The sequence below is a fragment of the Pseudophryne corroboree genome, chromosome 7 (assembly GCF_028390025.1).
Source record: "Pseudophryne corroboree isolate aPseCor3 chromosome 7, aPseCor3.hap2, whole genome shotgun sequence".
In the NCBI taxonomy this organism is placed as follows: domain Eukaryota; kingdom Metazoa; phylum Chordata; class Amphibia; order Anura; family Myobatrachidae; genus Pseudophryne; species Pseudophryne corroboree.
The window spans coordinates 192,760,623-192,904,801 of record NC_086450.1 but is presented as its reverse complement, the minus strand read 5'-3'; the positions used below and the strand labels follow the sequence as shown (position 1 = coordinate 192,904,801).

Sequence of the window (144,179 nt, the reverse complement as noted above, 5' to 3'; positions counted from 1 at the left end):
ATATTGCCTATACAGGAGCGAATAGCTCCATCAGTAAGGTGCCTACTTCCAGTGTAATAGGTTGTAGGTTCTAATCCTGGGCATGACACTTGTTAAAATGTGTATCTACAGTATAATAAAGAGGGTGTGACATGTAAGGTGCAGGGACCATTGAGGAAGTCGGCCACTGAAAAGACAGCGACAGCTATCAATTAACTTAATTCAATGGTATCACAGAATGGGAGGAGAGGTGCCCTCCTTCAGAGCAGTAGCCCGGCGGCAGATGTCTCCGTTGCCTCCCAGAGTTCTGCCTCTGCCTCTTGGGAGTGGGATTATTTTACCCAAATCTTGACAATGTTTATGAAGGCATCTGCTCCATTTGTGAGGGCAAAGTTAGAAGAGGTAGGAGTGTTAACCATCTAGGCACCAGCTCCATGTTTGCTAACCAGGACCCATGAGGCTGGTCTCTTGAAGAGGATAATAGAGTCTTCAAACCTTCAAGCGTTCCCTGAAAACTCAGCTATTCAGACAAGCACATCAAATTGCAGAACGGTTCACGTTACCTTCATAGCTTTCCTATCCAATTATATCCCCACAGTACAGTCCACGCATATCCCCCACATATTTTATTTCTTCACTCTACCTTCCTCCTGACCCTGGTTCATCACTGCTGTGATGTGATTTCATGCAGCCCACCAAGAACTAGTGATGTGTACCGGAAATTTTTCGGGTTTTGTGTTTTGGTTTTGGATTCGGTTCCGCGGACGTGTTTTGGATTCGGACGCGTTTTGTCAAAACCTCCCTGAAAATTTTTTGTCGGATTCGGGTGTGTTTTGGATTCGGGTGTTTTTTTTACAAAAACCCCTCAAAAACAGCTTAAATCATAGAATTTGGGGGTCATTTTTATCCCATAGTATTATTAACCTCAATAACCATAATTTCCACTCATTTTCAGTCTATTCTGAACACCTCACACCTCACAATATTATTTGTAGTCCTAAAATTTGCACCGAGGTCGCTGGATGACTAAGCTAAGCGACCCAAGTGGCCGACACAAACACCTGGCCCATCTAGGAGTGGCACTGTAGTGTCAGACAGGATGGCACTTCAAAAAAATAGTCCCCAAACAGCACATGATGCAAAGAAAAAAAGAGGCGCAATGAGGTAGCTGTGTGACTAAGCTAAGCGACCCAAGTGGCCGACACAAACACCTGGCCCATCTAGGAGTGGCACTGCAGTGTCAGACAGGATGGCACTTCAAAAAAATAGTCCCCAAACAGCACATGATGCAAAGAAAAAAAGAGGTGCAATGAGGTAGCTGTGTGACTAAGCTAAGCGACCCAAGTGGCCGACACAAACACCTGGCCCATCTAGGAGTGGCACTGCAGTGTCAGACAGGATGGCACTTCAAAAAAATAGTCCCCAAACAGCACATGATGCAAAGAAAAAAAGAGGTGCACCAAGGTCGCTGGATGGCTAAGCTAAGCGATACAAGTGGCCGACACAAACACCTGGCCCATCTAGGAGTGGCACTGCAGTGTCAGGCAGGATGGCACTTCAAAAAAATAGTCCCCAAACAGCACACGATGCAAAGAAAAATGAAAGAAAAAAGAGGTGCAAGATGGAATTGTCCTTGGGCCCTCCCACCCACCCTTATGTTGTATAAACAGGACATGCACACTTTAACAAACCCATCATTTCAGCGACAGGGTCTGCCACACAACTGTGACTGAAATGACTGGTTGGTTTGGGCCCCCACCAAAAAAGAAGCAATCAATCTCTCCTTGCACAAACTGGCTCTACAGAGGCAAGATGTCCACCTCCTCCTCATCGTCCGATTCCTCACCCCTTTCACTATGTACATCCCCCTCCTCACAGATTATTAATTCGTCCCCACTGGAATCCACCATCTCAGGTCCCTGTGTACTTTCTGGAAGCAATTGCTGGTGAATGTCTCCACGGAGGAATTGATTATAATTCATTTTGATGAACATCATCTTCTCCACATTTTCTGGAAGTAACCTCGTACGCCGATTGCTGACAAGGTGAGCGGCTGCACTAAACACAGGGCCGGAGCTTCCACTAGGCAGCTTTAGGCAGCTGCCTAGGGGCGCCGGATCCTGAGGGGGCGGCCTGCTACAGCTGCCTGAAAAAGGTAGCATGGTCCTACCTCACAGTCGCCGCAATCCCCCCGGCACTCGTATCTTACAGTAGTCGCAACTGGCAAGCTCCCGTATTGCAGCCTCCAGCTCCGCCTCCACCTGGCACAAGAAGTTTCTTTGACAGCTCCTGGAGTCCTGGCTGGGGGTGACATGTGGCGCTGCTCTTCATTGCAGGCTCTTTCGCAGACTACTCAGTCCCAACTCTGCATCGCATCCCGCAGGTAAGGTGGCTGCACAGTGCACTCTCTGCACTTGATAAGGAAAGAGGGGGAGAGCAGCAGAGCAGCAGTCTGTGGAGGGGGGGACAGCAGGCAAGCACACAGCCTGGGGGGGGGGGGGGATGAGCAGCAGCACGCACACAGATGTGGAGGGGATAGAACAGCAGACATTTAACAGAGTGGGGGGGTGAGAGCTGCAGGCACCCACACAGACTGGGGAGATGGGGAGAAGACAGCAGCCATGCAACAGACTGGGGGTGGGGGAGAGCAGCAGCATGTCTTTCACCTGAAGGGCGGGTAGGGGGAAGGGGCAGTAGGCAGAAGTTTTGCCTAGGGTGCCGAGAAACCTTGCACCGGCCCTGACTAAACACTCTTTCGGAGTACACACTGGAGGGTGGGCAACTTAGATAAAATAAAGCCAGTTTCTGCAAGGGCCTCCAAATTGCCTCTTTTTCCTGCCAGTATACGTACGGACTGTCTGACGTGCCTACTTGGATGCGGTCACTCATATAATCCTCCACCATTCTTTCAATGGTGAGAGAATCATATGCAGTGACAGTAGACGACATGTCAGTAATCGTTGGCAGGTCCTTCAGTCCGGACCAGATGTCAGCACTCGCTCCAGACTGCCCTGCATCACCGCCAGCGGGTGGGCTCGGAATTATTAGCCTTTTCCTCGCACCCCCAGTTGCGGGAGAATGTGAAGGAGGAGCTGTTGACGGGTCACGTTCCGCTTGACTTGACAATTTTCTCACCAGCAGGTCTTTGAACCTCTGCAGACTTGTGTCTGCCGGAAAGAGATACAACGTAGGTTTTAAATCTAGGATCGAGCACGGTGGCCAAAATGTAGTGTTCTGATTTCAACAGATTGACCACCCGTGAATCCTGGTTAAGCATATTAAGGGTTCCATCCACAAGTCCCACATGCCTAGCCGAATCGCTCTGTTTTAGCTCCTCCTTCAATGTCTCCAGCTTCTTCTGCAAAAGCCTGATGAGGGGAATGACCTGACTCAGGCTGGCAGTGTCTGAACTGACTTCACGTGTGGCAAGTTCAAAGGGTTGCAGAACCTTGCACAACGTTGAAATCATTCTCCACTGCGCTTGAGTCAGGTGCATTCCCCCTCCTTTGCCTATATCGTAGGCAGATGTATAGGCTTGAATGGCCTTTTGCTGCTCCTCCCTCCTCTGAAGCATATAGAGGGTTGAATTCCACCTCGTTTCAACCTCTTGCTTCAGATGATGGCAGGGCAGGTTCAGGAGTGTTTGCTGGTGCTCCAGTCTTCGGCACGCGGTGGCTGAATGCCGAAAGTGGCCCGCAATTCTTTGGGCCACCGACAGCATCTCTTGCACGCCCCTGTCGTTTTTTAAATAATTCTGCACCACCAAATTCAATGTATGTGCAAAACATGGGACGTGCTGGAATTTGCCCAGATGTGATGCACGCACAATATTGCTGGCGTTGTCCGATGTCACAAATCCCCAGGAGAGTCCATTTGGGGTAAGCCATTCTGCGATGATGTTCCTCAGTTTCCGTAAGAGGTTGTCAGCTGTGTGCCTCTTCTGGAAAGCGGTGATACAAAGCGTAGTCTGCCTAGGAACGAGTTGGCGTTTGCGAGATGCTGCTACTGGTGCCGCCGCTGCTGTTCTTGCTGAGGGAGGCAATACATCTACCCAGTGGGCTGTCACAGTCATATAGTCCTGAGTCTGCCCTGCTCCACTTGTCCACATGTCTGTGGTTAAGTGGACATTGGGTACAACTGCATTTTTTAGGACACTGGTGACTCTTTTTCTGAGGTCTGTGTACATTTTCGGTATCGCCTGCCTAGAGAAATGGAACCTAGATGGTATTTGGTACCGGGGACACAGTATCTCAATCAAGTCTGTAGCTGCCTGTGAATTAACGGTGGATAACGGAAACACGGTTCTCACCGCCCAGGCTGCCAAGGCCTGAGTTATCCGCTTTGCAGCAGGATGACTGCTGTGATATTTCATCTTCCTCGCAAAGGACTGTTGGACAGTCAATTGCTTACTGGAAGTAGTACAAGTGGTCTTCCGACTTCCCCTCTGGGATGACGATCGACTCCCAGCAGCAAAAACAGCAGCGCCAGCAGCAGGAGGTGTTACACTCAAGGATGCATCGGAGGAATCCCAGGCAGGAGAGGACTCGTCAGACTTGACAGTGACATGGCCTGCAGGACTATTGGCTTTCCTGTGTAAGGAGGAAATTGACACTGAGGGAGTTGGTGGTGTGGTTTGCAGGAGCTTGGTTACAAGAGGAAGGGATTTAGTGGTCAGTGGACTGCTTCCGCTGTCATCCAAAGTTTTTAAACTTGTCACTGACTTATGATGAATGCGCTGCAGGTGACGTATAAGGGAGGATGTTCCGAGGTGGTTAACGTCCTTACCCCTACTTATTACAGCTTGACAAAGGCAACACACGGCTTGACACCTGTTGTCCGCATTTGTGTTAAAATAATTCCACACCGAAGAGGTGATTTTTTTTGTAATTTGACCAGGCATGTCAATGGCCATATTCGTCCCACGGACAACAGGTGTCTCCCCGGGTGCCTGACTTAAACAAACCACCTCACCATCAGAATCCTCCTTGTCAATTTCCTCCTCAGCGCCAGCAACACCCATATCCTCATCCTGGTGTACTTCAAGTGACATCTTCAATTTGACTATCAGGAACTGGACTGCGGGTGCTCCTTCCAGCACTTGCAGGGGGCGTGCAAATGGTGGAAGGTGCCACCTCTTCCCGTCCAGTGTTGGGAAGGTCAGGCATCGCAGCCGACACAATTGGACTCTCCTTGGGGATTTGTGATTTAGAAGAACGCACAGTTCTTTGCTGTGCTTTTGCCATCTTAAGTCTTTTCATTTTTATAGCGAGAGGATGAGTGCTTCCATCCTAATGTGAAGCTGAACCACTAGCCATGAACATAGGCCAGGGCCTCAGCCGTTCCTTGCCGCTCCGTGTCGTAAATGGCATATTGGCAAGTTTACGCTTCTCCTCAGACGCTTTTAATTTTGATTTTTGGGTCATTTTACTGAACTTTTGTGTTTTGGATTTTACATGCTCTCTACTATGACATTGGGCATCGGCCTTGGCAGACGACGTTGATGGCATTTCATCTTCTCGGCCATGACTAGTGGCAGCAGCTTCAGCACGAGGTGGAAGTGGATCTTGATCTTTCCCTATTTTACCCTCCACATTTTTGTTCTCCATTTTTTAATGTTTGGAATTATATGCCAGTATCAATAGCAATGGCCTACTACTATATATACTGCGCACAACTGAAATGCACCACAGGTATGGATGGATAGTATACTTGACGACACAGAGGTAGGTAGAGCAGTGGCCTACTGTACCGTACTGCTATATATTATATACTGGTGGTCAGCAAACTGTGCAAAACTGAAATGCACCACAGGTATGGATGGATAGTATACTTGACGACACAGAGGTAGGTAGAGCAGTGGCCTTCTGTACCGTACTCCTATATATTATATACTGGTGGTCAGCAAAATTATGCACTATACTCCTACTATATACTACAATGCAGCACAGATATGGAGCGTTTTTCAGGAAGAGAACGTATAATACTGGTAGTCACTGGTCAGCAAAACTCTGCACTGTACTCCTCCTATATAATATACTGGTGGTCCCCAGTACCCACAATAAAGCAGTGTGAGCACAGATATATGCAGCACACTGAGCACAGATATGGAGCGTTTTTCAGGCAGACAACGTATAATACTGGTGGTCACTGGTCAGCAAAACTCTGCACTGTACTCCTCCTATATAATATACTGGTGGTCCCCAGTACCCACAATAAAGCAGTGTGAGCACAGATATATGCAGCACACTGAGCACAGATATGGAGCGTTTTTCAGGCAGACAACATATGATACTGGTGGTCACTGGTCAGCAAAACTCTGCACTGTACTCCTCCTATATAATATACTGGTGGTCCCCAGTCCCCACATTAAAGCAGTGTGAGCACAGATATATGCAGCACACTGAGCACAGATATGGAGCGTTTTTTAGGCAGACAACGTATACTGGTGGTCACTGGTCAGCAAAACTGTGCACTGTACTCCTCCTATATAATATACTGGTGGTCCCCAGTACCCACAATAAAGCAGTGTGAGCACAGATATATGCAGCACACTGAGCACAGATATGGAGCATTTTTCAGGCAGACAACGTATACTGGTGGTCACTGGTCAGTAAAACTCTGCACTGTACTCCTCCTATATAATACTGCTGGTCCCCAGTTCCCACAATAAAGCAGTGTGAGCACAGATATATGCAGCACACTGAGCACAGATATGGAGCGTTTTTCAGGCAGACAACGTATACTGGTGGTCACTGGTCAGCAAAACTGTGCACTGTACTCCTCCTATATAATATACTGGTGGTCCCCGGTACCCACAATAAAGCAGTGTGAGCACAGATATGTTCAGCACACTGAGCACAGATATGGAGCGTTTTTCAGGCAGACAACGTATACTGGTGGTCACTGGTCAGCAAAACTCTGCACTGTACTCCTCCTATATAATACTGCTGGTCCCCAGTCCCCACAATAAAGCAGTGTGAGCACAGATATATGCAGCACACTGAGCACAGATATGGAGCGTTTTTCAGGCAGACAACGTATACTGGTGGTCACTGGTCAGCAAAACTGTGCACTGTACTCCTCCTATATAATATACTGGTGGTCCCCGGTACCCACTATAAAGCAGTGTGAGCACAGATATGTTCAGCACACTGAGCACAGATATGGAGCGTTTTTCAGGCAGACAACGTATACTGGTGGTCACTGGTCAGCAAAACTCTGCACTGTACTCCTCCTATATAATACTGCTGGTCCCCAGTTCCCACAATAAAGCAGTGTGAGCACAGATATATGCAGCACACTGAGCACAGATATGGAGCGTTTTTCAGGCAGACAACGTATACTGGTGGTCACTGGTCAGCAAAACTGTGCACTGTACTCCTCCTATATAATATACTGGTGGTCCCCGGTACCCACAATAAAGCAGTGTGAGCACAGATATGTTCAGCACACTGAGCACAGATATGGAGCGTTTTTCAGGCAGACAACGTATACTGGTAGTCACTGGTCAGCAAAACTCTGCACTGTACTCCTCCTATATAATACTGCTGGTCCCCAGTCCCCACAATAAAGCAGTGTGAGCACAGATATATGCAGCACACTGAGCACAGATATGGAGCGTTTTTCAGGCAGACAACGTATAATACTGGTGGTCACTGGTCAGCAAAACTCTGCACTGTACTCCTCCTATAATACTGCTGGTCCCCAGAATAAAGATATGCAGCCCCCTGAAACAAAGTGAGAGGACGCCAGCCACGTCCTCTCACTGTCATTTACAATGCACGAGTGAAAAATGGCGGCGACGCGCGGCTCCTTATATAGAATCCGAATCTCGCGAGAATCCGACAGCGGGATGATGACGTTCGGGCGCGCTCGGGTTAACCGAGCCATACAGGAGAATCCGAGTATGCCTCGGACCCGTGTAAAATGGGTGAAGTTCGGGGGGGTTCGGTTTCCGAGGAACCGAACCCGCTCATCTCTACCAAGAACCTTTGCAATCTGGTGGACAACTATGCAATAGATAGCACCTATCCTTGTGTATCAATGCCTATTTCTCCATAGATTGTAAGCTTGCAAACAGGGCCTTCCTACCTCTATGACTGTTTGTTTTTACCCAGTTTTGTCTTCTAACTGTGTCCTGTTGTAAAGCGCAACGGAATTTGCTGTGCTATATAAGAAACTGTTAATAAATAAATAAATAAATAAAAATAAGATGGTGACAGCTGTAACGAGCAGCATCACACTGAAGAAACTGAACAGGACTTTTGTTTTGTAATGTTTATCACCCTGTAACCTAAAGCTCTAGGCAGCCCTGCCTGAAACATTCCATACAAGTGGAGGAGTTTTAACCCTGCAACCACCTCATACAGGGCAGCATTATTTCTATAATAACTGAAGGCAATCACCCAGATCTGGGGACACTCAGACTCAGCAATGAGTCGGGAGACTCACAAGCAGGTCTTTTTCGCCATATAATACCGGTTGCTTATATGTATAACAGGGTGTAGTACGGGTGACCGGCGGTCTCCTGACCGCCGGTCACCTTACCGACGCCGGGATCCCGGCAGCATACCGACGCCGGGATCCCGGCGGGGAGGGGCGAGTGCAGCAAGCCCCTTGCAGCCCGCTCGCCACGCTGCGGGCTCGGTGGCGACCTGCGGTCGCCACGGGTTCTATTCCCACTCTATGGGTGTCGTGGACACCCACGAGTGGAAATAGTCCCTGTTGGTCGGCATGCCGACCATCGGGATAGTGAGCCGTCGGGCTCACAGATGAGGTCATGTGACTGTCGGTCAGCCGACCGGCGGTCACATGACTACCACCCGTATAACAAACTGCTATCCCCAGTCACCCAGTATCTTCGTGTCACCCCTGTCTCCGCAGTCACCCACTATCTCCCTGTCACCCCTGCCTCCCCAGTCACCCACTATATCCTTGACTCGCCAGTCAGCCACTATCTCCCTGTCACCTCTGCCCCCGCAGTCTCCCAGTATCCATATCAGCCTATCACCCCTGCTACCGCAGTCACAGTCTATCTGCCTGTCATCTTGCCGCCGCAGTCACCCACTCTCTGCCTGTCATCCCTGCCTCCCCTGTCACCCACTATCACCATGTCACCCCTGCCTTCCAAGTAACCCACTATCTTCCTGTTATCCCTGATTCCCCAATCACCCACTATCTCCCTGCCTCCCCAAAACTGACTATCTCCCTGTCACCCCTGCCTCTCCAGTCACTTTTTATCTCCCTGTCATCCACTGTCTCCCTGTACCCTTGGGGTTTATTATTGTGTGCGCTTTTCTTTTCTGATACTGCTATGTTCCAATGTTTTATAGAAGTGCTATACATTGCCGTGTGCTTGTGCCACTGCTCAGTAACTAGCCAGCTCGCTGCAGCCTTTGGCCAGTATTAATGAAACAATATTACATGAGCTGTGAGGTGGTCAAAATTTACTGGAAATTACTAGAAATTAATGTTATTGAGGTTAATAATATCATAGGAACAATAAAAGGCCCTAATTATGTAATTTTAGCTGTTTTTACTTCTTCTTTATTTAAATACAGATTCCAAACCAAAAACATGCAAGGGCCGTTTTGTCAAAATCAAAACCCAACTACGAATTAGAACTAAAACCAAATCCAAAACACGGGGGTCGGCGCACATTTCTAATATACATGGGAAGGTCTGGAAATATCAAGAGGCGCATTATTTAGATAGGCCAAAAGCATGAGCCCTCTGTGCCATTATTTTGAAGTAGGTATGGAAATGTCAATGATCTGGGCCTAATGCCCAGGGTCACTTACCAGGAGCACGGGCTCTCTGCCCGCCTCACTGTACCCACAGGCCTAGTGCCCGACAACCCTGGTGGTCTAAAGTTCCATTTAACTCACAGCACAGCTCCCTTCACCTCACAGCACAGTTCCTGCATCTCACAGCACAATTCTAATCATCTCACAGCAGTTCCATTCACCTCACTATACAGCTCCATTCACCTCACAGTACAGCTCACTTTACCAGTCATATCACAGGACGGGTGGCTCTTGATATACCGGCCGTCGGGATTTCGGCGCTCAGCATACCAGCGTCGGAATCCCGACCGTTGGTATGGCAACAACTAATCTCCCTCTTGGGGTGTCCACGACACCCCTGGAGGGAGAATAGACAGCGGTAGCGCGCCGTATTGCCCGCAGTATGGTGAGCACAGCAACCCTGCAAGGGGCTATTTTGCGCTTGCACCGCTGCCGGCTGCTGGGCACCGGGATCCTGAGCGTCGGCAATTAATACTGCACCTCACAGGACAGCACCCTTCACCTCACAACATAGCACCCTGTATAGCACAGCTCCCAGCACAGCTCAGCTTCCTGCACAGCACACATCACCAATCACAGTGCACTGCTCCCTTTAGCTAACTTGGCCTCCCCTGATTGGCTGCTGTTCTGTGAGCCGTGATTGCCTCATGGCCATTGCCAAATTCAAAATGCCCCCGGCAGCCCCTAATTAGCTTTGTCTTTATAATATTATTTGTTTGGTGACTTACAGTATTTAACCCAATTTGAGCTACTGGAAAGACTAGCAGCAACACATAAGGCTAACTTACCAGCAGACTAGATATAAAGTGAAAAGAGCTAAACGTCACCTAAGTATCCACTTGTCCTTCCTAGCTGATTACAAGTAGGGTTATTATAGTTATACACATATCTCTAAGCAGGTAGCAATTATGAACAATATTATTTTGATGTATTTTTATTATGAGAATATGTGTAGGCTGAAGATTTCCCAACATGATCACCAATGCTCATAGACTGTCGACAGAAAAAACCAACACCTTCCAATATAAAATCCAGCTCAGATGAATCAGACGGAGGAAAAGGGATAAATGAGGTACTGAGGGGTAACCTTATGTGTCTGAGTGGTATTCAGAGGCGGATTGTCCATAGGGTCTACAGGAAGATTCCCGGTGGGCCGACGCACCAGTGGGGCCTGTTTTGTTTGAGGACATGTGGTCCTATTTATAGACATAATGAATAAGATGCCAAACAATTTGCATATATGAAAATGACTTTGCCACTTAGCCTGTGATTGCAGATGATCTAGTGTATGCTCTGTCTGCCTGCTTGGCTGACATATAAGATTGAGTGAACAGTGATTGGGATATTGTTGGTGTAATAAGTAAGAAAATATATCTTTCTAAAGAATTATATAGTTTCCTAAATTCTGAAGGTGTATCATATAATGTGTTCATAACATTTAATTTTATTTCCTTTTAACTTCCCCTTGATGCTGGACATCCCCACTATCTGGAAAGTCTTGGGGGGGAGGGTGCTGCTGCCATGGCCCATGGTTAGACCGTACACCTCTGGTGCTGCCCATGTGGGGCCACTAGTACAAATTTTTTCCAGGGCCGCTTTTGTTCCCAATCCGCCCCTGGTGGTATTGTTGTATTGTAAGGATTAAGTAAGTACTTACTTTGTGCACTTTGGGAAGGAAGACATTTTTTAGGGGTTCCTCTTGTTCGGTATCTGTTCTTTGTTATTGTGAGTTTCTCTTGGAGTATTATTGAGCTGTGAAGAAAGCAGATGGGAGGCGAGTCACAAAATTTGGTTGGTGTTTTGAAACCCACTAATAGTTAGGATGGTGATGTTTATGTACATACTTTTACAGTGTTCTTGCCTTAGTCTTTATTAACTCTTTTGTTTATTAAAAGGATGGGACCAGCACCGCTCCGAACTTTCAGAAGTTATGTAAAAACTGCTCTCAGTGGAGACAAGTAAGGGGTTCCTGTCGCCTTCAAGAAAGTGTCTGTGAGACTCTCTCTCTGGTGCATGTGGAACAGGAAAGAAAATGTATATAGTTTATACTGTATATAATAATCAAAGAATTAATGGTTGAACATTTAAGGGTTCACTCACCTATTCCTGGTGAGATAAGAATTATTTCTGTACCGTATCTTGGAATCCTTGAAGAAATAAACCCTTTCAGCTGTTGTAAACAAAAATTAGTTGATGATACTGCAAACGGGATGCCACCAGAATGCTGGCAGTCAGGATCCTAGCAGCCGAAATACCGACGCCAGAATCCTGACACCATTGAGAATCCCGGCACTGAAACTCCGAAAGGACCAGGAGACTGATGCCGGAATCCCAACAGCTGACATCCCGACCGTAAGAATAGCAGGTGGGTCAGATTTAGGACCGAGGGAGAGGTTTTTAGGTTTAGGCGCTAGACGGGGAGGTTAGGGTTAGTCTGCAGGGGAGGGGGTGCTAGGGTTAGGCTTCAGGGAAGGGCCCCAGGGTTACGGTGGGTTAGGGTCAGGAGCTGGGGAAGGTAGGGTTAGGTTTGGGCAGCTGGGATGAGGATTTACGATTAGGCTCCTCTTGGGGGAGGTTAGAGTCAGGCACTAAGGGGGGAGGTTGAGGTTAGGCTGCGGGAACACAGGGTTAGGGGAGAGGGGAGAACACCCCACACTCACCCCTGTAAGTCTTTCCATTATTGGGATCCCGACGTCGGTATTATGACAGCCGGAACCCAGTGCAATGGCAATTCATATTAAAACCCTGCAAACACCATATTTCAACAGATGGCTAACATAAATCCAAAATAAATAGTTTCAGAAATGCTCCCATATGGGAATTAATCCTTAAACTAAATTAATTAATTTTAAAATGGGAGAAAATGCATCTCTCACATTTACAGCTTTGTTTGCATGTAAAGCTCTTTTAGATTTATAGCTTAATTGCCAATTTATGCTCTGTTCCATGTTTCCCTATATCTTATTACTAATTCTTTTAGTTAATTTAGTGAATTGCAGTCTGCTCCACCCAATTGGAGCTAGTGGTCTTCCAAGAGTAATTGGGGTAAGTGGGATATGTAGCAGTGATGTGCGGTCAGGTGACACAGAGCCTCTTTTGTCATACTCATAGGCGTTTATATAATGGGTGCAGTGTGTGCGGTACACACGGGCCCCTGGGTACAGGAGGGCACACACCGTACACACTGCACCCATATATTATACTTACCCCACCAGAGTCCTGCAATGGCAGCCTTGCTGTGTGGGCATAAATCACTCGGCAAAAATGGCCACCGCAGCCATTTCTGAGTAATTTGCGCATGCGCACTGGAGGTGTCCCTAGAAACAAGGCGCAAGCGCCATGTTCCCAGAGACCTGAACATGTGCAGTAGACTCTGGCATTATACTAGAGTCTTCTGCTGCCGGAGAGGAGGGTGCCTGCGATGGAAGCTGCACCCGGGTCCCCTCCTCTCTTAAAACGCCCCTGGTCATACTCCAGTATACTCCAGAGTTTTGACTGTAACAATGATAAGAACAATACAAAGAAGATTTTATAAATATCTTCTTTTTTGTTATTGTAATCATTTTTATAGTGAAAAATCTGCAGTATACTGGAGTATGACAGGAGAGGCTCTGTGTCACCTGCCTACCTTGTCCGCACAACTCTGATCAAAACTCCCTATATTTCCAGCAGTATATAATGCTGCACCTTTTGTATAATGCCCACATGAACCCTCTGGCTCATATATTGTGTGTAAATCAGATACTAATCAGTGCCTTCCTCACAGTATGTCCCTGATATGTAGAGTAGATGTGATGGTGTGTACGTGCTGCTATCCTAATGGGAGCAACAATATGTACTGTAGCTTCTAATGTACTGTATATCGGCATAGATATGCTGGAAAGTGAAGGTAGATAGGAGAGTGTTGGGCTAGATTAGTTCAAATGTGATTCAGCATAGCTAGATTATTGAGTGTTAGTAGGTGTCTTAAAACAAGTAAGTGATCTCAGCTTTAATCTTGGTGCTGCTTTTTTATAATCTTAAAGTGTTCTGTATGTTCTGTAGAAATTGGTGGCTTTCGCCAGGTGAGGACATTGTCAAGGATGGAGTGATTTGCTTCATCCCTGATAAAGTCTACACTGGACAAATCTTATAAAGGCTAACTGGCAAGATAGGTTAAAACATGGTAATATTTCTCTCTGACATTGCTACCAGTCATCTTCTTCTCAAACATCGTGGCATTTTGCTCTTTTGCACATGTTGCATTGTATGTGCAGGGTTTATATTATTCACATTTATCACTGAGTCTCTGTTAGGGGGCTAGCCGAGGAAGCACTTCACTTCAACCTTTAGGCTCATTCAAGTGAGAACCAAAGAGCAAGGCCGTAACTACGTGTGTGCCAAGTGGGCCTGGCACACAGCGCAGTTGCCCTGAGGGCGCACAGCCAGCGGCATGTAATGAGTCAAATTGACTCATTACATGCCGCCTCTGCTGTGTGCGCCGTGCGCCACCGCGCTGTGGAGGGAGGAGAGAGCAGCGCCGGGCAGCGGAGAAGGAGGAGGAGGGAGGGGGACTGGAGCCGCGGCAGCGCTATTTCATTGGTAGTAAGCGCCGCTGTAGCTGTCCCCTCTCCTTCCGTATTGGCTGCCCGGCGCTGCTGTGGATGCTGGGATGTGGTTCCTCCATCCCAGCATCCACAGCAGCGCCGGGCAGCCAATACGGAAAGAGAGGGGACAGCTGCAGCGGCGCTTACTACCAATGAAATAGCGCTGCTGCGGCTCCAGTTCCCCTCCCTCCTCCTCCTTGTCCGATGCCTGCACCGAGAGAGCTGCCAGCACGAGGAGCCTGCCACTAACACGTGTTCTATTAATTACAATAATGGACATATGGACATAAGTACTATATAATATTTCTACAAAGGTACACGGTCCACTGTGAATATGGGAAAAATAGTTACAATGCATTTGAATATGAGAGATATTTAGTTTGTTACATGGTTTGCATATAAATATCTGTTTCACTAGAGAGATATTATAAGCCAGAGTTGCTGTGGTTATAATCCAAATGTGTATATGAAATGAATCATTTAGAGCATAAGCATTGATTTTATTGTGATATTTTAGTAATTTTGTGCATTGCCGGCCGGCACTATAACAATATATAATGTGCTTTTAGGAGATATTGATAAATAAGGAAAAATAAAATCCACATTAGATGTGAATAGCGCTCCCTCGTTTGTTTTTTTCTCTGTCAGCGGGGAGATGGTAAGTCTCTCTCTCTCGCTCTCTCTCAGGGGGACACCGTCTGCCATAATGTGTAAAAAGGGGGAATGGCTGCCGCAATGTGTAAAAAGGGGTACACCGTCTGCCGTAATATGTAAAAAGGGGGCCTGGCTGCCGCAATGTGTAAAAAGGGGGACTGGCTGACGTAATGTGTAAAAAAGGGGACTGGCTGCCGTAATGTGTAAAAACGGGGACTGGCTGTCGCAATGTGTATAAAGGGGTACACCGTCTGCCGTAATATGTAAAAAGGGGGCCTGGCTGCCGCAATGTGTAAAAAGGGGGACTGGCTGCCGTAATGTGTAAAAAGGGGGCCTGGCTGCCGCAATGTGTAAAAAGGGGGACTGGCTGCTGTAATGTGTAAAAAGGGGGACTAGCTGCTGCAATGTGTAAAAAGGGGGACGCTGGCTGCGGCAATGTGTATAAAGGGGGACACCGTCTGCCGTAATGTGTAAAAACGGGGACGCTGTCTGCCGTAATGTGTAAAAAGGGGACGCTGTCTGCCGTAATGTTAAAAAAGGGACGGTGTCTGCTGTAATGTGTAAAAAAGGGGGACGCTGTCTGCCGTAATGTGTAAAAAAGGGGACGCTGTCTGCCGTAATGTGTAAAAAAGGGGACGCTGTCTGCCGTAATGTGTAAAAGGGGACGCTGTCTGCCGTAATGTGTAAAAGGGGACGCTGTCTGCCGTAATGTGTAAAAAGGGGGACTGTCTGCTGTAATGTGTAAAAAGGGGGACGCTGTCTGCTGTAATGTATAAAAGGGTCTCTACCTGTTGTAGTGGCGCTACTGTGCAGCGTAATTTGAATAATGAAGACTACTGTGCACCGTAGTATGAATTGCTATTATTTTGTGGCCACGCCCCTTCCCCATGAAGGCACGCTGCTGTGGATGCTGGGATGGAGGAACCACATCCCAGCATCCACAGCAGCGCCGGGCAGCCAATACGGAAGGAGAGGGGACAGCTGCAGCGGCGCTTACTACCAATGAAATAGCGCTCCTTGTCCGATGCCTGCACCGAGGGAGCTGCCAGCATGAGGAGTCTGTCAGCAGGGAGATGGTAAGTATCTCTCTCTCTCTCTCTCTCAGGGGGACACCGTCTGCCATAATGTGTAAAAAGGGGGACTGGCTGCCGTAATGTGTAAAATGGGGGACTGGCTGCCGTAATGTGTAAAAAGGGGGACTGGCTGCTGCAATGTGTAAAAAGGGGGACGCTGGCTGCTGCAATGTGTATAAAGTGGGACACCATCTGCCGTAATGTGTAAAAATGGGGACGCTGTCTGCTGTAATGTGTAAAAAGGGGACGCTGTCTGCCGTAATGTTAAAAAAGGGGACGCTGTCTGCTGTAATGTGTAAAAAAGGGGGACGCTGTCTGTCGTAATGTGTAAAAAAGGGGACGCTGTCTGCCGTAATGTGTAAAAAAGGGGACGCTGTCTGCCGTAATGTGTAAAAAGGGTACGCTGTCTGCCGTAATGTGTAAAAAGGGGGACTGTCTCCTGTAATGTGTAAAAAGGGGGACGCTGTCTGCTGTAATGTATAAAAGGGGCTCTACCTGGTGTAGTGGCGCTACTGTGCAGCGTAATTTGAATAATGGAGACTACTGTGCACCGTAGTATGAATTGCTATTATTTTGTGGCCACGCCCCTTCCCCATGAAGCCACGCCCCTATCTTACATGGGGGCGCCAATGTCGTTTCTTGCACACAGCGCTAAAATGCCTAGTTACGGCACTGCCAAAGAGTCCTGATACACTCTCCATCTCTTCCTGATTAGGACCCTGGCACTGAGAGGCACTGGCCCTACCACACATGTCTGAGTTTGTAGAGTCAATGCTGGGGTTACCATCCTGTGATTCTCTTACCACCTGACTCTGCTGTTTAGGGGGTGCGGCCAAAATCCTGGCAGTCAGGATCCTGACAATCAGAAGACCGAGAGTGTTTAGGGCTAGCTGACAGAACCTTCTCCCTCTTAGGCTCATATGTGCGACCTCACTTTGGGGTCTATTCATGTATGAAATTAAAAATGAATTGATACTTATCACTATACCCTGTATATAGCATCGGTCGGATGCGATATATAGCTGTAATAAGTAGCAATTCATATATACTCACTCATCTGGCAAAGCGATCCGGTATCCTGGGCTCAAGCGACACTGTCTCCTCCAGTGGTGCTCCTCTGCGGTCTTGAAGTCAGCCGGCAGGTCCTTGTGTGCATGCACAGCTAGCTGACCTCCCGGAAGGCCGCAGTGGCCGGAGCCAGCATGGGTGGTGGACAGAGAGCAGGGAAGCATTGAGCTTCCCTGCAGTAACTGCACCACAGTTCAGGTTGCGCCATCCTTAGATGGCGAACCTGAACTCCATGGAGAAGTGCTTCTGCATGAAGCGCACTCACCATACTAAAGTATGGTGATGCGATTCAGCTGCGGAGCAGGGATGCCGCCAAGGACAAGGACTTCTCCATGGTAACCTGCTCCACGGATAGCACGAAGCAGAGAAAAGCCCTTTTTTTCCACAAAACAGGGCATTTTCCTGCTTTATGAATAGACCCCTTTACCTGCTACAAACCTTGCAACGTGTGCTATCTTCACATGCCTTGTGCTAAATGAACAAGGCAGAGAAAAAAGAACAAGTAAAGGGGATGGGATGGAGGAGGCCTGTTCTATTACTGTATATCTTTAAAATAGATAACATTAAATGGAGTTGATATGTCAAACTATTTGCAATGCTTATTGCTTAAGATATAACAAATATAGCAAAGTGGCATACTGTAATACAAATCAGTTTATTTGAAATTTTAAAAAAATGGTAATAGAATATGAACTCACAATTACATGTAATTCTCTTTGTCTGGGGCAGGTGGAAGTGATGGACAATTCTTCAACTTGAATTTCAAGTTGGCTACATCCTAATAGGAATTATGGGGGTAATTCCAAGTTGATCGCAGCAGGAAATTTTTTAGCAGTTGGGCAAAACCATGTGCACTGCAGGTGGGGCAGATATAACATGTGCAGAGAGAGTTAGATTTGGGTGTGGTGAGTTCAATCTGCAATCTAAATTGCAGTGTAAAAAATAAAGCTGCCAGTATTTACCCTGCACAGAAACAAAATAACCCACCCACATCTAATTCTCTCTGCAAATGTTATATCTGCCCCCCCCCCCCCCCTGCACTGCACATGGGCCCTCATTCCGAGTTGTTCGCTCGTTATTTTTCATCGCATCGCAGCTATTTTCCGCAAACTGCGCATGCGCAATGTTCGCACTGTGGCTGCGCCAAGTAAATTTGCTAAGAAGTTTGGTATTTTACTCACGGCATTACGAGGTTTTTTCTTCGTTCTGGTGATCGTTGTGTGATTGACAGGAAGTGGGTGTTTCTGGGCGGAAACTGGCCGTTTTATGGGAGTGTGTGAAAAAACGCTGCCGTTTCTGGGAAAACGCGGGAGTGGCTGGAGAAACGGGGGAGTGTCTGGGTGAACGCTGGGTGTGTTTGTGACGTCAAACCAGGAACGACAAGCACTGAACTGATCGCACTGGAAGAGTAAGTCTCGAGCTACTCAGAAACTGCAAAGTAAAATCATTTCGCAATATTGCGAATACATCGTTCGCAATTCAGCTAAGCTAAGATTCACTCCCAGAGGGCGGCGGCTTAGCGTGTGCATTGCTGCGAAAAGCGGCTAGCGAGCGAACAACTCGGAATGAGGGCCATGGTTTTGCCCAACTGCTAAAAAATTTCCTGCTGCGATTAACTTGGAATTACCCCCTGTTTTTATTACAGGATCTTTTAAACTCTCCTTTATTAAACAGGTCACAAGTATATGTCTATAGATACATACAGATTGTGACTAAAATAGATGTAATAATCTGGATGATATTTCATTCCTATTCTCCTTTAGGCTGGAGTTTACATGATGCGAATGCCTAGCTTCATGGTTTAGAATTGTACAGATCTCTGTGCATGTAGCAAATCTGAACAATATTCATTTGATGTGTTTTTTAAAATATGAAAAACAGATCTAAGCTCTGAGCCAAAGAATTTAATTAACTATACACACAGCCTGCAGACACTTCCATGACAAGTGACAAGACTAACACCTCCAAATATAACGTCCAGGTCAAATGAAACAGAGCACACAGAGTCGGCCCTAGGCATAGGCAAACTAGGCAAATGCCTAGGGCATTTGGTATGCATAGGGGCACCAGCAGCTTCTGCTGATTAAAATGATATGCAGCATGCCTATATTCTGTGTGTAACTGATGCTGTATCTGCATACGAAATGCTACGTTGCAGTGTATTCCTGGAAATCACTGTAATGTAGCATTTCTTATGCAGATACAGCCACAGTCTCACACAGTATATTGGCATGCTGCATATCATTTTAATCAGCAGAAGCTGCATGTGCATCCTAGCCACATAGTAATGCAAATAAGATGCATTTTCATAAACAAAAGGTGCCCCAACGTTAGCAGAGCTGCCAGGTGACTCATGCCAGGCATGTCCTGCAGAACTAGCGGCGGTGCTAGGGGGCACCAGCCAAAATATTGCCTAGGGCATCATATTGGTTAGGGCCGGCTCTGAGAGCACATCATTTTTGGAAGAAAAAGGTAAATTATATAACTGTATTAACTCATGATCAGGACCTAGCCTTAACAGTATCTTCAAGCCAGACATTATTTACATTTGTTACTTGGAATAAGACAATATTTTCTTACATCTTACCTATTAGAAAGTATTGTATTTCTAACTAAAAATGGATTTCTTATTTAAGGATTTGAGGCAATACGTATCAAAGTGGTAGCAAAGTGATTTTGTGCTATATACACATCATTTTAGGATCTCCCATATGTACAGTATGATCAGGTTCCACAGCAGGTTTTCCTCCATATGTGGCTGCCAACTGACAAAATGGATCAAAGTCCCAACAGCCAAAGTGCATGATTCATTCCAGTGGATAATAATGACAGTAAAGTTGCAATGATCGGGGGATGTGATCGCAATTTTATTGCGATCATTGATATGTTATACCCCTTACTATCCATTGGCAAAAATTCATTTTGGTGGCTAATAAGACAAATATGGCAGAAGGATCTTTTGTGTGCTGTAGAGGTCTGTGCTCAGGTTCTGCAAGTCAATTTTAAATTCCTTAAGACATCATTCATGCCACAAAAATATAAAAGGGATTCTGCGCTATATTCAGTGAAGCAGCTCATATACAAATTAAATTATTCATGTTATGCAAATAGAGCACTGTGTAAATGTTAATCCACTGCGTAATATACTATATACTGTATACTGCAATAGATAGCACCTGTATTAATGCATATTTCACTACAGATTGTAAGCTTGCAAGCAGGGCCTGTTATTACCCAATTTTGTTTTATCAACACAACGCAATTTGCTGCGCTATATAAGAAACTGTTAATTAATAAATAAATAATATATACATTTTATTATGTGTTAATACACTGCACAAGCACTAGTAGTAAAAAAAAATACAATTTAAAATTTGCAACAATTAAAAATAACATCCTATAAATTACGTTACTTTAATTGTTGCAAATTTTAAATTGTATTTTTTTTTTACTACCAGTGCTTGTGCAGCATATAAACACATAATATATAGTATAATATTCAGTGACAACATTAACACAGTGCTCTTTTGGCATAACACAAACATACATGCCACAGTCACAGAAGAAATACAGTTACAGATCCATCGGGTTTATGAGTGAAGTTGAAATTAACTTTAAACTAATTTTATTGCTTATGATGTCTAGAGCTGTAGAAAAGCGACTTAATTTTGGGATCAAAATGAAACATTTGAAACACATTTAAGTGTAGGTCCTTTGTGTTATGTAATGTTGATAACTGCCACTGGAGTTTTGTTTTTCCATAAGATGTTAAACCAACATTAACTGCCATTAATACTTTAGCAAAACATTTGATAAATTGATATATGTACAACCTTCTTTCTCTTGCAGCAAGGCTGGGAAACGCTGGACCGTGGGATTGCAGGTTGGGCTGGAGCTTGGCACTTAAACTACTATAATTTTAAAATCTAAGCTCTAGTCCTCTTCCCTGCAACCCCAGCATGCCAGTGTTCTTTAGGTGCCTCAAGAAGTAGGGCACATTTTGGGAGGCTACTATGCAGCCTCTTGTATAGATTGTTTATTTTCATTTTATTTTGATAACTTTTGTTTAATTTCTAGAAAGGTGCTGTCCACTGCTTGTAGCAGCAGATATCAGGGGTCACAGCGGCTGTCAGCTTCCATGGCAGCCGGCTGTTGGGGCAATCTACATGCTTTACCCTGAGAGGAGCAGTGGCACAGAAAAGGGGTGGGGGAGTGGGGTGGGGGGTGGCAGTACTCTTTACCGGGCCTATTGGAGGGTCCCGCTGTCCTCCCTCCCCGTTGCAGATAGCCAGAAGTGAGAGAGAGAACTGACTGGCGATACAGCATCCTCTCTCCCCAGCCCAGCAAGCGTTGCTCATTGCTGTCTGCCTAGCTTGGAGGAGAGCCAGTGGCAGCCTGTCCTCTCTCTCCCTGTGTGGCAGTGACGTGCAGTGAGGTCTTTGGCTGGGGAGGCACACACACACACACACACACACACACACACACACACATATATACAGTATACACACACACACACACACACACACACACACACACACACACACACACACACACACACGCGCAGTGGTCAATGTGGAAATTGGGGTTATGGAAAAGTGAAGGTTGCAAGTAAGCGCACACCAAAGGCTCGTGCGCTCCGGGAACGGGGGCGTGGCCACTCAAAAGGGTGCATGTCCTTCAGTGTACTTTACCCACACAATATACCCCATATACACATTATGCACCACAATAGTAGGACCCCTTATAACCGTGATGGCAAACCTTGACACTCCAGCTGTTGTCGAACTACACATCCCAGCATGCCCTGCTACAGTTTTGCTATTTGGCCTTGCTAAAACTGATGCAGGGCATGCTGGGATGTGTAGTTCAACAACAGCTGGAGTGTCAAGGTTAGCCATCACTGCCTTATACTATCTAGTACTGGTGCCCCTTTCACATTATAGCACACGGTATGAGCCAAAATTCACATTATAGCACACAGTATGAGCCAAAATTCACATTATAGCACACGGTATGAGCCGAAATTCACATTATAGCACATGGTATGAGCAGAAATTCACATTATAGCACACGGTATGAGCAGAAATTCACATTATACCACACGATATGAGCAGAATTTCACATTATAGCACACAATATGAGCAGAAATTCACATTATAGCACACAGAATGAACTGAAATTCACATTATAGCACATGGTATAAGCCGAAATTCACATTATAGCACACAGAATGAGCTGAAATTCATATTATAGCACACGGTATAAGCCGAAATTCACATTATAGCACACGGTATGATCTGAAATTCATATTTTCTTTTACGTCCTAGAGGATGCTGGGGTTCCATTTAGTACCATGGGGTATAGACGGGTCCCTTGGGAGCCATGGGCACTTTTAGAGTTTAATTATTGTGGGCTGGCTCCTCCCTCTATGCCCCTCCTACCAGGCTCCATTTAGAAAATGTGCCCGGAGGAGCCGGTCACAGCTAGGGGAGCGCCTAGGAGTTTGTCTAGTTTTATTGTTTTTCTAAGAGTGTTAGGTACAAGGCTGCTGGCAACAGCCTCCCTGCTTCGTGGGACTTAGGGGGGAGTAGGAAACACCTCTAGAAGTTAATAGTTCTCTATCTCCGCTGACAGGACACTGAGCTCCTGAGGGTGCTGATCGCAAGCCCACGAGGCGACCGCTCACTCCCGCAGCACGGCCGCCACCCCCTAACAGAGCCAGAAGAAAGAAGAGTGGTGAATACAACGCCAGCAGCCCGGAAAGCGGGTCGCCGGCGGGAATGGTGGCACAAGGGTGCGAGCATAGCTCTGACAGGCTGCGCTCCAGAGGGCTCAGAGGCACACTGTGCACGGCGCTGTGTGGGGAGTCCTGGGCCAGCGCAATCACCCTACACTGGTCACAGAAGGCTACCAGGGACTTATCCAACTGTTAGCTGCAAATGACCTCAGGCCAGTATAATACAGTTTGTTTGGGAAGACGCGCCATTACAGGAGCCAGGGCTTCTCCTCAGAGCGGATCCAGCACTAACCAGCGCCATTTTCTCTCTGCAGATCACAGCATCAGAATGCTGACAGGGAGCGTTGCCCTCCACATAACTCCAGCTATCCTCTGCGGTACCAGTGTGTTATAGACAGGGGGGGGGGGGTGTATTATTGAAACTGTTTATCCTATTAAGGTTACTCAGTCAGCGCTGGCAGTTTAGTATATTAACTGCTTGCTGGGGCGCTGTGTGGCTGGCTCCTTAAACTCCGTGACTCTCTGAACGTAATCTGGGGAAAACGGTGTCTGACATTTTCCTGTGTGTGTGTATGTGTGTGTGTGTGTGTGTGTGTGTGTGTGTGTGTGTGTGTGTGTGTGTCTGTATATCTCACATTAGCATGTCTAGGGACTCTGTATCTTGTGCTGCAGAGTGTGTATCTTCTCCTGATGAGTTTATTCCATGTACTCAGGACTGCCGTGTACCTTTTCAGCCTTCTGAGTCCGAACCCCCATAGGTGGATTCTATAAGTGGAATGATATCCCAGATTTCATCTAGGATATCACATAATGAGAATGTACCGCAGGTTTTACAACAATCTGTAACGGTTTTGCAGTACTCAGCTCCCACTACGTCATCTAAGGCCCCTATTACATACCCTAAAAAGCGTGCTCTTGACCATATAATGCAAGCTGACACAGATACCGACTCTGATACAGGGGACAGGGATGAGGATATGCAGGGGGGAGATTAATCCCTTGCTAAGGGGGTGCAACTCATGATTGAGGCCATTAGGGACATTTTGCACATTACTGAAAAAGTACCTGAGCAAGTAGAAGGGGCTTACTTTACAGACAATAAGAAATCCTCCCTTACAGTACTTTCCCCGCTTCTAAGGAGTTGAACTCCTTGTTTGAAAAAATCCTGGGAAAACCCAGAAAAAAAATTCCAGATCCCAAAAAGGGTACTCATTGCTTTCCCCTTCCCTGATGACGACAGGAAAAAGTGGGAAAACCCACCTATAGTTGACGCTTCTGTATCTAGATTGTCTAAAAAGGTAGTTTTACTTGTCCCTGGTTCAACCGCTTTGAAAGAGCCGGCTGACTGCAAGATTGAGACTGCGCTCAAATCAATATACACTGCTACAAGAGTGGCTTTAAGGCCCACTATTGCTTGTGCGTGGATTTCAAAGGCCATAGTAAAGTGGTCAGGCACATTACTAGAGGAATTAGATACGCTGGATAGGAGTGCCATTGAATTATTTTTGCGTCACATACAGGATTCTACAGGTTTCATGTTGGAGGCCATGAAGGACCTTGGCCATCTTAATGCAAGGGCTTCTTCCATTGCTGTCTCAACATGCAGAAGACTTTGGCTGTGCCAATGGTCTGCGGATGCGGAATCCAAGAAAAGTGTGGAGAACCTACCCTTCACAGGTCAGGCTCTATTTGGGGACGCATTAGATGCGTGGATGACCACGGCAACTGCGGGTAAGTTAACCTTCCTTCCCTCAGCAACGCCACCGGCTAGGAAATCTTATCCTATGTCTACAATGCAGTCCTTTCGGACCGCAAAAGTTAAAAAGTTCAAACCCCCTTCCACTTTCTTTAACGGTGGACCTCCCAGCCTAGGGATCGGGCAGGTGGGGGCAAGACTAAGGGATTTCAGTCACGTCTGGGCATCATCATGCCTAGACCCCTGGGTACAAGACATCGTTACCCAGGGGTACAGACTGGAGTTTCAAGAACTCCCACCTCACAGATTCTTCAAATCAGGCTTACCAGCTACGCTGACAGAAAGTGCTATCCTACAGGAAGCTATTCGAAAATTGGTACAAACAAATGTCATTGTTCCTGTTCCACCTCACCTACAACACAAGTGTTATTACTCAAACCTGTTTGTGGTACCAAAACCGGACGGTTCGGTAAGGCCGATATTAAACCTAAAGTCACTGAACCCCTACTTGAGGGAATTCAAATTCAAGATGGAGTCTCTGAGAGAGGTGATCTCAGGTCTGGAGGAGGGGGAATTCCTGGTATCCCTGGATATCAAGGATGCGTACCTTCACGTTCCGATCTGACTGCCTCACCAGGCTTATCTTAGATTTGCGCTGCTAGACTGTCACTATCAGTTCCAAGTGCTGCCATTTGGCCTCTCCACAGCACCGAGGGTGTTCACCAAGGTCATGGCAGACATGATGCTACTCCTCCGCAAGCAGGGAATGAACATTATTCCATATCTGGATGATCTGCTGATAAAGGCATCTTCCAGGGAGAAGCTGTTACAGAGCATTGCTATCTTAACTCGACTACTCCAGGATCACGGGTGTATCCTGAACCTTCCAGATTCACATTTGGAACCAACAAGGAGACTGTCCTTCCTGGGGATAATCCTCGACATGGAAGTACAGAGAGTGTTTCTACCAGTGGAGAAAGCGTTGGTGATCCAGTCAATGGTCCGGGATGTACTGAAGCCTACCCGGGTATCGATTCATCAGTGCATTCGCCTTCTAGGTAAGATGGTTGCCTCCTACGAGGCTCTACAGTATGGAAGGTTTCATGCACGGTCCTTCCAACTGGATCTCCTGGACAAATGGTCGGGATCTCATCTTCACATGCACCAGCGGATACGCCTGTCGCCGAAAGCCAGAATTTCACTCCTCTGGTGGCTGCAAACTTCTCACCTTCTTGAGGGCCAAGGTTCGGGATTCAGAATTGGATTCTTCTAACCACGGATGCAAGTCTCAGAGGTTGGGGAGCAGTCACACAAGGGGAAAACTTCCAAGGAAAGTGGTCAAGTCTGGAATCCATCCTTCAGATAAACATTCTGGAACTAAGGGCCGTGTACAATGGCCTTCTACAAGCGGCACATCTTCTACAAGATCAGGCCATTCAGGTTCAGTCGGACAATGTAACGATGGTGTCCTACATAAATCGACAGGGTGGAACGAAGAGCAAAGCCACAATGTCAGAGATAACAAGAATCCTCCTCTGGGCAGAAAAGCACGCGGTGGCGCTGTCAGCGATCTTTATTCCGGGAGTTGACAACTGAGAAGCAGACTTTCTCAGCAGACACAATCTCCATCCAGGAGAATGGGGTCTCCACCCGGAGGTGTTCGAGTAGGTAACAAGTCGTTGGGTATACCTCAAATAGACATGATTGTCTCCTGCCTCAACAAGAATCTTCAGAGGTACTGTTCCAGGTCGAGAGACCCACAGGCAGTGGCGGTGGACGCCCTGGTAACTCTGTGGGTGTTCCAGTCAGTGTGTGTGTTCCCTCCACTTCCACTCATCCCAGGGATTCTCAAACTAATAAAAAGAACAAGAGTTCAGGCAATCCTCATTGCTCTGGACTGGCCAAGAAGGGCTTGGTACGCGGATCTTCTGGAATTACTGCTGGAGGATCCGAGGCCTCTTCCTCTTAGCGAGGACCTTCTGCAACAGGGGTCATTCGCTTATCAAGACTTACCGCGGCTATGTTTGACAGCATGGAGGTTGAAAGCCTGATTTTAGCTCGGAAGCGCATTCCGAAAAAGGTCATTCCTACCCTGATACAGGCTAGGAAGGGAGTAACGTCTAAACATTACCATCAAATTAGAAAAACTATGTGTTTTGGTGTGAATCCAAGAAGTTTCCTTCGGTGGAGTTTCAACTGGGACGGTTTCTCCTCTTTCTGCAAGCAGGTGTGGATGTGGGCCTACGTTTGGGCTCCATAAAAGTCCAGATTTTGGCCTTGTCCATTTTCTTCCAGAAACAATTGGCTGCTCTCCCTGAGGTTCAGACTTTCTTGAAAGGGGTTCTGCACATCCATCCACCTTTTGTGCCTCCTACGGCACAGTGGGATCTTAACGTGGTGCTGCAGTTCCTGCAATCAGATTGGTTTGAACCTCTACAGGAGGTTGAGGTCAAGTTTCTCACGTGGAAGGCTGTCACACTGTTGGCATTGGCATCTGCTAGGAGTGTGTCAGAATTGGTTGCATTGTCCTACAAGAGCCCCTACTTGATTTTCCATGACGTTAGGGCTGAGCTTAGAACGCGTCAGCAATTTCTTCCAAAGGTTGTGTCAGCTTTTCATATCAATCTACCGATTGTGGTGCCAGTGGGCTTTGAAGATTTATGCGAAGAGAACTTCTTGTCACAAGAAGTCGGAAACTCTGTTTGTCCTTTATGCTCCCAACAAGGTTGGGTGTATGTGCGTCTAAGCAGACGATTTCTCACTGGATTGGGTTTACTATCCAGTATGCTTATTGTATGGCAGGCCTGCCGTGTCAAAATTCTGTTAAGGCCCACTCTACACGTAAAGTGGGTTCTTCCTGGGCGGCTGCCTGGGGTGTCTCGGCTTTACAGCTTTGCCGGGCTGCTACTTGGTCAGGGTCGAACACGTTTGCTAAGTTCTACAAGTTCGATACTTTGGCCTTTGAGGACCTAAAGTTTGGTCAATCTGTTCTGCAGGAGCCTCCGCGCTCTCCCTCCCATACTGGGAGCTTTGGTACATCCCCATGGTACTAAATGGAACCCCAGCATCCTCTAGGATGTAAGAGAAAATAGGATTTTAATTACCTACCGGTAAATCCTTTTCTCGTAGTCCGTAGAGGATGCTGGGCGCCCGCCCAGTGCTTCACTTTCCTGCATTGTTACTTGGTTAAGTACTGCATTGTTACTTGTTAAGTACTGCATTGTTACTTGGTTAAGTACTGCATTGTTACTTGGTTAAGTACTGTTGTTCAGCTTTTGCTGAACCGTTTCAAGTTGGTTAGCTTGGCTTTCCTTTTGCTATGTGTGAGCTGGTGTGAATCTCACCAATATCTGTGTGTTTCCTTCTCTCTGGCACAGTTTCTAGACTGAGTCTGGTAGGAGCGGCATAGAGGGAGGAGCCAGCCCACACTATTAAACTCTTAAATTGCCCATGGCTCCTAAGGTACCCATCTATACCCCATGGTACTAAATGGAACCCCAGCATCCTCTACGGAAAAGGATTTACCGGTAGGTAATTAAAATCCTATTATAGCATACGGTATGAGCTGAAATTCACATTATAGCACACGATATGAGCCGAAATTCACATTATAGCACACAGTATGAGCCAAAATTCACATTATAGCACATAGAATGAGCCGAAATTCAGACTATAGCACACAGTATAAGCTGAAATTCATATTATAGCATACTGTATGAACCGAAATTCACATTATAGCACACGGTATGAGCCGATATTCATATTATAGCACACGGTATGAACCAAAATTCACATTATAGCACACAGAATGAGACAAAATTCACATTATGCCACATGGAATGAGACTAAATTCAGGGAGAGTGACAGCAGGGACATAGGGACAGGGAGAGTGACAGAGGGACAGGGAAAGTGACAGCAGGGACATAGGGACAGGGAGAGTAACAGAGGGAGATGGAAAGTGACAGCAGGGACAAAGGGACAGGGAAAGTGACAGAGGGACAGTTAAAGTGACAGCAGGGACATACGGACAGGGAGAGTGACAGAAAGACAGGGAAAGTGACAGCAGGGACATAGGGACAGGGAGAGTGACAGAGAGACAGGGAAAGTGACAGCAGGGACAAAGGGACAGGGAGAGTAACAGCAAGGGCATACAGTAGGGATTAGGGAGAGAGAAAGACAGCAGGGTAAAATTACCTATTTAGCAGCGGCGGTGCTGAGGATGCTGTGGTCTGCAGTGGATGAGGAGGCTGTGGTCGGCATGGTGCAGAGGAGGTGGAGGTGCAGAGAAGGATTGATGGCGGCGTGCCTGAGGTGTAGCAGATGAGGAGGCTGTGGTCGGCATGGTGCAGAGGACGCGGAGGTGCAGAGAAGGATTGAGGGCGGCGTGGCTGAGGTGTAGCAGATGAGGAGGCTGTGGTCGGCGGCACTGCAGGCGGCTCCTATGACCGCGGCGCTACTATTTCAAATTTGCCGTGGATCGTGTTGAATTCTTTTGGGTTAACTAAATTAACCATCTTGTTGCTGTTTGGGTTGTTAGGTAAAAGAATGAATTGAAAATGGATTTATAAAAATCAATTATTATTTATTCAAAGGGCCACGCCCGTATACAGGGGAGAGGTAGCATTCTCTCCGCCTGGGTTAAATCCTTTTAACAACGACATACACGTAACAACAATGAGTTTTATATAATACACAGTTACGCCCCTTTTGTATATCCCTCCCATATGATTTCATACCTCAGGAATACAATGTTAGGCAATAGAGTTATGTAATATTATTATGCAATATTAGGACCATTGTCAAGAATACTCAAAGATACTCGTGATATTCAACTGTGTCCATATTAGGAATTACATCTGTACTCTATGAGCTTTTAGAAAGTGCGTATGTGGAAACAATACTTAGCCAACAAAGTTGTTTTTCTCGTCTCTCAGTGTGTAAAAAGTTCAAGATGAATTTGCTATATCATCTAGCTAGAATCAAGATGGATTCTGTTATGCTTTCATATTATACTAGTGAATATGAGAACCCTTTGCTTATTGGATGTATACATAATATACGTACTATCCCGTAGTGCACACACATAACTGTTAGGCCTTCAGCAGATTGCCTCAGTCACAGTATTCGACAGCTCCACCCTTTGATCAGGGACATTATCCATGTGCCCTGTCATCTCAGGAGAATTTCTGGGAACGTATAGTTCACTAATAATCTTTTCATGTAATATTGCTATTCTGCGTTTGACAGTAGCCTTCTAAATACAACATAGGCCGCACCTGTAGACAGTGAACATCAAATGAATGTCTATAATCATATCGGGGTCACCAAAGAATAAACCTCATCACAGAATACATCATCACATACAATCACATACAATATACTTAAAAAACATTTTCCTAATCCTGAAAATTGAATACTAGGATTTAAACATTTATCTTTTCCAGTCCATATCATAATGCCTTGGTTAAAGTTCTTTTATATCATGGACCTCCTTTATATACTTGGCATTACACGTATCAGGATCCGTAATGTCTTTGGTCAAATAAGCACAGCAGTGAGCTCAAAGTGCTGTTTCCGGAAATCAACAATATCCTCCAATTTGTGGTATTAAAAAAATGTAGAACAATATGGTATCGTAATAGTTCATGTCCAATGTCCTGGAATCATCATAAATGTCCACAGTTCTGGAATATCCTATCATAAAGACCAATCATGTTATCAATAATTTAATTGAAATAAAACGTCAACTTCCAGTTGATTAATCATACGACTTCATTAGCCATAGGAGAACTTATTAGCCACCTTTACCACTTCGAGGTTTTATTGATACTCTGGTGGCAGGAACATGTTTCCTGATTACTGAGTCAATTACTCTTTTTAGGAATAGTTCATCCTGCAAGAAAACTTTTCTCAAGTTATTATGTGTTTTTGTATAAAATTGCTAAATCAATCTTCTTAAATAACAAACATTTTTAGAATTAATAGGTAAACAATTATATATCATATCCTAAGGACATGGTGACAACTACCATTCCCCGTTATGTATGATATCTTCTTTTAACCTTTGAATCTACTCCTTGTAAAATACATATTACATCATAAACTTTAATGAACATCCTATGTAACCATTACTATTTATATACCTAACTCATTATATCTAGCACATCTAGAAACCTTAGGTTAGTATATTGTAACAATCCTTTCACATTCCCTTAAATCAACCTTTTCTATCTACATAAGATCATTTTTTTTTCTGTATTATTGACCTATTTTATTTCCACTAACTGAAATACACCCGATATGTGTAGCTAATATTATCACCAGTGGTTCTTTCTTGAGATACTGTTGTATCTATACACATGTACCGTGTTTCACTATTATCACGAGTCACGACTCTGTAAAGTTTTGGTAATCACATCAAATGTAAATTGCATAGAGAACTTTGGCCTGCTAGTGTCTATGTATACATATCTAACAATTATAATAGTCTTAAATAATGATTAGCAATACAATTTATATAGCTGCAGTACTTAAAATCTTTCCAACAATTAATGGTATTGCTGGACTGGATACTCCTCAGAATAATATCCTAAATTATTTAAATTATCCATGCATTAATCTATACATCTGTCTTCAAGTGGAGTATAATACTCACAACCACGTTTTTCAAAGTGTGTGTTCGTTACACCAGTCATAAATCCCTCTGGATTTCCTGCTTAGAAAAGAAAAGAGGAAGGAAGGGTCTTATTGAAATAATTCCCATCCACAATAATGGATGAGTACTCATACCTACACCACACGTTTGCTCGCTCTCTCTTCAAAGAAAAATAAATAAATTAAGTCCTAATGCTGTTATAAATAACGTCGCTCCCGTATACTTTCAGAAATGTTAAAAGTTCTGTAGGATATTAGCTTATAAGCACATAGTCTATTATCAATGATCATAATCATCTCTATCTTGATTGAAGGGTTCATTCCAATATAACTCTGTGGTAGTAACAGTAGTAACAGTCTCTGTATTGTATCTCCATACAATAGTTTTTTTTAGCTTTAGGTTCCTTTAAGCTCTGGTCTCTGACCTTTTCATTTCATTGCAAGCTCATGGATCTAGGTGTCCTTCTTCTGCAGCCTTTGCAACGGCTGTATCAGTAGTCAGCGGTACTTGCCAAGGACCATCCTATGCGATCTGTAATGGAACCAAAACATAAGCAACTTCTCACCATAACACCGTCTTCACTCTCTTTAGTGATTGTCCTGTGCCGGACTGTGCGTTTTCGTGTTGGTTAAATATCTTTCCAAGGTTCTTGCAGCTTTTGATATTCTTGTAACTGTTTAAATAATTTGTGTGACACATTTTAACCGTCAAATCATGTTGTAGTTTTGAATCAGTCTCTGGATAATATATCTTTGCTGGATAACATATCTTTGCTGGATTCCAAAAAGAATAACAAAAAATGATATAGAAGAGAGACTAAGCAGAGGCTTAGGTGTAATTCTACCACTATTGAACCAACGATTGGACCATGCCATGATTCAAATTCTGCCTTTCCTGTCTCTTTTGTAGATTAATAATGCTTAATTCTTTAACAACATTACACATATTAAACACAAAATATTCTTCAAACTCCTATAAACTCTATCAGTAAAGAAACTTTACTGTCTTTGAAACAATAGCTCACACCTCTGGCCTTATTATTCATTTCTCAAATAACCCCTTAACACCTGTTACACATACTATAGTTCCTTTTTTTTCATTAAACTATGTTGTATTAAAACAATGTTGTTTTTAATCAACCCAACCATCTGCAGTAAACATGCTATAGCTTTCTTTATCACCATCACGATCCCTCTTATTATCACATAATTTGTTATTTTGGTCCCATGCCAAAACACAATGTACACTTCTCCATTAAACTTCATCCCACTATAGAAAGCTTGTGAATCTATTTCATGTTAGTTACCCTTAGATTTGCATAACTCATGACATTTCCCCTTAATGAAAATTGGCAACAACACTTTATTATTAATAATACTAATTCACTAATTCACCATCCCATTATCCCCTATTGATGCTCGAGATTTTTTTTTTTTCCTGTTAATCAGTTTTTTTCAATTCCTTTAAATGCAATGTAAAATGCGATGTAATCATTATAATTGTCTTACTCATCCACATTATATTCCTTATACTCCCCACTTTTGGGGGTGAGGAAGACAAGTATGCAGCTGTATCTAAGTTGTGGTGGATCCTGTGAATCATTAGCAGGAAACACTCTGAGCTGGGCATCACTGTGCCACCAGAGGAAACCCTACCAGGATAGGTTCTTGGACAGGGGAATCGGGTGACGAGGGTCAGTGAAGCAAGTAAAAGGACTGATACGCTGAATAAACCATCTGCGGTGGTGCCTAGGCTATTTTCAGCCTTGGACCCATGTTGCTTCTTTAAGCTAGCCCAACGCAATCCCATTATATGGTGAGAGATTTACATCTATTGCACGGTCACTTTAACTGGTCCAGATTCACCCATGCACTTTATGTATGTAGTATGTCAGTGAGTTTATGTGTCCTAATAAACACATTTTTCATGGAACAAATCATTTGTTACAATTTCCCTGTTGGTTCATATATCCCCTATTGAATGAAGGGATATATCTTTAAATCTGAAATCTCTCCGTAAGCTACACTATTGCTATATTATATCTAAGTTGTATACTGTCAGAGGTAAAATGTACACATCATATAAAATCTACTGCTTAACCTCAGTATTAAACCTATATACTCAGTATTAAACATATATGTTCTTGCTTATGCATAAGTGGATGGTTTGGCTCTGACTGTGCATCTATAATGTTTTATTCATGATAAAGTGTAATATTGTATTACCTTCTATAATTTCTTTGGTTATGAACTTGAATGCATGCATATAGCATTTCCCAAAAAAAATTACTGTATCTAGAGATTTATCATCTGGTCATACATATCTATCAATCAATAAATGTATACCAAGGCTCCACCCTCTAAGGGTTTTAACTATCTTTGGCCTAGCGCCAAATAATGATCTAGGTAGTTAACTATGTCAGCACACCGTTGACTTTTGTCTTGCGACACCTTGTGTCCTTTTTCTGCAAGAAAACACAACTGTTTAGTATCTGACACCAATACTTCAAATAATTTATAGCACAAAGGTATATCATCCACATACTGGTTACATTTCTTTACTTATTTCAACATATCATTCAGACTGGCCAGTCCACACAAACTCCACGCTTCCCCATGCACACCCACCATATGCCTCCAAGCAAACTTTTCTTGGACTGTGTCCATCCTATGGAATGCCTTGGCACATATACATATTCACAGAAAACTTACAAACTTAACAACGCTCCTGCTCACATTTCTATCTGTATAACTATTCTATACAATCATATCCCCACACTTCCTGGCTACGGAACCTGGTTCATCACTGCATATTGTGCAGTCCACTAAGAACTTTTGCAACGTATTATATCGATGCCTATACAATGAGATGGATTTTAGCAAGCACATTTTTTTTACCTCACGAACCCAGGGTAAGTGATATATAAATATGCTATGCATCCAACTTAATCTGTACCTACTTTAAACTTCATGGAATCTTTAGAAATACCTAATCCGTGATGTAGTATGATTTTACACTGTAACTTTTACATTAGGTTTCTTCCAAATAACTTTGAAGAATTGTCTAAAAGTATGTTAATACTGGAATCGTAGTGATTAATTGCTTGTCGCAATGTTTGATTTACAGCATATACATTAAAGAATGCGTATTCCTTTATCTTTCCCTATGATTTTAGCTGCTGCTTTTACTGCTTTGAAAACTCTTTTCCCCGTCTAGTTCACCAGAGTTAGGGCGTTGTCTTCTTGACTGTCTGCCAGATGCAGATCTGTTAGCTTTAACGCTGTTAGCGTATCTCTAGCCCCTATCTGTTGCTGGGATTTTTATTTTTATTTTTTTCTGATTACAGTTATGCTGTAGAAAGAAATTGGCAGCATTTTCTACAGGTTATCTGGTAAAGATATTAATTTTTATATTAAAACTGGAGTAGATAGTTTGTATAACAAACATTTCTAGAGTATTGCTTATGCAGAGGTTCCCAAACTGTGTGCCGTAGCTACCTGGGGTGCCTAGGACACTTGTAGGGGTGCCCTGGGTTGATGGTCTAGTACCAATTCAAATTATCCAGTGCTGGTGGCTGCCAGTCATAAAATATGTGGCCAAACAGAAGCAAATATCCCTCACCACACAACTGACTCTAAGGATGACATATAAACGCCATCTACTTAATGTAATATCTATTTTTACATTTCTCAATAATACATTTTTTTCCTAGGGGTGCCGTGAAAAAAAATTCTGATATTCTAGGGCCACATGATTAAAAAAATTTGGAAACCACTGACTTATGCTTATTATGATCCATCTTATTAGATGAAAAAAATCAAAACTCACTGAACACTTTTTTTTTCTTTACTGCTTCATGGCTTACACTGCTGCTGGAAAGGAGGGAGCACGTTTCTGCGCTTTTGCAGCCCCCTAGCTCTCTGTGCTTTTACACAGCATTGGAAACTGAAGGGGTTTTCTTTTCTTTTTTTTCTTTTCTGCTGGCAGACCTTCTCACAATATATTGCATTAAAGAATATTTGCGTATTAAACAATACCATATGGAAACTTCACTTCATAGTTAAATAGTAACATTAGATAAACACATATTTTTAACTACAGATCTGCCAAAAGCCATTTGAACACGGACATCAACTTTTGTTTCCTCCGTTCACAAATATATATATAAATATATATATATAAACCTTATTATTTCAAAACTTGTAACAATGCCAATCACAGACAGAAGGTTTCCATTAGACACAGATCTGAGAATATACTTAACTGAACATTATGTTCCACACACAAAACACCATAACACAAAAATTTAAATACAGTTTGCAAACTTCAATTTCTTGCAGATTTCAACAGTTTTGCCGATTTCAAAATACGCTTAGTATTGGTTGATCAGGCCAATATTATACAGCATGATTGAAATGCAAAACATATACTGTACCCTTTGTCACAGTACTATACAAAATTTGTGCTTCTATGGAATATTTCTTCCATACATGATATGCACACTTAGGGTTAATCCTCCCTGCCCTTCCCATACGCTGGAAAAATTTGCAATCCCTGCAATTTTTCACACACGCGACACGTCTGTCAACTGGGAAGCTGCAGTAGATCCTCTTATCACAGACTACTATCACAAAGCAACATGCCATGTTATGGTTGCTTAAAACAACCAGCAGCTCTTAGCAGCTCAGTATTGCAATATATAGTTACACTCAAATACATATAATCCCTATAACCTCGGGTTGTTCACTCTATTTATTTAAAGTACTCTTCTTACACACGTGTAGCTGACTAACAAGGGGAGGTGGTCTATGTGCTTTTTACTTTATTTGGCTCTTGGTCCAAAGCACTTATTCACGCAATCATTCATAGAGTGAAAAACACAGGTCACTGTTTCTTTGCTCAAATCTTTGAATTAATTTTGGTATTCTTATTTACATGCAACAGCATCTGTCAATCATCATTTCCGAATTACTTGGTCCTTCAACCGATTTGGACATCATTTTGGTATTAATTTTACAAACAAGCAACAACAAACAGGTCCCTGAGTTATTTTACTAGTTTTGTCAATCTCTCCACTTTTAATTCTCATATTATAAAAAATACAATCACACAGACAGCTGGCAGGTATAGAAACAGCATGTACTGGAATACAGCACATACCATGGTATTCTATACTTACCAGTGCTGTTATGACTTGGGATGTTCCTTCCATCATCAGCTGCTGGCTGGCTGGCACACCCCTTTGAGAATTTAATGAAGAGATCGAGATCTATAGTTCCAACGATTACGAGCCCCCATCTGTTGAATTCTTTTGGGTTAACTAAATTAACCATCTTGTTGCTGTTTGGGTTGTTAGGTAAAAGAATGAATTGAAAATGGATTTATAAAAATCAATTATTATTTATTCAAAGGGCCACGCCCGTATACAGGGGAGAGGTAGCATTCTCTCCGCCTGGGTTAAATCCTTTTAACAACGACATACACGTAACAACAATGAGTTTTATATAATACACAGTTACGCCCCTTTTGTATATCCCTCCCATATGATTTCATACCTCAGGAATACAATGTTAGGCAATAGAGTTATGTAATATTATTATGCAATATTAGGACCATTGTCAAGAATACTCAAAGATACTCGTGATATTCAACTGTGTCCATATTAGGAATTACATCTGTACTCTATGAGCTTTTAGAAAGTGCGTATGTGGAAACAATACTTAGCCAACAAAGTTGTTTTTCTCGTCTCTCAGTGTGTAAAAAGTTCAAGATGAATTTGCTATATCATCTAGCTAGAATCAAGATGGATTCTGTTATGCTTTCATATTATACTAGTGAATATGAGAACCCTTTGCTTATTGGATGTATACATAATATACGTACTATCCCGTAGTGCACACACATAACTGTTAGGCCTTCAGCAGATTGCCTCAGTCACAGTATTCGACAGCTCCACCCTTTGATCAGGGACATTATCCATGTGCCCTGTCATCTCAGGAGAATTTCTGGGAACGTATAGTTCACTAATAATCTTTTCATGTAATATTGCTATTCTGCGTTTGACAGTAGCCTTCTAAATACAACATAGGCCGCACCTGTAGACAGTGAACATCAAATGAATGTCTATAATCACATCGGGGTCACCAAAGAATAAACCTCATCACAGAATACATCATCACATACAATCACATACAATATACTTAAAAAACATTTTCCTAATCCTGAAAATTGAATACTAGGATTTAAACATTTATCTTTTCCAGTCCATATCATAATGCTTTGGTTAAAGTTCTTTTATATCATGGACCTCCTTTATATACTTGGCATTACACGTATCAGGATCCGTAATGTCTTTGGTCAAATAAGCACAGCAGTGAGCTCAAAGTGCTGTTTCCGGAAATCAACAATATCCTCCAATTTGTGGTATTAAAAAAATGTAGAACAATATGGTATCGTAATAGTTCATGTCCAATGTCCTGGAATCATCATAAATGTCCACAGTTCTGGAATATCCTATCATAAAGACCAATCATGTTATCAATAATTTAATTGAAATAAAACGTCAACTTCCAGTTGATTAATCATACGACTTCATTAGCCATAGGAGAACTTATTAGCCACCTTTACCACTTCGAGGTTTTATTGATACTCTGGTGGCAGGAACATGTTTCCTGATTACTGAGTCAATTACTCTTTTTAGGAATAGTTCATCCTGCAAGAAAACTTTTCTCAAGTTATTATGTGTTTTTGTATAAAATTGCTAAATCAATCTTCTTAAATAACAAACATTTTTAGAATTAATAGGTAAACAATTATATATCATATCCTAAGGACATGGTGACAACTACCATTCCCCGTTATGTATGATATCTTCTTTTAACCTTTGAATCTACTCCTTGTAAAATACATATTACATCATAAACTTTAATGAACATCCTATGTAACCATTACTATTTATATACCTAACTCATTATATCTAGCACATCTAGAAACCTTAGGTTAGTATATTGTAACAATCCTTTCACATTCCCTTAAATCAACCTTTTCTATCTACATAAGATCATTTTTTTTTTCTGTATTATTGACCTATTTTATTTCCACTAACTGAAATACACCCGATATGTGTAGCTAATATTATCACCAGTGGTTCTTTCTTGAGATACTGTTGTATCTATACACATGTACCGTGTTTCACTATTATCACGAGTCACGACTCTATAAAGTTTTGGTAATCACATCAAATGTAAATTGCATAGAGAACTTTGGCCTGCTAGTGTCTATGTATACATATCTAACAATTATAATAGTCTTAAATAATGATTAGCAATACAATTTATATAGCTGCAGTACTTAAAATCTTTCCAACAATTAATGGTATTGCTGGGCTGGATACTCCTCAGAATAATATCCTAAATTATTTAAATTATCCATGCATTAATCTATACATCTGTCTTCAAGTGGAGTATAATACTCACAACCACGTTTTTCAAAGTGTGTGTTCGTTACACCAGTCATAAATCCCTCTGGATTTCCTGCTTAGAAAAGAAAAGAGGAAGGAAGGGTCTTATTGAAATAATTCCCATCCACAATAATGGATGAGTACTCATACCTACACCACACGTTTGCTCGCTCTCTCTTCAAAGAAAAATAAATAAATTAAGTCCTAATGCTGTTATAAATAACGTCGCTCCCGTATACTTTCAGAAATGTTAAAAGTTCTGTAGGATATTAGCTTATAAGCACATAGTCTATTATCAATGATCATAATCATCTCTATCTTGATTGAAGGGTTCATTCCAATATAACTCTGTGGTAGTAACAGTAGTAACAGTCTCTGTATTGTATCTCCATACAATAGTTTTTTTTAGCTTTAGGTTCCTTTAAGCTCTGGTCTCTGACCTTTTCATTTCATTGCAAGCTCATGGATCTAGGTGTCCTTCTTCTGCAGCCTTTGCAACGGCTGTATCAGTAGTCAGCGGTACTTGCCAAGGACCATCCTATGCGATCTGTAATGGAACCAAAACATAAGCAACTTCTCACCATAACACCGTCTTCACTCTCTTTAGTGATTGTCCTGTGCCGGACTGTGCGTTTTCGTGTTGGTTAAATATCTTTCCAAGGTTCTTGCAGCTTTTGATATTCTTGTAACTGTTTAAATAATTTGTGTGACACATTTGAACCGTCAAATCATGTTGTAGTTTTGAATCAGTCTCTGGATAATATATCTTTGCTGGATAACATATCTTTGCTGGATTCCAAAAAGAATAACAAAAAATGATATAGAAGAGAGACTAAGCAGAGGCTTAAGTGTAATTCTACCACTATTGAACCAACGATTGGACCATGCCATGATTCAAATTCTGCCTTTCCTGTCTCTTTTGTAGATTAATAATGCTTAATTCTTTAACAACATTACACATATTAAACACAAAATATTCTTCAAACTCCTATAAACTCTATCAGTAAAGAAACTTTACTGTCTTTGAAACAATAGCTCACACCTCTGGCCTTATTATTCATTTCTCAAATAACCCCTTAACACCTGTTACACATACTATAGTTCCTTTTTTTTCATTAAACTATGTTGTATTAAAACAATGTTGTTTTTAATCAACCCAACCATCTGCAGTAAACATGCTATAGCTTTCTTTATCACCATCACGATCCCTCTTATTATCACATAATTTGTTATTTTGGTCCCATGCCAAAACACAATGTACACTTCTCCATTAAACTTCATCCCACTATAGAAAGCTTGTGAATCTATTTCATGTTAGTTACCCTTAGATTTGCATAACTCATGACATTTCCCCTTAATGAAAATTGGCAACAACACTTTATTATTAATAATACTAATTCACTAATTCACCATCCCATTATCCCCTATTGATGCTCGAGAATTTATTTTTTTTCCTGTTAATCAGTTTTTTTCAATTCCTTTAAATGCAATGTAAAATACGATGTAATCATTATAATTGTCTTACTCATCCACATTATATTCCTTATACTCCCCACTTTTGGGGGTGAGGAAGACAAGTATGCAGCTGTATCTAAGTTGTGGTGGATCCTGTGAATCATTAGCAGGAAACACTCTGAGCTGGGCATCACTGTGCCACCAGAGGAAACCCTACCAGGATAGGTTCTTGGACAGGGGAATCGGGTGACGAGGGTCAGTGAAGCAAGTAAAAGGACTGATACGCTGAATAAACCATCTGCGGTGGTGCCTAGGCTATTTTCAGCCTTGGACCCATGTTGCTTCTTTAAGCTAGCCCAACGCAATCCCATTATATGGTGAGAGATTTACATCTATTGCACGGTCACTTTAACTGGTCCAGATTCACCCATGCACTTTATGTATGTAGTATGTCAGTGAGTTTATGTGTCCTAATAAACACATTTTTCATGGAACAAATCATTTGTTACAATTTCCCTGTTGGTTCATATATCCCCTATTGAATGAAGGGATATATCTTTAAATCTGAAATCTCTCCGTAAGCTACACTATTGCTATATTATATCTAAGTTGTATACTGTCAGAGGTAAAATGTACACATCATATAAAATCTACTGCTTAACCTCAGTATTAAACCTATATACTCAGTATTAAACATATATGTTCTTGCTTATGCATAAGTGGATGGTTTGGCTCTGACTGTGTATCTATAATGTTTTATTCATGATAAAGTGTAATATTGTATTACCTTCTATAATTTCTTTGGTTATGAACTTGAATGCATGCATATAGCATTTCCCAAAAAAAATTACTGTATCTAGAGATTTATCATCTGGTCATACATATCTATCTATCAATAAATGTATACCAAGGTTCCACCCTCTAAGGCCTAGCGCCAAATAATGATCTAGGTAGTTAACTATGTCAGCACACCGTTGACTTTTGTCTTGCGACACCTTGTGTCCTTTTTCTGCAAGAAAACACAACTGTTTAGTATCTGACACCAATACTTCAAATAATTTATAGCACAAAGGTATATCATCCACATACTGGTTACATTTCTTTACTTATTTCAACATATCATTCAGACTGGCCAGTCCACACAAACTCCACGCTTCCCCATGCACACCCACCATATGCCTCCAAGCAAACTTTTCTTGGACTGTGTCCATCCTATGGAATGCCTTGGCACATATACATATTCACAGAAAACTTACAAACTTAACAACGCTCCTGCTCACATTTCTATCTGTATAACTATTCTATACAATCATATCCCCACACTTCCTGGCTACGGAACCTGGTTCATCACTGCATATTGTGCAGTCCACTAAGAACTTTTGCAATGTATTATATCGATGCCTATACAATGAGATGGATTTTAGCAAGCAAATTTTTTTTACCTCACGAACCCAGGGTAAGTGATATATAAATATGCTATGCATCCAACTTAATCTGTACCTACTTTAAACTTCATGGAATCTTTAGAAATACCTAATCCGTGATGTAGTATGATTTTACACTGTAACTTTTACATTAGGTTTCTTCCAAATAACTTTGAAGAATTGTCTAAAAGTATGTTAATACTGGAATCGTAGTGATTAATTGCTTGTCGCAATGTTTGATTTACAGCATATACATTAAAGAATGCGTATTCCTTTATCTTTCCCTATGATTTTAGCTGCTGCTTTTACTGCTTTGAAAACTCTTTTCCCCGTCTAGTTCACCAGAGTTAGGGCGTTGTCTTCTTGACTGTCTGCCAGATGCAGATCTGTTAGCGTTAACGCTGTTAGCGTATCTCTAGCCCCTATCTGTTGCTGGGATTTTTATTTTTATTTTTTTCTGATTACAGTTATGCTGTAGAAAGAAATTGGCAGCATTTTCTACAGGTTATCTGGTAAAGATATTAATTTTTATATTAAAACTGGAGTAGATAGTTTGTATAACAAACATTTCTAGAGTATTGCTTATGCAGAGGTTCCCAAACTGTGTGCCGTAGCTACCTGGGGTGCCTAGGACACTTGTAGGGGTGCCCTGGGTTGATGGTCTAGTACCAATTCAAATTATCCAGTGCTGGTGGCTGCCAGTCATAAAATATGTGGCCAAACAGAAGCAAATATCCCTCACCACACAACTGACTCTAAGGATGACATATAAACGCCATCTACTTAATGTAATATCTATTTTTACATTTCTCAATAATACATTTTTTTCCTAGGGGTGCCGTGAAAAAAAATTCTGATATTCTAGGGCCACATGATTAAAAAAATTTGGAAACCACTGACTTATGCTTATTATGATCCATCTTATTAGATGAAAAAAATCAAAACTCACTGAACACTTTTTTTTTTCTTTACTGCGTCATGGCTTACACTGCTGCTGGAAAGGAGGGGGCACGTTTCTGCGCTTTTGCAGCCCCCTAGCTCTCTGTGCTTTTACACAGCATTGGAAACTGAAGGGGTTTTCTTTTCTTTTTTTTTCTTTTCTGCTGGCAGACCTTCTCACAATATATTGCATTAAAGAATATTTGCGTATTAAACAATACCATATGGAAACTTCACTTCATAGTTAGATAGTAACATTAGATAAACACATATTTTTAACTACAGATCTGCCAAAAGCCATTTGAACACGGACATCAACTTTTGTTTCCTCCGTTCACAAATATATATATAAATATATGTATATATATAAACCTTATTATTTCAAAACTTGTAACAATGCCAATCACAGACAGAAGGTTTCCATTAGACACAGATCTGAGAATATACTTAACTGAACATTATGTTCCACACACAAAACACCATAACACAAAAATTTAAATACAGTTTGCAAACTTCAATTTCTTGCAGATTTCAACAGTTTTGCCGATTTCAAAATACGCTTAGTATTGGTTGATCAGGCCAATATTATACAGCATGATTGAAATGCAAAACATATACTGTACCCTTTGTCACAGTACTATACAAAATTTGTGCTTCTATGGAATATTTCTTCCATACATGATATGCACACTTAGGGTTAATCCTCCCTGCCCTTCCCATACGCTGGAAAAATTTGCAATCCCTGCAATTTTTCACACACGCGACACGTCTGTCAACTGGGAAGCTGCAGTAGATCCTCTTATCACAGACTACTATCACAAAGCAACATGCCATGTTATGGTTGCTTAAAACAACCAGCAGCTCTTAGCAGCTCAGTATTGCAATATATAGTTACACTCAAATACATATAATCCCTATAACCTCGGGTTGTTCACTCTATTTATTTAAAGTACTCTTCTTACACACGTGTAGCTGACTAACAAGGGGAGGTGGTCTATGTGCTTTTTACTTTATTTGGCTCTTGGTCCAAAGCACTTATTCACGCAATCATTCATAGAGTGAAAAACACAGGTCACTGTTTCTTTGCTCAAATCTTTGAATTAATTTTGGTATTCTTATTTACATGCAACAGCATCTGTCAATCATCATTTCCGAATTACTTGGTCCTTCAACCGATTTGGACATCATTTTGGTATTAATTTTACAAACAAGCAACAACAAACAGGTCCCTGAGTTATTTTACTAGTTTTGTCAATCTCTCCACTTTTAATTCTCATATTATAAAAAATACAATCACACAGACAGCTGGCAGGTATAGAAACAGCATGTACTGGAATACAGCACATACCATGGTATTCTATACTTACCAGTGCTGTTATGACTTGGGATGTTCCTTCCATCATCAGCTGCTGGCTGGCTGGCACACCCCTTTGAGAATTTAATGAAGAGATCGAGATCTATAGTTCCAACGATTACGAGCCCCCATCTGTTGAATTCTTTTGGGTTAACTAAATTAACCATCTTGTTGCTGTTTGGGTTGTTAGGTAAAAGAATGAATTGAAAATGGATTTATAAAAATCAATTATTATTTATTCAAAGGGCCACGCCCGTATACAGGGGAGAGGTAGCATTCTCTCCGCCTGGGTTAAATCCTTTTAACAACGACATACACGTAACAACAATGAGTTTTATATAATACACAGTTACGCCCCTTTTGTATATCCCTCCCATATGATTTCATACCTCAGGAATACAATGTTAGGCAATAGAGTTATGTAATATTATTATGCAATATTAGGACCATTGTCAAGAATACTCAAAGATACTCGTGATATTCAACTGTGTCCATATTAGGAATTACATCTGTACTCTATGAGCTTTTAGAAAGTGCGTATGTGGAAACAATACTTAGCCAACAAAGTTGTTTTTCTCGTCTCTCAGTGTGTAAAAAGTTCAAGATGAATTTGCTATATCATCTAGCTAGAATCAAGATGGATTCTGTTATGCTTTCATATTATACTAGTGAATATGAGAACCCTTTGCTTATTGGATGTATACATAATATACGTACTATCCCGTAGTGCACACACATAACTGTTAGGCCTTCAGCAGATTGCCTCAGTCACAGTATTCGACAATCGACAGCCAATTAGAAGCGGCCCTGTGGAGCAAACGGGGACACAGAGGCGATCAGTCCGGGTGCAAGACACGGCAGCATGTTACATTATACACAGCGGCAGCAGCAGCATTGTGCCCATCACACATGACATGCCATGCACTGGGCGACTACTCCGGCTGGCACAGCATATACAGTGCACAGCAGCTGCATAATATATACACATTGCACAGCAGCACCATATATACACATACTACACAGCAGTAGCATCACCACCACCATCATATATACACACTGCACAGCACCATAAACAGAAACACACTGCACAGCAGCATCACCATATATACACACAAACATTGCACAGCATCACACACACTGCACAGCAGCAGCATCACCATATGTACACACGCACATACTACACAGCATCGTATATATACACACACACATTGTACAGCATCACCCACACACATGGGGCAAAGCAGCAGCTAGATGAGGGCAGCAGGCGGGCAGGCTATACACAAGAGTCCCCTGGGAGCCGCAGCAGCAGCGCCCGCGACACAGCAGCAGCAGCGCCTCCGTCACATGGGCAGTAGCAGGGCTGGTGCAGGTGCTCCGCGCTCCCGCTGCCTGGGCACATCCCTACTATCAACGCTCTTCTGGCTCTTAACTTGAGCAGGAAGAGCTGGTCCAGGGCGATCTGGAGAGCCTGCTTTTCAACCAGCGTCTCCACGCCACCGCCGCTCCTGGTCCTCTCCTGTCCAACAGTAACTGCCGGGTCCCGCCTCCGCTTCTCCCCGCCGCATATGTGTGACTGGACTGGGGAACCAGCGCTGGATCTGCTGTCCAATCACATGTGCCTCGCTGATAGGGGCGTGCTTTCCCTGCCAGCGAGGCACTTGTATAAGTGCCACATTCCCCTTATTTTCTAATGGGCTTTTACAGCCCGGTGCTTGGCCCCGCCCCCTGCTTTGTCCCCGTTCTCACTGTCTACGGGAGGCACTAGCTATCAGTGCCTCCCAAACTAATTAAACAGATTGACATGATTAGAATAATATAAAGAGCAAACATATGACACAGAATATGTGTCTTATGTATCTTCTTTGTATAATTTTAATCATTAATGACAGGGGAGGCACTGCCTCCCCTGACTGCACGTCCCTGCTATGTGGGTGGTATGCAAGCGTTCGCATCCCGCACCCTGTGCCATCCGACCACAATGCCGGCGACCCCTGTGTGGAGCTTGGATGTTATAATTAGTATATTTTTAATGGAGGGGGTCTGGCCACACATCCTCCATTTGGCCTTGCCGCCTCCCTTGTACCAGGGTCCACCGGAACTGTCAGCACCCCTGCAGTGGAGTAGCACATTACTACGGGTACGGTATTGAAGGTTGACCACACTTAGGTCGAAAGGGATTCTAAGTCGACAGGGTCTGTAGGTCGACATGGTCTAGGTCGACAAGTCAAAAGGTCGACATGATTTTTTAAATCTTTTTTGGTGTCCCTTTTGCCGTACAGTGACCGGGAACCCCATTTAGTGCACCGTGTCCCCTCGCATGGTTCGCTTCGCTCGCCATGCTTCGGGCAAGGTTGACGTTCCCAATCGTAGTCGTAGAGCATAAAGTATGAAAAAGTAAAAAAAAATTTTTTTTAAAAAAAACTCTTGTTGACATTTTGACCTGTCGACCTAGAACATGTCGTCCTAGAGACCCTGTTGACCTAGTTACTGTCGACCAATACTGGTCGACCTAGACACTGTCGACCTAAGTCTTGTCAACCTAGATACCTGATACCCATTACTACAGTGCAGCCACAGAGTCAGGAGGCGGAGCCTAACGTTGCTTGTCTCCTCAACTTTTTCAACCATGGTGCTTTAAGCAACAATCACAGGGGGAAAGTGAAACTAAACTTTTCTGGACTCTGCAGTCTGTGATTGTGGCTTTTGCAATTCTCTCTGCATGGCCTTTCAGGAAGGACGAGTATTTTATTTTATTATCTATTATTGCCCCTGCTGGTTGCTCAGTAACCCATGACATTATTTGCTGTGTCTAGGAATTGTCTGTCTTGCATCTGCTATCTATAGCTTGGCCGCGTGGGGACTGTGACGGACAAAACAAGCCGGTCAAAGCAAACAGAGCTGAGCATGGGGCCCGCTGGTCTAGCATAACTAAATCATTCTGCTTCACTAGCCACAGATTACTATTAGCAATAGTGTCCACATGGATAGTAGAACTGCTGGCTCAGGTGGCCACATGTTCTGAACTTGAGTGAAGCTTGTCGCACTTCAACAGGAGGAGCGACGCCCATTCTCTCTATGAGAGGCTCTGAGTCGCCTACTCTGGGATGGTCAACTGCTCAATCAGTGCCTCATACAGACTGGCTCTGTACCATTCCGTGTACGGCATCAGTGTTCGGAAGGGTTTCCTCTTATTTTTAATGCTTTTTTGAGGATCCTCAGCTGCACATGGTTCATAAGCAGCTACCTCCTTCCAGGACTCTGTTGGGAGTGTTAAATGCAGAGTAGGAAGCGGGCAGATTTACAGAGACTGATGTCATCCCAGAGGGTGAGGATCTAGCGTTTGAACCCACAGCTCTTCTTGTTCAGGTCTCCGCATCCTTTAAACAGTTAGTTCAGAATATGGCCTTCCGCAGGGAAATCTCATGGCTTCTCGACAAAACTTCAAGGTTCCACAATTTTGTGCGAGATCCATGGACCTACTGGCTTTCGCAGTGGATGCCATAATGGTTCAGTGGGACTTTCATTTGTCGTATCTGTTTCCTCTAACCCCAGTGTTTCTTTGGGTACTCAAGCACATCAAGGTTCAATGGGTGACGGTATTCCTAGTGGCTCCGCACTGGCCTTACAAGTCGTGGTACGAAGACATTCTCAAAAAATGTAAGCAGGACTCAAGTGGCATCTTCCACTTCATCCAGACCTGCTACAATAAGGTCCATTTCTACATGAGGCCCTTCCTCGGTTGGCTTTAATGGCCTGTCTTTTGAAACTTAGTATTTGAAAGCTAATTGTTTTCTCCTTCTTCTCCTTTGATAGTCTATACCTTGTTGCATCTATACCTTGTTGCAAGCCTGGAAACAATGACCTTGTGGTGTGAACAAAGAAGGGTTCATCCAAGTTTCACCACTCTTGGTTTTCAGCTTTCTTTCAGAGAGGTTTGGAAGCTGGTTTAAAACTTTGTTATTGGAAAGTACAGATTACGGCCCTGTCATTTTATTTCCAACAGTTTTTTTCGGCTCTTCTTCCAGAGATTTGAACCTTTTAACAGAGTGTGGTGAATATTCAACCACCATTTCATTCACCGGTAGCATCTGTTCCTATTGGCTCTCAAGCAGTCTCCATTTGAGCTGTTACATTTGGATCTTCAATTAGTTACTTGGAAACTGATCTTCCTTATGGGTTTTGCCTCAGCTCGGTATGTTTCTGAGTTAGGAGCTTTGTCTTGCAAGTAGCCTTTTCTCATCTTTCATGATGATGAAGTGGTTCTCCGTACAGTTCCTACGTTCCAGACGAAAGTTGTTTTGGCCTTAATTTCCACCAAGAAATAGTTTTTCTGGTTTTTCCTCATTCATCAACTTTCTTGGACCGGATGATCTCGCTCAGAGCTCTGCGAATTTACTTTTGCAAGACTTCTTCTGTCTGCCGCACAGATTCTCTGCTTGTTCTTTACAATGCACATAAATGCAGTTGATCAGCTACAAAGCAGACCACTGTGCATTGTGCCTGCTCAGTCATCACGTATTCTAGTGAGGGGTGACCGGCACACCACACCAGGTGTCAGCGCATCCCACTGGGGTGGTGGCAAATGCCTGGGCAGAGTTATATAGGGCTTCAGTGGAATAAGTCTGTCGTGCAGCTTCTTGATTCTCTGTCCAGACGTTTCAGGCCTTTGCCTCCGGTGACACTCCGTTTGAGTGTACTTTGAGTAAGGTTCAGGGAACCTGAGCGTTCCCTCCCCTAGAGGTGGCTGTTGAACGTCCCATGGTCCAGTGTCCCCCAGCCTTGCTGCAAGAGAAAATAGGCTTTTTGCTCACTTACCATTGAATCCTTTTCTCTTAAGCAGGCTGGGGGACACTGCATTCCCTCCCTCATGTTCAGTCATGCAAAGTTTTGGTTCTTGATCATGTTTTCCCTACTGGTTTGTTTATTGTTATAACCGTTTCACTGGATTACTGCTACTCCTTTCTGGACTCTTTAAAGAAGTACTGGCATTATGGGGTTGCAGGAGGAAGTAGCTTAGATTTTAAAGTTACAGTAGTTTAAGTGCCTAGCTCCAGCCCAGCCTTCAATCCAACAGTCCAGTGTCCCCAGCCTGCTTAAGGGAAAAGGATTCAACGGTAAGTAACCAAAAATCCCATTATTTGAAGACTTCAATTATACTGTATATTACCAAAATAGACTACTTACAAAGGAAAAAAAGCACATTTAAATGTAGAAAAAGAAGATGTAAGGGGCCTGATTCAGAGCTGGACACAGTGTTAATGCTGCCCGCAGTTGGCCAATTTTGTTAGTATGCGCATGCATCTGAGTGGTACCGCACGTGTCTAGATTGTTACCACACAGAGACAAACTACAGAAATGGATGCAAAGTCAGTGGATTTTAGTGAGCGTTCCTGGGAGGTGTTGCTGACAGCAGCTGGGTCCAAAGACACACAGCCTCTCACACAGGAAGCCATACTCAGAGAAACTGCCCCTGCCATGGGGAAGGTGCAAGTTTCAGTGGTGCATGTAAAGATGCTCCGAGACAGAAAAGCACCGTCTCCAGACGCTGAAAGCAGGCATCTCCGTTTAGATGGAATTGGCCACAGCATTAGCATAAGACGCAGATGTCGCACAAAACTGTTAGATAAGTATCTAGAGTTATTGGAATCCACACAGCGAACCGCTATTTTACAACAGTTTGGAAACTCAAACAGATATCTCTAGAGAAATACCAGGGATAGCGGATGAGGATATAAATTTTGATTTATTTGTTCCTACCTTTACTGTATATTTTATTTTACATTTCTTTTTATTCATATATACAGGTTGAGTATCCCTTATCCAAAATGCTTGGGACCAGAAGTATTTTGGATATTGGATTTTTACGTATTTTGGAATAATTGCATACCATAATGAGATATCATGGCGATGGGACCCAAGTCTAAGCACACAATTCATTTATCTTTCATATACACCTTATACACACAGCCTGAAGATCATTTAATACAATAATTTTAATAACTTTGTGTATTAAATTAAACAAAGTTTGTGTACATTGAGCCATCAGAAATCAAAGGTTTCACTATCTCACTATCACTCAATAAATTCTGTATTTCGGAATATTCCATATTTCGGAATATTTGGATATGGGATACTCAACCTGTATTTGTGATTATTGTACATTAATGTACAATATTCTAACATATCATATTTGACATATTTTAAACCACCTGTGACTTTCTCATTGCTACATCTAAATGTTTCAATATAGAGCCTGATTCAGATGTGAACACAGAAGCGTCTACACCTACTGGTGGTTGCCAGTCTGTGACTCTATGCAAATGCTGCTACAAAGTTCTTCCCTTGTGCATGAGTGCGCCAACTGGTGCGAGTTTAGATGCCACCATCAGTCCAACCATCAAAACTATCCCCAAGCCCTACGGCAGGTGCAGTTTCTCAGAGCTAGTATGGCCTAATATGTCAGCGATTGAGCTTTTGTGTGTATGCGGCATTCCCATAACACGCCCATCAGATGGGCCAACTCTGTGTGTGCGCTGTGTGTATAACACAGCTCCCAGTAACCACTAGGAAAGCCCATCACTTTTCTAAAACATTTGTGATACCATGCGTTTCAATCACAACAGCACCTTTATCAGTAATGCATAGAAGTTGTGTCCGGGGTCTTACCGGAATGCTGGGGCCGCGGGGCGGGCTTCACGGGCGGCTGGGCAGCGGCGGTGGAGGGCTGCGGCGCTGGGTTCAGGGGTACAGGCAGCGGTAATGTCGCTGAGGGGGTCCGCTCGTGGCGGCGGGACGCCGCTGCAGCGGCTCCCTCTCGCTAAACCGTTGCCTAGGCGACCAGGGGCAGTGAGCAGCATGTTGTCAGAAAAGGTCTGCATTACTGGGCGTCGCCATGTTGGAGAACAAGTCTCTGGCATAATTCTTGTTCCTAGTTTTCCAGTCAATCCAGGGAGACTTCTTCCTATAAAAGGGGGCTGGTTTAGGACAGGGACGCCAGTGCTTCAAGTTAGGTGTTGTAGGTGCTTTAGCCTGTGCTCCCAGGATTCCTGCTGTATTCTGGTACTTCTAACCCTGCTTTGCCAGTTCTCAGTTGCTGCTCCAGTCTTGCCGTCCCTAGCCTGCTGCTGCCCGTGGAGACGCTCTTGGAAAACCCGGTTCAGTAAGACCCCTTGGGCACGGACGACCCCGGGTCTCTTGCCTCGTCCTCCAAGCCACAGTCCGCAGATTCTTGCTTCCAGCCAAGTCCTCGAACCACCGTTCACAGTCCTCAGCTAGTTATCTCCAGCTTCATCTTTCAAGCCACAGTCTACAGTTCTCAGTCTCCAGTCACGGCCCAAACTACCATCCACAGTTCTCAGCTCCTCTACCGCAGTCTCATCTTATAAGTCACAGTCCACGGTTCTTGTCTTCAGCCTCATTTTTTACCCTCACTCACAGTTTCGCAGTTCTTTGTCTACGACCACGTTCTCAAGTCACCGTTCACCAACCTCAGTTCTTTACCTCGGCTCTGTACATAATAAATACTTTCCATTGACTCTCAAACCCCGCCTACGTCCTTCATTGCTCCGTGTCCCATGCGAAGGAACTATATCCAACCCCCTCATCTTGTTCTTCCACAGCCTGCTACCTCCTTGGGCAAATCTCAGCTGCCGGATCCCCAAACTTTGCTAGACGTGACATATTCACAAATGTGCAGTAGCAAAAAAAAAAAAAAAAAGAAAAAATAGGATTTTAATTACCTACCGGTAAATCCTTTTCTTGTAGTCTGTAGAGGATGCTGGGGTTCCATTTAGTACCATGGGTTATATACGGGTCGACTAGGAGCCATGAGCACTTTAAGAAATTGATAGTGTGGGATGGCTCCTCCCTCTATGCCCCTCCTACCAGACTCAGTTTTGGAAACTGTGCCCGAGGAGATGGACATACTTTGAGAGAAGGATAGATAAGGATAGTGGTGAGATTGCAAACCAGCACAAACAACAAGAGGAAAGCCAAGCTAACCAAACTTGAAACAGGAACAGCAACTGCTGAACCAACATTACTTAACCAAGTAATATTGCAGGAAGAACGAAGCACTGGGCGGCGCTCAGTATCCTCTACGGACTACGAGAAAAGGATTTACCAGTAGGTAATTAAAATCCTATTTTCTCTTACAGCCTAGAGCAGTGATTTTCAACCTTTTTCAATTGGCGGCACACCAGCCAAGATCTTAAAATTGCCCCAAAGCACACCACCAGTAACCCCCCCCCAAAAAAAACGACAAAAAAACAAAAACAAACAGACCAAAAACCCACACACATTGGCCACCACGGGGATAAAACACACACACATTGGTCCCTGCAGTAATTGAACACATTGCCTCCCTCCCCACAGTAATGCCACACACCAGCCCCCCATAGTACTACCATACACCTGCCCCCATAGTAATGCTACACACCTGCACCCCCCCCCCCCCCCAGTAATTCCACACATTGCCTGCCCACCACCCACTGTAATTACACAGATTAATATATATTTTTCTCATACGTCCTAGAGGATGCTGGGGTCCACTTCATGACCATGTGGTATAGACAGTTCCGCAGGAGCAATGGGCACTCTTAAGACTTTTCAATGGGTGTGAACTGGCTCCTCCCTCTATGCCCCTTCTCCAGACCTCAGTTTTAGAAATGTGCCAAGGCAGACTGGATGCACTCTGAGGAGCTCTACTGAGTTTCTCTGAAAAGACTTATGTTAGGTTTTTTATTTTCAGGGAGAACTGCTGGCAACAGACTCCCTGCTTCGTGGGACTGAGAGGGCAGAAGTAGGAACCAACTTCCTAAAGAGTTTCATGGCTCTGCTTCTGGCTGACAGGACACCATTAGCTCCCGAAGGGAACTGAACGCTAGCCATGCCTAGATGCTCACTCCCACAGCACGCCGTCACCCCCCTCACAGAGCCAGAAGTCAGAAGACAGGTGAGTGTTAGAAGACAGATCTTCAATCAAGAAAGTGATGGCTAAAGGTACCGCGTGGCTTGCGGGAGCGCAGCGCGCCATGTTGCCCACACATACACAGGCACTGCAGGGTGCAGGGCGCGGGGGGGGGGGGCACCCAGGGCAGCATGAAACCTATGGAAACTGGCATAAATAAGGGGCACAGTTCTACCCCCGCCAGTATAAAAAATTACCTCATAAAAGCTGAGGAGAAACACACCATTGAAGAGTGGAGCTTCCTCCTCAGTCAGCCAGCGCACTGCTCAGCGCAATTTTTTCTCTCTCCTCAGGCTGCAGAGACAACGCTGGTCCTCCTCCACTACTGAACAAGTATCAGGGTGCAAAACAGGGGGGGCCACAGTGAATTTGGTGCTATATAATTGTGTGATTAACATTATAAAAGTGCTGAATGTCAGTGGGCATTTTGTGTTCACAGACATTGTGTTACTGGCGCTGGGTTGTGAGCTGGCAAATCCGATCTGTGTCCCTCTGACAGATTTTACTGTAGGTCTGTCCCCTATAAATTCCGGAGTGTCTGTGGTGTGGTTCTGCATGTGTGTGACATGTCTGTGGCAGGGAACTCTGTGGAGACATGCTAGGGACACAGAGGTGTAATATGACACCAAGAGCCTGACTGGGTGAAAGGTTACATGATAGTGTGAATCATATCCATAAGAGGTTGGACTGAATCTCATACAGAAAATGAAAAATTCTGTTGAAGATGTGATTTTTAATAGTTCTGCCTTTCATCCTCAGGGACCTTTCTGGGTCACATACAAATTTGCACAAGTAGTACAAACTGATACCGACACGGACTCTGATTCCTGTGTCGACACTAGTGATTCCAGGGGAATAGGTCCTAAGTTAGCAAAAAAGCATTCAAAACATGTTTTAGCTATAAAGGAGGTGTTAGAAGTTACGAAGCCCCTCTTTTACCACAAGGAGAGGGTTTACTTTAGTAAAGAAGTAATGTAATTTTCCCTCCACCTCAGGTCTGATTTAACCTGAAAAGAAATGTCAGATTCCCAAAAGGAATTCAGGCAGCTTACCTTTTTCCAAAAAAGGTGAGAGTCACCGCGCATTTTAGACAGGGCCCTGTCATAAAAGAAAAAAAGGTGTTTCTCACTGCGCCTGGAATGGCTTCACTTAAGGAGCCGACAGACCGCAAGTGAGTGAGGTGATTTATTGATGTGGCCAATGGGACACTACTCAGGCCTACCATTGTCTGTGAGTGGGTGAGTAGTGCTATTGAAAAGTGGTCAGAAAACTTGTCATTAGACATTGACACAATAGATGGAGACGAGATGACCTAACGTTAGGAGTATATCAAAGATGCTGCTGCGTACGTACTAGAATCCATGAAATATATTGGTTTCTTGGGATCAAGAACCGCTACCATGGCAGTATCGTCTCGGAGGGCGTTGTGGATTCGCCACTGGAATGCTGATGCAGATTCCAAAATAAAATATGGAGGCTCTCCCGTATAAAGGTGAGGCCTTGTTTGGTGATGGGCTAGATGCGTTAGTCTCGCCGGCTACCGCAGATAAGTCGACATTCTTGCCTTATGCTCCTACACCGGCGAAAAAGACACATCACTCTCACATACAGTCCTTTCGGCCCAACAAATACAAAAAGGCCAAAGGTCTCCCCTTTTTGTGCAGGTAGGGGAAGGGGAAAAGGAAAGAAATCCGCAGCGTCTCCCAGATCGCAGGAGCAGAAGTCCACCCCTGCTTCTGCCAAATCTGCAGCATAACGCTGGGGCTCCCTTGCGGGAGTCTGCTCGGGTGGGAGCAGGTCTGAAACTTTTCAGCCAAATCTGGATTCAATCTGGCTTGGACCAATGGGTCTTACAAATAGTGTCCCATGGGTACAAACTAGAGTTTCAAGACGTCCCCCAATGCCGATTTTTCAAATCGACCTTGCCAGCTTCTCTTCCGGGAAGAGAGGCAGTAACAACGGCAATTCAAAAATTATGTCAGGATCAGGTCATTGTCCTGGTACCCTTGGCACAGTAAGGAGAAGGTTTTTTATTCAAGCCTCTTCATAGTTCCGAAGCCGGACTGCTCGGTCAGACCGATTTTAAACCTGAAAAATCTGAATCTCTACCTGAAAAGGTTCAAGTTCAAGATGGAATCCCTTGAGTAGTGATTTCCAGTCTGGAAGAGGGGGACTTCATGGTGTCAGTAGACATAAAAGATGCTTACTTGCATGTTCCCATTTATCCTCCTCACCAAGCTTATCTGAGATTTGCAGTACAGGATTGCCATTACCAGTTTCAGACGTTGCCGTTCGGACTCTCCACGGCACCGAGGCTATTCACCAAGGTGATGGCGGAGATGATGGTCCTCCTTCGTTAAAAAGGAGTCAATATAATTCCTTATCTGGACGATCTCCTGATAAAAGCAAGATCCAGGGAACAGTTGGTGCAGAACATCACACTCTCCCTGTCAATATTCCAACAACACGGTTGGATCATGAATTTTCCAAAGACGCAGTTGAAACCGACGACAAGATTGTCCTTTTTAGGGATGATTCTGGACACAGAAGTACGGAGAGTATTTCTTCCAGTGGAAAAGGCTCTGGAAATCCAAAACATGGTCAAACAAATATTGAAACCAACAAGCGTGTCAATCCATCAATGCATTCGGTTGTTGGGGAAAATGGTAGCGGCCTACGAGGCCATACAGTTTGGCCGATTTCATGCCAGAGTATTCCAGTGGGACCTGTTGGACAAGTGGTCCGGATCCCTCCTACACATACACCGGAAAATAATCCTGTCCCCCAAAGCCAGGATTTCGCTCCTGTGGTGGCTACTCAGTTCTCACCTACTAGAGGGACGCAGGTTTGGGATTCACGACTGGGTCCTAATAACCACGGATGCAAGTCTCCGAGGCTGGAAAACTGTCACACAGGGGGAAAGCTTCCAAGGGAAATGGTCAAGTCAGGAAGCCTGCCTTCACATAAACGTTCTGGAATTGAGAGCCATTTACAACGGCCTTCTACAAGCGGTACATCTTCTTCAAGATCCTGTGCAGATCCAGTCGGACAATGTAACAGCAGTCGTGTACATAAACAGGCAAGGCGGAACGAAAAGCAGAGCGGCAATGGCAGAGGTGACAAGGATTCTCCTCTGGGCAGAAAGACATGTTAGAGCTCTGTCAGCAATATTCATTCCGGGAGTGGACAACTGGGAAGAAGACTTCCTCAGCAGACACGATCTCCATCCAGGAGAGTGAGGCCTCCACCAAGAAGTCTTCGCAGAGGTGACGAGTCTTTGGGGAGTTCCTCAAGTAGACATGATGGCATCTCGTCTAAACAAGAAGCTTCAGAGATATTGTTCCAGGTCGAGAGACCCTCAAGCAATAGCAGTGGATACACTGGTGACTCAGTGGGTGTTTCGGTCGGTACATGTTTTCCCTCCACTTCCACTGATTCCAAAAGTTCTCAAAATAATAATAAGAACAAGAGTTTGAGCAATCTTCATTGCCCCAGACTGGCCAAGGAGGGCTTGGTATCCAGATCTTCAGGAGTTGCTCATAGAAGATCCTCGGCCTCTTCCTCCTTGAGAGGACCTACTACAGCAGGGGCCGTGTGTGTATCAAGACTTACCGCGGCTACATTTGACGGCATGGCTGTTGAGCGTCGAATCCTAGCCCGAAAGGGTATTCCCAAGGAAGTCACCCCCACTCTTATTCAGGCCAGGAAAGGAGTAACGTCTAAACATTACCACTGTATTTGAAGAAAATATGTGTCTTGGTGTGAATCCAAGAAGGCTCCTACGGAAGAGTTTGAGTTGGGACGTTTTCTCCATTTTCTGCAGGCTGGTGTGGATTACGGGCCTTAGATTGGGGTCAATCAAGGTCCAGATTTCGGCCTTATCAGTTTTCTTTCAAAAACAATTGGCCTCCTTTCCAGAAGTTCAGATGTTCGTGAAAGGGGATCTGCACATCCAGCCTCCATTTGTGCCTCCCGTGGCACCATGGGACCTTAATGTGGTGTTAAAGTTCCTTCAATGGGTTGGTTTGAGCCTCTACAAGAAATAGAGTTGAAGTTTCTCACTTGGAAAGTGGTGATGCTTTTGGCGTTGGCATCCGCAAGGCGGGTGTCTGAATTGGGGGCCTTGTCCCACAAGAGCCCTTACCTGATCTTCCATGAAGATAGGGCAGAGTTGAGAACTCGTCAACATTTTCTTCCAAAGGCGGTTTCCTCTTTCCACATAAACCAACCTATTGTGGTGCCAGTTGCTACTGACACGTTCGCTGAGTCAAAGTCTCTAGATGTGGTTAGAGCTTTGAAGAGTTATGTCGCAAGAACAGCTCGAATACGGAAAACGGAGGTTTTGTTTGTCCTGTATGCTCCCAACAAGATTGGGTGTCCTGCTTCCAAGCAGACTATTGAGTGCTGGATCAGAGGTACGATTCAGCAATCTCATTCTATGGCTGGATTGCCGTTACCGATGTCGGTGAAGGCCCATTCCACTAGTAAGGTGGGCTTCTCCTGGGCGGCTGCCCAGGGGGTCTCGGCATTACAACTTTGCCGAGCAGCTACTTGGTCAGTGTCAAACACATTTGCAAAATTCTACACGTTTGACACCTTGGCCGATGAGGACCTCAAGTTCGGTCAATCGGTGCTGCAGGGTCATCCGCACTCTCCCGCCCGTACTGGAGCTTTGGTATAAACCCCATGGTCATGAAGTGAACCCCAGCATCCTCTAGGATGTATGAGAAAACAGGATTTTGATACCTACCGGGAAATCCTTTTCTCCTAGTCCGTAGAGGATGCTGGGTGCCCGTCCCAGTGCGTACTTTACCTGCAGTTTTGTTATTAGAGTTACATAAGTTGTGTTATATTAGTTTCAGCATGTTGCTGTAATTGGTTCATGCCTGTTGGCATGTGTTCTGTTGAATGCCATGTTGTGCGGCATGGTTGAGGTGTGAGCTGGTATGTATCTCACCACTAGTTTAAAGTAAATCCTTTCCTCGAAATGTCCATCTCCCTGGGTACAGTTCCTATAACTGAGGTCTGGAGGAGGGGCATAGAGGGAGGAGCCAGTTCACACCCATTGAAAAGTCTTAAAGAGTGCCCATGGCTCCTGCGGAACCGTCTATACCCCATGGTCATGAAGTGGACGCCAGCATCCTCTACGAACTAGGAGAAAAGGATTTACCGGTAGGTATCAAAATCCTGTTTTTTTAATATATATATATATATATATATATATATATACAGTACCTGTACAAAGGGAACCTGGAATATTTCCCTCTCAGTGGGGAGAAGTGAGGAGTGCTGGAAGCAGGAGGCATGGAGCAAGGAGCAGCAGTGGGCAGGCAGACATGAATGTGACGGCCCGGGTAGCATAGCACTGCACTTCCGTGAGAGCAGCCTACCCGTGCACTGGTTACTAATGGCGGCGGCAGGCATCTCTGGTTGGCGGCAGTGGTGGTTACTAATGGTGGCTGGTTACTAATGGTGGCTGAAGACATCTGTGTCCGGTGGCAGCGGCGGGTTTTTAATGGCGGCGGAAGGGATCTCTGGCCGGCGGCAGCGGCGGGTCTCTGGTGGGTGGTGACGGACATCACGGGTGGCCGATGGCGGCACACCTGGCAGTCCCTCTCAGCACACCTGTTGAAAAACACTGTCCTAGAGGATACTGTGGTCCATTTAGTACCATGGGGATGTACTAAAGCTCCCAAACCGGGTGGGAGAGTGCTGAGGTTCCTGCAGAACTGATGGACCAACTGAAGGTCCTCAGAGGCTAAAGTATCGAACGTGTAGAACTTAGCAAACGTGTTCGAACCTGACCAAGTAACTGTTCGGCAGAGCTGTAAAGCCGAGACACCCCGGGCAGCTGCCCAGGAAGAACCCACCGACCTAGTAGAGTAGGCCTGTACAGATTTTGGACATGGCAAACCTGCCGTGGAATGAGCATGCTGGATAATAAGCCTGATCCAGCGTGCAATAGACTGCTTTGAAGGAGGACTCCCAATCTTATTAGGATCATAAAGAACAAAAATCGAGTCCGTTCGCCTGTGACGAGCTGTTCTCTTCACATACACCTTCAAAGTCCTCACAACATCCAAAGACTTTGAAGTAACAGAAGGGTCGGTGACACCCGGAACCACAATAGCTTGGTTGATGTGAAACGCAGACACCACTTTAGGAAGAAATTGTGGACGAGTTCCGAGTTCAGCACTATCCTCATGGAAAATTAAATAGGGACTTTTATGAGACAAAGCCCCCAATTCCGACACACATCTTGCTGAAGCCAAGACCAACAGTGTGACAGTCTTCCACATAAGATATGTTATGACCACCTCCTGTAACGGTTCAAACCAGTCCTATTGTAGGAACTGCAGCACCATGTTGAGATCCCAAGGTGCCGTGGGAGTCACATAGGGAGGTTGGATGTGCAGAACACCTTTCAAGAATGTCTGGACCTCAGGGAGAGAAGCCAGGTGTCTGTGAAAGAAAATGGACAAAGCCGAATCTGGACTTTTAGGGAGCCCAGACGCAGGCCCACATCCACACCTGCCTGCAGAAAAAGCAAGAAACGTCCCATATGAAATTCCACCGCAGAATATTTTCTGCCCTCACTTCCAAATACGATGGTAATGCTTAGACGTTACCCGCTTCCCGGTTTGGAACATAGTCAGGTTTGAGCTTCTTGTTGAGCCGAGAGGCCATCATGTCAATCTATAGACATCCCCATCAACTTGTCAAGCACCTGAACACCTCTGGGTGAAGGCCCCACTCCCCCGGGTACAGGTCGTCACTGCTCAGGAAGTCTACTTCCCAGTTGTCTACTCCTGAAATGAAGACCGCTGACAATGCCACAGCATTTCTTTCTTCCCAGAGGAGAATTCTTAACACCTCTGAAACTGCTCTTCATTCTGCCCTGTCAGGTTATGTAGGTCACTGCCGTTACATTGTCTGACTGGACCGGAATGGCTCGATCTTGAAGAAGATGTGAGGCCTGCAGAAGGGCGTTGTATAAGGCCCCGAGTTCCAGAATGTTGATTGGAAGGACGACTTCCTGACTTGACCATCTTCCTTGAAACTGCACCCCCTGAGTGACTGCTCCCCAACCTCTGAGTCTTGCGTCTTGTGGTTAACAGAATCCAGTTCCGAATTCCGAAACTCCGACGAGGTGTGAAGTCTGTAGACACCACAGAAGGAAGATCCTCTGGTGCATATGAAGATGTGATCCAGACCATTTGTCCAACAGATCTAGCTGGAGGGTCTTGCGGGAAACCTTCCGTATTGAAGAGTGTCGTAAGAGGCCACCATGTTCCCCAGAAGGCGAATGCACAGATGCACTGACACCCGGATTGGCTTCAGGATGTCCCGAACCAGCGACTGGATCACTAATGTCTTTTCCAATGGAAGGAACACTTTCTCTGTGTCCAGAATCATTCCCAGGAATGGGATCCTCCTTGTCAGCCCTAGGTGAGATTTTGGAAGGTTCAGAATCCACCCGTGATCCTGGAGGAGTTTGGTTGAGAGACCAATGGTGTCCAGAAACCTTTCCCTGGATGGTGCCCTGTCTGCGGAGTAGAAACAACTTCTCTGCCATCACTTTGGTGAACACCCTCGGTGCCGTGGGGAGACCAAAGGGCAGGGCCTGGAACTGGTAGTAACTATCCTGCAGTGCAAACCGTAGGTAGGCCTGATGAGGCGGCCAGATCGGAATGTGAAGGTACGCATCCTTAATATCCAGAGGCACTAGGAATTCCCCCTCCTCCAGACCTGAGATTCCCGCTCTCAGAGACTCCATCTTGAATTTGAATACTAGCAAATACAGTTCAAAGACTTGAGGTTCAGAATCGGCCTTACCGAACCGTCTGGTTCCGGTACTATGTTGGAATAGTACCCCTTGTTGAGCAGATGAGGTGGAACTGGAACAATGACCAAAGTCTGTACCAGTTTTAGGATGGCATACTGTAAAGTTATACTTGCCTTTTGTGAAACTGGCAAGCCTGATTTGAAGAATCTGTGAGGTGGGAGCTTTTGGAACTACAATCTGTAGCCCTGGGAAATAAGATCTAAGACCCAGGGATCCTGTCACGAACTTGACCAGGTCTGACTGAAGAATTGTAGTCGGGCTCCCACCTGACAGCCTTCCAGGTATTACGGTCCACCGTCAGGCTGAAGTCTGTGAAGAATCAGAGCCTGGGCTCTGTTCCTGAGCACCTGCAGTTGCTGGCTTGTGTGGTTTACCTCTTGCGCTGCTGGAGGACGTAGAAGCAACTCTGGATTTGCCCTTGAACTTGGGAGTCCAAAAGGACTGTAACTGAGAAGCTGAATAAGTCTTCTTGGTTGGGGGAGCGGCGGAAGGAAGATACGTAGACTTACCCGCAGTAGCTGTGGAGATCCATTTGTCTAGTTCATCTTTAAACAAGTCCTCTCCTGTGAATGGTAGGACTTCCACGCCTTCCCTGGAGTCCGCGTCAGCAGTCCACTGGCGTAGCCACAAGCCCCTGCGTGCCGACACTGCCATAGCAGTGGTGTGTGCGTTAAGCAAGTCTATCTATTTTATGTCTTCTACCATAAAGTTCAGAGTCCTGTATATGCTGCAGGAGTAAAACAGCATCCCCCCTAGACAAGGAATCTAACCTCTCAATTAGGTTACCTGACCGTTCTGCAATGGCTTTTATGATCCACGCACATGCAATAGTGAGTCTTTGGGCCACCCCAGCAGCTGTGTATATAGACTTGAGTGTGTTCTCAATCTTGTGGTCAGCCGCATCCTTTAAGGAGGCTGCCCCCGGGACCAGTAAGACTAACTTACGTTACAATCTAGATACCGATGCGTCAACAATCAGTGGGTTTTCCCATTTTTTCCTATCGTCCTGAGGAAAAGGGAAGGATATCAGTAACCTATTAGGGATCTGAAACTTCTTGTCAGGATTAACCTAGGTTTCTTCAAATAGGGAATTGAATTCCTTAGATGAAGGGAAAGTAGCAGAGAATTTATTTTTCACATTAAAATAGGATTCTCATCATCCTCTGACATCTTATCAGGAATGTGCAGGACATCCCTAATAGCTTCTATCAGGGCCTGTATTCCCTGTGACAAAGCTGCATCCCCCCTTCCCGAGTCCACCTCACCCTCCTCTGGGTCTTATACATCATTATCATCGGTATTAGCCTGCATGATTTGGGGCTAGAGTGCGCTTCTGTGGACAAATGGCAGGGGTCTGAGATGCAGGAATGACCACTGAATCTCTATTCATCAGGTCATCAACAGATTGCCTTAAGGATTGCGTCTCCTTCTCATTTTGGGATAATTTATTAAAAATATTTGAAATCATCCCTTTTAATGAATCTAACTATACTGGTTCAGATCCACTAGCCTGAGAATGTAATGTGTACTATCCTGAGTACACGGCAGTGAGCCCCCAGATTGAGAGAAACACTCTGCTGTGCATGAAACACACTCCTTTGACATAGTAAATGTAAAAGAACACACACACATACAGTGATGAATAGGTTACAAGCACAGTTAACCCACACAGAGCCCCCTAGGGAGACACAGAGTATGATGAAGCCAGCCACACAGCACAATTATAGCTAATTATATTGTAACTGGGTCGCCAACTAAGCATTTTTTAATAAAGGCTCAGTATTCTAATACTGCTCCCCTCCTTTGCTATGACCCCCTGGTACCGCTGAGGTAAGCTGGAGTCCTTCTGGAGGGGCTGCGCTTCCCTGCAAGTCTGTTTGTGTATAGCTGCAGAGGGAAAATGGCGCTGGTGAGCTGCTGGATCCGCTCATAGTGAAGCCCTGCCCCCATAATAGTGCACGGTCTTCCCGGTTTTTTATACTGGCTGAGGTATGTTTGTTGCTTAACAGTGGGTTAGAACCCTGTAAGCTAGTTTGCCAATGTGGGTATTTCATTAGTGGCTCAGCACGCCCCTCACAGCAGGCACACACACCGCATGTCATCCTGAGCCCTGGAGCGCAACCTGCATGTCAGCGCTGTGCTTCATACCCTTATGCCGCCATTGAAGCCGGTGACCTGCTAACCGGGACACCGGCCGCCTACTCACCTCCCTTTTGTCTTCTGGCTCTGTTAGGGGTGGCAGCGTGCTGCGGGTCTGTACGCATGCCATGGTGGGGCTTGTGAATAGGACCCTCAGGAGCACAGTGTCCTGTCAGCGGGGAATGGGACCATTAACCCTGGAGGAGGAGGTTGGGCCATGTCCACCCCCCCCCCCCCCCCCCCAAGTCCCACGACTCAGACAGGCTGTTTCCAAATAGCGCTGTCTGAAAACAACAAACGTCAAAATAAATGTAGAATACTCTTCAGGAGCTTCCATAAGCATGACTGGCTCCTCCGGGCACATTTTCTGAACTGAATCTGGTAGGAGGGGCATAGAGGGAGGAGCCAGCCCACACTATCAATTTCGTAAAGTGCCTATGTTTCCTAGTGGACCAGTCTATACCCCATGGTACTAAATGGACCCCAGTATCCTCTAGGACGTAAGAGAAATGTAAATTATATAAAAATGATTCTAGGATATATAATGCTTATAAAATAAATACATAGAATACATAATCCTTATAAAATATACAAACTATATATAGGGGTTTAGATAACAGCCTGCAAGATTCAGGATCTGGACAGATTCCGGCAGGTCTGGACGTATTTATAAAGCAGCAATCATTTAAAAGGCAGAACGAACCTTAAAATACACCCAGCCTAACCGGAATCTCACAGGCTGTTGCATAACCCCCATACTGCTATAAGCCATCTGAACTGGTATGAAATTGAAGTCAAATTGTGAATATTTTTCTGGCAGTGGGATCGGCTTGTACTGAGTGCATATGTAAACCAAAACTAGATAATGTCAACATTATCCAAATATCACAGCTTGAACATATAATCATCGAAAACTGCATACCTCATTTACACACACATACATACCTCCCAACATGACCCTCTCCACATGGCTGTTTCTAGCCAATTTGGCTCCCAGTGCGAGATTTCAAAATGCGCCCCCTTTTTCCCCCCCCACTGACATAAAAAAAATGCCCCCCCCCTAGATATAAAAAGAAAAAGCATGGGTGCGCGCTCCCGGCAAGGGTGTGTGGCCTCATTAAAATGGGTGTGGTCTCATTAAAATGGACGTGGCCTCATCTGATCTCATCATCACGGCCACCACAGAAAAAAAAAGTCCCCATTTTACACAGTACGGCAGGCAAGAGTCCCCATTTTACACATTACAGCAGGCACGTATCCCCATTTTACACATTGCGTCAGGCACGTGTCCCCATTTTACACATTACTCAGGCAAGTCCCCATTTTACACAGTACGGCAGGCAAGAGTCCCAATTTTATACAGTACGGCAGGCAACAGTCCCCATTTTACACAGTACGGCAGGCAAGAGTCCCCATTTTACACATTGCGGCAGGCATGTGTCCCCATTTTACACATTACTCAGGCAAGTCCCCATTTTACACAGTACGGCAGGCAAGAGTCCCAATTTTATACAGTACGGCAGGCAAGAGTCCCCATTTTACACAGTACGGCAGGCAAGAGTCCCCATTTTATACAGTACGGCAGGCAAGTGTCCGCATTTTACACATTACGCAGGCATGAGTCCCCATTTTACACAGTATGGCAGGCACGTGTCCCCATTTTACACATTGCGGCAGGCACATGTCCCCATTTTACACATTACGGCAGGCACTTGTCCCCATTTTACACAGTACGGTATGCAAGAGTCCCCATTTTACACAGTACGGCAGGCAAGAGTCCCCATTTTACACAGTACGGCAGGCACGTGTCCCCATTTTACACAGTACGGCAGGCAAGAGTCCCCATTTTACATAGTACGGCAGGCAAGAGTCCCCATTTTATACAGTATGACATTCAAGTGTCCCCATTTTACACATTACGGCAGGCAAGAGTCCCCATTTTACACAGTACGGCAGGCAAGAGTCCCCATTTTACACAGTACGGCAGGCAAGTGTCACCATTTTACACAGTACGGCAGGCAAGTGTCAAGTGGGAGGGAAGGAAGGGAGAGGGAGGGGGGAGAGAGACTACTTACATATGAAGAGGATCTTCGCGCTCTTCGGCCCGCCTCTCCATCATCGTATCGGCCGCCTCCTCCTTCCAGCTTGGCTCCCCCTCCTCTTGTCATCGGTACTCCTGCTCGGGGGGCAGAGTTTCGCGGATTGATGTGATTGCGTCGTGACGTCACAATGCAACCGCGTCATTCCGCAAAACTCCGCCCCCCGAGCAGGAGTACTCAGGAAGAGAGAGGAGGGGGAAACGGGGACCCACCAAGTGCCGCTGCGGGCGCCCTGTGCGGGTGCACGGCTCGCCCGCCGCAAGAAACGGCACTGCCTCTCCAGGATAGACAGAATGCTCTGCTCCTGGACTTCCCTCTTAATTTATGATTGCCATCACCTGTGCTGAAACACCTTTCTTATTCAGTAACCTGTGCAAAACAGGTGCTGTCAATCAAAATTAAGAAAAAAGTCCAGAAGCAGAGCATTTTGTCCCTCCTGGAGAGGGCCATGTTGGGAGGTATACACATATGCAAAGTATTTCCTTATTGAAATTAGCAATCAAAAGAATTAGCATGAACAAAACACATTTTGGTCGGTACTTTGTATAATGTCTGAGCAACAGCCACTCATCTTCATGGAACTAATGGGGTAATTCAGACCTGATCGTAGCAGCAAATTTGTTAGCAGTTGAGCAAAACCATGGTGGTCATTCCGAGTTGATCGCTCGTTGCCGATTTTCGCAACGCAGCGATTAGGTGGAAAATGCGTACGCAGCGCGCATGCGCTCATTTATTTAACACAAAACTTAGTAGATTTGCTTGTGTTCGTGCGGCGCTTCAGTCGCACTGCTGATCGGTGAGTGATTGACAGGAAAGGGGCGTTTCTGGGTGGCAACTGAGCATTTTCCGGGAGTGTGCTAAAAAACGCAGGCGTGCCAGGGAAAAACGCAGGAGTGGCTGGAGAAATGGGAAGGGGGTGGGGGGTGGGGTGGTGTCTGGCCAAACGCAGGGTGTGTTTCTGACATCAAACCAGGAACTAAACGGACTGAGGTGATCGCTATCTAGGAGTAGGTCTGGAGCTACTCAGAAACTGCATGAAAATGTTTAGTAGCAATTTTGCTACTCTTTCGTTCGCAATTCTGCTAAGCTAAGATACACTCCCAGTAGGCGGCGGCTTAGCGTTTGCAATGCTGCTAAAAGCAGCTAGCGAGCGACCAACTCGGAATGAGGGCCCATGTGCACTGCAGGGGGGGGGGAGTTAGATTTGGGTGGGGTGTCTTCAAACTGAAAACTAAATTGCAGTGTAAAAATAACCCACCAAAATCTAACTCTCTCTGCAAACGTTACATCTGCCACACCTGCAGTGCACATGGGTGGTCATTCCCAGTTGATCGCTAGCTGCTTTCGTTCGCTGCGCAGTGATCAGGCAAATAATCGGCACTTCTGCGCAATGCGCACACGCGTCGTACTATTACAACGAACCAGTGGCGTAACTAGGCATTTTAGCGCTGTGTGCAAGAAACGGCATTGGCGCCCCCCATGTAGGCGCGTGAAAAATATATAGGGGCGTGGCTTCATGGGGAAGGGGCGTGGTCACAAAATAATACCAATTCATACTACGGTGCACAGTAGTCTCCATTATTCAAATTACGCTGCACAGTAGCACCACTACACCAGGTAGAGCCCGTTTTACACATTACGGCAGACAGCGTCCACCTTTTTACACATTACGGCAGACAGCGTCCCCTTTTACACATTACGGCAGACAGCGTCCCTTTTTACACATTACGGCAGACAGCGTCCTTTTTTTACACATTACGGCGGCAGAGTCCCTTTATTACACATTACGGCAGCAGAGTCCCCCATTTTATACATTACGGCAGCATTGTCCCCCATTTTATACAATATGGCAGCAGAGTAGGGGGGGGGGGACCAACACATATAGACTAACAGAGGTTTTAGGGACTTAGAAATAAGGAGAGACAGCAGACACAGCAGTCAGAGCCCACCCCCACCCCCCAATCCACCAGCCCAGCTACCTGTTTTTGTGGAGAGCTGTAGCCGCTCCCTGCCGGGGATTAGACACCACGATCTCTCATCCCCGGTGCTGCAGGTCTCAGAGAGAAGGGGCGGGGAGGAGAGGATCCCCCCTCCTCTTCTCATGCTGAAAAACTACCGTTATGCTGGCCACTGGACGCGGCCGTCTGACCAGCATGGACATCTAGAGAGCAGGGAGAGCAGGGAAAGTAGAAGCTGGCGGGTGCGGCAGCGTTCCTTTGCAGCAGCAGGCAGCGGCGTACGGCGGGAGTAAGTGTGTTCCATAGCAGCCGTGCAGGTGTGGTGCCAGATGGTGCGCTCTCAGTGCATTTGCGCTGTCGGCACACACCTAGTTACGGCACTGCAACGAACGATGTAGTTTCACACAAGGTCTAGCAAAGCTTTTAAGCCGCACTGCTGGCCGCAGAGTGATTGACAGGAAGAGGGCGTTTCTGGGTGTCAGCTGAGCGTTTTCAGGGAGTGTTCAGAAAAACGCAGGCGTGGCTGGGCGAATGCAGGGCGTGTTCGTGACGTCAAAACAGGAACTGAACAGTCTGAAGTGATCGCAAGCGCTGAGTAGGTCTGAAGCTACTCTGAAACTGCACAAAATTATTTTGTAGCCGCTCTGCGATCCTTTCGTTCGCACTTCTGCTAAGCTAAAATACACTCCCAGTGGGAGGCGGCATAGCGTTTGCACGGCTGCTAAAAACTGCTAGCGAGCGATCAACTCGGAATGACCACCATGGTTTTGCCCAACTGCTAACAAATTTGCTGCTACGATCAGGTCTGAATGACCCCCTAAGTGAGTGTTTATGAGTCTCTTCCAAACACCCATATTGAAACTCCTAGAAAAGACAGAGTATCTATGGGCCAGATTCAGAGGTGGATGCAAAGCTAATGGGGGTCATTCAGAGTTGTTCGCTCGTTATTTTTTTTTCGCAACGGAGCGATTAGTCGCGAATGCGCATGCGCAATGTCCGCAGTGCGACTGCGCCAAGTAAATTTGCTATGCAGTTAGGAATTTTACTCACGGTTTTTTCTTCGTTCTGGTGATCGTAATGTGATTGACAGGAAGTGGGTGTTTCTGGGCGGAAACAGGCCGTTTTATGGGAGTGTGTGAAAAAACGCTACCGTTTCTGGGAAAAACGCGGGAGTGGCTGAAGAAACAGAGGAGTGTCTGGGCGAACGCTGGGTGTGTTTGTGACGTTAAACCAGGAACGACAAGCACTGAACTGATCGCAGATGCCGAGTAAGTGTGGAGCTACTCAGAAACTGCTAAGAGGTGTGTAATCGCAATTTTGAGAATCTTTCGTTCGCAATTTTACCATGCTAAGATTCACTCCCAGTAGGCGGCGGCTTAGCGTGTGCAAAGCTGCTAAAAGCAGCTTGCGAGCGAACAACTCGGAATGAGGGCCAATCAGTGGCGGATCCAGGGGGGGGGGCACTCGGGCCCGTGCCCCCCCTGTCATTTGTGGCTTCCCCCCCCCGTCCCCCGTCCCCCCCCCCGCGGCGTCGGCGCCGCACAGGGAGATGACGGGCGCCCGCTGAGATTGTGTTACCAGCGGGCGCCCGTCTCCCTGCACAGCGGTAGCCGGAGGCAGGAGCTCAGTACTGAGCTCCGGCTTCCGGCGCTGTCACTGCGCCGTGCGCTATGGGAGAGACGTCAGTCATGACGTCTCTCTCATAGTACTGAGGAGAGGACGCCAGCCAGAAGGAGGACTGCAGCGGCGCGGGAACGGGGCTCGGTAAGTATTATGTTTTTTTCTTCCTTAATGCAGCGGGGGCATCTCCTGGGGGAAACTACGGGGGGACATTACTAGTGGGGGGGCACCAACAAGGGGCATTACTACTGGGGGGGGGGCATCAACAAGGGGCATTACTACTGAGGGGGGGCATTACTACTGGGGGCATTATAACTGGGGGCATCACTACTGGGGGGGCAGCTACTGGGGGCATTATTACTGGGGGGGCAGCTACTGGGGGCATTATTAATGGGGGGCACCTACAGGGGGCATTACTACTTGGGGGCTAAACTACAGGGGCATTACTACTTGGGGGCTAAACTACAGGGGGAGCCAAACTACTGGGGGCATAACTACAGGGGCCAAACTATTGGGGGCATTACTACTTGGGGGCTAAACTACAGGGGGAGCCAAACTACTGGGGGCATAACTACAGGGGCCAAACTATTGGGGGCATTACTACTTGGGGGCTAAACTACAGGGGGAGCCAAACTACTGGGGGCATAACTACAGGGGCCAAACTATTGGGGGCATTACTACTGGAGGCTAAACTATAAGGGGGGCATAACTACAGGGGCTAAACTGCAATGGGGCAAACTACAGGGGGGCATTACTACTGGTGGCTAAACTATAAGGGGGGCATAACTACAGGGGCTAAACTACAATGGGGCAAACTATAGGGGGGCATTACTACTGGTGGCTAAACTACTGGGGTCATAACTGCAGGGGCATTACCACTGGGGGCATAATGACTGGGGGCATTACTACAGGCAACATTACTACTGGGGGCAATACGGGCATTGCATAAGGGACACCACTACTATGGGGTCTATATAAGGGGCACTACCAGTACAGTGGACATTGCATAATGAGCGCTACAACTGTGGGCATTGTATAAGAAGCGCCACCTCACATGCACCAAAGCCGCACGCAAATGTACTTGCCCCTTCCATGGTGCCCCCCCTATCATTTTCTTCTGGATCCGCCCCTGGGGCCAATGTTTGCACAGTTGGTCGATTGTTTTTGCTACTGTGGATTATAGTGTGTGTTAGGATGCAGAGTGATTGACAGGAATTGACCATTTGTGGGAGGTAACAGGGGGTTTGTGGTGACTCAAGCGCAGGTGTGTTGCAGCTGTTTTGGTGGCATGTTGCAGCCAGCGACTGCATCTTCTTACGCAGTGGTTATGATATCAAGGATTGGGTGGAGGTGTTATATACAGTAGTAGCAGCATATAACAGTGCACATAGAGCAGGTACAATTTTCCAAGTATGTTTAATGTAATAATTTATTGCAGAAGTTAGTAGAATATGGACTTTTATGGAGCAGAATGGCGTTTTAGCAATGAGCAAGAATAGTGGTCTAATACTGGGGGTAATTCTGAGTTGATCGCAGCGGGATTTTTGTTAGCAGTTGGGCAAAACCATGTGCACTGCAGGGGAGGCAGATATAACGTGCAGATTTGGGTGTGGTGAGTTCAATCTGCAATCTAAATTGCAATGTAAAAATAAAGCAGCCAGTATTTACTCTGCACAGAAACAAAATAACCCAACCAAATCTAACTCTCTCTGCAAATGTTATATCTGCCCCCCCTGCAGTGCACATGGTTTTGCCCAACTGCTAAAAAATTTCCTGCTGCGATCAACTTGGAATTACCCCCACTATCCAAAGGTCTGGTACACTTGCAGGTAAAACAGTAATCAACAACATAGTTTGGTGGACTTGCACATTTGTGTGCAAAACAGTAGCAAAAGGGTTAATGAGGTTAAAAGGTCTAGCACACTTGCAAGCAAGTAGGAATAGTGACAGAGCGTAATCTGAAGCCATACAACACAGAACATGATCAGGAATTAGCTAAAGTGGACAATCACCTAGCAGTGATTGCTAGACACGGATATATTTTATACCTCACAGAGCCACTAGCCGAGATTATGGAGTCCATTCTCATAAACACAGAACATTGGCATGGGGAAGTCCTTGTTGCCTTCAACCTGCAGGCAATAGTATATGCTTGCGAGCCAAATCACTTTGCTAATCTTACAAAGTAAGGAACAAGAGTGGCAAGTATGTAGCATAGTTCCGTGGACAGCACCAAAGTTCCTGACATTCGAGTACTTTCAGCACATTGATCATTTGTGCTTCAGACTATTAAAACTTTGCTGATTATGTTAAAACTCTTACAAACAGGTAGAATTTTCCATCTGTTAATGATAATTAATATGTTACAGTATGTAGATACAGAGAATGTACAAGTTCTTCATCTTAAAAATTCATCAAAAAGTGCCAAAAGCACCAATGGTGATAATTAAACAGATTGGGCACGATGTCTTTCCAAAAACTGAAGATTAATTGGCTTCTTAGGGGCTAGTACCACCCTGTTCACAGTGTCAATCTCTCTACCAGCTGGTTCTGGTCTAAGTTCATATTTCTTCAAAATCTGATGATAAAGAGAAGCCATTAAAGTCCACATCAGTATTTACATTTTGCACATTTTTTTAAATATGATGGATAATAAGATTTTACTTACCGGTAAATCTATTTCTCGTAGTCCGTAGAGGATGCTGGGACTCCGTAAGGACCATGGGGAATAGACGGGCTCCGCAGGAGATAGGGCACTTTAAGAAAGCTTTGGACTCTGGGTGTGCACTGGCTCCTCCCTCTATGCCCCTCCTCCAGACCTCAGTTAGGGAAACTGTGCCCAGAGGAGATGGACAGTACGAGGAAGGATTTTTGTAAATCTAAGGGCGAGATCCATACCAGCCACACCCATCACACCGTATAACTTGTGATAAACTTACCCAGTTAACAGTATGAACAACAACATAGCCACGGTTCAACCGAAAAACTATAACATAACCCTTATGTAAGCAATAACTATATACAAGTCTTGCAGAAGAAGTCCGCACTTGGGACGGGCGCCCAGCATCCTCTACGGACTACGAGAAATAGATTTACTGGTAAGTAAAATCTTATTTTCTCTAACGTACTTGAGGATGCTGGGACTCCGTAAGGCCCATTGGGATTATACCAAAGCTCCCAAACGGGCGGGAGAGTGCGGATGACTCTGCAGCACCGATTGAGCAAACAGGAGGTCCTCCTCAGCCAGGGTATCAAACTTATAGAACTTTGCAAAGGTGTTTGTCCCCACCAAGTAGCTGCTCGGCACAACTGTAATGCCGAGACCCCTCGGGTAGCCGCCCAAGAAGAGCCCACTTTTCTAGTGGAGTGGGCCTTAACCGATTTCGGTAACGGCAATCCTGCCGTAGAATGCGCCTGCTGAATCGTGTTACAGATCCAGCGAGCAATAGTCTGCTTTGAAGCAGGAGCGCCAACCTTGTTGGCCGCATACAGAACGAACAAAGCTTCAGTCTTCCTGATTCTAGCCGTTCTGGTCACATAAATCTTCAAAGCCCTGACTACATCCAGGGACTCGGAATCCTCCAAGTCCCGTGTAGCCACAGGCACGACAATAGGTTGGTTCACATGAAAAGATGAGACCACTTTTGGCAGAAAGTGAGGGCGAGTCCTCAACTCTGAACTATCCACGTGAAAAACCAAGTATGGGCTTTTATGTGATAAAGCCGCCAATTCGGAAACACGTCTTGCCGAAGCTAACGCCAACAACATGACCACTTTCCACGCAAGGTATTTCAACTCCACAGTTTTGAGTGGTTCAAACCAAGGTGACTTGAGGAAACGTAACACCACGTTAAGATCCCAAGGCACCACCGGAGGCACAAAGGGAGGCTGAATATGCAGCACCCCCTTCACAAAGGTCTGTACTTCAGGAATAGAGGCCAATTCTCTTTGAAAGGAAATGGATAAGGCCGAAATCTGGACCTTTATGGACCCTAATTTTAGGCCCAAAGTCACTCCTGTTTGAAGGAAGTGAAGTAGACGGCCCAAATGGAACTCCTCCGTAGGAGCAGCTCTGGCCTCACACCAAGAAACATATTTCCGCCATATACGGTGATAATGTTTTAACGTCACGTCTTTCCTAGCCTTGATCAGGGTAGGAATGACTTCCTCCGGAATCCCTTTTTCCGCTAGGATCCGGCGTTCAACCGCCATGCCATCAAACGCAGCCGCGGTAAGTCTTGGAACAGACAGGGCCCCTGCCGCAGCAAGTCCTGCCTTAGAGGAAGAGGCCACGGATCCCCTGCGAGCAACTCTTGCAGTTCCGGATACCAAGTCCTCCGTGGCCAATCCGGAACAATGAGTATTGTTCTGACCCTGCTTCTTCGTATTATTCTCAACACCTTGGGTATGAGAGGAAGAGGAGGAAACACATAGACCGATCTGAACACCCAAGGTGTCACCAGAGCGTCTACTGCTACCGCCTCAGGGTCCCTTGACCTGGCGCAATACCGCATTAGCTTTTTGTTGAGACGGGATGCCATCATGTCGATTTGAGGCAGTCCCCAACGATCCGTGATCTGTGCGAAGACTTCTTGATGAAGTCCCCACTCTCCCGGATGCAGGTCGTGCCTGCTGAGGAAGTCCGCCTCCCAGTTGTCCACCCCCGGGATGAACACCGCTGATAGCGCGCTTACATGGCCTTCCGCCCAGCGTAGAATCCTGGTTGCTTCTGCCATGGCCATTCTGCTCCTTGTTCCGCCTTGGCGGTTTATATGAGCCACTGCCGTGACATTGTCTGACTGAATCAGAACCGGTTTTCTCCGCAGCAACTCCTCCGCTTGACGCAGGGCGTTGTATATGGCCCTCAACTCCAGGACGTTGATGTGGAGACAAAACTCTAGGCTTGACCAGAGACCTTGGAAATTTCTTCCCAGTGTCACTGCTCCCCAGCCTCGGAGGCTTGCGTCCGTGGTTACCAGGACCCAGTCCTGAATGCCGAACCTGCGACCTTCTAGAAGGTGAGCACTGTTCAGCCACCACAGGAGAGATACCCTGGTCCTGGGAGACAGGGTGATCCTTTGATGCATTTGCAAATGGGACCCGGACCACTTGTCCAAGAGGTCCCATTGAAAAGTCCTCGCATGGAACCTGCCGAAAGGGATGGCCTCGTAGGAAGCCATCATCTTCCCCAGGACCCGCGTGCAATGATGCACTGAAACCTTTTTTGGTTTTAATAGGTTCCTGACCATGGCTATGAGTTCCTGAACCTATTCGATCGGAAGAAAAACCTTTTTCTGGTCTGTGTCTAGAATCTGCCCCAAAAAGGTCAGACGCATTGTAGGGACTAGCTGGGACTTCGGTATATTGAGAATCCAGCCGTTTATCTGCAACGTCTTCATGGACAGAGACACGCTGTCCAGCAACCTCTCCCGAGATCTCGCCTTTATGAGGAGATCATCCAAGTATGGGATAATTGTGACCCCCTGCCTGCGCAGGAGCACCATCATTTACGCCATTACCTTGGTGAAAATTCTCGGGGCCGTGGAAAGCCCAAACAGCAACGTCTGAAATTGGTAGTGACAGTCCTGCACTGCAAATCTCAGGAACGCCTGATGCAGGGGGAATATCGGAACATGAAGGTAAGCATCCTTTATGTCCGCCAATATGTAAACCGCCAATTATGTGCCCCCCCCCCCCTCTCTTTTAAGCACCCTTTCACCGTGTGTAAGCAGGGGAGAGTCCGGGGAGCTTCCTCTCAGCAGTGCTGTGGAGAGAAAATGGCGCTGGTGAGTGCTGAGGGAGAAGCCCCGCCCCCTCGGCGGCGGGCTTCTGTCCCGCTCAAACTTAGTAAAATATGGCGGGGGCTCTTTTATATACATGTACAGAGCCCACCTGTACATGTACAGTATATAGTCATTTTGCCATGCAGAGGTTTATATTGCTGCCCAGGGCGCCCCCCCCCCCCCCCCCCCCCTGCGCCGCCCTGCACCCTTACAGTGACCGGAGTATGTGAGGTGTATGGGAGCAATGACGCACAGCTGCAGTGCTGTGCATACCTCAGTGAAGCTGAAGGCTTCTGCCGCCTGACGACTTCTGTCTTCTGTACTTCTAGCTCTGTGAGGAGAACGGCGGCGCGGCTTCGGGTGTGGACGCCCAGTAAGAACCTGCGTTCACCCCCTCTGGAGCTAATGGTGTCCAGTAGCCGAGGAAGCAGAGCCTATCTTTGACAAGAAGGTCTGCTCTTCTCTCCTCAGTCCCTCGATGCAGGGAGCCTGTTGCCAGCAGTGCTCCCTGTGAAAAAGTAGTAAAAGGTAGAAAAAAATCCAAACAAAAATGCTTCTAGGCAAAGAACCCTGGAGAGCTCTCTGCAGTGCACCCATCTTGCTCTGGGCACAGTGTAAAACTGAGGTCTGGAGGAGGGGCATAGAGGGAGGAGCCAGTGCACACCCAGAGTCCAAAGCTTTCTTAAAGTGCCCTATCTCCTGCGGAGCCCGTCTATACCCCATGGTCCTTACGGAGTCCCAGCATCCTCAAGGACGTTAGAGAAATTAACATTTATATATAGTCAGTCACTTCATGTAAGACATAATTTAGACTCAGAGACGCATGCTTTTATATACTCAGACCATGGCACTAGAAATAGATTAGATTAAAACTGATATAAAGCTACTTTAAAATAGATTGAAAAAGGCTGTGCTCATAACAAATGTATCAACTCTATAATTTAACACCATATAATGGTCACATTTTATCTTTGATTTGAGTACTTCTTCCATCTACTGTGCAAAGCTAGCATTGGTTTACGAGGGCTGCGTTTCATTTGCCGGCTGTAGGGATTTTGGCAGTCAGGATACTAATCCTGAAAGCCAGCAATGCTGCCAGCTGGAATCCCGGTGCAGCAGGGCTACTCATAAGTGTCCGTGACACCCACAGAGTGGGAATAGATCCTGTGGAGAGCTCAGTAAGCCACCGAGCCCGCAGCGTGGCGAGCGCAGTGAGCCTGCGTAAGGACTCTTAGCGCTCGCCCTGCTGCAGGCATTCTGGCGGATGGGATGCCGCTGTTGGGATACGGACAGCCGGCTTCCCGTCCACCGGTAAAGCATACTGAATCCGTTTACGAAACTTAAGAAGGAAAAATCAATTTTAGACTGAAGTGCAAAGTGTGAAATTCACTTGGATCTTTCCAGTAGGTGATAAAAAGCCACTTCTGTCTCCTCCATGAAAGTTCTAGGATGCATGAGTCTATCTGGGAGCTCCTTAGTTGATGGAATACCAATTCTATAAATCCAAGAATTGTGCCATCCTTATTTTTCAAAGTTAAGTAAATAGTTTTCCTATACACCTATCGTGTAAATTTCTCATTCTTTTTTTTGTTCTTTCAGAAATGTAATATTGATAACCTATTACACTAAAGGGCCCCGTACACTAGAACGATAATGCCCGATTTCATCCAATTTCAAGCATTCAGGATCATATATCGGGTAAAATCATGCATTTTGGATGCGTTTACGATCCAATCCGATGCACGTTCCCGTGAGGGTCGGATCAGCTCCCCTAGATCGTTAGTGCTGCACTCGTGATATGTCGGTTCACGCAGGCATGGCTGGGATCGCAAAAGATATATCGCATGCAAAATGTACCAAATCGTATGGAATCATATGGAACCACTCCTGGGAATCGAGGGAAATCGCCTCAGACTTCAGCCTCAGACATATCTTTGTAGTGTATGGGGGCCTTAAGTCAGCAATTTTGTCATTTGAAGAAATGTTTACAATTATTCAGTCTACTAACTGAAATCTCTGAGGTACAATGAAAAATCACTGTACCAAGTGTACAATTCACAGGAGACATTTTCCCTTGGGTTCTGTGGTTCCCTTGGGTTCTGTGTTCACCGACACACCAGAAAAATGTGACTATGTCATGCTGCAGAAGGCAAACACAGTGGGAGGACCAAACAAAAGCTTAATTCACACAAATATTGGCTTCTGATTGGTCCTCTTGCTCAGAAACGCCATCTGCACCATTTAAAAGTTGTAAATAAAAAAAGTGTGGTCACCTACTGTAGGTGCAGATAAAAGATATAATGACATTTATTGACTTGAAACCACACCATTGCAGCATGTTACATTATTATCTATGGATTATGTCATCTCTTTTTTTTCTCATTTAAATTAATTACACGTTGTTACCCAAAGCTGACTCAGTAATAGGTCCAACTCTAGACAAAATGCAACATCCCACTGGTAAGTTTATCAGTTAATACTTACCCGAGATATTATCATATACATTTCCAGTTCAGCAAGCCGGCGTCCCACACAGGTCCTCACCCCATATCCAAATGGGATACTGCAAAAGGGGTTGTTCTTTTCTTTATTCTCCTTAAACCAGCGCTGAGGGTAGAATCTGTTTGGTTCTGAGAAATTCTTCTCATCACGACTTATTTGATAATGACATAGGGTAAACAGTGTCTGCAAAGTAGAAGAATAAAAATATAAGACTAAAATATAAGAATAAAAATATAATATATACAGCTTTTGTGTATATATATATATATATATATATATACACACTGCTCATAAAAATAAAGGGAATACTAAAATAACACATCCTAGATTTGAACGAATGAAATATTCTTATTAAATACTTTGTTCTTTACATAGTTGAATGTGCTGACAACAAAATCACACAAAAATTATCAATGGAAATCAAATTTATTAACCCATGGAGGTCTGGATTTGGAGTCACCCTCAAAATGAAAGTGGAATAACACACTACAGGCTGATCCAACTTTGATGTAATGTCCTTAAAACAAGTCAAAATGAGGCTCAGTAGTGTGTGTGGCCTCCACGTGCCTGTATGACCTCCCTGCAACCCACACAAGTGGCTCAGGTTGTGCAGCTCATCCAGGATGGCACATCAATGCGAGCTGTGGCAAGAAGGTTTGCTGTGTCTGTCAGCGTAGTGTCCAGAGCATGGAGGCGCTACCAGGAGACAGGCCAGTACATCAGGAGACATGGAGGAGGCTGTAGGAGGGCAACAACCCAGCAGCAGGACCGCTACCTCCGCCTTTGTGCAAGGAGGAACAGGAGGAGCACTGCCAGAGCCCTGCAAAATGACCTCCAGCAAGCCACAAATGTGCATGTGTCTACTCAAACGATCAGAAACAGACTCCATGAGGGTGGTGTGAGGGCCCGACGTCCACAGGTGGGGGTTGTGCTTACAGCCCAACACCGTGCAGAACGTTTGGCATTTGCCAGAAAACACCAAGATTGGAAAATTCGCCACTGGCGCCCTGTGTTCTTCACAGATGAAAGCAGGTTCTCACTGAGCACATGTGACAGACGTGACAGAGTCTGCAGATGACAAGGAGAACGTTCTGCTGCCTGCAACATCCTCCAGCATGACCGGTTTGGCAGTGGGTCAGTAATGGTGTGGGGTGGCATTTGTTTGGGGGGCCGCTCAGCCCGCCATGTGCTCGCCAGAGGTAGCCTGACTGCCATTAGGTACCGAGATGAGATCCTCAGACCCCTTGTGAGACCATATGCTGGTGCGGTTGGCCCTGAGTTCGTCCTAATGCAAGACAATGCTAGAACTCATGTGGCTGGAGTGTGTTAGCAGTTCCTGCAAGACAAAGGCATTGATGCTATGGACTGGCCCGCCCGTTCCCCAGACCTGAATCCAATTGAGCACATCTGGGACATCATGTCTCGCTCCATCCACCAATGCCACGTTGCACCACAGACTGTCCAGGAGTTGGCGGATGCTTTAGTCCAAGTCTGGGAGGAGATCCCTCAGGAGACCATCCGCCACCTCATCAGGAGCATGCCCAGGCGTTGTAGGGAGGTCATACAGGCACGTGGATGCCACACACACTACTGAGCCCCATTTTGACTTGTTTTAAGGACATTACATCAAAGTTGGATCAGCCTGTAGTGTGTTTTTCCACTTTCATTTTGAGGGTGACTCCAAATCCAGACCTCCATGGGTTAATAAATTTGATTTCCATTGATAATTTTCGTGTGATTTTGTTGTCAGCACATTCAACTTTGTAAAGAACAAAGTATTTAATAAGAATATTTCATTCATTCAGATCTAGGATGTGTTATTTTAGTGTTCCCTTTATTTTTTTGAGCAGTATATATATATATATATATATATATATATATAAAAAGAGAGAGAGAGAGAGAGAGAGAGAGAGATATTACCTGCTCAACATGCTTAGCACAAATTGCTTACAACTCAAATACATTACAATTCTTTCTCTCTCTCTCTCTCTCCTGTCTCCTCCTTTGCCTCCCATCTCTCTCCTCCTTTTCTTACCAGCATGTCTGAGCACAAACCAAGCATGAAGTCAAAGGAATTGTCTGTAGACCTCTGAGACAGGATTGTCTCAAGGCACAAATCTGGGGAAAGGTACAGAAAAATATCTGCTGCTTTGAAGGTCCCAATGAGCACAGTGGCTTCCATCATCCGTAAATGGAAGAAGTTCGGAACCACCAGGACTCTTCCTAGAGCTGGCCGGCTGTCTAAACTGAGTGATCGGGGGAGAAGGGCCCTACTCAGGGAGGTGACCAAGAACCCGATGGTCACTCTGTCAGAGCTACAGCATTCCTCTGTGGATAGAGGAGAACCTTCCAGAAGGACAACCATTTCTGCAGCAATACACCAATCAGGCCTGTATGGTAGAGTGGCCAGACGGAAACCACTCCTTAGTAAAAAGCACATGGCAGCCTGCCTGGAGTTTGTCAAAATGCACCTGAAGAACTCTCAGACCATGGGAAACAAAATTCTCTGGTCTGATGAGACAAAGATTGAGCTCTTTGGTGTGAATGCCAGGCATCATGTTTGGAGGACACCAGGCACAACTCATCACAAGGCCAATACCATCCCTACAGTAAAGCATGGTGGTGGCAGCATCATGCTGTGGGGATGTTTTTTGGTGGCAGGAATGGGGAGACTAGTCAGGATAGAGGGAAAGATGAATGCAGCAATGTACAGAGACATCCTGGATGATAACCTTCTTCAGAGCGCTCTTGACCTCGGACTGGGGCGACAGTTCATCTTTCAGCAGGACAATGACCCTAAGCACACAGCCAAGATATCAAAGGAGTGGCTTCAGGACAACTCTGTGAATATCCTTGAGTGGCCCAGCCAGAGCCTAGACTTGAATCCGAATGAACATATCTGGAGAGATCTGAAAATGGCTGTGCATCGACGCTTCCCATCCAACCTGATGGAGCTTGAGAGGTGCTGCAAAGAGAAATGGGCGAAACTGCCCAAAGATAGATGTGCCAAGCTTGTGGCATCATATTCAAAAAGACTTGAGGCTGTAATTGCTGCCAAAGGTGCATCAACAAAGTATTGAGCAAAGGCTGTGAGTATTTAATGTACATGTAATTTCTTAGGGGGTGAAGGGGTGGGGACTAACATGTTACTGTCACGAGGCGAGCGCTTACCATCGCGGGTCCTGGGATCTGTCCTCTGCCGGCGCAGCTGATCACGGTGCTGGGTGGTCACATGGGGACGCACCACGGACAGCGGTGGAAGTGGCGCAGCTTCCGGGAGGCAGGAGGGAAGACCTAATGGCCTACTGCATTCCTGTGTGTCTGCAGCATAGGGGGCGGCCATGTTGGAGACCAATTGCAGCACCAATGAGCGTCTATGGGTCAGTGTCAGCCAATTCTGTTTCCTTGCTGCCTATAAATAGGCTGGGAATTTTGCATTCTGTGCCAGTGCTTTTGTTGTAGTTACTCTGTACTCTAGCTCTGTGCTCCCTCAGATTGTTCTGTGCATCTCCAGGTATTCTGGTGCCATCTTTGCTCTCTTAGTTGTCAGCCTGCTCTTGCTGCTTTGTGCTTGTCAGCTCCCCAGAACGTGGTCATGGTTAACCGCTATCCCGCCGGTACCTTCGGATTCTCCGGAATCCCATGAAGGCTCGCCAGCCTCTGCCTGTGTCTCTCAGTCACGTGTTCATATCATCCAGTGGATGATCTTTACAGTTCTTCATTCACGTCTTCGCATCATCCAGCAAATCAATCTTCACAGTTCTTCAGTCATGTCTTCACATCATCCAGCAAACACATCTTCACAGTTCTTCAGTCATGTCTTTGTATCATCCACAACATATTCTTCACAGTTCTTTAGTCACAACTTCGTATCATTCAGTTGACATTCTTTACAATTCTTCATTTAAGTTCTCATACCATCCAGGAACCAATTCTTCGCAGTTCTTCTCACGCTTCTACGTCATCCTGCAGACCTCGTCATAGTTCCTCCGCCACGCCTCTTCATCATTCAACAAACCACCTCTCTCTACATTCACCAACGTCATTCTTCAGGAGTCCAATGACCTCATTCACTACAGTTCGCCAACCCTGAAGTAGTTAGTCACAGACTTTCTTCAGCTACATTAAGATCTGTTGCCGTTAATAAAATATATGAAAAGGAATTTATCCTCCTTCAGCTGGTCTGAGTCCAACGCAGGGGCGGAACTGTGGGAGGCAGTGGAGTCGGCTGCCACCGCGCTCCTGACCTCAAGGGGGCACCTGTCCTCCATTGCCTCCCACTACCCGACAACCCATCGCCGCTGTGCCGAATGTGGATGGAGGAGCTTTGCCAGTGTCGTGACATGGCTACAGCAGCTGCCTCCTCGTATCCACAGAGACGAGCTGGCAGCTGGCTGCAGCTAGGGGGAGCTCCGGCGCACAGCTGATCACAGGCACTTCCAATTGAGCTGTCTGTCTGAAGCTCTCTCTTCACCCGTCCTGCTGCTAGCCGCAGGTAGGCACTGGCACCACCCGCCTCAAGCTGCTGCACTGTGTATGTGTGCTGTTTGTGGTGTATGTGTGTGTATGGGGGGTGATTACTGGGGGTATCTATAATAAATATTGGCAGCACTGACTGTGTGTTAATGTTTTTAAGGGAGGTGTGTGTGTGTCTGTGTTTTTTAACGAAAGTTGTGTGTTTAAGTGAAAGAGACGTGTGTATATAATTAAATGAGGTGTGGTGTGTGTGTAATTGTGTGTGTGTAGTTGAAAGAGGCATGTGTGTGTCTGTTTAAGTGAAAGAGGCGTGTGTGTGTGTGTGTGTGTGTGTGTTTGTGTGTGTGTGTAATTGTGTGTGTGTAACTGTGTGTTGGTGTGTAATTGAAAGAGGCGTGTGTGTAAGTGAAAGGCATGTGAGTGTGTGTGTGTAATTGAATGAGGCATGGTGTGTGTATGTGTGTGTGTGTGTAATTGAAAAAGGCGTGTGTGTGTAATTGTGTGTGTGTAATTGAAAGATGCATATGTGTGTAACTGAAAGAGGCATGTGAGTGTGGGTTTACGTGAGAGGTATGTGAGTGTAAGTAAAAGAGACATGCGTGTGTGTAAGTGAAAGAGACGTGTGTGTAAGTGAAAGACGTGTGTGTGTGTGTGTGTGTGTGTATGTGTGTAAGTGAAAGAGGCATGTGTTTGTGTAAGTGAAAGAGGTATGTGTACTACACAATACTACTATTGTGAAAGTACTATTGTGAGTATGCTGCTACTGTTCCCCCCGAGTACCAGATATCTACATATGGTGTGTATATATATATATATATATATATATATACTCTCTCCTCATCCAGTTAATGCCCAGTTGCCTCCTAATAGGTCTGTGGGACCTTGCAGATAAATCAATGAAGAAGTGGCACTCACGGGACTTGATTGATAAAAATAAGACTCAGGACACAGCGGTCTCAGCTGTGTCCTGAGTCTTATTTTTATCAATCAAGTCCCGTGAGCGGCACTTCTTCATATATATATATATATATATATATATATACTGTATATATATATATATATATTCCTATATGTGTGTGTGTGGGGGGGGGGGGGGGCACCAACATTTTATCATGCCTCCGGGCGACTGGGGTGAACTTACGCCACTGGTCCAATGGATTCACAAAAACAGCCTGTTCTGACAGTTAGCCTAACATAGATATTTATGAAATACTAACAAGCAGTAGTAAGGCAACCTAAACTAAAATCTTAATACGGTCACTACCAAGAAAATTAAGCTGTATAAAGGAGGGACTCCTTCAAAGCAGCCACAAATGTAAACAATACCATAAAAAATAGCAACACTAATATCATACCCTCCAACATTTTATACATGAAAACTGGTACAAATTAGGAAAGGGGTGTGGCCACGGGTAAAAGGGACATGGCCACACCCCCATTCCTATACTTTCAATGTTATTTTGGAAAGTCAAAAATCGGTACAAAGCCCTTTTTGGCAGGTACAGACCATAAAAAAAGGTACAGTTGGAGGGTATGATATATGAGGGACTGAAATGCAGCTTGATAATAAATCAGCAATTAATAACAATAATATACAGTTACAATAATACAAAATCAAAACACACATATAAAAGAATTAATGCATAGACTATGTAGTCTGAATTATGTGCTTAGTCGATTAGTGGAGGACCCCAAAATGGTCTTTGTAAAAGAAATGCCCAATATGAGTGATAAAGTTAGTAACCATCAGGAAAACTTTCAGTTAGCAAGAGGTAAAAGCCGGATAAGAGAAACGAAGGCGATGCAGTCCTCTAACATATAATCTATGCAGAATGGCAAGTGGCTGGCGGAATTTATCTGGCAAATGGTTATCTTCTAATACGACAGGTCAAAGATGGAGCCCAGAAGCAAAAGCATGCTACCGTTACAGTAAGTGTAAGCAGTATTGCAGACACCGAGTAAGGGTAGAACACTTTGCTAGTGTAATTCTAGGCTTCTTGTAGCACCAGACAAATGTAATAAACATACTATAGCAGTGTGACACATCACCCCGCTACAGCTGAATTGGTAACATTTGAATCAAATATGAATGTTTTAGAAAAACAATGCTCTTCACCATAGCTACGCTCAGGCCCGCCATAAGGAGGGTGCTGCGGGCACAGCTGTCCCGGGCCCGGCCTCTCTAACAGAGAGGGGAGGGCCCAGGCCGCTCATGCTGCTGCCCGCCCACCGCCGTCCGTTCTCCTTCCACCGCTGCCGCCCGGCTCCTGCAGGCTATTGAAAAGTCCCTCTCAAGAGGAGACAGTTATTAAAGATACTAGAGGAGGCTCTAGTATCTTTAATAACTGTCTCCTTCGAGGCAGCAGCCATTTTGGAAGCAACATTTTCTATAGTTTTACTTGAAACAGGCTGCTGAACAATCGGCAGCAGCTCCAGCAGCGGCTGCAGGGGGGGAGGACAAGCAGAACCCCTGACAATAAGTAGTACCCCAATGTGCAGGTACTGGGGCATTACTGTGCGGGGCATTACAGTGTGGTGCATAATATGGTTCTGGGGACAAAACTATGAGGACACAGATTTTATATATATATATATATATATATATATATATAAATATAAAATATTTGATTTAATTATTATTATTATTGGGAGGGGCTGCCTATTTTGCCAGTCCCGGGCCCCGTAATTTCTGATGGCAGCCCTGGCTATGCTGCCCAAGAGGGGAAGAGGAAGAATTTTCTAATTATGGAGAAGTCTGTCAGGTGCTAAAAGTAACAGTCTTAAAATAATATCATAAAATCTGTGTAGATGGAATTTCTATCACAAGATATTTCAACTAAATTATAGCAAGCTAGAAGTGTGTGAGTAAATGGTGGTCTAAAAATGTACAAGGGAAATTAGTCACAGTGACTCACAGGTAAAAGGTAAAAGCTCAGATTTGGTGAAGCTTATTGTTGAATGATATTGACTAGTGCTGGGATGGAAGCGACAGGATCTGAAACAAACAGGATCATATAATCAGATAACAGGATCATATAATCAGATAACAGGATCATATAATCAGATAACAGTGCTAACTTGGTTTCAGAGGAGCCAACTGCAATACCCTTACATAATACTGGGTCTGATTCGCATTTGGAAACAAAGCAAAAAAAAGCAAGCAAATGTGCATCTGACCAAAACCAGGTGCACTGCACGTAAGGCAGATGTACCATATGCAGCAAGAGTTAGATTTGGGAGGGGTGTGTCCAAACTGAAATCTAAATTGCAGTGTAAAAATAAAGCTGTCTAACATCTGTGGGCTACCCTGCACAGACAAGAAATATAAATTTATTTCCTCCCCTTGCATGGCAACATGGACCGGGACCGGTATAGGAGCCGGACTGAACCCAGAATATGACTCGACTGGAACAGGTACGAGAACCAGACTGAAACTGGTACTGGAGCCGGCCTGGAACTGGGAGATGGCTGAACTGGAACAAAGGAAGGCTCATGGAGTTGTACTGGAATAGGCTGAATAAGTACAGATGCTTGGCTGGAAACAGCTAAGCTCTGGATGGTGATCTGGGACTGGCTAATGGGCACAAATGCCGGACTGGAACTGACTAAGCTCTGGATGCCGGGCTGGGACTGGTGAATAGGCACATATGCTGGGTTGGGACTGGCTGTACTCGCTTAGGGTCCGGGCCGGGACCGGCTATGCTCTGGTACCGGGCTAGGAACAGTAATCCTAGAGGCAGTATTAACCAGACTGGAACTAGTTTTGCTGAGACCTGTAGGGCTGTAGAAAACATCAAAACTGGGAGCAGGAAGAGCCAGGCTGGAACTGGAATACTGGGAGTTGCTGTGGTGCAGGTTGTTGCTTTAAACAGGATTACCCAAGCTAGAACTGGGATTGCTGGGAGCTGTAATGTTGCAGGGCAAGTTGAAGCTGGTAGTGGGATTAGCCAGGCTGGAACATACAGTAGGTAAAATAAAAATATTTTAAAGCATCAAAAAATGAATAGGAACATACATAAAAGAATAAACGAACATAAAACAAGAAAGAGCCTTATGGTGGAGTATTCCAACACAGACTTCCAATTGGATAAAGCACAAAAAAAATCATAAGGAAGAAAAATGGCAAATGAACAGGATCACTCCTAACAGTCCTCAGTAAATCACATAGAGGGGAAACCTAGGAAAGCAAGTAGCGTAGGGGCAAAATAAACCAGGTAAGTTCTGTAAGCAGTTAAAACAAGTGTGAAGGACAAAAAAACTTGAACAACTGAAGGGTAGAGCAGATTCAATGAAGAGCGGATCTTATGGAAAGTGAGTCCACATAAGAAGGCCAGGGAATGGTCAGTTCGGCAAGGAGGAAACAACAGTCAACATCTGGGAAAGTTCCTCGTCTTTACTAAAAATTGCATTGGTGTCTGCTGCTGATGCAAAATCCTTATAAGAAGTGCCTTCAAATAAACGCAGCCTCATCTGATACAGCTAGGCAAACTTCCTTTATGAGTGCAAGCCCCTTGCACCCTCGTTACCAACACACTAATCTTGAAAGAGGAAAAGTTCACTGTCTTCCCACTTAAGGTCACAACATTTCCTAGATGAAGTCCAAAGTGCATCTTTGTGGATATAATTAAGGCATTGAAAAATCAGTGTGATATATTAGCAATATATAACAATTGGGCGCTACTCTGTGTGTTTCTGCCGGGCAGCTGTGATAAATGAGAGAGTCAGTCTACACAGATAAACATATGAAAAAAAAAGACTAGTAGCGCATATATGGCTTTAGACCTTTAACATATCTCAATAATTATAATCAGATAGCATATCTAAGACATATATTTAATAAACACAAGAATGTGAATTACATGATTAGAAGATAATAAATAGCAGCACATGTATAAAAGGTCTCTTCATTTCAATAAGCCAGCAGATAAAAACACATAATGCAAGAACTGATAAAATAAATGGTCCTCCAAATAGTCTGGTAATGTAGCAAAAGGAAGTTTTAAATGTGGGTGTATATCCCATTAAATGAGTCACAACTGATCAGCTTTGAGGTGAAAATTAACCAGTTCAGTTCCAAATTAGTGAGGAAGTCCAACACAAAAATATATGGCTCCCAAATGCACATTGTGGATTTGCTGGAGGGAATGTAGTTCGGACGGGATCCCGGCGCCTGAAATATCGATGCCAAAATCCAAAATGGCAGCATAATGCCGGCATCAAAATCACAACGGTGCTCTGGATCCCGGTGTCAAAATACAGATGCCTGGAATCCCGAACGTTCTGTTAGCGTGCTGCGCTTACATACAGGAATAGTGGGAGGTTAGGTATTAGAAGCGAGGTTAGAGTTAGGGTACAAGGACGTGAAAGGGATGGTTAGATACCAGGAAGGGAGGTTAGGCACTTACAAGGGGAGGTTAGGGTTAGGCACCAAGCGGGGAGAGTTAGGTTTAGGCAGCAGGGAAGGAAGGGTTAGGGTTAGGCACTACCTGGGGGGGTTAGTGTTAGGCACCACTGGGGAGGGTTAGGGTAAGGCACCCACAAGGGAGGGTTAGGGTAGGGGGCAGGGGAGGGTTAGTGTACTTTCGGGGGGGCTGTCAGGATTCTGATGGACAGGATGCTGCTGTCGGTATTCTGACCACCGACATCCCGTCCATCGGTATATACCGAACCCTGCCAGAGGTCCCAAATGGAAGGTAGGTTCAGTGCTAGATAAGTTGGCGATCCTTAGGTGAAATCTTTGCTGACCGAGTGTATCGTCTGCCGTTTTTCACTGTTAGAGCTTGCAGATTTATCAAAAGCATGTTCATATGGCAAAAAGATGTGCTTTTTATAGTAGATCCAAATATGGCTGCTGATTAGCAGCTGTACAAAATTAGCATGCTATCCACATTTTTATACGTAAAAGTCATTCAATATTATTATTATTATTATTATTATTATTATTATTATCCTTTATTTATATGGCACCACAAGGGTTCCGCAGCACCCAATTACAGAGTACATGTGCACATAATCAAAACAGGAAAACAATGACTTACAGTTGAAGACAATATAGGACAAGTACAGGGTAATTAAGCATAACTACATCAGTAGACAACACTGAGATATGTATCAAGGCGGCTGAAAACTGCAGGATTTCGGCAGTTGAGGATTATTAAAGTATGAAAAGGATAATCACATGAGGGAAGAGGGCCCTACTTGTGAGAGCTTACATTCTAAAGGGGAGGGGAGGGGCAGACAGACAGGGGTGATACAGATGACATAGACCGAGCGTGGGACTTGGCTGGGTTTGGTAAAGAAGTGGGTCTTAAGAGCCCGTTTGAAGTTCTGTAGAGAGGTAGAGAGTCTGAGGGGGAGAGGTAGAGAATTCCAGAGTAAGGGAGCAGCACATGAAAAATCTGGAGACAGGAGTGGGAGGAAGTAATCAGAGGACAAGAGAGTCGGTGTGCATTAGCAGAGCGAAGAGGACAGGTGGGAGAGTAAAGGGAGATACAGTAAGGTCAGAGATGTAAGTGGGAGAGGAGTGGGTGAGTGCTTTGTAAGTGAGTGTGCGAAGTTTGAATTCTGAAAGGGAAAAGAAGCCAGTGAAGGGCTTTTAGGAGAGGGGAGGTGGATGTAGTGCGTTTGGTGAGGAAATAATTAGTGAGTGTATATTGATCTTGTTGGCATCCTGGGTGAGAAAGGGTCTGATCTTGGAAAGGTTATTGAGATGAAAATGACAGGTTTGTGAGAGGTGCTGAATGTGTGGCTTGAAGGAGAGGGAGGAGTCAAGGAGTACACAAAGCCAGCGTACTTGGGGGCTAGAGGAGATAGTCGTGTCATCAATGGATAATGAGATTGTGGGAGGTGAGGTTGTGCTGGAGGGTGGAAAGATGATCAGCTCAATCTTGGACATGTAGAGTTTAAGAAAGTGCCTGGACATCCAGAAGAGATAGCAGAGAGACAGTTGGAGGTACAAGTGAGGAGAGCTGGGGAGAGATCAGGGGAGGAAAGGTAGATTTGAGTGTCATCAGCATAGAGGTGATATTGGAAGTTAAAAGAACTAATGAGTTCACCTAAAAAGGAGGTATAGAGAGAGAAAAGGAGAGGACCAAGAACAGAACCTTGGGGGACACCAACAGTTAGTGAAAGTGGGGGTGTGGGGGGGGGGTCATGAGAGGAGACAGAGAAGGAATGATTAGAGAGGTAGGAGGACAGCCAGGAGAGGGCAGTATCATGCAGACCAAGAGAGTGAAGGATTTGCAGAAGGAGAGGTTTGTCCACAGTGTCAAAAGCAGCAGAGAGGTCAAGAAGAATAAGTAGAGAGTAGTGGCCCTTAGATTTGGCTGTATGGAGGTTGTTGCAGACTTTTGTGAGGGCAGATTCAGTGGAGTGGAGAGAGTGGAAACCAGACTGGAATGGGTCAAGCAGTGAGTGGGAGGAAAGAAAGGCAGTGAGGCGGTTATAGACAATACGCTCAAGGAGTTTGGAGGCAAAAGGGAGGAGATAGATGGGTCAATAGTTGGAGAGGGCGTTTGGATCAAGGGTAATTTTTGTAAGAATAGGGGAGACAAGAGCATGCTTAAAGGCAGAGGGGACAGTGCCTGATGAGAGGGAGAGATTGAGAAGGTGGGCAAGATGGGTACAGGCAGAAGGAGAGAGGTAGCGTAGGTGGTGGGAAGGGATAGGGTCAAGTGGGGAGGTTTCCAGGAGGCAAACCCATAAGTCATATAAATCTATTGTTTTAATATAATTTAATTAACATACTACAGTTTATAAAGGGAAGTTGATCACTGCCAAGCCACTGTGCTGGTCACTTGATGGAAGCAACAATCTACCTACAGCCAGCCTAATTGGCTGTGGGTGGACTGGCTGTCAATCAACAGCAGCCTGGCTAATGACTGACAACCAGCCCACCCACAGCCAATCAATGACCTGTTCCGATGGTAGCAGCCACTGATTGACGGAACACATGACTTCAGGCATTTGTGGAGAGGAGCTATATGTCTATACACATATAGTTCCTCTAGGTCCAGCTGGTTCGGGAATTTAATTTTTACTATTTGTATTGCCCCTGGATACTACTGGAGAAGAGGACCGATCTTCTCCAAGGGGTTGGTGAAGTATGAATTTTTTTGTCCCTATCTATGTAGCGGATTCTACTTGGACAAGTGGACTGAGTGGCACCAGGGACAAGATGAGTATATGTGAGAAAGTGTATAACAGTTATACTTTCTACGATGTTTGTGTTCCGTTTTCACTTTAATATTTCTTTTACAGGGGGACTATATGTACCAGCAGATCCTTAATGCCCCTCATGCTGGTACTAGTGGTTTTCTAAGTATCAGAATGTAGGGAAGGCATGCTCGGACCTACAGTCCTCCTGTAAAACACAATATTATGCTCATTTTAACTGAATTGTTATCAACTCAGCATCCACCGCCCAGGGGTGCTGGGGATACCCCTGGGATTCAGCCCAGGCCTTGGGTGCCTGGAAAGGGGGGATCCCTTAATTAGGGGTCCCCACTTCCCCAGAATCCCCGGCCTGGGATAATTAGTTAGGGGTGATAAATGCTTTGGCCGGGGAACCCCATTCAAGTGTGTCCCCTGGCTGTGGCATTACCCCCCTGGTAGTGGAGCTCCGTGCTGGTTTGAAAAGTATGGGTGTCCCCTATGTCCATTTTTCCCCATATTTTTAGACCATTAAATATAAAGGAACCCTATGCATTTTTTTGCCTATATTTCTTGAACCAGGGCCAGCTTCTAGAGCCTTCTGCCGGTTCATTACATACAGGGGAACCCTAACCATTTTTTCCCTGTATTTTTTGAGCCAGGATGGCTCCAAGAGCCAGAGGCTGGATATGCTTTTAGGGGAGGATCACGCATAATATTTTTCCAGATTTTTTAACTATTTTATTACTTTTACACACAGAAGCCTGCACAGATCTTGCTAATCTGTACAGGTTTCTGTAAAACTCGCCTATCTGAACCAGGTCTTTTTTTTATTTTACTAGTTCCGTTTTACAAATCGCACCCTATTACATTGTGGGAGGTGTATATTTTAAAAGATAAAAAACATCTGGATGTGAGGTGGGGCATGAGAGTTGTGGAAATCAAGTTACTGTACATGCAAGTTTGCATGTTCATGCAGCCTTTTACATCTGCAGGTTCTATAATGTGCTCGTTTAGTGCTAAACTCGCACATTTTTACAACTTGCACCCTATTACTATCACATTTAGCCCACTATTTTAAATTATTATTATCTTGCCATATGTTTATCTGTGGAGACTGACTCTCTCCGTTATCACTCCTACCTTGGCAGAAATGCACATAGTAGTGACCGATTGTTATATATTGCTAATAAATTACTCTACAAAGTGATCTTTCAGGACCTTCATTATATCCAAAAAGAGGCATTTTGGAAATCATCTAGAAAATGTTGTGATCATAAATGGGATGGCTATTTGTGCACTGTTATTCTTTTTGCCATACTGAAAGATCACTGGCCATGATTTACCACCATAATTGGTATGAATAGGACCAATTTTGCTGAAATCCCAGCAGTCCAGGCAAAATGGTAAGTAAATAATATAAGTGGGCTCCCATAACAGGGCCATCTTTTCATATGTGCTCAATGGGTACTTGTCCAAGAGCCCCAGGAGTATAATGGCCATAGGCTGATAGCTGAGGGTCCCCTTTTTCCAGGGTTACCAGATTTTTGAAAATCGATCCTGGGGAACCGGAGATATCTGACTTTAAAGCAGTGGTCCTGATCTGAGCTTGTTAATTGCTCTTACCAGCCAGATATCTTGGGTTCTCTCTGGCTGAGTTTTTCTGAGGGTATGCTCCAAAAGCTGGGACTCTCCCCTTTTGGCAAACACCGGCAGCTTGCCTCTACTATGCCCAGAATCAGAGATATCAGCCTTCCAGAAGCTGGTCCCTGCTCCAGCTCATCACGCCTGGTATGCAGCTTTGTATATTTGTTAGGGAATTGCTCTGGCTCCTGAAACCTGATCCCCAAGTCTCCAGTACTTCCTGAAAGGTGGCGCTCTCTAGTTTTTTGTCCAATTTAAAGCTAAGAAATCTATTTCCAGAAACTGGAGATATCTGCAGTCAAGCAAGCTGCCCTCACACCGGAAAATAATGAATATTAACCCAACTCAACTACTGAGGCCCTTTCATTCAGCCCAATGCCCCACTCTACAGTTTAGTGTTCTCCCTCCCACCCCATCTCCTACCATCTGTGCAGTAAAGGAGTACTTAGTAGAAATTAGTGGTCCAGGTCCTACATGCTGAGTGGAAGATAGAACACCCCCTACCACCTGCAGGACATCAAAGCTGCTGCTGATAGCACCCCCGACCCTTCCCGCTGGAGGATGGGTAGGGGCCTCAGTGCATTGCTTTGCCCAGGGGCCTACACTGCTGTTAAGATGGCCCTGTCCCACAAGGGTTTCAGACAGACCGATAATACACAGGTTATTTATTATTGCGTCTGGACCTGTTCTTAAACTCATCCAATGCATTCCAAATCTGGTGGTGGTCTTTTTGCAGATGAGCAGTATCTTTCTTGAGAGAAGCAATATCATGAAACACAACTCCTACCTGTTCAGTAGTAAGTGCTTTTTAAAAGGCTGCTGCATATTTATGCCTTGCATTGCTTGAGAAAAAGTATCAGTCTGTTCTTGCAATGTAAGGGCCAATGTCTCTTTGATTGTCTTAATCACATTGGCATATTTGACAGAAGACATGTAGGGGGGATGGGGGCATGAAGAAGTGGGACCAGAAGGCTGATCTATCTGTGAGGCAGGCTATATTGGTGTATGGGCCTGCTACTGCTGCACCAGCATAGGAGCCTGGAGAAACTTCTCCACATTGGTGAGGTTGCGGCCGGGGTTGTGGGCAGACGACCTGTGATACCAAAAGACCGCCAAATTGGCCATGTAAGGAGGGTTATAGCTTTGCTCTGGGAATGATTATCTGCTCACATGCCGATTGCAAGCGAAAGTCCTCAAATGTTTTTTTTATCTTAACACAGAAAAGCCCAATTTGCAGATTAAAATTAGCAAAGTAGAAAGAAATGTTAAAAGCAGCGTTTCATATTATAAATGAGCATAGAATTGTTTATCTAACAAGTTAATAGTCAGGTAATCAGAAATAGAACACAATCTGATTGCGGTAAGAGAATTGTGGCGAACTATCCTGAATGGCAGGCTGACCAGTGAGTTTTTGAAATACAGTCTTAAGAAATGTATAGGTGAATCAGGTATCTTGGACAGATGTTGTACAAGTGGAAACATAAATGATAGACCCAGGGCCGTATTAAGCCTTGGGGGTGCCCGGGCCATTTAAGACAGAGGGGCCCCGGTGGAAGGTGGTGGGTGTGGGGGGGGGGGGGGGGGTATATCAGATTGTGCAGACCTCCCAACATGTCCCATTCCAGGAGGGACAAAATGCTCTCTGCCTGGACTTCTCACTTAATACAGTATATGATTGGTGTCACCTGTGTTGAACTATTTAATTGATAAGAAAGGTGTTTCAACACAGGTGACTGCAATCATAAATTAAGAAGGAAGTCCAGGTAGAGAGCATATTGTCCCTCCTGGAATGGGTCATGGGGGGGAGGTATGGATTGTGTATATTAAATGTAAACCAATTAGTTTTAATATAATACTTTAATAATGGCTGGGTACTGTTTATAGCTCCACCTAATTGAAAGTCAACTATTATATAACATTTTCAGACAACATAACCTTAAAATACACATACAAAAATAAAATAATTTATCTTGTCACATGCAAGAATAGCAACAGCCTCTGTACTACTTACACACTGGGACAGGACTCAGGTGGACTCTCTGTGTGTGTCTCTATCTCTAGGCCCAAATGGTTTAGTTGCATAACAGTTTACACGTTTACAAGACTCAGACACCCAAGCAGGGAAGAGGATAAGCTGGGATCCCTGTGTCACTTACAACTCTCTCCATCCACCTATATTGGTAGCTCATGAAACATGATACTCCTGTGTCTATGCCTTCACTGCATACTGTCCTGCTCACATTCTGGCTGCTGGTTCTGCTGATGCTTAAGAGGGAAAGTTAATTATGTCAATGTGCTCTGGCTGGGAGGGGCCCCTGACAAACGGGGGCCTGGGGTACAGTATGCCCTGCATCCCCCCTTAATCTGGCTCTGGATAGATCTCCAAGCACAAATCTCTGTGAAGCTGATCCAAACTGCTTAGGAAACACTTACACCTTTTCGGAAACAGTAGTCTCCGACGATTATCTCCTTCTCAACAGCAACTCTGGAGTTTGTTGACACAACAGGATACAACCTAAATAAGAGCATGGATGATACAATAAACACTTATGGCATACAATTATTTAAAAGTGAATCTAAGGGCCTGATTCTCAGTCACATGCAATGCTAATATTACTGGAGTTGAGTAATTATATTGATACTGCACACATACATTATATAGCTACTTCACGTGTGAAAATATGCTAATGCCGCAGGAGCCGTCTGAGGGAAAAAGGTGTCTGAGGGAAAAAGACGCCTCTTACTTACATTGCAGATCTGAGTGATGCACCCTGAGACACAGCATTGGATCGTCTGCTAGACCATCATCCATCTGAGGTTACTCAGATTGGACCTCACAGCTCCTTAGCGAGGCCAGGAAGTCAGCCACTGAAAGGTACAGACCCTGGCCTTGCCACTCTTAGAAAATGGGGCGACACATCCAGGGCCGTCTTAACAGCAGTGTAGGCCCCTGGGCACAGGAATGCACTAGGGCCCCTACCCATCCTCCAGTCGTAGGGGTGGGGGGTGCTATCAGCGGCAGCTCTGATGTCCCGCGGGCGTTAGGGGGTGTTCTATCTTCCGCTCAGCATGTAGGACCTGGAGCAGTAATTTCTGCTAATTACTCCTTTACTGCACAGGTGGTGGGAGATGGAGCGGGAGGGAGAACACTAAACTGTAGAAGGGGGCATTGTGCTGAATGAAGGGGCCCTGGTACATGACTTCCAGGGTGGTAGGGGATGTTTAATACACATGGAAGGGGTAGATAGTGGACTGGTCTTAATATTCATCATTTTCTGGTGGGAGGGCATCTTGCTTGACTGCAGATATCTCAAGTTCCTGGAAATAGATTTCTTAGCTTTGAATGGGATAAAAAAAAATAGGAGAGTCCCACCTTTCAGTAGGTACTAGAGACTTGGGGATCAGAGTTCAGGAGCCGATGAAAAGATAAAACAGCATATTAGGCGTGTGGAGCTGGAGTAGGGACCAGCTGCTGGAAGGCTGATATCTCTGGTTCTAAGCATAGTAGAGACAAGTTGCCAGTGTTCACCGAAAGGGGAGAGTTGCAGCTTTTGGAGTATACCCTCAGAAAAACTCTATGTCAGAAAAAAACCGAGATATCTGGTTGGGAAGAGAAATTAACAGGCTTGGATGGGGATCACTGCTTTGACATTGGATATCTCCGGTTCTCCTAGGCCGATTTTCAAAAATCTAGTACCATTGGAAAGAGGGGACCCTCAGCTAACAGCCTAGGGCCTTTGTACTCATGGGGCCCTTGGGCAAGTGCCGATTGAGCCCATACGAAAAGACGGCCCTGGACACATCCCTATTTTCTGGACAGAGGCCAACATCGCCCCCACCTTTCCCTTAAACAGCCGCATATTGCCAATCAGGTTGCAGATCAGGGGCACTCTGTGCAATGACGCAGGACCTGTTCTGCACATGGGTTTGCTTACATCTCTAAATTAAGCCCTATGGACTTGTTATGGGAGTTTTGTGAGTGTGTTGTTGAAGTGGTTGCAAACTCAGATGCTAAATCACGCACACTGGAGTCCATACTCTGATGGAGAATCTGTACCTAGCATACAGCTGATGAAAGTTTTGATGGTGCAACCAAGGATTGCTTATAGAGACGCACCAAGCATGCTTTAACCATCTAAAGACATTGACATTGACAAGACATTGAAAGTGGGCGTCTCAGTCCTTGCACATTTAGATGCATGGCTGTACACCTGAGGAAGGGCTTACAATAGCATTAGCATATAGTCACAGGCGCACCGACGGCAACAGATTAAGGAAGCTGAAGCAGTGTGCAACTCAGAATCAGGCCTTATGATTTAAAAATGAATGATGCTTTCTAAAAATATACAACAGATTCAGAAACAACTCAGTATTAAAAAAGCAAAGGTAATATGTGTTTTTATGTACATAAGACAGGTGTGGCATAGAAGATCTACAGTAATTAGCTAAACAGTCATTAGGTTTACCCCATATGTTCGACATGTATTATGTTGACAGGGTCAAAAGTTCATCATGGAAAAGGTAGACCGTAGAAATGGTCGATAGGTACAAAAGGTCGACATGGAAATGGTTGACGCAAAAAAGGTAGACACAGTTTTTTTTGGGTGCAATTTTCTACGTTTCATCATATGTGACTAAAATTATTGTAAAACTATGTTCTTGCGGTAATCAAGATGTAAAAGTGTAAAAAAATGTAAATCACACAGGGCGCATAGCACCAGGCAGTGCAGATATTATGACTAAAGACTTCCAACCTCTATAACAATATATGCAATAGTTTGTATAATACCACTTCACCCGTGCTCTATATACCACAGATGTAGATATGGTATATTCCAGTTCTTGTATGTTTCCACTCTCCGGCTCCTCTCAGATGAATGAACATATGATGTTTAAAAACGGACCAGAAAATGAAATATAAAAATATATATAGTGTAATACTATTTAAAATGGCACACATGAGCGAATAAAGGACGTCCAATTACCAGCATTTGATGCCAGTTCTCTCCAAATGCCAGCAAATGGACATCCTTTAAATACTCACGGATCTTTTTTCATTATTTAGATTGAATGTCATACATATGCTCTTATTAATGTTTTTTTTTTTAAAATGTTTTTTTTGTTATGGAATGAATTGTGTGCTATTTTAAATGGTATCACACGATAGGCTAAATTTAATAGGGTGCGATTTTGGGAAACGTGCAGATTTTACCGCAAATTTGCACGTTTTCCAAAAATTGCAAATGTAATAGCCTGTGATTTTGTTAAAAATCACAAGTTTTTAACATATACCAAAATCACAAGTGAAAAATCGCATCCAGATGTTTTCCCATTGAAAACAATGAAAATTGCAAATGTAATAGGATGCGATTTTTTTTGCTTGTACACAAAACCATACCAAAAATCACCAGAATAATAGACCAGGTTTAAACTGTAGATTTTTGAAGACATATGCACAGATCAGTGAGACCCGTGCATGATTTTGTCTGTAAAAGTAAAGAAAGTGTTAAAATATATTTTTTTTAAATGACGTGCAGGCCCCCCCCCCCCTCCCCCCCCCCACCCCCAGGGCATAACCAGCCTCGGGCTCTTTGAGCCAGCCCTAGTCGCAAAAATACAGGAAAAAAATTGTTTTGGGGTTCCCCGTATTTAAACAACCAGCACCGGACTCTTGGACCGGTCCTGGTTCCAAAAATACGGGGGACAAAAGAAGTAGGGGTCCCCCATATTTTTTAAACCAGCACTGGGCTCCACTAGCCAGGGAGGTGATGCTGCAGCCGGGGGACACTTTTATATAGGTCCCTGTGGCCAAAGCATCACTCCCCCCAACTATTCACCCCTGGCCGAGGCTCCCTGGGGGAGTGGGGACCCCTAAAATAAAGGGGTCCCCCTTCAGGCACCCAAGGGCCAGGGATGAAGGCTGTCTTCCCCATCCCTGGGCGGTGGATGGAGGGTCAATAGCCTTTAAAAGTGTAAAAAATAGAATATTGTCTTTTGCCGTTGAACTACAAGTGCCAGCAAGCCTCCCCCCGCATGCTGGTACTTCGAGAACCGCAAGTACCAGCATGCGGGGAATTAATGAGCTCACTGGTACTTGTAGTTCTACAACAAAATATTAAAATAAAGACACAGACACCGTGACAGTAAAACTTTAATAAAACATACTTGCACACTCACATACATACTAGTGATGAGCGGGTTCGGTTCCTCGGAAACCGAACCTCCCCGAACTTCACCCATTTTACACGGGTCCGAGGCATACTCGGATTCTCCCATATGGCTCGGTTAACCCGAGCGCGCCCGAACGTCATCATCCCGCTGTCGGATTCTCGCGAGATTCGGATTCTATATAAGCAGCCGCGCGTCGCCGCCATTTTCACTCGTGCATTGGAAATGTTAGGGAGAGGACGTGGCTGGCGTCCTCTCCGTGTATTGTTGATGCAAATATTTGTGCTTGCTTATTGCTTAATTGTGGGGACTGGGGAGCAGCTGTATATTAATAATATAGGAGGAGTACAGTGCAGAGTTTTGCTGATCAGTGACCACCAGTTTTATCCATTCTCTGCCTGAAAAAAAACGCTCCTTATCTGTGATCAGTGTGCTGCATATATCTGTGCTCACACTGCTTAATTGTGGGGATTGGGGAGCAGCTGTATTATATAGGAGGAGTACAGTGCAGAGTTTTGCTGACAGTGACCACCAGTATACGTTGTCTGCCTGAAAAACACTCCATATCTGTGCTCAGTGTGCTGCATATATCTGTGCTCACACTGCTTTATTGTGGGGACTGGGGACCACCAGTATATTATATAGGAGGAGTACAGTACAGAGTTTTGCTGACAGTGACCACCAGTATACGTTGTCTGCCTGAAAAACACTCCATATCTGTGCTCAGTGTGCTGCATATATCTGTGCTCACACTGCTTAATTGTGGGTACTGGGGAGCAGCTGTATTATATAGGAGGAGTACAGTGCAGAGTTTTGCTGACAGTGACCACCAGTATACGTTGTCTGCCTGAAAAACACTCCATATCTGTGCTCAGTGTGCTGCATATATCTGTGCTCACACTGCTTTATTGTGGGGACTGGGGACCACCAGTATATTACATAGGAGGAGTACAGTGCAGAGTTTTGCTGACCAATGACCACCAGTATACGTTGTCTGCCTGAAAAACACTCCATATCTGTGCTGCATTGTAGTATATAATAGGAGTACAGTGCATAATTTTGCAGACCACCAGTATATAATATATAGGAGTACGGTACAGAAGGCCACTGCTCTACCTACCTCTGTGTCGTCAAGTATACTATCCATCCATACATGTGGTGCATTTAAGTTTTGCACAGTTTGCTGACCACCAGTATATAATATATAGCATTACGGTACAGTAGGCCACTGCTGTACCTACCTCTGTGTCGTCAAGTATACTATCCATCCATACCTGTGGTGCATTTAAGTTTTGCACAGTTTGCTGACCACAAGTATATAATATATAGCATTACGGTACAGTAGGCCACTGCTGTACCTACCTCTGTGTCGTCAAGTATACTATCCATCCATACCTGTGGTGCATTTAAGTTTTGCACAGTTTGCTGACCACCAGTATATAATATATAGCATTACGGTACAGTAGGCCACTGCTCTACCTACCTCTGTGTCGTCAAGTATACTATCCATCCATACCTGTGGTGCATTTAAGTTTTGCACAGTTTGCTGACCACCAGTATATAATATATAGCATTACGGTACAGTACAGTAGGCCACTGCTCTACCTACCTCTGTGTCGTCATTCATCAAGTATACTATCCATCCATACCTGTGGTGCATTTCAGTTGTGCGCAGTATATATAGTAGTAGGCCATTGCTATTGATACTGGCATTTAATTCCACACATTAAAAAATGGAGAACAAAAATGTGGAGGTTAAAATAGGGAAAGATCAAGATCCACTTCCACCTCGTGCTGAAGCTGCTGCCACTAGTCATGGCCGAGACGATGAAATGCCATCAACGTCGTCTGCCAAGGCCGATGCCCAATGTCATAGTAGAGAGCATGTAAAATCCAAAAAACAAAAGTTCAGTAAAATGACCCAAAAATCAAAATTGAAAGCATCTGATGAGAAGCGTAAACTTGCCAATATGGCATTTACGACACGGAGTGGCAAGGAACGGCTGAGGCCCTGGCCTATGTTCATGGCTAGTGGTTCAGATTCACATGAGGATGGAAGCACTCATCCTCTCGCTAGAAAAATTAAAAGACTTGCAAAAGCACAGCAAAGAACTGTGCGTTCTTCTAAATCGCAAATCCCCAAGGAGAGTCCAATTGTGTCGGTTGCGATGCCTGACCTTCCCAACACTGGACGGGAAGAGCTTGCGCCTTCCACCATTTGCACGCCCCCTGCAAGTGCTGGAAGGAGCACCCGCAGTCCAGTTCCTGATAGTCAAAATGAAGATGTCACTGTTGAAGTACACCAGGATGAGGATATGGGTGTTGCTGGCGCTGGGGAGGAAATTGACAAGGAGGATTCTGATGGTGAGGTGGTTTGTTTAAGTCAGGCACCCGGGGAGACACCTGTTGTCCGTGGGAGGAATATGGCCATTGACATGCCTGGTCAAAATACAAAAAAAATCAGCTCTTCGGTGTGGAATTATTTCAACACAAATGCGGACAACAGGTGTCAAGCCGTGTGTTGCCTTTGTCAAGCTGTAATAAGTACGGGTAAGGACGTTAACCACCTCGAAACATCCTCCCTTATACGTCACCTGCAGCGCATTCATCATAAGTCAGTGACAAGTTCAAAAACTTTGGATGACAGCGGAAGCAGTCCACTGACCACTAAATCCTGCAAACCACACCACCAACTCCCTCAGTGTCAATTTCCTCCTTACACAGGAAAGCCAATAGTCCTGCAGGCCATGTCACTGTCAAGTCTGACGAGTCCTCTCCTGCCTGGGATTCCTCTGATGCATCCTTGAGTGTAACGCCTCCTGCTGCTGGCGCTGCTGTTGTTGCTGCTGGGAGTCGATCGTCATCCCAGAGGGGAAGTCGGAAGTCCACTTGTACTACTTCCAGTAAGCAATTGACTGTCCAACAGTCCTTTGCGAGGAAGATGAAATATCACAGCAGTCATCCTGCTACAAAGCGGATAACTCAGGCCTTGGCAGCCTGGGCGGTGAGAAACGTGGTTCCGGTATCCACCGTTAATTAAGAGGCAACTAGAGACTTGATTGAGGTACTGTGTCCTCGGTACCAAATACCATCTAGGTTCCATTTCTCTAGGCAGGCGATACCGAAAATGTACACAGACGTCAGAAAAAGAGTCACCACTGTGCTAAAAAATGCAGTTGTACCCAATGTCCACTTAACCACGGACATGTGGCAGGGCAGACTTAGGACTATATGACTGTGATAGCCCACTGGGTAGATGTATTGCCTCCCGCAGCAAGAACAGCAGCGGCGGCACCAGTAGCAGCATCTCGCAAACGCCAACTCGTTCCTAGGCAGGCTACGCTTTGTATCACCGCTTTCCATAAGAGGCACACAGCTGATAACCTCTTACGGAAACTGAGGAACATTATCGCAGAATGGCTTACCCCAATTGGACTCTCCTGGGGATTTGTGACATCGGACAACGCCACCAATATTGTGCGTGCATTACATCTGGGCAAATTCCAGCACGTCCCATGTTTTGCACATACATTGAATTTGGTGGTGCAGAATTATTTAAAAAATGACAGGGGCGTGCAAGAGATGGTGTCGGTGGCCCGAAGAATTGCGGGCCACTTTCGGCATTCAGCCACCGCGTGCCGAAGACTGGAGCACCAGCAAACAGTCCTGAACCTGCCCTGCCATCATCTGAAGCAAGAGGTGATAACGAGGTGGAATTCAACCCTCTATATGCTTCAGAGGATGGAGGAGCAGCAAAAGGCCATTCAAGCCTATACATCTGCCCACGATATAGGCAAAGGAGGGGGAATGCACCTGACTCAAGCGCAGTGGAGAATGATTTCAACGTTGTGCAAGGTTCTGCAACCCTTTGAACTTGCCACACGTGAAGTCAGTTCAGACACTGCCAGCCTGAGTCAGGCAATTCCCCTCAAGAGGCTTTTGCAGAAGAAGCTGGAGACATTGAAGGAGGAGCTAAAACAGAGTGATTCTGCTAGGCATGTGGGACTTGTGGATGGAGCCCTTAATTCGCTTAACCAGGATTCACGGGTGGTCAATCTGTTGAAATCCGAGCACTACATTTTGGCCACCGTGCTCGATCCTAGATTTAAAACCTACGTTGTATCTCTCTTTCCGGCAGACACAAGTCTGCAGAAGTTCAAAGACCTGCTGGTGAGAAAATTGTCAAGTCAAGCGGAACGTGACCCGTCAACAGCTCCTCCTTCACATTCACCCGCAACTGGGGGTGCGAGGAAAAGGCTAAGAATTCCGAGCCCACCCGCTGGCGGTGATGCAGGGCAGTCTGGAGCGAGTGCTGACATCTGGTCCGGACTGAAGGACCTGCCAACGATTACTGACATGTCGTCTACTGTCACTGCATATGATTCTCTCACCATTGAAAGAATGGTGGAGGATTATATGAGTGACCGCATCCAAGTAGGCACGTCAGACAGTCCGTACGTATACTGGCAGGAAAAAGAGGCAATTTGGAGGCCCTTGCAGAAACTGGCTTTATTTTACCTAAGTTGCCCACCCTCCAGTGTGTACTCCGAAAGAGTGTTTAGTGCAGCCGCTCACCTTGTCAGCAATCGGCGTACGAGGTTACTTCCAGAAAATGTGGAGAAGATGATGTTCATCAAAATGAATTATAATCAATTCCTCCGTGGAGACATTCACCAGCAATTGCCTCCAGAAAGTACACAGGGACCTGAGATGGTGGATTCCAGTGGGGACGAATTAATAATCTGTGAGGAGGGGGATGTACACAGTGAAAGGGGTGAGGAATCGGAGGATAATGATGAGGTGGACATCTTGCCTCTGTAGAGCCAGTTTGTGCAAGGAGAGATTGATTGCTTCTTTTTTGGTGGGGGCCCAAAGCAACCAGTCATTTCAGTCACAGTCGTGTGGCAGACCCTGTGGCTGAAATGATGGGTTCGTTAAAGTGTGCATGTCCTGTTTATACAACATAAGGGTGGGTGGGAGGGCCCAAGGACAATTCCATCTTGCACCTCTTTTTTCTTTCATTTTTCTTTGCATCATGTGCTATTTGGGGACAATTTGTTGAAGTGCCATCCTGCCTGACACTGCAGTGCCACTCCTAGATGGGCCAGGTGTTTGTGTCGGCCACTTGTGTCGCTTAGCTTAGTCACACAGCGACCTTGGTGCGCCTCTTTTTTTCTTTGCATCATGTGCTGTTTGGGGACAATTTTTTTGAAGTGCCATCCTGCCTGACACTGCAGTGCCACTCCTAGATGGGCCAGGTGTTTGTGTCGGCCACTTGTGTCGCTTAGCTTAGCCATCCAGCGACCTTGGTGCAGCTCTTTTTTTCTTTGCATCATGTGCTGTTTGGGGACTATTTTTTTGAAATGCCATCCTGTCTGACACTGCAGTGCCACTCCTAGTTGGGCCAGGTGTTTGTGTCGGCCACTTGTGTCGCTTAGCTTAGCCATCCAGCGACCTTGGTGCACCTCTTTTTTTCATTGCATCATGTGCTGTTTGGGGACTATTTTTTGAAGTGCCATCCTGTCTGACACTGCAGTGCCACTCCTAGATGGGCCAGGTGTTTGTGTCGGCCACTTGGGTCGCTTAGCTTAGCATTTCCAGCGACCTCGTTGCAAATTTTAGGACTAAAAATAATATTGTGAGGTGTGAGGTGTTCAGAATAGACTGAAAATGAGTGGAAATTATGGTTATTGAGGTTAATAATACTATGGGATCAAAATGACCCCCAAATTCTATGATTTAAGCTGTTTTTGAGTGTTTTTTGTAAAAAAACACCCGAATCCAAAACACACCCGAATCCGACAAAAAATTTTCAGGGAGGTTTTGGCAAAACGCGTCCGAATCCAAAACACGGCCGCGGAACCGAATCCAAAACCAAAACACAAAACCCGAAAAATTTCTGGTGCACATCACTAACATACACACACTTACACATACTTACCTATATCCAACGTAGCCATTCACGTCCACTTGTCCTGTAGCATCCACGATCACTGTAAATAAAATCACTTGTGTCTAGTCCTCTTCTTTCCAGAAGGCATCCATGGGTTAAAAAAAATAAACCGCAAAAAAAACGGAATGCCAGGACCCCCCGTGACTCAGGAGCCGCCAGCCAATCAGGGAACACCACGTCATAGCGCTCTCCTGATTGGCTGGTGGGTCCCAGCCTGCCAGTCAAGCGCCAGCCAATCAGGAGAGCGCTATGACATGGAGCTTCCTGATTGGCTGGTGGCTCCTTGAGTGACAGGAGTCACGGGGGGTCCCGCGTAAAGAGGATCCATGTGTAAACATGGATCTCTTGTAATTCGAGGGTCCTGGTTTTTTGCGTTTAATGTTTTTTAACCAATGGATACCTACTGGAAAGAAGAGGACTAGACACAAGAGGTAGGTGAGTATTTTATTTTTATTTACAGTGATCGTGGATGCTACAGGACAAGTGGACATGAACGGCTACGTTGGATGTAGGAAAGTATGGGTAAGTGTGTTTATGTATGTGAGTGTGTGTGCAAGTATGTTTTATTAAAGTTTTACTGTCACGGTGTCTGTGTGTTAATTTTAATATTTCTTTTGTTGTAGAACTACAGGTACCAGAGGGCCCGTTAATTCCCCACATGCTGATACTTGTGGTTTTTGTGGTACATGTGCAGCATCATCTCCCTGGCTTGTGGAGCCTGGTGCTGGTTTCAAAAATGCAGGGGACTCCTACTTCTTTTGTTCCCCGTATTTTTGGAACCAGGACCGGTCCAAGAGTCCGGTGCTGGTTGTTTAAATACAGGGAACCCCCAATCAATTTTTTCCCTGTATTTTTGCAACCAGGACCAGCTCAAAGAGCCCGAGGCTGGTTATGCTCTTGGGGGGAACCTGCACGTCAATTTTTTTTTTAATAACACTTTCCTTACTTTTACAGACTGAATCATGCACGGATCTCACTGATCTGTGCATGCTTCTGACTAAGTAATAAAAACATGACCTAAAATCTGCATGTTTTTATTACTAAAAATCGCATGTTTTCTTTACTAAAAAAATGCAAATAATCACATGCAAATCTCGTTTTAACCTTAAAATTTGCACCCTATTACATTTGCGATTTTTAGTAAACAATCGTAAATTACAAACGTGCGATTTTGTTCGATTTTTTTAAACACCTAAAAAAATCGCACCCTACTACATCTAGCCTTATATATATTTTTTATTTCATTTTCCGGTCCGTTATTAAATAGCACATGGTCATCCATCTACTGACAGGACCCAGAGGGGGTAATTCCAAGTTGATCTCAGCAGGAATATTGTTAGCAGTTGGGCAAAACCATGTGCACTGCAGGGGAGGTAGATATAACATGTGCAGAGAGAGTTAGATTTGGGTGGGTTATTTTGTTTCTGTGCAGGGTAAATACTGGCTGCTTTATTTTTAGACTGCAATTTAGATTGCAGATTGAACTCACCACACCCAAATCTAACTCTCTCTGCACATGTTATATCTGTCTCCCCTGCAGTGCACATGGTTTTGCCCAACTGCTAACAAAATTCCTGCTGCGATCAACTTGGAATTACCCCCAGAGAGTGTAAACATACAAGAACCGGAATATACCATATCTACATGGAATATAGAGCGTGGGTGGAGTGGTATTATACAACCTATTACATGAATGTCCTTGCGGGCTCGCCTCGCTCCGCTACTGCTGCATTTACAACCGTTTACTATTTTTAATTGTAAACCAGGCCAATGGTAAATCAAGCAAAACGTGTGTTGACCGTGTGTCGGCTATTGTCATATCGATCTTTTGTACCTGTTGACCTTAAGCACTGTCTTCCTTTTACCTGTCGACCTTTTGACCCTGTCGACCTAATGCATGTCAACCATATGGTGTTGATCTACTGACTGTCTATCTAGACACTATCTATCTATACATTGGCAGTCACATAAGACTTTCTAGCTGGCATTATTCACTGATTTTGCAAAAATGTATAATTTTACTGGCAACCTTCCAGCGATTTGCAAATCACCGTATGTAATAATATTGTAAAACAATTGTCAGAATCAGCCCTTTTAAAAATCATTCCACTGCACGTTGCTGTCCCATTTTTTTTTATATTCCAGATACAAGTGTTCTGATGTAGTACTACAAGTCTCCTGATGTAATAGGTTACTAGTTTAAAAATTGCCTCCAAAACCACCAGAAAATAAACTCACAAACAACAGAGGTGCTTCTGGCTGGCAAAATGAACGTTAAAAACAAAAATGCTTATTAATCAGCCCTTCCCTGCCACAGTATCACCAGTACTTGCACTCAAAGGCATAATCGGTGGGACAAAAAATGTAACACCCCTGAGAAAGTAGATACCAGCACTATGCCTGGACAGGCTGGGCTGGGAACACCATAACAGTATTGGTGTATCTATAACAGGTATCAGAGGTACCCTGCACACAGGCCCACACAGTTCACCAAGCACATATATACCCCTTTTCCACCTAGAAGCACGGGTCGCAGCCGGGAACCTGACACGTGTGCTACCCGGCTGCAGCCCGTGCTCAGCCCCCTTTCCCACTGCACTCACCAATCCGGCATATTGCCGGGTTGGTGACGCAGCTGGCAAGGTGGCAGGGGTGGTGCTGGGAGATCACATGATCTCCCAGCACCGCCCTTCCATACACTGTGAACGGGAGCCGTGACGCATCGACACTGCTTCCGTTTACACTGCACAGCTTACCAGGTTGAACTCGTGTTCAACCCGGTAAGCTACCCGGGTAGGATTCCCGGATCTGGGTTATTTGCAGAGGGACCCTCTTCCACTAGCAAAAAACACGGGTAAATGCGCGCCCCGTGCATTTACCCGTGTTTTTTGAGCTAGTGGAAAAGGGGTGATAGATGATGCTTACCTGTACACTGTCGCTGCAGAAATGTGTACATGTTGTGGTTACCATTATCCCAGAGATCTGCACATGTATAGCAGAACAATCACTGAGAAAATGGTGCAGGCACTATACTCCCAGAGATCACTGCTTGCACAGTAGAGTCTGACACAGTTGCAGAGCCCACTCACAGACTGCACATGCCCCCCCCCCCCCACCCCCCCTCTCTCTTAATCCACATAGCAGGGGTACTTACAGTGTGGGTTCTCCTGCCAGGATGTCCACAAACCCCTGCCTAGGGCTGAACAAGGTACCACTTACAAGGAGGTGCCAGTTTGACTGTCTGTGTCACTCACAGACAGTCAAAGACTCAGAATATGTGACTGTCTGAGTGACAACGGCAATTTCTCAGTCTAGGCATGGACACAGTGGGAATTGTGTTGCACTACTGGATAAATACCATGAGATGCTGTAGAGTAGGGATGGCCATCATTGACCATCGATGATTGAAAACCATCAATGGTTTATGGCCGATGATGAATATTTCACCATCGATGGTGGAGAACCAGATGGTTTCCCGCCATCGATAGTAACTGTATACCCCAATGCAGTGCGGTGGGGCGGAGCCTTTTCTGCCATACTAACGTTTGTGCCAACGTTTTGACTGAATAAAGTATATGGAAAATACAAAGAATTAGTTTGAAATATCTTCTTTGCATTATTCTAATAATTTTTATAGCCAAAACTCTGGAGTGAAAAGTCTATGGCAGGTGAGGCAGTGCCTCACCTGCTTATCTTCTCCGCACATCTCTGATTAACACTAACCAAATTTCCAGGAGTTTATACTGCTGCACCTGTGTATAATGCCCAGATGTACCCGTTGGCTCATATGTTGCATGTAAATCTGGCTCTGGTGCTAGCCAGTGGCTCCTAAGCCATTTAGCTCACTGCACGTCCCTGGCTATACCCAGTGGTTGTTTTTTTGTTGTTTTCAGGGCTGCTGCTGCACAGAGCTGCAGACTGTCAGCCAGCATCCCTGCACCACCCCTCTGTCTCTTACATTGCGTAAGAGCTGGGAATAGAATGTCCCACCTCTTTCACAGACTGACCTGTCATTCACAACTCAGCCCAGCCCCCAGCTCTCAGATTCAGGAACCATCTATGGTTTGTGTCACCATTGCCACACCATTTCTACTGCAGAGGGGTCGAGGAGCAAGTGCTGATTAGAGGAGCCTATCACATGCTCCTGTGACCCGTGGAGATTAGCAGCAGCTGCAGCCTCTTGGGAGATTCACAGTGAGAACAGAACAGCAACAGTAAAATGAAGCTTGGGGGTGGGGTGTTGGGATGGGAAGGAGTAGGAGGGTAATTGGTATCGATAGGAAAAGTTTATAAATAAATTGTGAGTGGGTTTTATTGTGATAGTCATGGGAAAGTTAAGTTGAAGGGGTAACTTGTTTTGGGGGGATTATTTAACATGAGGGTTTTTTTATTAGACAGAGGGTGGTACAGTAATGACTGTGACTGGAATTACTTTTGTGGATAAGGGAATGTTTATATGGGGGATGGTTAGTTACAGAGAATCCGTATTATATGGCAATCATTCACAGAATCTGAAACATAGAATGCCAGTCAAACCACTGACTGTGCGTCACCTATTATGTTATTCCCAGCCCACCCTGTCTAAGGCTAGTGCTGGTAGCGGTTCTTTTGTGGGCACCACATGTTTATAAGACAATTTTGAGACTTTGAGCAATATTCAATTGTTATCGCAGCAGCAGCCACTAGATGGCGTCCCAAGGAGCAATTAAATTGTTGCTTCGTTCAGGCATGATGGTTGCCGGTGCTGGCATTTCAGCTAACACCCCGGGAAGTGGTAAGCTGAAATGTGAGAAAAGTTACCTGTTTAGGCGCCCATTACTTTAGTCGGCTTTATGGACACAATAGCCACACACAAAAAAGATCAATTGAATATCGCCTTACGGTCTCCCGTCACTTTATACGGGAGATCGGGTGCGATATAACAATTGAATATCACCCTTTGAGTACTAGAGCTGCTAACACTTTGGGGAGGAGGGAGCAGATATTCAGAGTTGGCTGCTTCAAACGGAGCTGTGGCTGAGATGCAGAAGACTTTGAATAGTTGCTAAATGTTCCAACTCATATAGTTGCTGAAAACTGCAAGATCTGTCCACAAAGCAGACTAGTGTGTAACTCTAAATAGGGCTCAAAATTTTTTGATACCAATGATGGGGACAGTGGAGCTTAACCTAGGTATAGGCCTAGTATATATTTCAGAGCCAGAGTAGCTCAATCTGACTGTATTGTTTACATTAATCTATTCAGTTCCATCATATGTATTTTTTATGTGGACCATAGGTTGAGCAGTGTATAAAATATACCATTTCTTTGCAGTTTACATTTGTCCTACCGTAATGTTTCTTTAATCACTGACTTCAGCCAAGGCATCTCGGTGATATGTTCTCTAGTAGGAACAGTCTCTCCGGGCACAACAGTAGCCAACTCCTGGTACAAAGCCTCCTGGACCTCCATGTCTCTTGACAGATGGTATAAAGCCCATGCTAAAGTGTTCGACGTCTAAAGCAGAGCGAGAAGAGGAATTATCCCCTAAATATAATACCTATAGATTGAGCAAACGGAACACGGATTTATGAGGTTAAATATATACTTTACGGTGGAAACATTTAGAGCTAATGTTGACAGGACTGCCACCTGCATAACCCATTTTGCTTCACTGTCTATGAATTGACCATTGATGGGTCAATGCGTCAACTGGCACTGAGATTATTCCACGTTCAAGCCAGTCAGTAGGTATATGTTGTCCATTGATAAGAAGCAAGAACAAAAATAGAAATGAATAAGTAAATCTAAATCCATACCTACACTAAGTATACATACTACGGCATTACATCTTTTTGTCATGTTCTAAAAAATTAGTTTTTTTTCTATGCTCTCCTATTAAAATAAGTGTTATAGTCATTAACAAATCTGTTCCAGCATAAATATTTTGATGATTTGACTTTTTTTGTAATGCATAAGTTTGGATCAAATGAAGGGGGGAGGGGGGAGGAAACATGGTGGAGAAGTGGTGGATATGCTTTTAGAGATACCAGCTGACTATTTCCAGATAGCGTTTCAAATTTTATTTTACGTATGTTGCTTTTACCATATGTACTAATACACTTCTCCTGCTGTGTTATACCATATTGTTTTCCTATGCACTTCTGAATGTAATTATCTGCAGGATTGTAGTTACTGTACTTATCTTTACTTCTCTCAGGCAAGATTCATACCAGTAGTACAAGGTAATGTTATTCAAGGAGACTTACATGATCTACAGATAATCCTTTCTACCTAGATTGTTTGGTATGCGGATGGCCCTTTCAGTGCAGTGCAGTGGTTATTAAATATCACAATATTGGCACCATGATTATGTTTTCACATAAATGGAAAACATAAACTGAGAGAAAGAGAGAGAAAATGAAATACCGTGTCCACTCCAGCCAGTAGCAGTTCGGCCACACTGCCATACACCTCCTTGGTGGTCAATTTACCACTGGATAGTAGATATGTCAGGTACTCTCCCTCTATCTCCTCACCACGATCCAAGCTTGCTTGTATCTTCTCCATTTTCTGATCTATCAACTTGTTTCCTAGATTTAACAGACAAAGGTATTTACCTATGTGTCTCATTCACCGCTATCTGCAGATAATGCGCTTTTCAGCCTATAACTAACGCATGAAAAGTGAAAACCACGATTATAATAAGTAATGGTTTCCTAGGGTCTTGCTCCCACCACTGTGTATTGACGTCTTAATTACACTTGTTAAGTTTTTGGGAGACAGGTCTCCAGACTCCTGAAAGAAGGGCAACTCTTTTGCAACCCCCAACTTCTCAAGTTAGGTGTGCAGGGTTTGATAACACGGTTTGCTATGAATAGCGTTGTCATGGTCTATTCTGCAGATCAGCAATTTCCGCAAGTTTTTGAGTAACTGGTCAGGAATTACACTATTTGTAGAGCTACATCCTTACCTCTTCAGTCTCACTCTTCTTGGACATACTATATGCTACAAACGTTGTGGATTTACTATGTGCAGCTACTTCTTTTCCGGAGTTCTGTGGTAAGCAATTTTAGACTTACTTACTGTTGTGCAGCACATTGCCGGAAACCTGTGCATTTCTTTTGTATATATTTTTTACTTGAGCTTAGTACTTTTACAAGACCTTACTATCTCTCTGATACAAACTAACTGAACTACAGAGCACCCTATTATGTGCTGTGTGTGGTGGGTTCCGAGCCACGAATGTGTTTTGGAGTTAGTATGCCAGTAGCGAAAAAAAGGGGACTGTGAGTGGGAGCTATGGGAAAAACAAAGCCTATGTTCTAACCTGGCCTCTAAACCGTTCTTATGCCAACTGTCAACTCAATCGATTCAGAGGTTTATAACAGAGCAAAAAAGCTTAAAGTAGAGATGAGCGGGTCGGGTTTACTTGGTTTTACTCGGATTTACTCAGTTCTCAAAACGGCATCTTATTGGCTCACAGATGTCACGTGTTTTGGATAGCCAATAGAAAAAATCAGGATAAAACCGAACTGCCGTTTATTCTGGCGTTAAATCCGTACCCGCTCATCTCTATCTTAAAGAGGCCTTCATCAGATTTCATAAGACTATAGCTATAATCCATCCTCTCTGGCATCTTAATCATAAGAATCAAAGAGCAGTTAGTTGTTTTCCCTGCTGGTTTAAACTTACCAAATTCAAACATATAATCCCAGCTTTGAATGTACCATTTCCAGAAGGGTAATATATTGTTGGTCCAGGATGGCAGGAAACTTACGAACACTGAATTTGTCAACATGTCACCAATAGAGGTGATAAACTTTTTGGTGTCAGGTGGGATGACCTTGTCCACACAACCAATACGGGTCTCAAATAGTATGTATGAGATAGCTGAAATGTAAATGAGAGGGATGATAGTACCAGAGTAAAACCTACTTTCTACATACTTTCTACAGATTCAAAAGTACAGTAATAAAAGCAGACAAGAGGGAATTTCAGAGAAAGACAACAGAGGCACAAAAGGCAAATCTGGAGCTGAAACAGGGATGCAATTTAGTAAAATGTTTAAACTGATAAGAGGCTAAGGGGGTTATTCAGAGTTGTTAGCAAACCAAAAAGTTAGCAATTGGGAAAAACCATGGTGCACTGCAGGTGGGGCAGATATAATATGTGCAGAGAGATTAGATTTGGGTGGGGTGTGTTCAAACTGAAATCTAAATTGCAGTGTAAAAATAAAGCAGCCTGTATTTACCCTGCACAGAAACAATATAACCCACCCAGGGGCGAGGCCAGAACTTTATGGGCACCATAGCAACATTTTCAAGGGGCCTCTGTGCTTCTAGAGAGACATCTCTCCACAGAAGGTGTTAATCTTATGCCCCATAATAGTGCCTTAGTTCATTTTCTGAACCATAGTAGTGCCTTAGTTAAAGTTATGCCCATTAGTAGTGTCCTAGTTTATTTTTCCCTAGTTTGCATGATGTCACATTGTAGGGCTGCCAGTACACATAATGCAACACAGTACCTCCTTTAAAACATTATGACATACAGTGTCTCCAGTACCTCCTTTAAAACATTATGACAGTTCATAATATGCCACACTATAGTGCCTCCACTTCATATTATGTCACATTACAGTAGCCCAGTTCATATTATGTAACATTATAATGTCATCCAGTTTATTTTCTTTTTTTTTTTAAACATTTTATTGAAGAAATGCACAACATACAAAAAATATATGCATAAGTAATAAGTAGATCTGCAACAGCAAATGAGTTAAAGCAAACATGAAATATATCAGGTAAACAGATAAAAATGAATGTTGAGGGGGTCACACGTCCCGCACATCGCACACAAACACATAACAAATCAAAAGGCAACAACACAATCAATTTTAAGCAGTGTCAACGAGAGCTCAAAACGGAGGACAGTTTGAGGAGAGCATCTCCAAGTTGTACCAGGAGGTAAGTAATACACCTTTCCGCATTATATCTCTTTGGGCCAGAGGCAAAGTTTTTATATAAGGCAACCAGGTTTTAAAAAATTTGTCTGCCCTCGCCTCCTTATTAATGGACATTTCTAACCAATCCATATTGAATAAATGAGTGATTCTAGGCAGTAATAACGTAAGGGTCAAAGTGTCTGAGGATATCCACTGTGAGAGGATGGTCTTCCTCCCTGCGGCAGCAATTTTTGCTATTAAGTTGCGGTGTCCCATGGGCGGCCTCCCACTAGAAGTCGGATATATATCCCAAAGGGCCCATTCAGGAGAAAGGGCGAAAGATATACCCAGGGTGTTTTGAATATAATTCTGTACAAGCGACCAAAACTTGGCCACCTCAGGGCAGCTCCATAAACAATGATAGAGATCTGCATCAGGAGCTTGACACTTAAAACAGGCAGAAGTCGATGATATACCCATGAGACAGCGCAACCTAGGTGTAATATAAGATCTATGTAAGATCTGATACGTCATTTCTGCATAAGATGTTGAAATCAAAAGTTTGTTAAGCCGTACAAAGGCATCAAGTATAGATTTGAAAGGTAAAGATGGAAAATCATTTGTCCACTTAGCCATACCCGTAGACAGAGTATCAACATTCACGGATCGTTTGATATGTACATAAATAACAGATGTGGAGCAACCCCTCCCTGGGCAGCAACGTAGCGCACCATCCAGCACGTTCGCCTTGTCAGATATAGACAATTTAGACACCACCTTTGTAGCGTAACTGCGTATCTGAAAATAAAGAAAAAGGGGGATATACAAATGAGGGAATTTCTCCACCAAACAATCGTGGGAGAGCACTTTAAGGGAGGTTGGATCTAAAATCTGGTGAAGTAAGTGCAAACCTCCAAAATACCAGTCCCTAAGCACAGTAGATGTAGTAGTGTAAGGCATTTGAAAGTCCTTGTTGTGTGATAGTGGAAGAAATAGTGTGGTATAGGTCGAGATGCCCATCCGGGAGCGAGACCGTCTCCATGCCATACAAGTACTAATTAATAATAGGTTACAGGCCACATGTGGAGGATATGTAGTGGGTTTCATATGTAGTAAACTAGGGAGGAGAATGTCTGGACAAAAGGCTTGTTCCAAATCAGTATTTGCAAAATCAGAGCAATCAACTGCTAATCTGTATTGTGCTGCTAAAACATAACTGCGTATACAAGGCAAGTTAATACCCCCATAGTTTTGACTTTGGCTTAACTTAAAAAGTGAAATTCTAGGCTTTTTCCCCGCCCATATGAATTTAATCATGGCCGTAGACAGTAACCGAATGTCTGAATCCTTAAGCATCAAATGGAGCATTTGTATAGGATAAAGCAATCTGGGGAACGAGATCATTTTAATTAAATGGCATCTGCCAATGTATGAAAGCGGGAGGTATTTCCAAGATTGAAAATCTGCCATAATGCGAGAGATTACTGTCGGGAAATTAACCGTATAAAGGTCAGAAGCACCGGGATATTAAGTCCCAAATATTTCAGAGAGGAGTGTGCCCATTTAAAAGGAAATCACCCATCCCACCCCTCCACAGCTTTTGAATGTAATGCCAAGGCCTCTGTTTTAGATTCATTTACCTGGAACCCTGAAATGGACTCAAAGGTATGAAGCAGTCTTAAAAAACTGGGGAAGGCCTCTTGAGGGTTAGCAAAATATAATAACAAGTCGTCAGCATAGGCCGAAACCTTAAGCTCATGAGAACCAATTTTTATGCCTAGACAGTCAGTATTGTTGTAGAATTGCCTAATAAGGGGATCAAGGGCTAAGTCGAAAAGTAGGGGAGATAAGGGGCAACCCTGCTAAGTGCCCCTGTGGAGTGAGAAACTATCAGTGTTCAAGCCGTTTACCATGAGAAACGCGGTCGGGCTAGAGTATAACATGCGAAAAAGTCGGACAAAAGAGGAACCAAAATTTTGTAGGTGAAAAAGCCTAAGGAGATGGTTCCAGGAAACTCGATCAAAGGCTTTATCGGCGTCACAGCTGACCAATAAAGAACTTCCCCCAGTTACTCCCGCTGGGTTGTGTAAGAGCAGCGACCACTTGTCTATTATTATGTACAGAGGACCTGCCTTTCACAAAACCAGATTGGGAATGGTGAAGCAACTTTGGAAGCAGTAACTGTAGACGCTGTGCCAGCAAGGTAGTGAATAGTTTTAAATCTTGGTTTAGTAAAGATATGGGGCGGTAGGACTGTATTAAAGTGGGATCCTTCCCAGGTTTGGGTATCAGGATAATGTGGGCTTGAGTAAAGGAGGGAGGTGGGGCTTGGCCAGAAAGAATTGAATTAAAAAGGACAACTAAATGAGGGACGATATGTGGAGCCAATATTTTATAATATTCTGCGGATAGGCCATCGGGGCCTGGAGCCTTACCATTGGTTAGGCGTTTTATCACAGATAAAATTTCTAAGTCATTGGTAGGGGCAGTAAGAGATTCATGTTCCTCATCCGTCAAAACAGGTGAACCTGCCAATCTGAGGAAGGACATACCTAAAGAAGGGTGATCCGGTGGAGCAGCATACAATGTCTTAAAATAATTCAAAAAAGAATCTGTTATTTCTAAGGGAACAGTTAAAACCTGTCCGTCTGAGAGAATCTGCAAGACAGTAAATGGGGGGCGTTGACTTCTAACCACGTTAGCCAGCAATTTGCCTGACCTATTACCCCATCTAAAGTATCAATGTTTTTGAAAATCTAAGACCCATTGAGCACGCTCGGTACATAGAGTGTCATAAAGGTGTTTAGTGGTCAAATATGTGTGGCGAGTCTCAGCGGTGTCAGATCTCAACATATTTGCATATGCTGCGGTCAATGCCTGCCCAAGATCCGTATACCTCTGATTAAGTACTCTCCGTTTATGGGCAACATAATTAATTATATGACCACGCAGTACCGGTTTTGATGCGGCCCAGAACAGATTAATGTCGTCCATGTGTTGTAGATTGTCATCCACATAATTTAGAAAATGTCGTTCTAAATCTAATTTGAAGTCAGGGGAGTCAAACAGATACGAGGGAAATCTCCAATTAAATGAAGTAATTGAGGGATTAGAAAGAGATAAAGTGAACCAGGTAGGGGCGTGATCGGAGATGACAATATTTTCCACCTTAGATTGAGAGACCCTGGAAAGTAAATGTGTAGGCAAAAGCCAAAAGTCAATTCTAGTGGAGGTGCGGTGAGGATGAGAATAAAAGGTGTAATCCCTTTCCACAGGATATTGATGACGCCACGGGTCTGACAGCTGCAAGGAAGAAACAAAAAATCGTAATGCGGATGGCGCGCTACCCCGCCCCCCGGTACCTGATCTGTCTAACATAGGGTCCAAAGTAGCATTAAAATCCCCACCCAAAATGACGGCCCCTTCAGCCCATTCCTGTAATTTAACATAAAGATCGGTAAAAAAGGCACCATTCGGGCCATTGGGTGCATATATAGTGGCTATCGTGTAAATTGAGTTTTCAATGCGCAGTTTAACAAATAGAAATCTGCCTTCAGAGTCACACAGTTTATCAAGGACAACATAACGTAGAGACTTATGAAGAAGCAGCATCACACCCCTTTTTTTAGTCGTAAAGGAGGCAGAGAAGAATTCCCCTATCCAAGTGTCCCGCAATTTATTATTGTCACCCTCCCTCCAATGGGTCTCCTGGAGTACCGCTACGTCCGGTTTAAGACGTTTAAGGTGTTGTAACACCTTTTTCCTCTTTATAGGGGTATTTAAGCCCTCCACATTCCAGGATAGGAATTTAATATGTGTTTTTCTACTCAGTGATAAAGTAGCAGGGTCTATAGGATGAGCCAATACCACATTTAGTAAAAGAAGTCAATTTGAATACAGCAAGGAAAGGAGTCCCCCATGTCCCAGCGAGCAAGGGAACTACAAGGTGCGACTGCGTGTGACCCCCCAACCCCAACAACAGCATACAACAAAAGAAGACGAACAAAATAACATATGACATAAGTCCTGCAGCTCTTCCATTTTGTAACATTATAAGAACCAACGCAATAGACCAGAGCAGTCTATCATGAAACAAATAGAAACCTCTGATATGAATAAGGGGGGAAAGGAGCTGGAGGAAAAAGGAAAGACTAACAAAAGGGAGAGAGGGGTGAAGAGAGCTAGAAAAGGAAGAGAAAAAGGAAAGAACAAAAAAGCAGGCAATGAGATGGAACAAGAATAAGACCCCGGGAACGGCGTCAGTCAGAAACAGCCCGGGACATAAAATAACAGTTAACCACAACATGATGAAATAAACAGTGAGAAACATCATGATGATAATTGCAATAAGAACAATTGCACAATACTAGCTGGCATGACAGTCAATCACTCCGCGGCAGTAGAGATAGCAGGAAGAGAGGCCACGAAAGTCTTGGCTGGTTCCACTGAATCAAAAAAGAATTGTTTGCCGTCATGATGTACTCGAAGTTTGGCAGGGTATAGAAGAGCAAAGCGAACTCCAGCCTCGAACAGTAACTTGCACACCAGCGAAAATTCACGGCGTTTCATCGCCACCTGATAAGAGAAGTCCTGAAACAACATCAAACGATTCCCTTGATAGGACAGATCTTGAGCTTTGCGGTATGCCTCCATGACACAAACTTTATCCGTGTAATTAAGGAACCGGAATATAACAGGCCGAGGTCTGCGCTGGTCAGTCCGACGGCCAGGTCCAACGCGATGAACTCTTTCAATCAGGAAGGAGCCGGAAGCAGGTGCGCAATGAAGTTCCTGCAGCAGCCAGGTTGAGACCATATCCATGAGATCCCTTTGGCAGACCGACTCAGGCAGACCAATCAGACGTAAGTTATTCCAACGATTTCGGTTTTCAAGGTCCTCTAACTTGTCGTGTACTGCTGTGAGGGACGTTTCATGTGTATCAATCAGTGCTTTTGCAGCGGACAAATCATCCTCAAGATCTGAGATCCGTTGTTCTGCCTCATCCAGACGTGTCTCATGTACTTTTATTTGCACCATGGTAGAGTCAATCGCCTCCTTCAAACTTGCCAATTTTTTGTCAAGCAGCGGGGAGATAATATCAGAAATTTCTTGTGCTTTAGCGACAGAGGCAGATGCATATTTGGTCGAATCCGAGACTCCTGCAAGGATGTTATCTCTTGGGAGATCGGAGTGGAAGCTCTGGTTTCACGATTTTTAGTAGCCTGGTTACCTTTACCACCCTTCTGTTGCTTGGCCATATATTTATCCATGACAAAACAGGTGACGTGGTACCAAAAAAATAATCACTATATAAAAGATGAAAAAATAAAAAATAAAATAAAAATACAAATAAAAAAGCAGACACTGCAGGTGTCTGACCAGCAGGGGGAGCCAAAGTCAAAGCCAGCAAACAAACAAGAAAAAAATAAAAATAAAATCCACCTCGTGTGCAGTGTGTTTAGCAGAGGGCAAAGAGATCAGGCCAGGTAGAGGAGAAGCAGCTGAGAAGTACCTGGGAGGCCCCACAGGACTGATGACTTCAGGAAGTTGGTGAGTGTAGTCTCCAGGGGTGACAAACTCAGCCTTCCAGCGGGTCTGAGATGTGGGAGACAGGAGGTGACACACAGCAGGGCAGTAGCTGCAGGTCCACAGTGCCGTTTACAGCCCTCAGTACTCACACTGGCCGCCTCACAGAGTCCCAGGAGCAGGGGAAGACAGAGGGGGAAAAGAGCCCAGCCGATCCAAGATGGCGGCCGCGGGTGGGAGCGCCGACTAAAACCAGTCGGCGGTAACCAGATCCGGCAGATCTAACCAGATCTGCCAGATCTGGCAGTAACAGGGCAGTGGAGAGCCGGGACCAGCGTCCACTTGTCCACCACTATCTCCAGTACCCCAGGTGACAGTATGGGGGTACAGCTCCCGGCGCCAGCAGTGTGTAATAGGCGCCCAGCGTGCGAGGAGCAGAGAGCTCACCTAAAATGCAGCCTGTTGCAGGGGCTGCCCACCGGAAGTCTTCTCCAGTTTATTTTCTACCACATTACAATAGAGCTTTTGTTTGTATCCTATACATATAGGTCCAGGAGCATACCTATATGTATTGTAGACCCCAAGGCCAAAGATTGTAAGGGCCCTTATGTACCACCCAATGGTGAAAAATGTATATAACACATGTAACTCATACTTTCCTACTCTCCCGAAATGGCCGGGAGGCTCCCTAAATGGCCGAGAGGCTCCCGAAAATCGGGTGGTGCTCCCGGACACCCAGAAGAGTTAGAAAGTCTCCCAGCTGGCAGCCGAGGTCCCACACCCCCTGGGGAAACACTTAAGTATCCCCCGCAGTGGGGGTGCCGAAGACGCGATTTTCATCATCGTGACCCCGCCCCCTGTCCCACTATGCCGGTGTTGACGCACACTTGCACAGCAGAGCATACTAGTTCAGGGCAGGCACGGAGACCACATTTCAGCAGCAGCAGATCCCACTTCCTGTCCCAGCGCACATTGTGGGAACTTAGACCTCATGGGGGCCCCCTTCCTCAAACAATCACCAATCGCAGTCAGTAAATGTATACCAAGTCCCTTATTCACATTACACTACACAGTAGTACCCCTTATACACATTACGCCACACAGTAGTTACCCTTATACATATTTCCCACGGTAGCAGTGCCCCTTACACACATAATGTCCACCGTGGAAGTGCCACTGACACAAAAAATGCCTACAGTAGTTGTGCCTCTCACACACATAATGTTCACCGTAGTAGTACTGCTTACAATTTAATGCCCACAGTAGTTGTGCCCTTTACACACATAATACCCACAGTAGTAGTGCTGCTTAAACACATAATGCCCACAGTAGTTGTGCCCATTACACACATAGTGCCCACCGTAGTAGTGCTGCTTGCACATATAATGCCCACAGTAGTTGTGCCCCTTACAGACACAATAATGCCCACAGTAGTAGTGCTGCTTATACACATAATACCCACAGTAGTAGTGCTCCTTACACAACTAATTGTGCCCCTCACACACATAATGTCTACTGTAGTAGTGCTGCTTACACACATAATGCCCACAGTAGTTGTGCCGCTTACACACATAACGCCCACAGACGTAGTGCTGCTTACACACATGCCAAAAGTAGTTGTGCCCCTTACACACATAGTGCCCACCGTAGTAGTGCTGCTTACACACATAATGTCCACAGTAGTTGTGCCCCTCACACACAATGCCTACAGTAGTAGTGCTGGTTACACACATAATGCCCACAGTAGTTGTACCCCTTACACACATAATGCCCACAGTAGTAGTGCTGCTTGCACACATAATGACTACAGTAGTTGTGCCCTTTACACACATAATGCCCACCGTAGCAGTGCTGCTTACACACATAATGCCCACAGTAGTTGTGCCCGTTACACACATAATGTCCACCATAGTAGTGCTGCTTACACACATAATGTGCACAGTAGTAGTGCTGCTTACACACATAATGCCAGCAGTAGTTGTGCCCCTTACACAAATAATTGTGCCCCTTACACACATAATGTCTACTGTAGTAGTGCTGCTTACACACAAAATGCCCACAGTAGTTGTGCCCCCTACACACATAATGCCCACAGTAGTAGTGCTTCTTACACACATAATACCCACAGTAGTTGTGCCCCTTACACACATGGAGTACTTCAGTCTGTATTTGCTCAACTAGAGCTTTTGTTTGTATCCTGTGTTATTATTACCCATGTCTTGTCAGTCTGGTACCGCAGTATGTCTTTCTGTGTCACTCGTAGCATCTATTCCCCCAATGTTATACATGTACAATTGGTGTCACTATTAGCGGTCACTTCAGTATTCCAGCCCTGCCTGCTTGTACGTCTGTAGCCGGCGCTGCTCCACGGTCTGGTCCTATATTTCTGTTTGCCTGTGTCAGCACTGCTCCGCAGTCCAGTCCAGCAAGTCCATTTGTGAGTTCCTATATTGCGTGCTATCTGGTCCTGTATTTCTGTCTGCCTGTATTATATTTAGATGCTTCCAGGGACTGCACCACTATCACCTCGGCCATTACAGTTCAGTACCCAGTGCTTTGTTTACCATCTCCAGTACTGTGGTGCTAGTGAGTACCAGCTGCCGCAGTGATCCCGTGCCAGTTGCACACGGCAGTGTGCTGAAGTTATTGTTTGTCCTGTGTGTCTGGTCCTTCCTTTGGTGTCCCAGTCTGACTCCAGTTCCGTATTTGCCTTGCCCAGCCTCCCACAGCAGCCTTGTCTATCATAAAAGCCTGGGGGCATCTGAGTACTGGGCGGACCTAAACTTCCTAGTAAAGGCGGCTGCTATAGGCGAAGTCTTTGGCTGCAGGAGGCTAAAGGACTGCTGGGCAAGAGCATCAGCGCCACCTAGTACCATCCTGGTGGCACCCCTAACAAGTAGTAGTGCTCCTTACACAAATAATGCCGACATTAGTAGTGCCGCCTTCACACAGGATGCCCACAGTAGTAGTGCCGCTTACACATATAATGACCACAGTCGTTGTGTCACTTACACACATAATGCCCACAGTGGTTGTGCCACTTACACACATAATGCCCACAGTAGTTGTGCCGCTTACACATAAAATGCACATAGTTCTCCTTGCAAACATAATGCCCACAGTAATTGTGCCAGTTACACATATAATGCCAACAGTAGTTGTGCCGCTTACACATAAATTATAATGCCCCTAGTAATAGTGCCACTTACACAAATAATGCCCTCAGTAGTAGTGCACCTTACACATATAATGCCCATAGTGCGACCTACACACATAATACCCACAGTAGTTGTGCCCCTCACACAGTCACACACATAATGTCCACTGTAGTAGTGCTGCTTACACACATAATGCCCACAGTAGTTGTGTCCCTTACACACATAATGCCCATAATAGTAGTGCTGCTTACACACATAATGCCCACAGTAGTTGTGCCCCTTCTACACATAATGCCCACCGTAGTAGTGCTGCTTACACACATAATGCCCACATTAGTAGTGCTGCTTAAACACATAATGCCTACAGTAGTTGTGCCCCTTACACACATAATGCCCACAGTAGTAGTGCTCCTTACACAAATAATGCCCACAGTAGTTGTGCCCCTCACACACATAATGTCCACTGTAGTAGTGCTGCTTACATACTGTTATGATTCCAGCACTCTGGTCTGAGGAGATCTTATTGCAAGGACCGGAGCACTGGAACGTAATGCTGGGAAAGGGGAATGGAAAGGGAATAGCCCCTGGCGCCCTATCTCCGTTGTCTCGCCCGTGCTGTCAGTACACTCTTGCGAGACTATGGTTGCTTGAGCCCATGGCAGCCGCGTTTGAAGGGCGGATTACGTCTGCCCAACTTCGATGCCCCCTCAGGTCTTAATGAGAGACAAAGAGTGTACCGAGACAGGGTGATAACAAGGGGCCCTCTTACTGAAACAACCAAAGCCAGGGGCTACTAACTAGCCTAAAACTAAATGTATGTGCAGCTTGCCGCCAAAGGGAAAGAACAACAAAGGAAATGCTGACCACACGCCCACACAATACTTTTGTGTACCGGCGGTGACAGCATAAGCAGAACCCTCTGCAAAACACCAGTGACAGAAATAATAATGGAATACAGCGGCCTAGGACGACGGGCGCGGCAGAGCCGCTACTCACGGAACCGGTACGAATACTGGCAAACGGACAGGAACTCCCAATGCTGCTGACACAGATTCTTAGAACTGGAGGACAGGCAGAATCCCAAATGAAAGACCGGTGGACACCAAGAAGCCAGAAACTTGACCAGGCACAGGCAAAGGCACTGGACCTCAGGACAGGAACGCCTCACGGCAGGACACGGGATCAGACATAGGAATCGACACAGGGACTGACTCAGGAATCGACACAGGAAGCTCAGGAACTAGCAGGAACCAAGCTCAGAACTCAAGCAGACCGGATACCCAGAAATATCACCAGCGTCTGTGAATTGCAGTCAGCCAGCATATAACAGAGAGGCCTAATTAATAATCTCATGCAGCTGCCCTGTTGCATGACTCCAAACTGACAAGATGCAATTAGCAGCCAGGTGAGGCTGAACACATGGGAACAAGCTGCAATTACACAGACTCACCAGCGGCAGCAGACAAGAGTATTCTAAAACAGAGCAACAGGAAATCTTGGCATGCAAGACAACTTTATAAACATAAAATAGGAATGAACCACTACCTGTGGTTCATAACAGTATCCCCTCCTTAAGGGTGAGCTCCGAGCACCCCATGACACCCACGGGGAACATGAACAGAAGTATAACATAAAATACATAACCAAAATGCAAAAATGGAAATGAGCCACAGCCGTGGCTCATAACATTACCCCCCCCCTTGAAGAGGGGTCAAAGGACCCCAAAATACAGACTATCCAAAACAAGGGATACACAAAAAAAAAAAACCTGACACACTGGTCTAACAGACATGAAAACAGAAACAAGCTGCAACCACAGCTTGTAACAGTGCCCTCCCCCTGACGGTGGCCACTGGACACAAGATAAGGGAAAAAAAATCTTTTTTTTTTTTTTTTTTAATATCAAGGCAAGAGTCAAAAATTATTTCTTTTTCTTCTTCTTCTTTTTACAAAGCTCTTTAGGTCTGACCAAGGTAATTCCCCAAACATTGTCTGAACTGATGGTACCACCCAGCAAGGCTGCGTTCAAATCAGAGACAGGTTTCTTACCCTTGGGAGCTGAACTTTCTGGCAAAGTACTATTATTAGAAGAAGAAGAAGTCAGAAAAGCACATCCTGCAGTCAAAACAACGGGCTGGGACTCTTGTGCCGAGTTTACAGTATTTGGTGGACTCTCAGCAGACAAGACGGGTGACTTAGAGGAACCTGAACCAATTTCTTTGGAACCATATCTTTTAATAATTGCATCACTGAATGCTGGGGGATCCTGAAGAATGGGATCTTCAGCTTTCATTAGGCTGGTCGCCCACTCAAAAGGCTCTCCTCTAAAAGAATAAATCAGATAAAGCACAAGGTCCTCTGAAGTGATGCCCAGAAATGGTCTAGACAACATAATAATGTAATAGTGTTTGTAAAGTGCCAGAAATTGGGCTAAGTCCCCATCAAAGATTATGGATGTTGAGATATCAGAGTCAGGATCTGTTTCCTTCCCATCTGACTGACTGGAGTGCTTTGCTAGGACCTGGTCACTATTGACCTTACTCGAGGCTGAGACTCTCTGAACCCCACCCGGGGCAGTGACTTTCTGAACCCCACCGGGGGCAGTGACTTTCTGAACCCCACCCGGGGCAGTGACTTTCTGAACCCCACCCGGGGCAGTGACTTTCTGAACCCCACCCGGGGCAGTGACTTCCGGGAACCCCGCTGGGGCAGTGGCCTCCGGGAACCCCGCTGGGGTCAGCACCTCGGATTCTTTTACTGGGACCGAGCCGTCGGCCTCCCCCACTGGGACCGAGCCATCGGCCTCCCTCTCTGAGTCGATAATTATTGAAACTTCTCCCGGGACTATGACTTCCGGGACTTTTGCTGAAGCTATAACCTTCAGCACCTCCACTAATGCTACGCCTCTTAAGTTCTTTCCTGGGGAAGCGACCTCTAGACCCTTCTTAGAGGTTGCGTCTCTCGAGACCCCACTTGGGGATATTACTTCAAAGATCCCTTCTGGGGTTTTGCTTCTCGAGTTCCCTTCTAGAACTATGGTTTCAGATACCCTTTCTGGGGTTGCGCTCTTCAAGTCCCTACCTGGAGTAACAGCTTCTGAGACCCCTTCTGGTATGGAAACCTGAGCTAAAATATTTGATGTCCCTCTATAAGCTAGAGCATCGGGTACCACTCCAGCACTCTGGGCATCGGGTACCGCTCCAGCACTCTGGGCATCGGGTACCGCTCCAGCACTCTGGGCATCGGGTACCGCTCCAGCACTCTGGGCATCGGGTACCGCACCAAGATCCTGAGCATCGGGCACCTCTCCAGGACCCTGGGCAACGGGCACCACTCCAGGAACCTGGGCAACGGGCACCACTCCAGGAACCTGGGCAATGGGCACCACTCCAGGAACCTGGGCAACGGGCACCACTCCAGGACCCTGGGCAATGGGCACCACTCCAGGACCCTGGGCAATGGGCACCACTCCAGGACCCTGGGCAACGGGCACCACTCCAGGGGCTTGCAACTCTGCTTCAACAGGAACCTCAAGAGAGGAGAGAAACATTCTCTTTTGATTCCTAAATCTATAATGGGGCTCCCTTGCCCAAGGACCCCAATTATAGGACAGAGAGCTTTTTAGTGTGGGTTGTGTGACAAGTACCTCTGCCACAGTAGAGACAGGAGTAGGTCTTGTATCCTGACTCAACTTGGCCAGAGGGCAAGACTCGTCACCACACTTTGGCTTGCACAACTCACAGGTCTGCAGATAGTGGCCTAAACCCCCACAATATAGGCATAAGTTTAAGTTTCTGCGACGCAGACGCTCCTCTTCTGAGAGCCTGGGCCGCAGAAAACTTTTAAACCTTTTCTCTTCAATTAAACCAGAGGATTCTCTTGTCACCATACTGTGAACAAGAGTCTCTTTAGAGATAGATGTACTCTCAACGACTTCTGGCAAGATGAGCAAGATTTTAGTCAGAAGGTTTTGCAGTTGCTTTAGGGATTGCTGCAAAACTTCTAGTCGCTCTGGTCTCAAAGCACTGAAAACAGAGTTCAGGGCTGCGAGAGATGCCTGTAGGGCTTGCATAGTAGACATAGGAGGATTTAAAACTAGACAAGACAAGACAAGGCAAGACTAGACAAGGCAGGACTAGACAAGGCAGGACTAGACAAGGCAGGACTAAGCAAGGCAGGACTAGACAAGGCAGGACTAGACAAGGCAGGACTAAATTTTTGCTAAACAAAACAAGACTTTTTTTTTTTTTTTAAACACCGGACTGGATTCTAAACACCGGACTGGATTCTAACACCGGACTGGATTCTAACACCGGACTGGATTCTGCACACTGAATTCTAGACAGGACTGGATTCTAAACACCGGATTGGATTCTGCACACTGAATTCTAGACAAGACTGGATTCTAAACACCGGATTGGATTCTGCACACTGAATTCTAGACAGGACTGGATTCTAGACTAGACACTGGACTGGGCCAAAAAAAAAAAAGTTTTATTTATTTTTTGTGGTATGGCTGGTGATAATTAGAGATGAGCGCCTGAAATTTTTCGGGTTTTGTGTTTTGGTTTTGGGTTCGGTTCCGCGGCCGTGTTTTGGGTTCGACCGCGTTTTGGCAAAACCTCACCGAATTTTTTTTGTCGGATTCGGGTGTGTTTTGGATTCGGGTGTTTTTTTAAAAAAACACTAAAAAACAGCTTAAATCATAGAATTTGGGGGTCATTTTGATCCCATATTATTATTAACCTCAAAAACCATAATTTCCACTCATTTTCAGTCTATTCTGAATACCTCACACCTCACAATATTATTTTTAGTCCTAAAATTTGCACCAAGGTCGCTGGATGACTAAGCTAAGCGACACTAGTGGCCGACACAAACACCTGGCCCATCTAGGAGTGGCACTGCAGTGTCACGCAGGATGTCCCTTCCAAAAAACCCTCCCCAATCAGCACATGACGCAAAGAAAAAAAGAGGCGCAATGAGGTAGCTGACTGTGTGAGTAAGATAAACGACCCTAGTGGCCGACACAAACACCGGGCCCATTTAGGAGTGGCACTGCAGTGTCACGCAGGATGTCCCTTCCAAAAAACCCTCCCCAATCAGCACATGACGCAAAGAAAAAAAGAGGCGCAATGAGGTAGCTGACTGTGTGAGTAAGATTAGCGACCCTAGTGGCCGACACAAACACCGGGCCCATTTAGGAGTGGCACTGCAGTGTCACGCAGGATGTCCCTTCCAAAAAACCCTCCCCAAACAGCACATGACGCAAAGAAAAATAAAAGAAAAAAGAGATGCAAGATGGAATTGTCCTTGGGCCCTCCCACCCACCCTTATGTTGTATAAACAGGACATGCACACTTTAACCAACCCATCATTTCAGTGACAGGGTCTGCCACACGACTGTGACTGATATGACGGGTTGGTTTGGACCCCCCCCAAAAAAGAAGCAATTAATCTCTCCTTGCACAAACTGGCTCTACAGAGGCAAGATGTCCACCTCATCATCACCCTCCGATATATCACCGTGTACATCCCCCTCCTCACAGATTATCAATTCGTCCCCACTGGAATCCACCATCTCAGCTCCCTGTGTACTTTGTGGAGGCAATTGCTGCTGGTCAATGTCTCCGCGGAGGAATTGATTATAATTCATTTTAATGAACATCATCTTCTCCACATTTTCTGGATGTAACCTCGTACGCCGATTGCTGACAAGGTGAGCGGCGGCACTAAACACTCTTTCGGAGTACACACTTGTGGGAGGGCAACTTAGGTAGAATAAAGCCAGTTTGTGCAAGGGCCTCCAAATTGCCTCTTTTTCCTGCCAGTATAAGTATGGACTGTGTGACGTGCCTACTTGGATGCGGTCACTCATATAATCCTCCACCATTCTTTCAATGGTGAGAGAATCATATGCAGTGACAGTAGACGACATGTCCGTAATCGTTGTCAGGTCCTTCAGTCCGGACCAGATGTCAGCATCAGCAGTCGCTCCAGACTGCCCTGCATCACCGCCAGCGGGTGGGCTCGGAATTCTGAGCCTTTTCCTCGCACCCCCAGTTGCGGGAGAATGTGAAGGAGGAGATGTTGACAGGTCGCGTTCCGCTTGACTTGACAATTTTCTCACCAGCAGGTCTTTCAACCCCAGCAGACTTGGGTCTGCCGGAAAGAGAGATCCAAGGTAGGCTTTAAATCTAGGATCGAGCACGGTGGCCAAAATGTAGTGCTCTGATTTCAACAGATTGACCACCCGTGAATCCTTGTTAAGCGAATTAAGGGCTCCATCCACAAGTCCCACATGCCTAGCGGAATCGCTCCGTGTTAGCTCCTCCTTCAATGTCTCCAGCTTCTTCTGCAAAAGCCTGATGAGGGGAATGACCTGACTCAGGCTGGCAGTGTCTGAACTGACTTCACGTGTGGCAAGTTCAAAGGGCATCAGAACCTTGCACAACGTTGAAATCATTCTCCACTGCGCTTGAGACAGGTGCATTCCACCTCCTATATCGTGCTCAATTGTATAGGCTTGAATGGCCTTTTGCTGCTCCTCCAACCTCTGAAGCATATAGAGGGTTGAATTCCACCTCGTTACCACTTCTTGCTTCAGATGATGGCAGGGCAGGTTCAGTAGTTTTTGGTGGTGCTCCAGTCTTCTGTACGTGGTGCCTGTACGCCGAAAGTGTCCCGCAATTTTTCTGGCCACCGACAGCATCTCTTGCACGCCCCTGTCGTTTTTTAAATAATTCTGCACCACCAAATTCAAGGTATGTGCAAAACATGGGACGTGCTGGAATTTGCCCATATTTAATGCACACACAATATTGCTGGCGTTGTCCGATGCCACAAATCCACAGGAGAGTCCAATTGGGGTAAGCCATTCCGCGATGATCTTCCTCAGTTGCCGTAAGAGGTTTTCAGCTGTGTGCGTATTCTGGAAACCGGTGATACAAAGCGTAGCCTGCCTAGGAAAGAGTTGGCGTTTGCGAGATGCTGCTACTGGTGCCGCCGCTGCTGTTCTTGTGGCGGGAGTCCATACATCTACCCAGTGGGCTGTCACAGTCATATAGTCCTGACCCTGCCCTGCTCCACTTGTCCACATGTCCGTGGTTAAGTGGACATTGGGTACAGCTGCATTTTTTAGGACACTGGTGACTCTTTTTCTGAGGTCTGTGTAAATTTTCGGTATCGCCTGCCTAGAGAAATGGAACCTAGATGGTATTTGGTACCGGGGACACAGTACCTCCAACAAGTCTCTAGTTGGCTCTGCAGTAATGATGGATACCGGAACCACGGTTCTCACCACCCAGGATGCCAAGGCCTCAGTTATCCGCTTTGCAGTAGGATGACTGCTGTGATATTTCATCTTCCTCGCAAAGGACTGTTGGACAGTCAATTGCTTGGTGGAAGTAGTAAAAGTGGTCTTACGACTTCCCCTCTGGGATGACCATCGACTCCCAGCAGCAACAACAGCAGCGCCAGCAGCAGTAGGCGTTACACGCAAGGATGCATCGGAGGAATCCCAGGCAGGAGAGGACTCGTCAGAATTGCCAGTGACATTGCCTGCAGGACTATTGGCATTCCTGGGGAAGGAGGAAATTGACACTGAGGGAGTTGGTGGGGTGGTTTGCGTGAGCTTGGTTACAAGAGGAAGGGATTTACTGGTCAGTGGACTGCTTCCGCTGTCACCCAAAGTTTTTGAACTTGTCACTGACTTATTATGAATGCGCTGCAGGTGACGTATAAGGGAGGATGTTCCGAGGTGGTTAACGTCCTTACCCCTACTTATTACAGCTTGACAAAGGGAACACACGGCTTGACACCTGTTGTCCGCATTTCTGTTGAAATAGTTCCACACCGAAGAGCTGATTTTTTTGGTATTTTCACCAGGCATGTCAACGGCCATATTCCTCCCACGGACAACAGGTGTCTCCCCGGGTGCCTGACTTAAACAAACCACCTCACCATCAGAATCCTCCTGGTCAATTTCCTCCCCAGCGCCAGCAACACCCATATCCTCCTCATCCTGGTGTACTTCAACACTGACATCTTCAATCTGACTATCAGGAACTGGACTGCGGGTGCTCCTTCCAGCACTTGCAGGGGGCGTGCAAATGGTGGAAGGCGCATGCTCTTCACGTCCAGTGTTGGGAAGGTCAGGCATCGCAACCGACACAATTGGACTCTCCTTGTGGATTTGGGATTTCGAAGAACGCACAGTTCTTTGCGGTGCTACTGCTTTTGCCAGCTTGAGTCTTTTCATTTTTCTAGCGAGAGGCTGAGTGCCTCCATCCTCATGTGAAGCTGAACCACTAGCCATGAACATAGGCCAGGGCCTCAGCCGTTCCTTGCCACTCCGTGTGGTAAATGGCATATTGGCAAGTTTACGCTTCTCCTCCGACAATTTTATTTTAGGTTTTGGAGTCCTTTTTTTACTGATATTTGGTGTTTTGGATTTTACATGCTCTGTACTATGACATTGGGCATCGGCCTTGGCAGACGACGTTGCTGGCATTTCATCGTCTCGGCCATGACTAGTGGCAGCAGCTTCAGCACGAGGTGGAAGTGGATCTTGATCTTTCCCTAATTTTGGAACCTCAACATTTTTGTTCTCCATATTTTAATAGGCACAACTAAAAGGCACCTCAGGTAAACAATGGAGATGGATGGATACTAGTATACAATTATGGACGGACTGCCGAGTGCCGACACAGAGGTAGCTACAGCCGTGAACTACCGTACTGTGTCTGCTGCTAAAATAGACTGGTTGATAAAGAGATGTCGTAGTATGTATGTATAAAGAAGAAAGAAAAAAAAACCACGGTTAGGTGGTATACAATTATGGACGGACTGCCGAGTGCCGACACAGAGGTAGCCACAGCCGTGAACTACCGTACTGTACTGTGTCTGCTGCTAATATAGACTGGTTGATAAAGAGATGTAGTAGTATGTATGTATAAAGAAGAAAGAAAAAAAAACCACGGGTAGGTGGTATACAATTATGGATGGACTGCCGAGTGCCGACACAGAGGTAGCTACAGCCGTGAACTACCGTACTGTGTCTGCTGCGACTGGATGATAAATAATGATATAAAAAATATATATATATCACTACTGCAGCCGGACAGGTATATATATTATATAATGACGGACCTGCTGGACACTGTCTGTCAGCAGAATGAGTTTTTTATAGAATAAAAAAAAAAACACCACACAAGTGAAGTCACACGACGAGTGTTTAACTTTTTCAAGCAATCACAATATAGTATACTACTAACTATACTGGTGGTCAGTGTGGTCAGGTCACTGGTCAGTCACACTGGCAGTGGCACTCCTGCAGCAAAAGTGTGCACTGTTTAATTTTAATATAATATGTACTCCTGGCTCCTGCTATAACCTATAACTGGCACTGCAGTGCTCCCCAGTCTCCCCCACAATTATAAGCTGTGTGAGCTGAGCACAGTCAGATATATAATATATACATAGATGATGCAGCACACTGGGCTGAGCAGTGCACACAGATATGGTATGTGACTGTCTTGTACTCCTGGCTCCTGCTATAACCTATAACTGGCACTGCAGTGCTCCCCAGTCTCCCCCACAATTATAAGCTGTGTGAGCTGAGCACAGTCAGATATATAATATATACATAGATGATGCAGGCATGCAGCACACTGGGCTGAGCAGTGCACACAGATATGGTATGTGACTGAGTCACTGTGTGTACCGTTTTTTTCAGGCAGAGAACGGATATATTAAATAAAACAACTGCACTGCTGGTGGTCACTGTGGTCAGTCACTAAACTCTGCACTCTCTTCTACAGTATCAGCCTCAGGTCAATCTCTCTCTCTCTCTCCTAATCTAAATGGAGAGGACGCCAGCCACGTCCTCTCCCTATCAATCTCAATGCACGTGTGAAAATGGCGGCGACGCGCGGCTCCTTATATAGAATCCGAGTCTCGCGAGAATCCGACAGCGTCATGATGACGTTCAGGCGCGCTCGGGTTAACCGAGCAAGGCGGGAAGATCCGAGTCGCTCGGACCCGTGAAAAAAAACATGAAGTTCGTGCGGGTTCGGATTCAGAGAAACCGAACCCGCTCATCTCTAGTGATAATGTTATGATTCCAGCACTCTGGTCTGAGGAGATCTTATTGCAAGGACCGGAGCACTGGAACGTAATGCTGGGAAAGGGGAATGGAAAGGGAATAGCCCCTGGCGCCCTATCTCCGTTGTCTCGCCCGTGCTGTCAGTACACTCTTGCGAGACTATGGTTGCTTGAGCCCATGGCAGCCGCGTTTGAAGGGCGGATTACGTCTGCCCAACTTCGATGCCCCCTCAGGTCTTAATGAGAGACAAAGAGTGTACCGAGACAGGGTGATAACAAGGGGCCCTCTTACTGAAACAACCAAAGCCAGGGGCTACTAACTAGCCTAAAGCTAAATGTATGTGCAGCTTGCCGCCAAAGGAAAAGAACAACAAAGGAAATGCTGACCACACGCCCACACAATACTTTTGTGTACCGGCGGTGACAGCATAAGCAGAACCCTCTGCAAAACACCAGTGACAGAAATAATAATGGAATACAGCGGCCTAGGCCGACGGGCGCGGCAGAGCCGCTACTCACGGAACCGGTACGAATACTGGCAAACGGACAGGAACTCCCAATGCTGCTGACACAGACTCTTAGAACTGGAGGACAGGCAGAATCCCAGAAGAAAGACCGGTGGACACCAAGAAGCCAGAAACTTGACCAGGCAAAGGCACTGGACCTTAGGACAGGAACGCCTCACGGCAGGACACGGGATCAGACATAGGAATCGACACAGGGACTGACTCAGGAATCGACACAGGAAGCTCAGGAACTAGCAGGAACCAAGCTCAGAACTCAAGCAGACCGGATACCCAGAAATATCACCAGCGTCTGTGAATTGCAGTCAGCCAGCATATAACAGAGAGGCCTAATTAATAATCTCATGCAGCTGCCCTGTTGCATGACTCCAAACTGACAAGATGCAATTAGCAGCCAGGTGAGGCTGAACACATGAGAACAAGCTGCAATTACACAGACTCACCAGAGCCAGCAGACAAGAGTATTCTAAAACAGAGCAACAGGAAATCTTGGCATGCAAGACAACTTTATAAACATAAAATAGGAATGAACCACTACCTGTGGTTCATAACAGTATCCCCTCCTTAAGGGTGAGCTCCGAGCACCCCATGACACCCACGGGTAACATGAACAGAAGTATAACATAAAATACATAACCAAAATGCAAAAATGGAAATGAGCCACAGCCGTGGCTCATAACACATACATAATGCCCACAGTAGTTGTGTTGCTTTCACACATAATGCCCACAGTAGTTGTGCCCCTTACACACATAATGCCCACAGTAGTTGTTCCCATTACACATATAATGTCCACAGTAGTTGTGCCGCTTACAAATAAATTATAATGCCCACAGTAATTGTGCCGCTTACACACATAATGCCCACATTAGTAGTGCCACTTACACACATAATGGCCACAGTAGTAGTGCCGCTTACACATATAGTGCCCAGAGTGATAGTGCTGTGCTCTCTAGCAGGGGTCACTGGAGGGGGGAGTTTTCACTCCCAGCTTAGGCAGACAAGATGTTAATACATCTTATCAATGTTCCTTCTTGCTTCGTCTGAGGTGAAGCAGGAAGTGCTATAGCGCCATGTCCGTGCCACTATAATACATCTATCCCTGTGTACTAAGCCTTGGAGACAGATAGGGTCTATTTACTAAGCCGTGAACTGAGATAAACTACCAGCCAATCAGCTCCTGTTATTTTTCAAACCCAGCCTGTAACATGACAGTTAGGAGCTGATTGGCTGTCACTTTGTCTCTGCACACTTTATCACTCCCCAAGGCTTAGTACAACAAGGGAGACATGTACTAAGCTGTAATAAAAGTGGAAAAGTGAGCCAGTGGAGAAGTTGCCCTTGGCAACCAATCAGCTGGTCTGTATACTTTTATAGTATGCAAATGATTAATGTTACGTCAATGCTGATTGTTTGCCATGGGCAACTTCTCCACTGGCTCACTTCTCCACTTTTATCACTGCTTAGTACATGTCCCGACTCCTAAAGACCCTGAAGTGTCTTTCCAAATATTCTTTTAAAAGGGAAGGTGGTGAATGCTGTGTTTATTTATATATTGATATTTCTCTTTAGGAAACCATTTGGTTAACCAACTTACCTTCAAAAGAGAATCTATACAGGGCGTTTGATACATCATTCACCATGACTCCAGATGGTGTTTTTTTCCTCATATCATCCAGCATATCCACAAAATCAGTCACAACTTCATTAACAACTGCACTGTACTGAAAAGCCTCTTTTGGCTTCATCATCCGCTGATTGAGCACGGACCTCATGGCTTGCCAGCGCTCTCCCGACCTAAGGAGACATATTGCCAAGTTACTGTATGTCTGCTACTGCAAAGTTTATGAATTGATTTTTATACAGTTCATATGATTTTACACAGTATTGTACGTAGCATCTTGTTCATTGTGCCATGAGGTGAACAAGGCTAAAAAAAAGCTCTGCTCTTTGGGGCATATTTATCACAATCAGAATGTCAGATGCAATGTGATAAATTCACCTCAAATATCGCATGCAGGGTCAGAACTTGCTAGAAAGCTCTGTCCCTGTGAATCCTCTCAATGCAGTTCTCAGGGTATTTTTCATGAACTGTGCTGCCGCCACTGACTACCCACTCGCTGAGGCCGACACCCCTCCCCTATGACACTCCCTGGTCTGCACACATTTACCTGAACCCAGAAACGGTGGTCTGTGATCCAGTGAGGGCAGCCAGTCATCTGAACCTATGTTTCTGCTGTGACCCCCCTGCAGTAAAGTGAAATGCCGGCATCTGAGTTCACATTACTGTGCGATACCCCCAAGACAGAGCATCACTTAACAGAACTGGCACAAGGAGAGCTAGGGCTCAAAAGTGGCACATGCCTCTGTGTAACAGCTATGGGAACTACAGTGTATCCGGAAAGTATTCACAGCCCTTCACTTTTTCCACATTTTGTTATGTTACAGCCTTATTCCAAAATGGAATAAATTCATTTTTTCCATCAAAATTCTACACACAATACCCCATAGTGACAATATGAAAAAGGTTTTTTTTGTGATTTTTGCAAATTTATTACAAATAAAAAAACTAAGAAATCACATGTACATAAGCATTCATAGCCTTTGTCATGAAGCTCAAAATGTAGCTCAGGTGCATCCTGTTTCCACTGATCATCCATGAGATGTTCCTACAGCTTAATTGGAGTCCACCTGTGGTAAATTTAGTTGATTGGACATGATTTGGAAAGGCACACACCTGTCTATATAAGGTCCCACACATGACAGTGCATGTCTGAGCACAAACCAGGCATGAAGTCATAGGAATTGTCTGTAGACCTCCAAGACAATATTGTCTTGAGGCACAAATCTGGGGAAGGGTACAGAAAAATATCTGCTGCCTTGAAGGTCCCAATGAGCACAGTGGCCTCCATCATTCATAAATGGAAGAAGTTTGGAACCACCAGGACTCTTCCTAGAGCTGGCCGGCCGTCTAAACTGAGCGATTGAGGGAGAAGGGCCCTAGTCAGGGAGGTGACCAAGAACCCGATAGTCACTCTTTCAGAGCTACAGCATTCCTCTATTGAGAGAGGAGAACCTTCTAGAAGGACAACCATTATTATTATTATAATTATTATTATTATTATTATCCTTTATTTATATGTCGCCACAAGGGATCCGTAGCACCCATTACACAGTACATAATAAAATGAGCAAACAAGAAAACTGCACTTACAGTACAGGACAAAATAGGACAGGTATAGAAAACCCAGGGTTAGGTGCCATCAAAGGAAGTATGGAGTATAAGATAGTGTAAGTAAGAAAAGGAAAGGCACATGAGGAAAGAAGTCCCTGCTCTTGCGAGCTTACAATCTAAAAGGTGAGGGGCTAACAGACCAGAGTGACACAGACGGGGTAGACAGTGAGCATAGACAAGATAGGAGGAGAGTTGACTGGGTTTGGTGAAGAAGTGGGTCTTGAGAGCCCATTTGAAGTTTTGTAGAGAGGTGGAGAGTCGTATGGGGAGAGGTAGAGCATTCCAAAGATAGGGAGCAGCACATGCAAAATCTTGTAGGTAGGAGTGGGAGGAGGTAATTAGTTGGCAGGAGAGCCGGCGTGCATTAGCAGAGCGAAGAGGATGGGTAGGAATGTAAAGAGATAAGGTCAGAGATTTAAGAGGGAGAAGAGTGGGTGAGGGCTTTGTAGGTGAGTGTGAGAAGCTTGAATTGGAGAAAATGAGAGGCCCAAGAACAGAACCTTGGGGGACACCTACTGGTAGAGGAAGTGGGGAGGAGGTGGAGTCATAAGAGGAGACAGAGAAGGAACGGTCAGAAAGGTAGGAGGACAGCCTGGAGAGAGAGGTGTCATGCAAATCAAGGGATCAAAGGATTTGCAGGAGGAGAGGGTGGTCTACAGTGTCAAAAGCAGCAGAGAGGTCAAGGAGAATAAGCAGAGAGTGGCCCCTGGATTTCGCAGCAAGGAGGTCATTGCAGACTTTTGTGAGGGCAGTTTCAGTGGAGTGCTGAGGATGGAAACCAGACTGGAAAAGGTCAAGCAGTGAGTGGGAAGAAAGAAAGAAAGACAGTGAGGCAGTTGTAGACAATACGCTCAAGGAGTTTGGAGGCAAAAGGGAGAAGAGAGATGGGTCAGTAGTTGGAGAGATTGGTTGGATCAAGGGTAGGTTTTTTTAAGAATAGACAAGTGCATGCTTGAATGCAGAAGGGACAGTGCCTGATGAGAGTGAGAGATTGAGTAGATGGGCAAGATGGGAACAGGCAGAAGAAGAGAGGAAGCGGAGAAGGCAGGAGGGAATAGGGTCAAGTGGAGAGGTGGGGGGGGGGGGGTGAGGACCGGATGAGGACCATGACTTCCTCTCCAGATACAGAAAGATGTCAGAGTTGGTAGGAGGGAAGGAGAAGGGGGGTTGAGAAATGGAGGAGGGAGGTTGCTCAGGTTCTGGTGGGATGTTATGTAGTGATGAGCGGGTTCGGTTTCTCGGAAACCGAACCCCCCGAACTTCACGCTTTTTACACGGGTCCGAGGCAGACTCGGATCTTCCCGCCTTGCTCGGCTAACCCGAGCGCGCCCGAACGTCATCATCCCGCTGTCGGATTCTCGCGAGGCTCGGATTCTATATAAGGAGCCGCGCGTCGCCGCCATTTTCACACGTGCATTGAGATTGATAGGGAGAGGACGTGGCTGGCGTCCTCTCCGTTTAGAATAGAAATAGATAGAGAGTGAGAGTGAGACACTTGATTTACTGGAGCTTAGGAGTACTCAGAGAGTGCAGAGTTTACTAGTGACTGACCAGTGACCACCAGTGCAGTTTTATTATTATTTAATATAATCCGTTCTCTGCCTGAAAAAAAACGATACACAGTGACACAGTATACCATATCTGTGCTCAGCCTCAGTGTGCTGCATCATCTATGTATATCTGACTGTGCTGAGTGCTCACTGCTCACACAGCTTAATTGTGGGGGAGACTGGGGAGCAGTTATAGCAGGAGTACATTAACAGTGCACACTTTTGCTGCCAGAGTGCCACTGCCAGTGTGACTGACCAGTGACCACTGACCACCAGTATATTGTGATTGTCTGCCTGAAAAAGTTAAACACTCGTCGTGTGGTGTTTTTATTCTATAAACGCATTCTGCTGACAGTGTCCAGCAGGTCCGTCATTATATAATATATACCTGTCCTGCAGTAGTGATATATATATATATATATATTTTATATCATTATCATCCAGTCTATATTAGCAGCAGACGCAGTATGGTAGTCCACGGCTGTAGCTACCTCTGTGTCGGCAGTCGCTCGTCCATCCATAATTGTATACCACCTACCTGTGGTGTTTTTTTCTTCTTCTATCTTCTTGATACTAGTAGCTTACTTTAGGAGTCTGCAGTGCTGACAGTGTCCAGCAGGTCCGTCATTATATAATATATACCTGTCCGGCTGCAGTAGTGATATATATATATATTTTTTATATCATTATCATCCAGTCTATATTAGCAGCAGACGCAGTACGGTAGTCCACGGCTGTAGCTACCTCTGTGTCGGCAGTCGCTCGTCCATCCATAATTGTATACCACCTACCTGTTGTGTTTTTTTTTTTTTATATCTTCTTGATACTAGTAGCTTACTTTAGGAGTCTGCAGTGCTGACAGTGTCCAGCAGGTCCGTCATTATATAATATATACCTGTCCGGCTGCAGTAGTGATATATATATATTTTTTATATCATTATCATCCAGTCTATATTAGCAGCAGACGCAGTACGGTAGTCCACGGCTGTAGCTACCTCTGTGTCGGCAGTCGCTCGTCCATCCATAATTGTATACCACCTACCTGTGGTGTTTTTTTTTATTTCTATCTTCTTGATACTAGTAGCTTACTTTAGGAGTCTACAGTGCTGACAGTGTCCAGCAGGTCCGTCATTATATAATATATACCTGTCCGGCTGCAGTAGTGATATATATATATTTTATATCATTATCATCCAGTCTATATTAGCAGCAGACGCAGTACGGTAGTCCACGGCTGTAGCTACCTCTGTGTCGGCAGTCGCTCGTCCATCCATAATTGTATACCACCTACCTGTTGTGTTTTTTTTTTCTATCTTCTTGATACTAGTAGCTTACTTTAGGAGTCTGCAGTGCTGACAGTGTCCAGCAGGTCCGTCATTATATAATATATACCTGTCCGGCTGCAGTAGTGATATATATATATTTTTTATATCATTATCATCCAGTCTATATTAGCAGCAGACGCAGTACGGTAGTCCACGGCTGTAGCTACCTCTGTGTCGGCAGTCGCTCGTCCATCCATAATTGTATACCACCTACCTGTGGTGTTTTTTTTTTTCTATCTTCTTGATACTAGTAGCTTACTTTAGGAGTCTGCAGTGCTGACAGTGTCCAGCAGGTCCGTCATTATATAATATATACCTGTCCGGCTGCAGTAGTGATATATATATTTTTTTTATATCATTATCATCCAGTCTATATTAGCAGCAGACGCAGTACGGTAGTCCACGGCAGTAGCTACCTCTGTGTCGGCAGTCGCTCGTCCATCCATAAGTATACTAGTATCCATCCATCTCCATTGTTTACCTGAGGTGCCTTTTAGTTGTGCCTATTAAAATATGGAGAACAAAAATGTTGAGGTTCCAAAAATAGGGAAAGATCAAGATCGACTTCCACCTCGTGCTGAAGCTGCTGCCACTAGTCATGGCCGAGACGATGAAATGCCATCAACGTCGTCTGCAAAGGCCGATGCCCAATGTCATAGTACAGAGCATGTAAAATCCAAAACACCAAGTATCAGTAAAAAAAGGACTCAAAAATCTAAAATAAAATTGTCGGAGGAGAAGCGTAAACTTGCCAATATGCCATTTACCACACGGAGTGGCAAGGAACAGCTGAGGCCCTGGCCTATGTTCATGGCTAGTGGTTCAGCTTCACATGCGGATGGAAGCACTCAGCCTCTCGCTAGAAAAATGAAAAGACTCAAGCTGGCAAAAGCACAGCAAAGAACTGTGCGTTCTTCGAAATCACAAATCCACAAGGAGAGTCCAATTGTGTTGTTTGCGATGCCTGACCTTCCCAACACTGGACGTGAAGAGCATGCGCCTTCCACCATTTGCACGCCCCCTGCAAGTGCTGGAAGGAGCACCCGCAGTCCAGTTCCTGATAGTCAGATTGAAGATGTCAGTGTTGAAGTACACCAGGATGAGGAGGATATGGGTGTTGCTGGCGCTGGGGAGGAAATTGACCAGGAGGATTCTGATGGTGAGGTGGTTTGTTTAAGTCAGGCACCCGGGGAGACACCTGTTGTCCGTGGGAGGAATAGGGCCATTGACATGCCTGGTGAAAATACCAAAAAAATCAGCTCTTCGGTGTGGAAGTATTTCAACAGAAATGCGGACAACATTTGTCAAGCCGTGTGTTGCCTTTGTCAAGCTGTAATAAGTAGGGGTAAGGACGTTAACCACCTCGGAACATCCTCCCTTATACGTCACCTGCAGCGCATTCATCATAAGTCAGTGACGAGTTCAAAAACTTTGGGCGACAGCGGAAGCAGTCCACTGACCAGTAAATCCCTTCCTCTTGTAACCAAGCTCACGCAAACCACCCCACCAACTCCCTCAGTGTCAATTTCCTCCTTCCCCAGGAATGCCAATAGTCCTGCAGGCCATGTCACTGGCAATTCTGACGAGTCCTCTCCTGCCTGGGATTCCTCCGATGCATCCTTGCGTGTAACGCCTACTGCTGCTGGCGCTGCTGTTGTTGCTGCTGGGAGTCAGTCGATGGTCATCCCAGAGGGGAAGTCGTAAGACCACTTTTACTACTTCCACCAAGCAATTGACTGTCCAACAGTCCTTTGCGAGGAAGATGAAATATCACAGCAGTCATCCTGCTGCAAAGCGGATAACTGAGGCCTTGGCATCCTGGGCGGTGAGAAACGTGGTTCCGGTATCCATCATTACTGCAGAGCCAACTAGAGACTTGTTGGAGGTACTGTGTCCCCGGTACCAAATACCATCTAGGTTCCATTTCTCTAGGCAGGCGATACCGAAAATGTACACAGACCTCAGAAAAAGACTCACCAGTGTCCTAAAAAAATGCAGTTGTACCCAATGTCCACTTAACTACGGACATGTGGACAAGTGGAGCAGGGCAGGCTCAGGACTGTATGACTGTGACAGCCCACTGGGTAGATGTATGGACTCCCGCCGCAAGAACTGCAGCGGCGGCACCAGTAGCAGCATCTCGCAAACGCCAACTCTTTCCTAGGCAGGCTACGCTTTGTATCTCCGCTTTCCAGAATACGCACACAGCTGAAAACCTCTTACGGCAACTGAGGAAGATCATCGCGGAATGGCTTACCCCAATTGGACTCTCCTGTGGATTTGTGGCATCGGACAACGCCAGCAATATTGTGTGTGCATTAAATCTGGGCAAATTCCAGCACGTCCCATGTTTTGCACATACCTTGAATTTGGTGGTGCAGAATTATTTAAAAAACGAGAGGGGCGTGCAAGAGATGCTGTCGGTGGCCAGAAGAATTGTGGGACACTTTCGGCGTACAGGCACCACGTACAGAAGACTGGAGCACCACCAAAAACGCCTGAACCTGCCCTGCCATCATCTGAAGCAAGAAGTGGTAACGAGGTGGAATTCAACCCTCTATATGCTTCAGAGGTTGGAGGAGCAGCAAAAGGCCATTCAAGCCTATACAACTGAGCACGATATAGGAGGTGGAATGCACCTGTCTCAAGCGCATTGGAGAATGATTTCAACGTTGTGCAAGGTTCTGCAACCTTTTGAACTTGCCACACGTGAAGTCAGTTCAGACACTGCCAGCCTGAGTCAGGTCATTCCCCTCATCAGGCTTTTGCAGAAGAAGCTGGAGACATTGAAGGAGGAGCTAACACAGAGCGATTCCGCTAGGCATGTGGGACTTGTGGATGGAGCCCTTAATTCGCTTAACAAGGATTCACGGGTGGTCAATCTGTTGAAATCAGAGCACTACATTTTGGCCACCGTGCTCGATCCTAGATTTAAAACCTACCTTGGATCTCTCTTTCCGGCAGACACAAGTCTGCTGGGGTTCAAAGAACTGCTGGTGACAAAATTGTCAAGTCAAGCGGAACGCGACCTGTCAACAGCTCCTCCTTCACATTCTCCCGCAACTGGGGGTGCGAGGAAAAGGCTCAGAATTCCGAGCCCACCCGCTGGCGGTGATGCAGGGCAGTCTGGAGCGACTGCTGATGCTGACATCTGGTCCGGACTGAAGGACCTGACAACGATTACGGACATGTCGTCTACTGTCACTGCATATGATTCTCTCCCCATTGAAAGAATGGTGGAGGATTATATGAGTGACCGCATCCAAGTAGGCACGTCAGACAGTCCGTACTTATACTGGCAGGAAAAAGAGGCAATTTGGAGGCCCTTGCACAAACTGGCTTTATTCTACCTAAGTTGCCCTCCCACAAGTGTGTACTCCGAAAGAGTGTTTAGTGCCGCCGCTCACCTTGTCAGCAATCGGCGTACGAGGTTACATCCAGAAAATGTGGAGAAGATGATGTTCATTAAAATGAATTATAATCAATTCCTCCGTGGAGACATTCACCAGCAGCAATTGCCTCCACAAAGTACACAGGGAGCTGAGATGGTGGATTCCAGTGGGGACGAATTGATAATCTGTGAGGAGGGGGATGTACATGGTGATATATCGGAGGATGATGATGAGGTGGACATCTTGCCTCTGTAGAGCCAGTTTGTGCAAGGAGAGATTAATTGCTTCTTTTTTGGTGGGGGTCCAAACCAACCCGTCATTTCAGTCACAGTCGTGTGGCAGACCCTGTCACTGAAATGATGGGTTGGTTAAAGTGTGCATGTCCTGTTTATACAACATAAGGGTGGGTGGGAGGGCCCAAGGACAATTCCATCTTGCACCTCTTTTTTCTTTCATTTTTCTTTGCGTCATGTGCTGTTTGGGGAGTAGTTTTTGGAAGGGACATCCTGCGTGACACTGCAGTGCCACTCCTAGATGGGCCAGGTGTTTGTGTCGGCCACTTGCGTCGCTTATCTTAGTCACACAGCTACCTCATTGCGCCTCTTTTTTTCTTTGCGTCATGTGCTGTTTGGGGTGTGTTTTTTGGAAGGGCCATCCTGCGTGACACTGCAGTGCCACTCCTAGATGGGCCAGGTGTTTGTGTCGGCCACTTGGGTCGCTTATCTTAGTCACACAGCTACCTCATTGCGCCTCTTTTTTTCTTTGCGTCATGTGCTGTTTGGGGGGTGTTTTTTGGAAGGGCCATCCTGCGTGACACTGCAGTGCCACTCCTAGATGGGCCAGGTGTTTGTGTCGGCCACTAGGGTCGCTTATCTTAGTCACACAGCTACCTCATTGCGCATCTTTTTTTTCTTCTTTGCGTCATGTGCTGTTTGGGGAGTAGTTTTTTGAAGGGCCATCCTGCGTGACACTGCAGTGCCACTCCTAGATGGGCCAGGTGTTTGTGTCGGCCACTTGGGTCGCTGAGCTTAGTCATCCAGCGACCTCGGTGCAAATTTTAGGACTAAAAATAATATTGTGAGGTGTGAGGTGTTCAGAATAGATTGAAAATGAGTGGAAATTATGGTTATTGAGGTTAATAATACTTTGGGATCAAAATGACCCCCAAATTCTATGATTTAAGCTGTTTTTTAGGGTTTTTTGAAAAAAACACCCGAATCCAAAACACACCCGAATCCGACAAAAAAAATTCGGTGAGGTTTTGCCAAAACGCGTTCGAACCCAAAACACGGCCGCGGAACCGAACCCAAAACCAAAACACAAAACCCGAAAAATTTCCGGTGCTCATCACTAATGTTATGTCCTGACGAATGGAGTCAATTTTGGATGTGAAGTAGGTGGCAAAGCCAAGAGCAGAAAGCGAAGAGGGGAGTTGAGGCGGGGGTGGGCAGAGGAGCGAGTTGACAGTGGCAAAGAGGCGCCTGGGGTTTGAGGATTGGGAGGAGATGAGGTTTTTGAAGTAAGACTGTTTTGAGAGAGTAAGTGCAGCAAAGTAGGATGAGAGCATAAATTTGTAGTGGAGGAAGTCGGCCTTACTGCGCGATTTCCTCTACTGATGTTCAGCGGTACGTGAGCATTTTTGCAGATATCTAGTGCATTTGGTGTGCCAGGGTTGAGGTATCGATCTGCGAGGGTGAATAGTGATTGGTGGGGTGACAGAGTCAAGAGCAGAGGTAAGGGATGCATTTTCCTATGATTAAGCAAATGCGAAACGAGCGTTAGGGGATAGGACACAACCACTATGTGTCCTTTCCATCAGTTAGCTTAGCCACTGTTTTACATTGCCGGTCTGATATGGACCTTTGAATTTGTGTCTGTGCTTGAGAATAGGTGCTGCTCCCACCGTAGGGTATAGCTGTAGGCATACCGCATTGCAAACAGCCATCTGACAGTACCGAGTCACGCGGGTGTTCCCACACAGGAGAGCCGCGGTCAGCGGCTTCCCGCTGATACATGCGGCGTTAGAAAGCAGAACGCCGTGTTATAATAGGGCTGCATTCCGCAGTCAGAAAGTGTTGGGGCCCCAATAACTGGGTATATACCCATATATATATATATTTAAAAAGTGTGTGAATGGAACTATTGTGATCAGTACTATACTGAGGGGACATACTATTAATTGAATGTGAATGAGGGTGTGCCTCTGCACTACTAAGTGAGCATGAATACAGGGTGCCACACCATATAAGAAAAGGATACAACATACATATAGTGTCTATTACATCGAACGAATATCCCACTGCTTGTAGTGAATAAAAGCTGTATGGGATATATATATATGAATGTGGCATAAAACCCTATAATACATTTTACACACATGTATGCGATCGGTGTTGACATATAAATCAACAAGTGTGGATCACAACCACACAGAATAAGAGCATTGTAATTATAACATTAAAATCACTGCTCCAATGTCAATAGTGCACTAAAAAACTTGACGTGGATTGTGATATATAAAACTTTCCTAATACATTACATGTGTGTATAATTGGTGTTGATACATGAATTATAAATAAGGTTCATTGCTATATAGAACAGAGCACCTTGAAGAATAATTACATGCCTCATGTTGTTATGAACCACAGGTAGTGGTTCATTCCTATTTTATGTTTATAAAGTTGTCTTGCATGCCAGGATTTCCCGTTGCTCTGTTTTAGAATACTCTTGTCTGCTGCCGCTGGTGAGTCTGTGTAATTGCAGCTTGTTCCCATGTGTTCAGCCTCAACTGGCTGCTAATTGCATCTTGTCAGTTTAGAGTCATGCAACAGGGCAGCTGCATGGGATTATTAATTAGGCCTCTCTGTTATATGCTGGCTGTCTGCAATTCACAGATGCTGGTGATATTTCTTGGTTTTCAGTCTGCTTGAAGTCTGAGCTGATTCCTGCCAGTCCCTGAGCTCCTGTATAGCAGTGTCTGACTAGCTGCTTCCTGTGTTGATTCCTGTGTCAGTCCCTGTGTCGATTCCTGTGTCTGATCCCGTGTCCTGCTGTGAGGCGTTCCTGCCCTGAGGTCCAGTGGCTTTGCCTATCCCTGGTCAAGTTCCTGGTTTTCTGGTGTCCACCGGTCTGTCGCTTGGGATTCTGCCTGTCCTCCAGTTCTGAGAGTGTGTGTCGGCATCATTGAGGGTTCCTGTCCGTTTGCCAGTATTCGTACCGGTTCCGTGAGTAGCGGCTCTGCCGCGTCCGT

The 144,179-nt window shown here is 45.2% G+C and overlaps 1 protein-coding gene across 1 annotated transcript; it reads right to left on the bottom strand.

Moving 5' to 3' along the window:
* Positions 1-69,926: 69,926 nt before the first annotated feature.
* LOC134944945 (sterol 26-hydroxylase, mitochondrial-like) lies at positions 69,927-133,218 on the bottom strand. The gene is made up of 7 exons (XM_063933892.1): positions 133,025-133,218; positions 110,867-111,064; positions 109,601-109,764; positions 108,522-108,688; positions 93,505-93,586; positions 76,783-76,983; positions 69,927-71,093 (listed from the first exon to the last, which is right to left on the bottom strand). The coding sequence occupies exons 1-7, from the start codon at positions 133,200-133,202 to the stop codon at positions 70,962-70,964; spliced, it is 1,122 nt and encodes a 373-aa protein (XP_063789962.1). The 5' UTR covers positions 133,203-133,218; the 3' UTR covers positions 69,927-70,961.
* Between the last annotated feature and the right edge of the window lie 10,961 nt (positions 133,219-144,179).

Coding starts and splice junctions, on each gene's coding strand:
- LOC134944945 (XM_063933892.1), bottom strand. CDS start 133,202: ATGAGGTCCGTGCTCAATCAGCGGATGATGAAGCCAAAAGAGGCTTTT. Junction 111,065..133,024: donor GTATAGATTCTCTTTTGAAG/GTAAGTTGGTTA, acceptor TTTACATTTCAG/CTATCTCATACATACTATTT. Junction 109,765..110,866: donor GGATTATATGTTTGAATTTG/GTAAGTTTAAAC, acceptor TGTTAAATCTAG/GAAACAAGTTGATAGATCAG.